Source organism: Artemia franciscana, chromosome 3 (assembly GCF_032884065.1).
Source record: "Artemia franciscana chromosome 3, ASM3288406v1, whole genome shotgun sequence".
Classification (NCBI taxonomy): Eukaryota; Metazoa; Arthropoda; class Branchiopoda; order Anostraca; family Artemiidae; genus Artemia; species Artemia franciscana.
Window position 1 is genome coordinate 2,290,018 of NC_088865.1, and position 115,296 is coordinate 2,405,313.

Sequence of the window (115,296 nt, forward strand, 5' to 3'; positions counted from 1 at the left end):
TAAATAGCAATACAGAAAATAACCCTTTCTCTTTTTCTATTGTTATCCGTTTTAACATGCAGCATTAGGAGGCCGAGTTTTTCTGGTGAACAGATTTATAGGCAAAGAAGAAATATTCAGTGTAGCTACCCTCTGGAAATGTATACCCCCCCCATACCCTGATTTATTCAAGAAAACGTTTCTGTAATTTCTATAGGATTCATTTTTTAAAACAGATACGAAGAGGAAGGTAATTTTCAAGCTCTAGGAGTCAATTTTCCCTTCCAATTAGCATCCCTCACAATTTTTTATTTATTTAAAGTTTCTGTCTCTATAATGCCAAGAGTTGTTCATATTTTCTGGATATTCTTTGTAAAAAATGCCCAAAGATAAGTTAATAGCTGTAACTTTACTTTTCGAATATGTTCAAATTTGAAATATGGTTGCTATTTAAATGTTGGGAATATGTAAAAATAAAATGTTTCACAATCTTTGGTAATACTTCGAGTTATCCTGTATCTTTACTTAGACACCGCTATTTTGCTGCCTATGATTTAGTTTCAGCTTTGGTACGCTGATTAAGTAAAAAAACCAAGTTTTTAAAAATAAAAGTAAGGAGCGACATTAAAACTTAAAACGAACAGAAATTACTCCATATATGAAAGGGGCTTTTCCTTTTCAACACCCCGCTCTTTACGTTAAAGTTTGATTCTTTCTCTTAACTCTACATTCTAAACAGTAAAAACCTTTAGCGTAAAGAGCGGGGCGTTGAGAAGGAAAAGCCCCTTTCATATACGGAGTAATTTCTGTTCGTTTTAAGTTTTAATGTCGCTCCTTACTTTCATTTAAAAAAACTTGTTTTTTTATTTAATTTCTGAACGTTTTTGTTTGTTTGTTTTATTTGTTTTGGCTAAATGGCTTTCTCATAATTTTGATTGAATGATTTTGAGAAAAAAAGAGCGGGGGAGAAACCCTAGTTGCCCTCCGATTTTCGGTTAATTAAAAAGGCAACTAAAACTTTTAATTTTTTACGAATCTTTTTATAAGTAAAAGATATACGTAACTTATAAATTAGCTTACGTAAAGAACTTTTGTATTCTCATGTTTTCATTACATATATGAGGGGGTTCGCCCCCTCGTCAGTACCTCGCTCTTTACACTAAAGCTTAAATGTTGTCCCAATTCATTAAGAATAACCCCTGAATCACAAAAGCCGCAGAATAAATAGTTAAAATTACTAAAAATACTTTAGCGTAAAGAGCGAGGTATTAGGAGGAGGCGAGCCCCTCATATGGGTAATAATTTCTGTTTATTCCGCATATGAATTCTGAAAAATTCCTCGTTTTAAGTTTTAATGCTGCTGCTTACTTCCAGCTGAAAAAAAAACTTTTTTAATATTTATTTTTTCATTGTTTTTTTTTTAAGTAATGCTAGTAAATCCTGCGCTCTCTTCATGGAAATTTTCTTCCCCCATGACAAATTCCTCGATGAAAAAGTTCCCCCAGCATATCCCCCTCTTCTCAACCCCTGCGTCCAACCAAAAAATCCTCCTGAAAACGCCTGTACACTTCCCAATTACCATTACTATATGTATGCACTGGTCAAAGTTTTGAACTTGCAACCCCTCCCACGGGGACTGTGGGGGAGTAAGTCGTCCCCAAAGACATAGTTATAAGGTTTTTCGACTATGCTGAATAAAATGGCTATCTCAGAATTTTGATCCGTTGACTTTGGGAAAATAATTAGCGTGGGAGGGGACCTAGGTGCCCTCCAATTTTTTTGGTCACTTAAAAAGGACACTAGAACTTTTCATTTCCGTTAGATTGAGCCCTCTCGCAATATTCTAGGACAACTGGGTCGATACGATCACCCCTGGGAAAAAAAAAAACAACAAAAAAAAAACAAAAAAATAAACACGCATCCGTGATCTGCCTTCTGGCAAAAATATAAATTCCACATTTTTGTAGATAAGAGCTTGAAACTTCTACAGTAGGATTCTCTGATACGCTGAATCTGATCGTGTGATTTTCGTTAAGATTCTATGACTTTTAGGGGGTTTCCCCCCTATTTTCTAAAATAAAGCAAATTTTCTCAGGCTCGTAACTTTTGATGGGTAAGACTAAATTTGATGAAACTTATATATTTAAAATCAACTTAAAAATGCGATTCTTTTGATGTAACTATTGGTATCAAAATTCCATTTTTTAGAGTTTTGGTTACTATTGAGCCGGGTCGCTTCTTACTACAGTTCGTTACCACGAACTGTTTGATATCAATTTTATCCATGAGTATAAATCGGCAAACCCACAAAAGAATCAATTTAATAAAAGTCATATTATATTTTAATAAATCACGCTTATTAAAAGTTTAGTGCAACAAATTAAATCTTACGGAGCCGAAATCCATTCAAAATTACGAGCAAATGAATAGCGCCATTAGAATGGAGCTTGGTTCAGTTATGAGATTGAGAATCCTGTGCTTGGTAGAGGGGTTAGGGGAAGCAGAGGAAGGATAAATACTACAACATTAATGTTAAACCTGGCCAGAAAAAGCCGATTGTATATAAAATTTATCTTCTTTCACCCAAAAAGTTGCTTTTCCTATACTACTGTCATCTATCTATACGCTATACTACTGTCATCTACAGCAGCTCATTAACGACAATTTCAGTAAATGCCAAGCATTAGCACTTATATGTATGATTGTTTAATGTATGTTTATTGTTTATAATGTATTGTGTTATGTTTTTAAATTCACCAAGTAGCGTGTTTGTTAAATAGTTACTTTTCTTCATTACTGCCTGAATATCACCTACTTCAATAGTACGCATGCCCCCCCAAAACACAAACTCTAGCTGCGCCCCTAGCCACCCTTCCTTCTTTTGCCCTTTTAGATAACTAAGCCTCTAGGGATGTCATGCCCCCGTAGCCCCCGGGGCAAGGAATGTAAATTGTGTAATTTGTCTGTTTTATGCATGCGAAAATGTCTATAGGAAATGGGGGAATGTTTGTTCCCGGATATTTCCAAAAAGGCTAAGGGAATCGAGGCAAAATTTTGGGGAATTTTGTGGGATATGTTGAGCTAAATCAAAAGAAACTATACTTATCCAAGGTGTGAAAAAAAACCTATCTGGAATGTCTTAGGAAGATTTGAGGGTATCCACTTGAAACTGTCAGGGCTAATACTACTACTGCTGCTATTACGACTGACAATGATTATGACTTTTTCCAATTGTGACTGCTTGCAACTTCTACTACACCTATTTGTGACCTCTTTCGAGGAATGTTAAGGTGGATGTTGAACTTCGAAACTTTAATGTTGAAGAGACAACACTTTAATGTTTCAATACTTCGATGAAACTTAGATGTCAAAAAAAAAAAAAATGAGTTCGAAACGAGGAGGGTTGGAAAACCTGAAACTTTGGTAACCAAAAACGAGCAAAAATTAATTTGAAAAAATAACTTTCCGAAAAAGAAGTTTTTCAAAGAGAAGTAAAGACTATATTAAACTTAATATCAACAGAAATAAATTCCTATATTAATTAATACTCAAAACGAGTAAGACTTAAATTGAATGTGCATATCAAGCTTAATACGACTAGAAATCACTACAGACATGAGTTTGGCTACTGCCCGCTTCCCTAACTATAAAAGAGTAAAGCCTACTGCGTAATTGACGCTTTACTGAAAAACTAATTATGTTACAACTATCATCTTTTGCACTTGTCAAATCATAGAACATAAAAAAAATTACGGCGAAATAAAATTTTTAACTGCTGAGCTTTGAGCAACTGATATCATTATACATCAAGCATTCAGTTTAATTTTACTAGTTCTCTCCAAGGACTGTTTGAGCCACATATAGTTTTCAGTAAAGACCAAATGACGGAGTAGGCTTTAGACTTCTACAGTTAGGGAAAGGGGCAGTAACCAAACCCTTGTTTGTAAAGATTTTTGTTGGCTTTGACCTTGATTTCCTATATTCAATTTAAGTTTTATTTGTTTTCATCTATTCTCTAATAGTAATTCATGGCTGTTTCGAGTTTGAATCATTTTGGGAAGTTAACTCAACTGATCTTAAGGTTACTATGGCCTTTACTTCTCTTTGAAAATTTGGTGCTTCGGAAAGTTTTCTTAATTAATAGCTAGAAACAACCCCGTGACTTTAAACTGTTATTCAAAATAATACATTAAAGATTATTGCCTAAAACGAATGGCAGCTGACATTGGAGTTGGGCCCATAGTGACTAGCTAGAGTTGAACAACCTTTTAGCAGTATGACAGTAAAAAACCGCATTTTTACAGGGAGCACAGGCCTTAATAGAAACTAAGATGTGATATTTAGATATATACTTAGTATGATGAGATGATAATACTCTGATATTTGAGAAATGCTGTGATTTTAGTGGTAAAGCCACTACCGGCAGTGATTTACGTTCTATACTAGATTTTCCTAAGCAAAAGAGTGGCTTTGCAATGGCCTTCATCCATGTTGCAGCGTTAGCTAGCAACCAAGTGAGAGACGCTCACGTCCAGCAGTAAGAAATGTAATAGCAAGTAACTCCTGAAATTAGTCAGATCAAAATAGGAAGTGCAGTATCAGAGCCACCTTGTCTGCAACCCGTATACAGGAAACCTGGCGTTCCTTGGCTTGAATAACAAGAAAAATCTATTGGTTTGAAAAACAAGATAAGTTGCTTGAACTACGATATTTTGCATGTAAAGCACCTTTTTTTTTTCATCCTCAGAGAGCTTGGTACTGGGACAACGTAAAGAGCTGTTTAATGGCTCATTTTAAAGAAAATTGCCACGTCTAGTGCAAGTGCATTGCCACGTCTTTTGTAATTTAAAAACAGTATATTTTAAATTATGATCAATTTTTTCACAAAACGGCATTTTTTACAGCACCGTAGTAGTATATTATATTAAAAAACTAACTATAGCCCATAGTAAGTAATTATATACAGGTTATAAATGGGGAATGTGTAAGTTTTGTGGTGACTACAAACTCTAGCCAATTGTAAGTGGTTATATAAAGGATCGGTATGGTTAATTATAAATGGGGATTACTTAAATTTCATTGGTATGATGGCTGTAGGATAGCTGGAACCTAGTAAAGAATAAACCTTGACACATGTTCGACTTAGTTAATATATTAAAGTAAAACCAAAATAGTGAAAAATAATGAAATTTAGTAAAGAATTAACTCTAATAACATACAGGATCAGATGGTTCATTATAAATGGGGACTATTTAATGTTCATCGGTGTCTTGGTTGTAGAGATATCAAACATTTCGTGGTAACGAACTGCAGGAAGGAGCGACCCGGCTCAATAGTAACCAAAACTCTAAGAAATGGATTTTTCATACCAATAGCTGCATCAAAAGAATTGCAATTTAATGCTGATTTAAATATATAAGTTAAATCAAATTTAGTCTTATTCATCAAAAGTTACGAGCCTGAGAAAATTTGCCTTATTTTAGAAAAGAGGGGAAAAACAACTCCCTACAAGTCAATGAATCTTCACAAAATCATACCATCAGATTCAGCATGTCAGAGAACCCTATTGAAGAAGTTTCACGCACCTTTCTATAAAAATATGGAATTTCGAATTTTTTGCCAGAAGGCAGATCACGGATGCGTGTTTACTTGTTTCTTTGTATTTTATTTTCCCCAGGGGTAATCGTATCGACTCAGTAGTCATAGAATGTTACCAGAGGGCTCATTCTAATCGGAATGAAAAGTTTTAGTGCTCTTTTTAAGTGACCAAAAAAATTGGAGGGCACCTAGGCCCCCTCCCACACTAATTATTTACCCCAAGCTACGATATCAAAATTCTGAGATGAGCCATTTTATTCCGCATAGTCGAAAATTTTATAAGTAAGTCTTTGGGGACGACTTACTCCCTCACAATCCCCTTGGAGGGGCTACAAGTTACAAACTTTGACCAGTGCTTACATAAAGTAATAGTCATTGGGAATTGCACAAACGTTTTTAGGGGGGTTTCGGTTGGGTGAGGGGTCAAGGAGAAGGGGATATGTTGGGGGAAATTTTCATGGAGGATTTTGTCATGGAGGAAGAAAATTTCCATAAAGGGACCGCAGGATTTTCTAGCATTATTAAAAAAAAATGAAAAAATAAATATGAAAAAGTTTTTTCAACTGAAAGTAAGGAGCAGCATTAAAACTTAAAACGAACAGAAATTACTACACATATCAGGGGTTCACCTCCTCCTGATACCTCATTCTTTACGCTGAAGTATTTTTAGTAATTTCAACTATTTATTCTACGGCCTTTGTGATTCAGGGGTCATTCTTAAGGAATTTGGACAAAATTTTAGCTTTAGTGTATTGAGCGAGGTACTGACGAGGGGGTAATAAAACGTAATAAAACTTGAGAATACAGAAGCTCGTTACGTAAGCTAATTCGTAAGTTATGTATATCTTTCACTAATAGAAACGTTCGTAAAAAATTAAAGTTCTACTTGCCTTTTTAAGTAACCAAAAATTGGAGGGCAACTAGGCCTCCTCCTCCGCTCCTTTTTTTCTCAAAATCATTCGATCAAAACTATGAGAAAGCCATTTAGCCAAAAAAAAAAAAAATGCAAATTTGTTTTAAAAATTCATCTGCGGGGAGCCAAAATCAAAACACGCATTAATTCAAAAACGTTCAGAAATTAAATTAAAAAAAAACAAGAGTCCTGTGGTGGTGCAGTGGATTTGACCTTAGCTTGGTAATACGGGACCCAGAGGTCGAATCACGCTGCAGGAATGCACTGCAGGGCCGACGCAAGGACCTTAGTAGTCAAGAAGCGTCGTTAATTCTTAAATAATGATAATAATGAAAAAAAACAAGTTTTTTAACCGAAAGTAAAGAGCAACATCGAACAGAAATTACTTCGTATATGAAAGGGGCTACCCCCTGCTCAACGCCCCGCTCTTTACGCCAAACTTTTTTACTGTTTTAAAAAGTAAAGTTGAGAGAAAGAGTCAAACTCTTTCTTTCCTTACTTTCAGTTAAGAAAACTTGTTTTTTATTTAATTATAATGAAAGACGATCATTAGAAGAACAAATCTCTATGTATATTGGACTTAGCTAGCTGTCTGATTCTTTGAGGTCTGTTTCTTACTATTCCAAAGAAAAATAAGCTGTGGATTTTTCCTGTTTGTAATCAGGCTATGTCTAGGCAAGGTCTAAACGGTTATTTTGTGTTGCGGAGCAACACTACTGCTTTCGTAGTTTTTTTTTTTTTTTTCACCGTGATCAGCGACCTGTAGCTCCGAAGTGGTAAGAGTTAAAAATTTGAGATTTTTCAGAGGGAAGGGAAACGTGAAACAGAGTAAAAAAGTTCCAGAGAAGTTCCTAAAATTTCTAACAGTTTTCCATAAAAAAAATAAAACCGTTTTTTTCTTAGAAACTCTGCGTTCGATGTTTGGCGTCAAGTTAAGACGACCCTAGCTTCGGAAATAAACTTGTTAGAAATACAGTTATGCTGAACTCATGTAGAACTTTCATTTGTCTCTTCGAGAACCGGAGCACAAAATTCCGTAGCTCTTACAGATTTCCCAGAAATAATTCCGGAAAAGTCCATCTCGTTCCGATTTTTTTTGTAATTTTCTCAAATTTTCGATTTTGATGTTTCTTATATTTTAATCGAGTAGTGCTATGAAAAGTATGCAAAAAGAAGTGAAGTGTTCTATATACCAAGTTGCTTCGTTCTCTAAGAAATAATTTCCGAAGTTTCAACGTTCTAGAGGTAACTTCTGTTCTGGACCAGCTAGAATTTTTTTTTCCAACGCGGTTCGACAGGTCTCGATCTCCTAACAATTGGAGCTTACAATAGTTTCTCCGAAATAAAATTCCTTCTTTGGGTTTTTCTATTTGGAAGTTTTGTCATGCCCTCGGGGCAATTTAAATTTTTTGGTGAATTTGGTTTGTTTTATATTTTCCTAGTTTAGACCATCAAAAGTTAAGCAGAAAACTATAAGACGTTATTTCCGTATCTCTTTCAGATTTCCCGGAAATAATTCCCGAAATGTGCGTCTCGAAACATAATACTTCGAATTGGCGTCAAGTTAAGACGGCCCTAGTTTCGGAAGTAAACGTTTTAGAGACACGTGTTGCTCCGCAACTGTGCCCTAAGGAACAGGGCACAGTTGCTGCAACACTTCCCGTTGCACAGGCAACGGAGGTCTAGTTTTTCGGGTTGTAGCGGTAGCTAGCAACCTAGTAAGAGACTATTACGTCCAATAGTAAAAAATAAAATACCCCATAAATCCTAAAACTAGAATCATATCAAAACGAAGCACAGTATTAGAACCACCTTGTCCAATATCCCTATATAAGAAACTAAGTGTCCCTTGGCTTTGAACAACAAAGAAAATATGTTGGCTTCAAAAACAAGCAAAAAAGAAGTTGCTTGAACTACGATATTCTGTATCAAGAGAATATTTTTTTTTCTTCTATTTTTTCTCCACATCTAGCGGGGCACTGGAATTTCAAAAAGAGCTGTTTAAAGCTTATTTGAAAGGAAACAGATGAGTTTCAAATGTTTTGTATTTAACAAAATAATTTTTTAAACAAATTCATTTTTTTACAAAAACTGTATTTGCATGTACAAAATTGATCTATAACGTCTTAATTGTAGTTTTGTATCCATATATAGCGTAAAAGTAAACGCAATTGCATAATGTTAGCTATAATGACTTCAGTATATTTTTACATAGAGGATAAAAATAGTTTATGATAAATAGATTATAGTAAAGAAAGAACTTTATCCCATATAAAATAAAAAAAAATTCTATTGACAAGGTCAATTGAAAAAACAACATCTTTTGAAAGTTACTTCCCTAAGGTATCAAACAGTTCGTGGTAACAAACTGTAGTAAGGAGCGCCCCGGCTCAATAGTAACCGAAACTCTAAAAATGGCATTTTGATACCAGTAGTTACATCATAAAGAATCTCATTTTAATGCTGATTTTAAATAAATAAGTTTCATCAAGATTAGTTGTACCCATCAAAAGTTACGAGCCTGAGAAAATTTCCCTCATGTTAGAAAATAGGGAGAAACGCCCCCTAAAAGTCATATAATCTTAACGAAAATCACACCATCAGATTCACCGTATTACAGAACCCTACTGTAGAAGTTTCAAGCTCCTATCTACAAAAATGTGAAATTTCACATTTTTTGCCAGAAGACATATCACGGATGCATTTATATATATATATATATATTTTTTTTTCCAGGGGTGATCGTATCGATTCAGTGGTCCTAAAATGTCGAAAGAGGGCTTATTCTAACGGAAATTAAAAATTCTAGTCCCCTTTAACCACAAAATTGGAGGGCAACTAGGCCCACTCCCAAGCTCATTTTCCCCCTAAGTTGGATCAAAATTCTGAGATAGCCATTTTATTCATCATAGCCGAAAAACCTAACAACTATGTCTTTGGGGACGACTTACTCCTCCACATTCTCCGTAGGAGGGGGCTGCAAGTTACAAACTTTGAACTGTGTTTACATATAGTAATGTTTATTGAGAAGCGTACAGACGTTTAATTAGCTTTACTGAAAAACTAATTATGTTACAAATATCATCTTTTGCACTTGTCAAATCATAGAACATAAAAAAAATTACGGCGAAATAAAATTTTTAACTGCTGAGCTTTGAGCAACTGATATCATTATACATCAAGCATTCAGTTTAATTTTACTAGTTCTCTCCAAGGACTGTTCGAGCCACATATAGTTTTCAGTAAAGACCAAATGACGGAGTAGGCTTTAGACTTCTACAGTTAGGGAAAGGGGCAGTAACCAAACCCTTGTTTGTAAAGATTTTTGTTGGCTTTGACCTTGATTTCCTATATTCAATTTAAGTTTTATTTGTTTTCATCTATTCTCTAATAGTAATTCATGGCTGTTTCGAGTTTGAATCATTTTGGGAAGTTAACTCAACTGATCTTAAGGTTACTATGGCCTTTACTTCTCTTTGAAAATTTGGTGCTTTGGAAAGTTTTCTTAATTAATAGCTAGAAACAACCCCGTGACTTTAAACTGTTATTCAAAATAATACATTAAAGATTATTGCCTAAAACGAATGGCAGCTGACATTGGAGTTGGGCCCATAGTGACTAGCTAGAGTTGAACAACCTTTTAGCAGTATGACAGTAAAAAACCGCATTTTTACAGGGAGCACAGGCCTTAATAGAAACTAAGATGTGATATTTAGATATATAAATAATACTTAGTATGATGAGATGATAATACTCTGATATTTGAGAAATGCTGTGATTTTAGTGGTAAAGCCACTACTGGCAGTGATTTACGTTCTATACTAGATTTTTCTAAGCAAAAGAGTGGCTTTGCAATGGCCTTCATCCATGTTGCAGCGTTAGCTAGCAACCAAGTGAGAGACGCTCACGTCCAGCAGTAAGAAATGTAATAGCAAGTAACTCCTGAAATTAGTCAGATCAAAAAAGAAAGTGCAGTATCAGAGCCACCTTGTCTGCAACCCGTATACAGGAAACCTGGCGTTCCTTGGCTTGAATAACAAGAAAAATCTATTGGTTTGAAAAACAAGATAAGTTGCTTGAACTACGATATTTTGCATGTAAAGCACCTTTTTTTTTTTCATCCTCAGAGAGCTTAGTACTGGGACAACGTAAAGAGCTGTTTAATGGCTCATTTTAAAGAAAATTGCCACGTCTAGTGCCTTTTGTAATTTAAAAACAGTATATTTTAAATTATGATCAATTTTTTCACAAAACGGTATTTTCTACAGCACTGTAGTAGTATATTATATTAAAAAACTAATTAATAATATATTATATTATTATAATATATAATTATATAATATATTAATATATAATATATATATATATATATATATATATATATATATATATATATATATATATATATATATATATATATATATATATATATATTAATATATATTAATATATAATTATATATTATAATTATATAATATATTAATAATATATTATATAATTAATAATATTATATTATTATAGCCAGTAATTATATACAGGTTATAAATGGGGAATGTTTAAGTTTCGTGGTGATTACAGACTCTAGCCAATTGTAAGTGGTTATATAAAGGATCGGTATGGTTAATTATAAATGGGGATTACTTAAATTTCATTGGTGTGATGGCTGTAGAGATAGCTGGAACCTAGCAAAGAATAAACTTTGACACATGTTCGACTTAGTTAATATATTAAAGTAAAACCAAAATAGTGAAAAATAATGAAATTTAGTAAAGAATTAACTCTAATAACATACAGGATCAGATGGTTCATTATAAATGGGGACTATTTAATGTTCATCGGTGTCTTGGTTGTAGAGATATCAAACAGTTCGTGGTAACGAACTGCAGGAAGGAGCGACCCGGCTCAATAGTAACCAAAACTCTAAGAAATGGATTTTTCATACCAATAGCTGCATCAAAAGAATTGCATTTAATGCTGATTTAAATATATAAGTTAAATCAAATTTAGTCTTATTCATCAAAAGTTACGAGCCTGAGAAAATTTGCCTTATTTTAGAAAAGAGGGGAAAAACAACTCCCTACAAGTCAATGAATCTTCACAAAATCATACCATCAGATTCAGCGTATCAGAGAACCCTATTGAAGAAGTTTCACGCACCTTTCTACAAAAATATGGAATTTCGAATTTTTTGCTAGAAGGCAGATCACGGATGCGTGTTTACTTGTTTCTTTGTTTTTTATTTTCCCCAGGGGTAATCGTATCGACTCAGTAGTCCTAGAATGTTACCAGAGGGCTCATTCTAATCGGAATGAAAAGTTTTAGTGCTCTTTTTAAGTGACCAAAAAAATTGGAGGGCACCTAGGCCCCCTCCCACACTAATTATTTACCCAAAGCTACGACATCAAAATTCTGAGATGAGCCATTTTATTCCGCATAGTCGAAAATTTTATAACTAAGTCTTTGGGGACGACGTACTCCCTCACAATCCCCTTGGAGGGGATACAAGTTACAAACTTTGACCAATGCTTACATAAAGTAATAGTCATTGGGAATTGCACAAACGTTTTTAGGGGGGTTTCGGTTGGGTGAGGGGTCAAGGAGAAGGGGATATGTTGGGGGAAATTTCCATGGAGGATTTTGTCATGGGGGAAGAAAATTTCCATAAAGGGACCGCAGGATTTTCTAGCATTATTAAAAAATGAAAAAATAAATATGAAAAAGTTTTTTCAACTGAAAGTAAGGAGCAGCATTAAAACTTAAAACGAACAGAAATTACTACACATATCAGGGGTTCACCTCCTCCTGATACCTCATTCTTTACGCTAAAGTATTTTTAGTAATTTCAACTAATTATTCTACGGCCTTTGTGATTCAGGGGTCATTCTTAAGGAATTTGGACAAAATTTTAGCTTTAGTGTATTGAGCGAGGTACTGACGAGGGGGTAATAAAACGTAATAAAACATGAGGATACAGAAGTTCGTTACGTAAGCTAATTCGTAAGTTACGTATATCTTTCACTAATAGAAACGTTCGTAAAAAATTTAAAGTTCTACTTGCCTTTTTAAGTAACCAAAAATTGGAGGGCAACTAGGCCTCCTCCTCCGCTCCTTTTTTTCTCAAAATCATTCGATCAAAACTATGAGAAAGCCATTTAGCCAAAAAAAAAAAAAAATGCAAATTTGTTTTAATTATTCATCTGCGGAGAGCCAAAATCAAAACATGCATTAATTCAAAAACGTTCAGAAATTAAATTAAAAAAAAAAAAGAGTCCTGTGGTGGCGCAGTGGATTTGACCTTAGCTTGGTAATACGGGACCCAGAGGTCGAATAACGCTGCAGGAATGCACTGCAGGGCCGACGCAAGGACCTTAGTAGTCAAGAAGCGTCGTTAATTCTTAAATAATAATAATAATAAAAAAAACAAGTTTTTTTAACCGAAAGTAAAGAGCAACATCGAACAGAAATTACTTCGTATATGAAAGGGGCTACCCCCTGCTCAACGCCCCGCTCTTTACGCCAAACTTTTTTACTGTTTTAAAAAGTAGAGTTGAGAGAAAGAGTCAAACTCTTTCTTTCCTTACTTTCAGTTAAGAAAACTTGTTTTTTATTTAATTATAATAAAAGACGATCATTAGAAGAACAAATCTCTATGTATATTGGACTTAGCTAGCTGTCTGATTCTTTGAGGTCTGTTTCTTACTATTCCAAAGAAAAATAAGCCGTGGATTTTTCCTGTTTGTAATCAGGCTATGTCTAGGCAAGGTCTAAACGGTTATTTTCTGGGTTGTAGCGGTAGCTAGCAGCCTAGTAAGAGACTATTACGTACAATAGTAAAAAATAAAATACCCCATAAATCCTAAAACTAGAATCAAATCAAAAACGAAGCACAGTATTAGAACCGCCTTGTCCAATATCCCTATATAAGAAACTAAGTGTCCCTTGGCTTTGAACAACAAAGAAAATATGTTGGCTTCAAAAACAAGCAAAAAAGAAGTTGCTTGAACTACGATATTCTGTATCAAGAGAATATTTTTTTTTCTTCTATTTTTTCTCCACAGCTAGCGGGGCACTGGAATTTCAAAAAGAGCTGTTTAAAGCTTATTTGAAAGGAAACTGATGAGTTTCAAATGTTTTGTAATTAACAAAATAATTTTTTAAACAAATTCATTTTTTTACAAAAACTGTATTTGCATGTGCAAAATTGATCTATAACGTCTTAATTGTAGTTTTGTATCCATATATAGCGTAAAAGTAAACGCAATTTCATAATGTTAGCTATAATGACATCAGTATATTTTTATGTAGAGGATAAAAATAGTTTATGATAAATAGATTATAGTAAAGAAAGAACTTTATCCCATTAAAAATAAAAAAAAATTCTATTGACAAGGTAAATTGAAAAAAACATCTTTTGAAAGTTACTTCCCTAAGGTATCAAACAGTTCGTGGTAACAAACTGTAGTAAGGAGCGCCCCGGCTCAATAGTAACCGAAACTCTAAAAATGGAATTTTGATACCAGTAGTTACATCATAAAGAATCTCATTTTAATGCTGATTTTAAATAAATAAGTTTCATCAAGATTAGTTGTACCCATCAAAAGTTACGAGCCTGAGAAAATGTCCCTCATTTTAGAAAATAGGGAGAAACACCCCCCTAAAAGTCATATAATCTTAACGAAAATCACACCATCAGATTCACCGTATTATAGAACCCTATTGTAGAAGTTTCAAGCTCCTATCTATAAAAATGTGAAATTTCACATTTTTTGCCAGAAGACATATCACGGATGCATTTATATATATATATATATATATATATATATATATATATATATATATATATATATATATATATATATATATATATATATATATATATATATATATATATATATATATATATATATATATATATATATATATATATATATATATATATATATATATATATATATATATATATATATTTTTCCAGGCGTGATCGTATCAATTCAGTGGTCCTAAAATGTCGAAAGAGGGCTTATTCTAACGGAAATTAAAAATTCTAGTCCCCTTTAACCACAAAATTGGAGGGCACCTAGGCCCCCTCCCAAGCTCATTTTTCCCCTAAGTTGAATCAAAATTCTGAGATAGCCATTTTATTCATCATAGCCGAAAAACCTAACAACTATGTCTTTGGGGACGACTTACTCCTCCACATTCTCCGTAGGAGGGGGCTGCAAGTTACAAACTTTGAACTGTGTTTACATATAGTAATGTTTATTGAGAAGCGTACAGACGTTTTAGGGGGATTTTTTGGTTTGGGAGGTCTAGTGCCCTTTTTAAGAGACTAAAAAGTTGGAGGACACCTAGGCCCCCTCCCACGCATTTTTTCCCTAAAGTCACTGGATCAAAATTCTGAGATAGTCATTTTAGTCACCATAGTCGAAACCTAATAACTATGTCTTTGGGGCCACTAACTCCCCCACAGTCCCCGTGGGATGGGCTGCAAGTTACAAACTTTGACCTGTGTTTACATATAGTATTGGTTATTAGGAAATGTACAGATGTTTTCAGTTTTTTTTGGGTTTCGGGGGAGAAGCTGAGGGGGGCGGGGTTACGTGGGAGGATCTTTCCATGGAGGAAAAGAGTTTCCATGGAGGAAAAGAATTTCAAGAATTTTCATGGGGGAAGAGAATTTCAATGAAGGGGGCAATAGATTCTCTAGCATTGTTTAAAAAGAAAACAATGAAAAAATAAATATGAAAAGTTGTTTCAACTGAAAGTAAGGAGCAGCATTAAAACTTAAAACGAACAGAAGTTATAACGCATATGAGGGGTCTACCTCCTCGTAATACCTTGCTCTTTAAGCTAAAGTATTTTTAGTAATTTCAAGTATTTATTATACGGCCTATGTCATTCGGGGATCATTTTTAAGGAATTGGGACTAAATTTAAGCTTTACTGTAAAGAGCAAGGTATTGACGAGGGGGTTAACCTCCTCATATACGCAATAAAAACATACGAATATAAAAGTTCGTTACGTAAGTTAATTTGTAAGTTACGTATATTTTTTACTAATGAAAACGTTCGTAAGAAATTAAAAGTTCTAGTTCCCTTTTTAAGTAATCCAAAAATTTGAGGGCAACTTCCCTTGCTCCTTTTTCCCTCGAAATCTTCCGATTAAAACTATGAGAAAGCCATTTAGCCAAAAGAAAATCAAATTGCAAATTTCGTTTTAATTGTTTATGTGCGGAGAGCCAAGATCAAAACATGCATTAATTAAAAACGTCCAGAAATCAAATAAAAAAGCAAGTTTTTTTAACTGAAAGTAAAGAGCGACATTAAAACTTAAAACAAACAGAAATTACTCCGTATATGAAGGGCGCTTTTCCTCCTCAACGCTCCGCTCTTTGCGATTTTGACTCTTTCTCTTAATTTTCTCTACATTTAAAACAGTAAAACACTTTAGCGTAAAGAGCAGGACGTTGAGGAGGAAAAGCCCCTTTCATATAAGGAGTAATTTCTGTTCGTTTTAAGTTTTAATGTCGCTCCTTACTTTCAGTTAAAAAAACTTTTTTTTTTTTAATTTAATAAAGGATGAGTCTAGTTAATCATAAATTGGGATTATGTTAGTTTCACCAGTATCTTGGCTGTAGATGTGGATGAAACCTAGTAAAAAAACGAACCCTGGCACATATTAAACTTAATTAGCTGCCTAATTCTCTGAAGTTCTGAAGTTGAGGGGGGGGGGAGGGTCATACAGAATTATCAAAAATATCACAATCAATCTTTAGTTTTAGAGACTGCACATGTTTGAAGCGTCCCTACTCCTACGGTATCGTATGCTCTCTGTAATACTCAAAACATAACTAATGAGAAATGTGTATCACAGAGAATTAGTTTAATCGGTTAGGAGTTATGTGCACAATATCCGTTATGTCCGTTACAAAAGTCATTTTTGTTTCAGATTTTGCGTGTTTATGGTCATCTACCGTACAAGCAAATGCCCCAAATTAATATAACTAATTCAGTTCTTTAACGAAAAAATAGCCAAATTAATCAGCTGAACCACAACGTGGCGTGACAAAGGAGCAGATATCTTAAAGAAATGTCAAATCAGTCATGCGTAAATTATAACCTTGAAATCTCTTTTGAAAAAAATGAGTTAAAACCTTTAGAATAGGTAAAACTTGAAACATCATTTTTATTTTTATGTGTTTTTATTTTTAATGACACCCAGAATTAAAACTAAATCTTGAGTCTTGGAAGACATGAGGCTGTTTTTGTTTTAAAATAGTCGGACTGTTTTGGGACTTTTAAGATAACAAACTAAACGAACTAAGTCTGAGTTTATTTACGCTATTAGTATGTGAGAATAATACATTGATGGTCCCAGAAATTCTCCTCGGCCAAAGAAAAATGTAACGCATTCGAAGGTGGGGTGGGAGCGAAGGTAGGAAACAATTTTTTCCGGAAAAGAAATGAATTTTTTCAGGAAATGTCATAATGTTGAAATATATTTTAAATCTTTCAGGGGATGGAACTTATTAAATTAAAATTGTTCTTTGAGACAATTTTGAGTTGTTTGACGTGTTCTTTTATATGTGTTTATTTTTCAATTTGTCTAATTTTTTAGTTCCCGGAAACTAAAAATTCATCTGATATGCAGCGCTATTACCGAGCTTTGGCTGTTTTTTGAAGTTTCAAGAAAAAAAATGTTTGTTTTTATAGCAAATGATTAACATAGGTAATGAATAGGTAACATAGGTAAAAAAGAACGGCTTATGCTGTAAAAGTTCTGGCTTTGCTTTAAAGTTTTAATGGTACTAGTGTTTATAGCGACCACACTTTTTACTCGATCTGTAGTAAAACCGGTTTCTCTGCGTGCAATCGAAGATAATCAGCTTAGCCAAACTACTGACTGAGTGAGATAAACAACTATGCAGGTATATTTAAATTAAATATTTAATACATAGAGTTGTTTAGGTTAGGATTCAATATAATATGTTCTTGGTGGCCTGTTTTTCATAATTCGTTGTTGTAGTTTCCATAATTTTGTTCGTTTTGTATTTTCATTATAATTCGGTATATTTCATTATGATTAGCCTAATTTCACTTCTTGAGTGTGGTCGGTATAATACACAAGTACTGCTTTATTGAATAGATTCCAGATTTTAAAAGTAAATTAACAGCAGATTTATATTCTTTTTAAGATTTATAATGGTTTTAAAATGACAGAAAACAGGTTTCTATTCAAAAACTAATTTTGCGGAATTGCAATTATATTCTGAACAGTGCATATCTGAAGTTTGCTCATGACTTTTCATGATGTTAATTTCCACTTAAAATTTTGAACGCTAAAACAACACAAAACTGTTATTAAAATACCCATGTTGGGTAAATACCATAGGGTATTGGGTATAATGGTAAATACCATTGGGTAAATATCAATAAACATCATTTACTCATAATGGGTAAATAAAAGCTGTTCTATGCATTGTTATTTTATGCGTCTATTTATTATCAAAAATACGAGAAGCTTTAAATTTCCGACTAATATTAATGGGTAATTATTATTATCTTTTTCTCAATAAAAAATTGATTTGCACATGTTTTAAGCTCCAATTAGTATTGTTTATTTGATTTTAATAAATTAAATTTGATTTTAAGTAAACACAGATAATGCTCGTGTTTACAAGCCTTACAAACAACAGGGCTATTAATTGGGGGAGGGAAAAGAGAGGGGAAGTGCCCCCTTACTGGATACTTTTGTTTGTATCTTCGTTTAAAAAAAGAAAAATCCCCTCTATATTTTTGTGAATTCGCTTCTGTACCAACGATATTAGATTTTATCTCTAAAATACTTTATTTTTTGTCTAATAATTCTCCTTTACTCCTGCACTTTCCTGTAATTCTCCTGGCCATTTTTCTTTGACATTTGATAAAAATCGAGTGAACGCCTTCATTTGTGCTTCTTTGCTTGCTCCATCAATGTTTCTTACAATTAATTATAAAACTTTTTATACAAAAAAGCTAAGAGATTTGTTAAAACTATATTAACAAGAGCTAAGAGCTCATATGGCACTTGTGACGAGGCAAGAAGAGCTAAGAGCCAAGAGCTCATATGGTATGAGCTCTAACAAAATTCTAAGAATCAATAGATTGATTAAAAAAAAAAAATCAGAGGCTTAATGCCGGTCAGGATTTAAAATAAGAACTCTGAGTCACGATGTCCTCCTAAATATCAAAATTCATTAAGATCCGATCACCCACTCGTAAGTTATAAATACCTAATTTTTTCCAATTTTCCCCCTCTCTTTAGCCCCCGAGATGGTCGAATCTGGGAGAACGACTCTATCAAGTCAATTTGTGCAGCTCCCTAACACGCCTACCAATTTTCATCGTCCTAGCACGTGCAGAAGCACCAAACTCGCCAAATCACTGAACCCCTCCCCCAAAAAGAGCGAATCCAGTACGGTTACGTCAATCATGTATCAAGGACATTTGCTTATTCTATCCACCAAGCTTCATCCCGATTCCTCCACTCCAAGTGTTTTCCAAGATTTCCCCCTCCAACTCCTCCCAATGTCAAATATCTGGTCGGGATTTGAAACAAGAGCTCTGAGACATGAATTCCTTCTAAATATCAAATTTCAGTAATATCCAATCACCTGTTCGTAAGATAAAAATACCCCAATTTCACGTTTTCCAAGAATTCCGGCTTCCTCCTCCAACTCCCCCTATGTCACAGGATCTAGACGGAATTTAAAATTAGAGCTTTAAGGCACAAGATCCTTCTAAATATCAAATTTCATTAAGATCTGGTCACCCTTTCGTAAGTTACAAATACCTCAATTTTCAAAATTCCCCCCCCCCCTCGACTCCACCAAAGAAAGCAGATCTGATCCGGTTATGTCAGTCACGTATCTTAGACAGGTTTTTATTCTTCCCATCCAGTTTCATTCTGATCTCTCCGCTTTAAGTATTTTCTAAGATTTCTGGTCCCCCCCAGTTGTCCCCCTCCCCCCAATGACGCTGGATCCGATTGAGACTTAAAATAAGAGATCTGAGTTACGAGGTTCTTCTAAATATGAAGTTTGATGAAGATCCGATCACTCCTTCGTAAGTTAAAAATACGTCATTTTTTCTAATTTTTCAGAATCACCCCCCCCCAACAGAGCGGATCCGTTCCAATTATGTACATCACATATCTAAGACTTCTGCTTATTTTTCCCACCAAGTTTCATCCCAATCCCTCCAATCTAAGCGTTTTCCATGATTTTAGGCTCCCCCACCCCAAACTCCCCCCAATGTCACAGGATCCGATCGGGATTCAGACAGACAGACACATCCACAGACAACTTATATATATATATATATATATATATATATATATATATATATATATATATATATATATATACATACATATATATATATATATATATATATATATATATATATATATATATATATATATATATATATATATATATATATATATATATATATATATATGTTTATATATGTTTGTGTGTCGACTGACGTCATTATAAGGATTGAGCTGTATGCGTCATGAAGTTGTTTGTCGACTGACGTCATGTTTGTCAACTGATGAAATTACATACCGGGACACAAATGACGACCGGGACACAGGGAATATAAATGACGACCGGGAACCTCAAAGAGAAATTACAGACTGGGACATCCAGACACAAATCACGACCGGGACACAGGGAATATAAATGACGACCGGGACACAGGGACACAACTACAACGGGGACGCCGGGGGCACAGGCGGGATATATAAATGACGACCGGGACACAGGGATTGTTCGAATAGAAATTACAGACCGGGACACCGGGACACAAATGACGATCGGGACACCGGGACACAGGTAATGTAAATGACGACCGGGACACTCAAAGAGAAATTACAAACTGGGACACCGGGACACAAATGACGACCGGGACACAGGGAATATAATGACGATCGGGACACAGGGACACATCATTAGAATAATAAGGTATAGATCTGAATACGGATTGTTTTTACCATGGACAATTATATGTTGCATGTTCAAGAGTCAGTAAACCTGACAATCTATTTACATGCAACATTTATATATATATATCTATATATATAAAAATAAGTTGTCTGTGGATGGATGGATGGATGTGTCAGGTGACGTCACCTGAAAAAACTGGATCAGGTGACGTCAAAACTGAAAAAACTAAAAAAAGGCAAAAACTACAAAAAAAACTAAAAACTAATAAAAAAAATAAAAAAGCTAAAAAACTAAAAAAACTATAAAGGTAAAAACCAATAAAAAACTAAAAAAAAACTGAAAAAACTAAAAAAAGGCAAAAACTACAAAAAAAACTAAAAACTAATAAAAAAAGTAAAAAAGCTAAAAAACTAAAAAACTAAAAAAAGGTAAAAACTAAAAAAAATAAAAAATAAAAAAAACTAAAAAAAAGGAAAAAACTGAAAAATAAGCTAAAATAAAGGTAAAAACCAATAAAAAACTAAAAAAAAAAAAGGAAAAAACTAATAAATGACGACACTCAAAGAGAAAAAAAAGGCAAAAACTGACAAAAAAAACTAAAAACTAATAAAAAAAATAAAAAAGCTAAAAAATTAAAAAAACTAAAAAAGGCAAAAACTACAAAAAAAACTAAAAACTAATAAAAAAGCTAAAAAACTAAAAAAACTAAAAAAAAGGCAAAAACTACAAAAAAACTAAAAACTAATAAAAAAAATAAAAAAGCTAAAAAACTAAAAAAAACTAAAAAACTAAAAAAGGTAAAAAACTAAAAAAACTAAAAACTAAAAAAACTAAAAAAGGTAAAAACTAAAAGAACTAAAAAAGAAAAAAATAAATGACGACACTCAAAGAGAAAGCGACCAGGACAAAAGGAATGTTCGATTAGCAATCAACAAAGCACCGGGACACAGGGAGTATAAATGACGACCCGGGGGAAACAGGGGGATATAAATGACGACCGGGACAAAAAAACTAAAAAGAAAAAAAAACTAAAAACTAATAAAAAAACTAAAAAATCTAAAAATCTAAATAAGCTAAAAAAGAAAAAAAAAGGAAAAAAATAAAGGAGAAAAACAAAACTAAAAAACGAATGTATATACAGACCGGGACACCGGGATACAAATGACGACCGGGACCCGGGACACAGGGAATATAAATGACGACCGGGACACAGGGACACAACTACAACGGGGACACCGGGGGAAACAGGGGGATGTAAATGACGACCGGGACACCGGGACAGGGAATGGTCGATTAGCAATCACCATCAACAAAGCTCAAGGGCAATCATTAGAATCATGAGGTATAGATCTGAATACAGATTGTTTTCCCATGGACCATTATATGTTGCATGTTCAAGAGTCGGTAAACCTGACAATCTATTTATATGCAAAGACAATGGGACAGCAAAGAATGTTGTATATTCGCAAGTTTTACGTAGTTAAAACCATATATATATATCTATCTATATTCACAGGTGGGACATAGGGACACAACTACAATGGCGCGTAACTATTATGGCGCGTAACGACTTACGCGCGCGGGGGGGCTTGGGGGGGGCGCGAAGCGCCCCCACCAACTAGGTGTTGGGGTGGCGCGAAGCGCCACCCCAACAGCTAGTATATATATATATATATATATATATATATATATATATATATATATATATATATATATATATATATATATATTCACAGGTGGGACACAGGGACACAACTACAATGGCGCGTAACTAATATGGTGCGTAACGACTTACGCGCGCGGGGGGGCTTGGGGGGGGCGCGAAGTGCCCCACCAACTAGGTGCTGGGGTGGCGCGAAGCGCCACTCCAACAGCTAGTATATATATACATATATATATATATATATATATATATATATATATATATATATATATATATATATATATATATATATATATATATATATATAAGGGATTCGGGATCCCTTGTCTGAGAGGAAGCGGGTTTGAATCCCAATGTACCCAGTTCTTCAGTTTGGGACGGGGGTCATTGGCGTGACTCCCTAAGCTTAGCCAGAGTCGACCCAGCTCTAAATGGGTACCTGGAGAAATCTGGGGAAGGTAAACAGGAAGGTTGTGCGAAAGCACAGGATGGCTGGCCCCCAACCCCCCGTTGCACTTCCTGGCTGAAGGGCCAAGAAACAGAGATCAGCACCGCCGGTACGGACTGTAAAGTCTAATGCCGTATCCTTTACCTTTATATATATGTATATATATATATATATATATATATATATATATATATATATATATATATATATATATATATATATATATATATATATATATATATATATATATATATATATATATATATATATATATATATATATATATATATATATATATATATATATATATATATATATATATATATATATATATATATATATATATATATATATATATATATATATATATATATCTTCTATATATATAAAAATAAGTCGTTTGTTTGTCTGTCTGTCGACTGACATCATGTTTGTGTGTCGACTGACGTCATTGTGAGGATTGAGCATTATTCCGTCATGAAGTTGTTTGTCGACTGACGTCATGTTTGTCGACTGACGAAATTACAGACCGGGACACCGGGACACAAATGACGACCGGGACACAGGAAATATAAATGACGACCGGGACACAGGGACACAACTACAACGGGACGCCGGGGGGGCACAGGGGGATATATAAATGATGATGGGGACACAGGGAATGTTCGATTAGCAATCACCATCAACAAAGCTCAAGGGCAATCATTAGAATAATGAGGTATAGATCTGAATACGGATTGTTTTTCCCATGGACAATTATATATTGCATGTTCAAGAGTCGGTAAACCTGACAATCTATTTATTTGCACAGACAATGGGACAGCGAAGAATGTTGTATATTCGCAAGCTTTACGTAATTAAAAACATATATATATATATATCTATCTATATTCACAGGTGGGACACAGGGACACAACTACAATGGCGCGTAGCTAATATGGCGCGTAACGACTTACGCGCACGGGGGGGCTTAGGGGGGGCGTGAAGCGCCCCCACCAACTAGGTGTTGGGGTGGCGCAAAGCGCCAACCCAGCAGTTAGTATATATATATATATATATATATATATATATATATATATATATATATATATATATATATATATATATATATATATATATATATATATATATATATATATATATATATGTTGCCTGGGGACAGAAAGGATGGTTTCCACTTTTCCTTGAGCAATAGCCCATAATATGGGGGCTGACATGGAGTTGCATGGGTTATATCAGAGAGGACTATCTGCAGCTCTTCTAGAAAGCTTCTGTTTTTTAGTCGTGTTTCTGCTTTCGAGAGGAAAGCTCCGTTTAAGCAGGCAACAATTCCAAATTCAAATGCGATTGCAACTTGAAAGTAATTAAGATGGGTAACGGTTCTGTCACCACATTGGCAAAATACTTTCTCAAAATGATAATAAAGCTAAAAAAGTGATTTAAAATAACTTATACTAAAGCACAAAAGTTTACGGTTGAAGGGAAATCATGGTAATTTAACCTCCCCCCCCCAGTTTCATATTTTAAACCAGTGCACTTGTGCACTCTCAGTGCACCTGCGTTTTTATGGCGGACGTTAGAACCTGTAAGTAGTATGGGCATTGTTGATTAATGCGCTGCGTCCCTATGGGCAAAGGAACTTGAAACACTCCACCAAGCACTGCACCCCTATGGTTATAGGCACTTAAAACGGTGCTTCATGCGGTGCGCCCCTATGGTCATAACATGGTAAAGTGGAGCGCCAAAGAGAAGTAGTGTAGGCCAAATCTCTTTAGAACAACACATAGCCGCTGCTCCATTCTTCTTCACCGTTAATCACGAAGAAGGTTTAACGGCGATTCCTTCAGGGTAAGAGGTATGTGCATTATACGTAAAAGGGAATGATTGCTTGGTTGCTATGTAATAGAATTTGCTTGTTACGTATTAGTTTCTTTGATTCTTTAAAAAACTTCAAAATTCCTGTAAAATCAGGATTACCGTGATTCTTACGTCATAGTTTTCTCTGATTCTTAAGAAAATCTTTAGGGCTCCACCAAAACAGGACTTTTTGGTTTCCATGTAATAGGCTTTGCATGTCACATAATAGAGTGTTTAAAAACCCGTGAGGGTGAGGAGGAAACCTTCCAGGGGCCTGCTAGTAGGGAATCTTCGGCCGGACCCTAATAACCAATTCCAACGACGGGTTCTAGCATCTAATTCTACTGGATGGCATAGAATCTGATTCTATCGGTGGCCTATCGTCCAATTTCAGCGGGCCCCTAGCCTAACCACTGGGGGCCCTAGCATCTGGTTTCCCTTGGACCCCTAGCATCCAATTCCAACGGGGCCCTAGCATTCAATTTTATCGGGCCCCTAACCTAAACACTGGAGGCCCTAGCTTCCAATTCCATCGGAGCCCTAGCATCCAATTTCACCAGCCCTATAACTTAACCACTGAGAACCTAGCATCCAATTCAACCGGGGCCGTAGCGAGCAAATCAAGCAGGGTCCCCTGGCAGTCAATTCCAACGTGGGGCCCTAGAATCCAATTCCATCAGAGACCCTTAGCAACAAGTTTAAGATTCCTTTGAATAGGGGATTGTTCACTTATGTTAAGGATGACGCATTCTAACGTGACTTGTTTCTTCAGGTCTGGTGGGGGAATCCCCGCTATTAACTGAGCCCATCACAAACCTACACACATCCATGTTACATAATACTTTAAAAGATTTTACCTTCGGGATTTCATTTTTCTTTTAAGGCTTCGACAGGGATTCCCCCTCAATAGAATGGTGCCCTAAACACCTGGACCAGCAATCTATTCCTAATATTTTGACTCAGGAAATAGATTCTACGAAATAACCAATTCTTCGTATGAAGAAATCCATGTCCAGCTTACTAGAATGACTAAGCTATTGATTGCGCGTTCCCATATGGCTGCAATAATTGGCACACAAGGGGAAAATTGATTGAAAGTATTTAATTACATTTGAAAAATATCTGCTTTTTAAGAAATGCTTTAGAGATTATTATCAGATAATATTGCGGGTCGCTCTTAGCGTATTTTTTACTAATAGAGACTTTTACTCTAATAGAAGTTGAATATATTATCAGAGATGAAATGAAAGCAAAAGTATCATTATGGCTAGAATATGGTACACCTTCATATACGTTCAAAAGTCTTTCCTTTCGTCCTCAATACACTGAATTTTACTCTTACGTTAGAACCAATCTAGAACGAAAAACCACAGTTAGAAATGTTGATTGTATAATTTTCTTCGATGTTCGTACATCAACGTCTTTACTTGAAGTTCATTAAAAAGCGAAGATTTTTGTTCAATAAACAATTTTTGTATCTTTTAAAAGAGCTTTACAGGGCTTGAGAGACTCTGTTGTCTTATTTCCTATGACACTCAATGGCTAACACACGGCACTCTTTAGTAGGCATTATCGCAGACATGACGTATTTCGGGTATTTTCCTGCAAAATATACGTTTTCACTAGAATCGATCCTTTAAATTTAATGAAAAAATTCCCATTGGCGTTTTTTCTGATGACTCCTAGCAATTGCATAATATACAACCTCTGATAACACCATCTGGGAGGCATATCATCACGCCTAAGGGTTTTTCAACCTTTTTTTCTCAAAAAATATGTAAATTTACATAAATAAATAAATAAATTTGTAAAAATAAATGAATATATATATGTATATATATATATAAATATATATAATATATATATATATATATATATATATATATATATATATATATATATATATATATATATATATATATATTATATATATATACTATATATATATATATATATATATATATATATATATATATATATATATATATATATATATATATATATATATGTTATAGGGTCTCTCTAGAACCCCTCATCATTCCTAAGCTATTTTTTACATATTTTCTTGTTAAAAATTATGCATTAAATCCATTGGTTTATATTTTTGTAAGGTAATCCTCCGTGATAAACCATGTCATTTCACGTCACCCTGCCACACTATGACTGGCCCTCTGGCAACCATTATCACACAAATGGCATTTTCCGAACATTTTCCCCCAAAAATAACCATTTATACTAGAATCAATCGTTTAAACTTAATGAAAAACCCCCAATAACGTTTGTTCTGATGACTCCTGGCAATTTACGCCAGATTGCCACAATATACCCGCCCAGTGGAACCTTCTTGTGCCCATTATTACACCTATGGTATTTTCAACCTTTTCCCCAAATAAATAAGTTTATAAACTAAAAATAACCATTGTATTTAGAGAATAGCAAGAACTTGCCATTTCATCGTTAGATGGCGATGTTCTTTGGCGTTTCACACCCACGTCTCCTTATTTCCAGTTATTTTGTAAATAGATCCCCTTTATTGTTAAAAACGACGTAGAATTTAGAACATTTTCCTGAATAAGCCTTTTGTTTAGTTTGTTTAGTCCCACAACATTTAGAAACCCAGACCAAACCAAAGACATCAAGACCAGGACATTGAAATTCTGACAAACTCATAGAAATCATTACCAAACTATAGAAATCGAGTGCAACTAAGAATCCCGACCAATACATAGAAAATATAACCAATGCATAGAAATTCGAATGAATTCATAAAAATATGGACTATCCATAGAAATTAAGACCAAACCATCCACATCAAGACTAGTGCGAATTAATCAAGAGATTAATATGTAGAAATCCAGTAAATCCCATAGAAATTATAATCTTTGCATGGAAATCCAGGGGAATTCATTGAAATCAAAACCATTCCGAACGCTTTATAAAAATCAGGGTCAGCCCTAGAAATCAAGTCCAAACCATAGACATCAAGACCAATACGAAAAAATCAAAAGATTAATATGTAGAAATCCAGAACAATCCATAGAAATGATGACCAGTGCATAGAAATGCATAACAATCCATAAAAATCAAAACTAAACTCTAGAAATCAAGATAAACCCTTATAAATTATGACCAAACCCAGACAAAACCATAGAAATCCAGATCAAACCATAGAAATCAAGAAACCAATGCATAGAAATTCAGACTAGACCATACAAATCCAGAAAAATCCTTAGAAATCTATACCGATACAGAGAAATCAAGACAAAATTCTAGAAATCAAGACCAAACTGTGGAAATCGAGAACACAAAATCCAAACCAAACCATAGAAATCAAGACGAAACTCTAGAAATCATGGCCAACTTCTAAAAATCATCACCAATACATTAAAATCCCGACAAATTCATAAAAGTTGTAAAAATCAATGCCTGTCTTTACAAATCAAGACCAATCCGAGAAAATAAAGAGGTTAATATGTAGAATCTAGAGCAACCCCATAAGAATCTTAACCGATCCATAGAAATCTAAACGAGTCGCAATAATCAAGAGATCAATATGTTGAAATCCAGAACAATCCTCATAAATCAAGACCAATCCTAAGAAATCAAGACCAAACCACAGAAATAGAAACCAAACTGTAGAAATCATAACCAGTGCATATAAATCCAGACTTAACCGTAAAAAACTAAGCCAGACTTTAGAAATCAAGGTCAAACTCCAAAATCAAGATCAATCTGTCGAAATCCAGGGCAATATCTAAAAATTAAGATTAATACATACAAATCATGACCATACCCTAGTTATCCAGACTAATTCATAACAATCAAGACCAAAATGAAGAAATCAAGGCCAACCACTAAAAATCAAGACCAAACCGAAGAAATCAAGTGGTCAATATGTAGAAATCTAGAGTAACGCCATAGAAATTATGACCAACTCAAGGAAGTTCAGAGGAACTCACAAAAATTAAGGTACCAATATGTAACAATCCAGAATAATTCTTAGAAATCAGGACCAATGCACAGAAATCAGGACCAAACCACAGAAAACAAGAAATACTGTCAAGACCGGTTCATAGAAATCCAGAAAAATCCCATACAAATCCTAACCAATGCATAGAAATCCAGGACAATTCGTGGAAATCATAGCCTATGCATAGACATTCAGACGAATTCATAAAAATGAGGGTCAACCCGAGAAATCTAAACCAAACCATAGACATCAAGACCAATACGAAGAAATAAAAAAATCAATATATATAAATCAAGACCAAACTGAAGAAATCAAGTCCAATGTCTAAAAATCAAGACGAATCCGAAGTAATCAAGAGATCAAAAGGCCAATCTCTAAAAATCAAGACCGATCCAAAGAAATCAAGAGGTCAATATGTTGAAATCTAGAGCAATCACACAGAAATCATAACCTGTACATAGAAATCCATACCAAACCGTAAAAACCAAGAGCAAACTCTAGAAATCAAGGTCAACCTCTAAAATCAAGACCAATCCAAAGAAATAAAGAGCAACATCTAAAAATCCAGATCAAATTCAAACAGATCATGACCAGACCCTAGAAATCCAAACGAATTCTTGAAAATCACGACCAAACTGAAGAAATCGAGACCAACCTCTAAGAATCAAGACCAGTCAACCCTAGAAATCAAGTCCAAACCATAGACATACAGACTGATCCGAAGAAATCAAGAGATTAATATATAAAAATCCAGAACAAGCCTTAAAAATCACGACCAGTGTATAGAAATCCACCCCAAACCCTAAAAATCAAGACTAACGAATGAAAGCAAGAACAACCTCTAAAATTAGGATCAATCCGAAGAAATCAAGAGATTATTATGTAGAAATCCATGCCAAACCATGGATTACAAGACCAACCACCAGGAATTAGGAGATCAATATGTAGAAATCCAGAACTATTCCCTAGAAATTATAACCAATACATAGAAACTTGGACGAATTTTGAAAATCATATGCAATGAATAGAAATCCACATGAATTCACAAAAATCATGGTAAACCCTAGAAATCCAAATCAAACCATAGACATCGAGAGCAAGCTGTAGAAAACAAGAGATAAACATATAAAAAATCCCGAACAGTCCTTAAAAATCATGGCCAGTACATTGAAATCCACACCAAACCGTAAAAACCAACACAAAACTCTAGAATTTATGGTCAACATCTAAAAATAAAGAACAATCCAAAGAAACCAAGGGCAACATAAAAAGATCAAGACCAATACATACGAGTCATGACCAGAACCTAGAAATCCAGACGAATTCATAAAGATCAAGATGAAACTGAAAAAATAAAGGCCAATCTCTTAAAATCAAGATCAATCCAAATAAATCAAGAGATTAATATGTAGAAATCAAGAACAACTCCTACCCGCAACCAACATGTTAATAGCGTGTTGAGTTTCGTGATGAAAAGGGAAAACATTATCTGCTATAAAACTACCTTATGAGGTATAGTGTGGAGGTTTTTAAATAATAATCTAATATAGAGAATTAAAGTAGGTGAAATTTGGGTGGTCACACAGGGAGGAGCATAAAAAGAGAGACTTACCTGTTGATATTTTTGAGGAACATCCGTTTATTAGAAAATCTTGTTGTGTTACGTTTCACATCTAATAGAAGAATGATGTGTAAGTTCGTTCCATATCCGTTTTTATAGCCCCCGGAGACAATAGAAAATTACTCAGCTCCCATTACAATAATCGTGGATGACGCTTCTGTTTTCCTGGAAATAGTGGGATACCAACAAGTCTTTGTTCATAAGAAAATCAACAGTCTCTCTAACGGTTCTCGACATAGAAAATGGTGGCAAAAATCTCTTGTTTGCTAACACAAAACGGCGGAAAAGCATGAAAATGTTAGGATGAATATAACGAATATAAGAAAATATAACATAACAAGCAAATCCTATGACGTAAGAACCAATGAAATCCTGATTTGGTGGGTCCCTGAAGGCTTTAAAAAAAAGAAACTATTATGTAACATTCAACTCCGATTGCGTAGCATGCACCTGTGTCTCTTAGAAAATATTCCTTATGACGTAGCAAGCACGTGCTGGCTCTCATGGGAATGACGGGATAGGGCTCTCATACAATGGCAGGATGGGGCAGTTGTAGAATGGAGAGGAAGTACTGTTGTGGAATGGTGGGATAGGGCTGTCGTGGAAGGCATTATGGGGATATGGGGATTTTGCTTGTTTTGAGTTCGAACCGGTTAATTACTGTAATTTCTGTTCGTTTTGGGTTTAATTCATTTATTGATGGTGATTTTTGGTAGTTTTACACTTGGAAAATTATTTGAATTTATTTCCACTCATTTTAGACTTAATGAGGTTCTTTACTGTTGATTTCTGTTTATTTATATTGGCATAATCTGTTTCATAGAAAAAAACTGTTCTTGTTCTTACTGTTACTTGATTTCTGTTCATTTTTATTGGCATAATCTGTTTCATAGAAAAAAAACTTTTTTTGTTTTTTGTTTTTTTTTTTTTTCATTAAACGCCATAGTTTTTACTATGAAGAATGTTTGACTTTATTTCTAGTCGTTTTTGGTTTTGGGTTTTACTCTTCTTTAAAAAACTTGTTCCGTATGTTCCCCATTAACAAATAATATTTGTAACTAATTAAATAAATAAACAATATGTTTTTCAACAGAAAGTAAGGAGCAACATCAAACCTTACAGCGAAGAAATTATTACGTATATAAAAGGGGTTGTCTACTCATTAAGACCTTGCTCTTTACGCTAAACTTTTTTGTATATACTTTTAAAACAAAGCTTATTATTCTAATTAAACGGCCATTATGTTTCATGAATCGTTCTTAAACAATTAGGACAAAAAATCAAAACTTTAGCGTAAAGAGCAAGGTCTTCTGGAAGGGGCAACTCCTCTCATATACATAGTAATTTCTGTTCGTTTTAAGTTTTGATGTTGCTTCACACTTTCAGTTGAAAGACTTGTTTATTTTTAATTTAATTTCTGATCGTTTTTTAAATAACAAAGGGAAATCCGACTCTTTCCATGAAAAATTCCAGTACTTGTGTATTAAAAGGCCACTTACTCAAGTTTACACTGTTTACAACTCGAGAACAAACCGGTTTCTTTGTTACTTTAGAAACCAATCTGGGCTATATATTTGCAAATTAGGGGGGAGAGGGTAGAGTATAGTGGGTATGCAGGCAAAATATGATAGATAAAATTATTCTGCCTATTACGAGGTAATAATTGTTCTCTGACTTCAAACTGTCCAAATACTGTACCCTCCCCCCTCATCTGCAAATATATAGCCCAAATTATATATTTCCCGTCTATTCCCGTCAATTCCTTCCTCCTATGGGAAATAAAAACAAAACTCAAATAAAATCTCAAATTTGGAAAACCTTATTTTCCTGGGAGTGGTATTTTTCAGGGGGGCGGGGTATTTTCAACGAAAGTTATTTCCTGGGGGGGTATTTTCAACGAAAAGTATTTCCTTGGGGGGGGGGGCTTTGGGAATTTTCGGGAGGAAACGCCGGCCACCGGAAAATTCATACAAAATAATTTAGCGTGAAAGCACGAAACTCGTACAAACCTGTAAATTTCTTACTTTTGAGAAAATCCTTTACTTACGACATCAAGGGCAAAACATCGGACGCTCAAAAAAAAAATACTGCGAAAAAGCACTACTTTGGTCAAAAGTGACATTTTTTTTACCAAAATATATATCTAGTAGGGGAATGTTTCGTTTTATGCCATAAATTTACAAAATGTTTCCCTTTTTGTCTTTTTGTTTCCCAAATTTCAAAAAGTATCACTTTTTGTCCTCTAATGTCATAGTGTCCCGGCACATGGGAATATGTCCTTTCAGCATAAAAATGTATCCAGTTTGTACCTCTGTTTGTATGCAGCTAATCTGAATCTACGATATGAATAAGCCCTGAACTATACTATTTTGTGTAACATGTTTGGTAACCTGGAAACCCGTCAGTTTTCTGTTTTTTTTGTTTTTTTTTTCATCACTTCTATTTTATGTAGTCTATTAAATTGAAATGTGTTACAAGTAACTATTAAGAACCAAGCGTGGAAATGTGAAATTCTTTTTTAATGTTGAGCTATTTTAGGGACAGGGGTAGGTGACGTGACAACAGATCCAGATTCCATAATAATTTGCACCCTTGGTGAGGATACGCACATAGTAATTGATTGTTCACACTCTTAGGTAGCAATTTAGTCTTTAATAAATTTATACCCGAAAATGGGGCGAACTGCCTATTCATCTGGTAATTATCTATAGTAGTAACCAAAATATTCATATATATATATATATATATATATATATATATATATATATATATATATATATATATATATATATATATATATATATATATATATATGTATATATATATATATATATATATATATATGTATATATATATATATATATATATATATATATATATATATATATATATATATATATATATATATATATATATATATATATATACATATATATATATATATATATATATACATATATATATAATTTTTTTTTAACTGCAAGTAAGGAGTGACATTAAAACTTAAAACGAACATAAATTATTCCGTATATGAAAGGGGTTGTCCCCTCCTCAACGCCTCGCTCTTTACGCTAGAGTTTTTATTGTTTTAAAAAGTAGAACTGTAACAAAGAGTCAAACTTTAGCGTAAAGAGCGGGACGTTTAGGAGGGGACAACTCCTTTCATATGTGGAATAATTTTTGTTTGTTTTAAGTTTTAATGTCGCTCCTTACTTGCAGTTAAAAAACACTTGTTTTGTTATTTAATTTCTGAACGTTTTTAAATTAATGCAAGTTTGGATTTTGGCTCACCCCACATGAATAATTAAAACAAAATTATAAGTAGAACTTAGGGCAGTATAACTTTAAATTTCCATTAGAATGAGCCCTCTCGCGACATTTTAGGACAACTGGGTCGATACGATCACCCCTGGGAAAAAAGCAAAAAATAATAAATAAACACGCATCCTTTAACTATCTTCTGGCAAAAAATACAAAATTCCATATTTTTGTAGAAAAGAACTTGAAACTTCTACAATAGGGTTCTCTGATACGCTGAATCCGACGGTTTGATTTTTGTTAAGATTCTATGACTTTTAGGGCATGTTCCTACTATGTTCTAAAATATGTCAAATTTTCTCAGGCTCGTAACTTTTCCTGTGTAAGACTAAACTTGATGGAACTTTAGATTTAAAATCAGCATAGAATACGATTCTTTTGATGTAACTATTGGTGTCAAAATTCAGTTTTTAGAGTTTCGTTTACAATTGAGCCGGATCACTCTCCTTACCACAGTTGGTTACCTCGAGAATTGTGTGAAAACAAAATTTGATATCATTTTTTTTTTTTTTTTTGGCTAAATGGCTTTCTCTTGGTCTGATCGGACGATTTGAGAAAAAAAGGGGTGGAGGAGGAGGCCTAGTTGCACTCCAATTTTTTGGTTACTTGAAAGGCAACTAGAACTTTTAATTTTTTACGAATTTTTTTATTAGTAAAAAATATACGAACCTTACGAATTAACTTACGTAACAAACTTCTCTATTCGTATATTTTTATTATGTATACGAGGGGGTTCGCCCCCTTATTAATACCTCGCTCTTTACACTAAAGCTTAAATTTTGTCCCATTCTTCAAGAATGATCCCAGAATCACAAAGGCCGTAGAATAAATAGTTGAAATTACTAAAAGTACTTAGCGTAAAGAGCAAGGTATTAAGAGGAGGTGAACCCTCATATGCGTTATAATTTCAGTTCATTTCAAGTTTTAATGCTGCTCCTTACTTTCAGTTGTAAAAAACTTTTTCATATTTATTTTTTCATTTTTTTAATAATGGTAGAAAATCCTGCGCCCCTTCATGGAATTTCTCTTCCCCCATGACAAATTCCTCCAAGAAAAAATGCTTCAACCTAGCTCCCTTCCCTCAACCCCCCCCCCCAACCAAACAAAATCCCCCTGAAAACATCGGTACACTTCCCAACAACCAACTGTACGTAAACACTGGTCAAAGTTTGTAAGTTGCAGCCCCTCCTCCGGGGACTGTGGGGGAGTAACTCGTTTCCAAACACATAGTTATTAAGTTTGTCGACTATGCTGAACAAAATGGATATCTAAAAATTTTGATCCGTTGACTTTAGGAAAAATGAACGCGGGAGGGGGCCTAGGTACCCTCCATTTTTTGGCCACTTAAAAAGGGCACTAGAACTTTTAATTTCCATTAGAATGAGCCCTCTCGCGACATTCTAGGACCACCGGGTCGATACGATCACCCCTGGAGAAAAGGAAAAAAAAAATCAAATAAACACGCTCCCGTGATCGGTCTTCTGGCAAAAAAAAAACAAGTTCCACATTTTTGTAGATAGGAGCTTGAAACTTCGACAGTGGGGTTCTCTGATACGCTGAATGCGATGGTGTGATTTTCGTGACTTCTAGGATTCTATGACTTTTAAGGGTTGTTTCGCCCTATTTTTCAAAATAAGGCAAATATTTTCAGGCTCTTATCTTTTCATGGGTTAGACTAAATTCGATAAAACTTATATATTTAAAACCAACAAACAAATCTGATCCCTTTGATGTATCTATTAGTTCCTTTTTTTAGACTTTCATTTACTTTTGAGCTGGGTCGCTCCTTACTACAGTTCGTTACCATGAACTGTTTGATAGATATCAAAATGATGTAAGTTACAAATGAACTAATAAAAAAAGTCGGCGAGTCAAAAAAAGAGTTGCTCATTTGTATGTCATCTTGATTAGAGCTTCCCCTTTTCACTTTGAATTTCAACTTTTTATACGAGCCGCATTATCCACACGCAAACGGCTTGCGTTTTCTTGTTCCACCTTTAGTCCAGCCCCAATTACCACCAGGTTTGGAAACATCAATAAGCAGTTCTCTTTCAAGATAACTTAGATTTCTTTCATCCTTCTGAGTTCTTCAATGTGAAATTATTTCCGCTTAATTCTTCGGAGCACTGATTGACTGACGCTTAAACAGCTCCAAACTTTCATTCTCAACCCCACCCTCTTCAGAGCTTCTCTCTTTATCCCCTCCCATGGACTTTCTTGATTTGAGAGTATTTTATTATCTTAATATTTTTCACATTTTCGAATGAGTAAAAATTATTATTTTTAAACAATATTATTATTACAAATAATACAAATCTTAATATTAGTAAAAAGAATATTATTTAATATAGGCACGACTTTGGCAACGTCTCATCCGGAAAACGTGACGTAGCCATCTTAATCTTCTTGTGCTTGCAGCCCTTAAAGTGGGCTTGGACTACCTTTTTCGAAAAGCTTGTTGTTAGGCAAACCGCATACGAGTGTCTAAATATACCATTCAAACGACATACGATTTAAAGAAGTGCCTAAAACAATCATTAAACAATTCTTCTAGAAACCATCAAACACCTCTTCCTATACCTTTCGAATCACCTATTTTTAAAAGCCAAACTTGACCACCATCATTACCTGAGGCAAATCTCTAGCATTCTTATTGGGGGGGGACAAGAGGGGTCCATATCCGGAAAGTCAAGGGGCTTGGGATATATAATGATTTTTTCCACATTACTGAGGGGGTGACTGCCCCCCCCAAACAACGCCACTGATCATTACCACGACTTTTTATATCACAATCTTAGTTCTAAAACTTGCCATATGATTCTTCCTAATTGTTTTCTGCAACCAAAAAAAACTCCAACTTAGTATTTTACCCTTCCTATCTTCGCTTTACTCAGCATCCTCATTAATAATACTACCCAGGTAAGTAAAACTATCCATTCGGTTTCTCCTTATCTAACATCTTCTTACGATTAATTTTCAAACCAATGCTCGCACCCTCAATTTTAAACGTCCAGAAATTCACTCATGTCGCCAACATGTTTAGCTTGGATATTCGAAGTTATATAAATCTAGAAGGAGATTTACCTACCCATTTGATTCTATTCTCTCCCGTAGCCATTGCTATGTTCTTATGACAAATTCTATCAAAATAATCGATATAAACAGGATAATAACCGATATAATATTATCCTTAAGCATAGCACTAATCACTTTGATATAATTATTAGAATCATGGTTTGCTCAACCTTTACTAGGGCAACCTAGTAAAGAACGAACCATAGCCCATAATAACTGAAAATTTGGAAGCACGTTAAAAATGTCATGTAAGGAAGAATCACTATTTGAAACTGATTCAGCGATGGGTAACCATTTTTTTTATTAATCTTATTGAAGAAAGTTTGTTGCTAAAACGAATTTCGAAAATTAAACTGAAATCCCACAAAATAATATGAAAACAAAATGAAAACTACACCGTTAGAATCACCATAGGTGAAAACTCCATTTAGGAGAACTACGGTCCCCAATATTGAGCAACAAGGAAAATCTATTTTTATATGAGACGCAGTCATATCTGTCCTTTCTTTCCGTCATCAAAAGTTGGGCTCTGGAACATAATAGAGAGATGTTTAAAGGATCATTTGAAACGAAATTACTATATTTACGTGCTTTCTGTAATTAATACCATATAAGGACAGGACCTTCACTAGAGCGTTCTACCACCTGACTCAAATCCCATTTCTTAACCTATAAAACCAGGGTTTAATAATGCAGAGGTTTTTTTTAGTTTTAGTTATGAATCTAGGACTGAAAATTTGGTCGACGCATACTGTCTACTTCCTATAACGGCGCTTTTTTTGAAAGTTCATTTACAGCAGCTTAAAACTAAGTAAGTTCGAGTAAGTATCATTATGCATAGCAATTTGCTTCCTATCGAAACCGTGCTAAAATTAATATAATAAATACAGTTATTCTTATCACTTATGAGTTCAATTAAAGATGCCTTAAAATCCCCAAGTATCTCCAATTTATCTAAAATCGTATTCAAATACCTTGTTACAACGCAGTGGTTCAAGCCGAACTAAGCCAACTAAGGATGTATCGACTCAATCCTGTGTGTAGTAAGGAATCTGTTAAATTTTAAATTGTAACACAAGTGAATCATTTATTTATGTTCTTTAGTGGCGCAGTGGCTTTGGTTTCAGCTTGGTAATCTGGTTCAGCTTGATAATTTGGTTTTAGTTTGGTAATTTGGTTTCATTTTGGTAATTTGGTTTCAGTTTGGTAATTTGGTTTCAGCTTGGTAATTTGGTTTCAGCTTTGTAATTTGGTTTCAGCTTGGTAATTTGGTTTCAGCTTGGTAATTTAGTTTCAGTTTGGTAATTTGGTTTCAGCTTGGTAATTTGGTTTCAGCTTGATAATTTGGTTTCAGCTTGGTAATTTGGTTTCGGCTTGGTAATTTGTTTCGGCTTGGTAATTTGGTTTCAGCTTGGTAATTTGGTTTCAGCTTTGTAATTTGGTTTCAGCTTGGTAATTTGGTTTCAGCTTGGTAATTTAGTTTCAGTTTGGTAATTTGGTTTCAGCTTGGTAATTTGGTTTCAGCTTGATAATTTGGATTCAGCTTGGTAATTTGGTTTCGGCTTGGTAATTTGTTTCGGCTTGGTAATTTGGTTTCAGCTTGGTAATTTGAGTTCGAACACAGCTGTAACAACAAACTGCAGAGCCGACGCAAGAATCTTAGTAGTCAAGAAGCGTCGTTAATCCCATACAATACAATTGTATTCATATTTTTTTTCAGTATCATCTGTAGCATGGTCACCACCGTATTTCAAGAACTAACTGATTTTAGAACTAGTGTTTGAGGCCTTACTATTTCTAAATCATTTTTATGACATCTCAGATTAAGCATAATCTTTAGAAAATCCTTGGCAAATGTAATTAAGATCGAAATAACAATTTTGTGGATGCGGATGGAGGAATCTAGTCCTTCACTCAAAAATGTTCGATCGAACAAGAGCACCCAACACCAAAGCTACAACTGTTGACCAGGTTTTGATGAATGGACATCATCAGTCCACCTAGTAATTAGGCTAATAGTTAAATTTTGGTAACCTCTCATTGAGGTGGGATTATGACCAGATAAAAGGGTAATCCCCGAGCCTAGCTCTTACTTCTTACCATGGTTGATTTGAATCCCAGTCTCTGAAGAGGTATAACCAGGGCATCAACAAATACTTCTAACTAAGTTTGGTTAGGGCGTGAAAACCCTTTATAGTTATATGATGCCAGTAATATAGATAACCTCCCTAGCCTTCGTTTCCCTCTACCACAGTTCGAATCTGGTCCTTGTCTCAAAAAGAAAATAAATCGGACATTAAACACAGCCTTTTCTGGCAAATATCACGACGACAAAATTAAGAGCCTCCTTTCCACACAGAAGTTGCATCGGATATTAACTCACAACTAGTATAAATAGGACATAAATTCGAACCAATAAGTTGAGTCGGGTCCTCATCCACAAAATCAATAGATAGAATATTTGATCTGATTCTCCTTCCAGTTTTGTTCAACCTCTTTTGGTAAGCGTCTTGATGAAAAAATAGACGGATTCCGTCTGCCAAATCTGTCAGGTGTGGTAAAGGCAACCAAAAGTGACATCTAGGACACTTACTCCTTCTTTCCACCATGTGGAGCCCCTCATTTCACAGAAGTCAGAGCTGATGGAACGCGAAAGGTACACAGCTAGCCTTACTTCAAATAGCGCTTAGTTGAGATCCGGAAGCACCTCCTGATAGAAGACATAATGACACGAATTTAGGAGCCATTCTTTGTTTTATCCCCACAAAAGTCGCATCAGGCCAGGATCTCAAAAGACACAACAAAGACTTACTTCCCACAGAGTTGGGTTGAAATCTAACCACCTTTTCTGGTATACATCGTGAAGAGATGAATTTATGGACTTCCCCCCTCCCCAGAGAATGGGTTAGATCCAGAGATCCAAGTCGCCTAACTAAACGCTTGCTCATGCAGTGGCAAGTAAAACAAAGTATGAATACGTTGAAAATATAGACAATAGACATCTTCAGCAAAATACAAACTAAACAAAAGCTATACAAATAACGCACGACCAAAAATCCTCCACCGAATCAAACTAAAACTAACTTGGTCATTTTCATAAAGGTTCCCTTAATATAAACCCTGCCAGGTTTTGGTCTTTTATGGTATATTCATTGAAAAACAACTAAGTTGTCCAAAGGCCTAGAAACATTTAGATTACAAAAAATTGATTAGAAACAATTACTAAGTTGGATCAGTTAAAACCTGAAAAATTGCCTTTACAGTTTAGATGGCTTACCTCAAGAAGATACAAGGAGGGGGTCTTTACAAAGGGGGAGCAGTCCTGAGTGGGATTGCCTGTACCGATAGTTTTCACGCTTCTTTAAATTCCCAAAATTAATTGTCCTTCAAGCAGTGGGCACAGTGTCTGACGAAGTGAATTTTTCTTGGGGAGGAAAGTTTCCAGGGAAAATTTTTCTGGGAAATTTTAAAAGGGAGAGGAAGGAATTTCCTGGTATCATTTTTTCAACTTGAAGTACGGAGTAACATTAAAAGTTAAAACTAACCGACATTATTCCTTACATGAGGGAGAGGTTCGAGGGGAGAGACACTTTCCTTCAAGCAGTGGGCACTATGTTTGATGAGGTGAATTTTAATTCGGGAGGAAAGTTTCCAGGGGAAATTTCCCTGGGAAATTTTACACGGGGAAGGAAGAAATTTCCTAATATAATTTTTTCAACTTTAGTACGGAGTAACATTAAAAGTTAAAACCAACAGACATTATTTTTTACCTGAGGGGGGAGGCTGCCCATTCCTTAACCCTTGGTATGAGGCATTACTGTTACATTTATCAAGCTATTACCTTGCTTGTAATACATGAGTCGTAGCTTGGGGCATGCGATCGCAGTTATTTATACCCTGTAAAAAGTAAAAAAGGCCAAAAACTATTGCAAAGGACTTATTCAGATGTCCCGATTTAGCAAAATGTTTGCTGTTATTCGCCCCATCAGTTTGAAACTAACAAAGATGACAGACTAACCAGTGCTTTATTTTGCCTCAAATGCAACTGTATTCTTTAGCTTTTCAAGATGTATTCTTCAAAGTCTAGAGGTGGACAATTTTATTTTTTTAGTTTTGTCAAAAAAAAAATAAAAAAAAAATACTTGGCATCTAAAAAAGTAGATTCACCCATCACTTATTCGATTTTTTATAGAGTCATTTTCAGATTTGTTTACAACGTCTTCGGTACTATAAATTAAGCGTATGACTTACAAACAAAGGCTCTAGAATAATGAGGGTCAGGTAGAATGGCCGATAAACCCCCCCTCCGAAATAGGTATAAGTTTATGAGGTATATGAGGAAAAACAGTTTGGTCTTCGCAGTGACTTTAATAGGTCTTAATTTTAATTCTGAGACTGTCCTTGAAAAATACAAAATATTGGAGGCATAAAATGGAGTAGAAAAATAAAAGAACAGATTATTTAGGCTTCGTTTCGGCGTCAGATACAGGTCGAACATAGATTTGGTCCTTCGGTAGAGGAACTGGGTGGGTTTCAAATTCATAATTATACGATGTAGCAATTGCCAAATGCGAACCTGCAAGAAAAAAGAATAGTTTTTAGAAGCATGTTCTTAATTGGAAGAGGATCTTCTGGTAACGGCCATTTAATTCAGCCTGAAGAAGTTATTATATTTCCATACAATTTACAATAGTGAATTCACTTACTCAGAAAACCTGACCGTTAACGTTTAAAATTTAAATGCCTTTTCATACAATACAATTTTCATTTTTTTTTTTTTGGTTACACAATTACAATTGTTTCTCCTGTCACGGTTACTTAAGAGCAATTTTCATAGAAAAGGGTGCATACAGGATTGTTGTTCGGGGGTGGGGGATTTACAACAAAAACTTAAAAAAAAACATTAAAAATTTGTTTATATACATTTTGTTACGTTTTTAAGAGTCGGCACAAAAATTTCCTGGGGGAGGGGGTTCCAACCCATTAAGTCCCTCTCCTAGATACAGCCTTGGCCGTAGATACCCACGGATAAGATCTTATTCAACCAGATTTTTTCAGCCTAATATATTTTGAGAAAATATTTAGGCCCTAAAAGTGTGGGAAGACAATACACTAAACTTGAGAGTTAATCGATTTAGAAATATTGATACCCATTAATGGATTTAGAAAATCCAGCAAAGAGTTGAGTTGAGGACCCTTTTTTGAAAATATGTGGCACATGAAAGACGGCCGAGCATCCAATTCAGACCTTTATTCATAACCGTGGTGCACGAAAAGACCAAAGAACACATTTTGTAATTTAAAATCGAAAACACACTCTGTCTAACATGCAGTACCACTAGGGTGAGGCTATAGTAGCAATAGGTTTAAGAGACAAATCTCCAGATCAGAAGGATGTGGGTGCAAGACTAAAACTGAACTGAAAAAATTGAATCGGGGAAAACAAACCAGTTACACGAAATTTATTACACACTACCTAAAATAGTGCTCTTTGCAGGCCTCTTGGCTATCAAAACCAGCTTCGCAGGTTTTTTACCGTTCCTCTTGGCTCAATCGGGCCTTTGGCCTACACAAACAGGCCTGGAACTTCAGCCACCGTAAATACAGCCTAAAGCCATGTCCACTGCTCACTTTGGTTAGTATCCCAGTCATTTGACCTTTGTAAATAGTTTCTTGCTTGACTTGAGCCTTTGGTCCTCGCCACATGCTTGTTATCGTAAAGTCGCATCTCCTTTCCTCTCTTACTTTGTTGCATCACCTTTCCAGTCTTACCTTTTCTTCAGTTTTCGTTTTATATTCCATTTTATTTTTATAGGTTATTTACTTTTTACTCTTTTACTTCTACTTTTACTCTTTCCAGAACTTTTCAGCACATTGTTATCTCCTAGGTAGAGAATATTTTAATTACATTTTAACTCGGAGGTAAAAAGCACCAAACCTTTAAATTATTCCACCCAACCCGCCCCCACCACACATGTTCAAAGTCCATCTCCTAAAGAGAATATTCTGGAAGATTCCAAGTCCATCATCCCAGCCATTGTCGAGACATAAAATTTGTGTGCGCATAAAAATAAAATCTTTGGCGGTCTTATATTGAATCGCGTAATAACAAATATAAGCCACAACAGTCACAAAGCCAACAGCAAAATAATGATAATTGGTCCGCGTACACAAGAGCAAGGAATAGGATTACTAAGCTTCTTAGTGCCAATCATGAAGAGCTGGAGACGCGTATTATTCAATCTAGTAGGCTACTACATCACCAACACTATTTTGGAAGTATGTAAATAGAAATAAACAAAATCTGGCAACCTCTATATCAACATTCACACATCCAACTACACAATTACCAATTGCTAATGGTTTTGAAAAGGCCCACATTTTCAATGAGACTTTTGCTTCTGTGTTTGTTCAGCCAAAACCAATACCCTCAGATTTTGAAATACCGATAATACCACCTGAAACTACTTCACCCTTAAATGATTTGGATTTTTCAATAATTGAGGTGTTTAATATTCTTGAAAAATCAAATACATCAAAATCACCAGATGTAGACGGATTTGCAAATGAAATGATTAGAAAAATAGCTGGGGAAAATGCAGAGCCACTTACTTTCATGTTTAATTTATCTCTCGCATATGGGGTTTGTCCCTCAGGCTGGAAGAATGCCTTAGTAAAAGCCCTTCATAAAAAGGACTCCAAATCAGATTTTATAAATAATCGGCCAATTTCAGTTACATCTATTTTTTCTCGAGTGATGGAAAAATTGATTGTAGAGCGAATTCAGAAATTCTTTGATGATAATAGTCTTTGGAGTCCTGCTCAACATGGTTTACGAAAACGAAGATCTTGTAACAGCCAACTTCTTGAGGTAATCGCTGACTTTCAGGGCTTTGCAGACCTAGGTATACCATTTGATTGTGTTTATACTGACATTTCAAAGGCCTTTGATAAGGTTTCGATACCCTTACTTCTTCATAAATGTTCTATGTATAAACAAGGACCAGGAACAGTTCCATTCACAGGTGATTATCTAAAGGAGCGTACTCAACAGGTAGTTGTTGGGGAGGTGATATCATCTCCGATTGAAGTAATAAGTGGGGTGCCGCAGGGTACTTGTCCATGACATGTTTTATTTTATTTATTTGTGAATGATTTACCCTCTTCTATCCATCACTCTTGTCTAAAGTTGTTTGCCGGCGACATGAAAGTCTACTTACCCATATAAAATCTAACAGAGATACAAGAGGACCTAATGCAAGAAGACCTGGATTCCCTGACTCAGTGGTGTGAGTCTAATTCCATGTTTATAAATCTGTCTAAGTGTGTTGTTTTACATTATGGTTGCAAGATACCCCCAATTACACGTATCTTTTGTCTGGTACAAATGTCCCTTCTAAAGAAATGGTGCAAGACCTTCGTATCCATTTCGATACCCAACTAAAATTTGATATGCATGTTTCAGCAATCGTCAGAAATGTAAACTAGCGTCTATCGTCTTTGAAGAGAAGTTTCAGAAAATTCAATCTTTGAAATTTCCTTTTGCTTTACAAGTCTCTTGTTAGCCCACTTCTCGTGTATAACACTTCCGTCTGGTTTCCATTAAATGTAATGGATGAGCTTCGCGTTGGAGGGCGTCAAGGATGATTCCTCATCTTCAACATCTTCCCTACAAAGGACGACTCTCTAGGTTTGGTATTCCGTCATTAAAGTTCATACGGCGTCGTAGTGACCTTATCAACGTGTTCCGTATTATTAAATGTATCGATGACCTAGATTTTGATTCATTTTTCAAATACAATCACTATCGCCCAACCCGCCAACACCCTTATAAACTGTACCCCCCAAAATAAAAAAGGAACAAGAGCTAAGAGCTCATATGGCACTTGTGACGAGGCACGAAGAGCTAAGAGCCAAGAGGTCATATGGTATGAGCTCTAACAAAATTCTATGAATCAATAGATTGATTTAAAAGGAAAATAAGAGGCTAAATGCCGGTCAGGATTTAAAATAAGAGCTCTGAGTCACGATGTCCTTCTAAATATCAAAATTCATTAAGATCCGATCACCCACTCGTATGTTATAAATACCTAATTTTTTCTAGTTTTTCCTTTCCCTTTAGCCCCCCAGATGGTCGAATCTGGGAAAACGACTTTATCAAGTCAATTTGTGCAGCTCCCTGACACGCCTACAAATTTTCATCGTCCTAGCACGTCCAGAAGCACCAAACTCGCCAAATCACTGAACCCCTCCCCCCAACTCCCCCAAAGAGAGCGAATCCAGTACGGTTCCGTCAATCATGTATCAAGGACATTTGCTTATTATATCCACCAAGCTTCATCCCGGTTCCTCCACTCAAAGTGTTTTCCAAGATTTCCCCCTCCAACTCCCCCCAATGTCAAAAGATCTGGTCGGGATTTGAAATAAGAGCTCTGAGACATGAATTCCTTCTAAATATCAAATTTCATTAAGGTCCGATCACCTATTCGTAAGATAAAAATATCCCAATTTTCACGTTTTCCAAGAATTCCGGTTTCCCCTCCAATCCCCCCAATGTCACAGTATCTGGTCGGAATTTAAAATTAGAGCTTTAAAGCACAAGATCCTTCGAAATATCAAATTTCATTAAGATTTGGTCACCCTTTCGTAAGTTACAAATACCTCAATTTTCAAAATTACCCCCCCCCCAACTCCACCAAAGAGAGCAGATCCGGTCCAGTTATGTCAGTCACGTATCTTAGACAGGTTTTTATTCTTCCCATCCAGTTTCATCCTGATCTCACCGCTTTAAGTATTTTCAAAGATTTCCGGTACCCCCAACTACCCCCCCCCCAATTACGCTGGATCCGGTTGAGATTTAAAATAAGAGATCTGAGTTACGAGGTCCTTCTAAATATGAAATTTCATTAAGATCTGATAACTCCTTCGTAAGTTGAAAATACGTCATTTTTTCTAATTTTTCAGAATTAACCCCCCCCCCCCAATAGAGCGGATCCGTTCCAATTATGTAAATCACGTATCTAAGACTTCTGCTTATTTTTCCCACCAAGTTTCATCCTGATCTCTCCAATCTAAGCGTTTTCCATCATTTTAGGTTCCCTCACCCCAAACTCCCCCCAATGTCACCAGATCCGGTCGCAACTTAAAATAAGAGCTTTGAGACACGATATCCTTCTAAATATCAAATTTCATTGAGATCCGATCACCCGTTCGTAAGTTAAAAATACCTCATTTTTTCGAATTTTTCAGAATTAACCCCCCCCCCCCAACTACCCCAAAGAGAGCGGATCTATTCCGGTTATGTCAATCATGTATCTAGGACTTGTGTTTATTTTCCCCACCAAGTTTCATCCCGATCCCTCCACTCTTAAGTGTTTTCCAAGTTTTAGGTTTCCCCCTCCCAACCCCCCAACCCCCAATGTCACCAGATCCAGTCGGGATTTAAAATAAGAGCTCTGAGACACGATATCCTTCTAAATATCAAATTTCATTGAGATTTGATCACCCGTTCGTAAGTTAAATACCTCACTTTTTCTAATTTTTCAGAATTAATCCCACCCCCCAACTACCCCAAAGAGAGCGGATCCGTTCCGGTTATATCAATCATGTATCTAGGACTTGTGCTTATTTTTCCCACCAAGTTTCATCCCGATCCCTCCACTCTAAGTGTTTTCCAAGTTTTAAGTTTCCTCTCCCAACCCCCCCCCCCCCATGTCACCAGATCCGGTCGGTATTTATAATAAGAGCTCTGAGACACGATATTTTTCTAAATATCAAATTTCATTGAGATCCGATCACCCGTTCGTAAGTTAAAAATACCTCATTTTTTTAGTTTTTCAGAATTACACCCCCCCCCCCCAACTACCCAAAAAAGAGAGCAGATCCGGTCCGGTTATGTCAGTCATGTATCTTAGACAGGTTTTATTCTTCCCATCCAGTTTTATCCTGATCTCACCGCTTTAAGTATTTTCTAAGATTTCCGGTTCCACCCAACTGCCCCCCCCCCAATTACGCTGGATCCGGTTGAGATTTAAAATAAGAGATCTGAGTTATGAGGTCCTTCTAAATATCAAATTTCATTGAGTTCCGATCACCTGTTCGTAAGTTAAAAATACCTCATTTTTTAATTTTTCAGAATTACCCCCCCCCCCAACTACCCCAAAGAGAGCAGATCCGTTCCGGTTATGTCAATCATGTATCTAGGACTTGTGCTTATTTTTCCCACCAAGTTTCATCCCGATTCCATCACTCTAAGTGTTTTCCGAGATTTTAGGTTTCCCCCTCCCAACTCCCCCCCAATGTCACCAGATCCGGTCGGGATTTAAAATAACAGCTCTGAGACACGATATCCTTCCAAACATCGAATTTCATTAAGATCTGATCAACCGTTCGTAAGTTAAATATACTTCAATTTTTCTATTTTTTCCGAATTACCGGGCCCCCCACTCCCCTCCCAGATGGTGAAATCGGAAAAACGACTATTTCTAATTTAATCTGGTCCGGTCCCTGATACGCCTGCCCAATTTCATCGTCCTAGCTTACCTGGAAGTGCCTAAAATAGCAAAACCGGGACCGACAGACAGAGAGACCGACAGAATTTGCGATTGCTATATGTCGCTTGGTTAATACCAAGTGCCATAAAAAGGACAATAAACAATCTTCTAATACTCATTAGTGTTGCTAGTGTAGCTAATTAGCTTATTTCTTGTTTTGTGTATATAATGACAAGCATTATTGCTTACCGTTTTATGTATTAATAAATAAAAATAAATTCTTTTATCATTAAGATACATAAAAAATACACAAATACGTGCATGTTATTCCATACGTTCAACAGGATATAAATTGTCTAAATCCCACGCTTAAGCATATACGTATAACGTTGAACTTGCAATGAAAAACTGTCAACCCACAAGCATTTCTTTTATCCAGACTCGGCGAATTACAACATTATAAAAATTATAACTAAGGGAACAGAACTTTCAGGAATGGATCTAGCCCAAATTAGCCCTAATCTAACCCTACATTAAAATAATTTGCTTGCTTTATGCATATTCTAATTAATACAAAGAGTTCAAGGTGTATCCGAGGGGCAGGGTTACCGGGTGCAAACCCTACTCCAACCCAAAAAAAAAGTTGTACAACTCGTAAAAACGAAACAAAAATGAATCCAAACAAATTTTGATGCATTTTTTTGGACCCTTCCCCCCTCGGAGGAAAAGAATCAAAATCCTGAATACACCCTTTTAAGGGTATAAAATTCATAAAGTTTAAAAATAAAAGATTCTTAGCATAAGAAAATCTGCATAATTTTAGTAAGGCGGGGCGAAAAGGAAGGTATATTCGATTCTTAGAGACACATTTACTTCATACGAGGAAGAGGACCAGCCATCATTGAGACGAAAATTGAGTCAGTATCTGTAGAACAAAGACTAACATGGTTATGAAAAACAAAGCTTTTCAAAGAGCACCCTCCTTAATTCGTCATCACCCCTCCTTACTATTTTCTCTTAAATCAAATTAGGCTGAGCAGATAAAAGGAAGGTATAACACGTTTTCTAATATACACGGGTAAAATAACACGGGTTTCGACACGTTTCCTAATATAATAAAAATGTACTAGTACCACCGTTTGTTAATGTACCGACATTAAACAATCCATCTCACTTTACAATGTCCTTGGTACCAAAGAATATTGGTAACTTACAAGAGTAGGAATTGGCGCTAGTGTCAACCAAGAAAGCCATCTAGTGTTTGGCTTTTTTCAGTGTAAGAATAGAAATGATGAATTTAATTAGTCTAGTTGGTAAACTTAATGTAATAATGAGTGTCTAATCGCAGTACCAAACAGAAAAACGATTACAAAGCTTGGAAAGATGCCAAGTGTCATCAAACGCTAGAAAGTTTGTTTTTTTTTTTCAGCGCCAGTTTCCACTCTTACCCATACTCTTTGCTTGGTGCTTTACTGACCTTCTATAATTTAATTCTGAGTATTGCTACTAATTTTCCTTATACTCTTTCTAAACTCATTAGTTGGTTCTGGGGCAAATTCTACTATGAGCCTCAAATGGAGCCCCAAAAGGTTGCTTATTACCTTGTCTATAATTTTTAGACTACACTGTAAAGTTAAAAAGAAATTAAAAAATAAACAATATATTAACCTGCCATTGATGCACAACTACTACCGTAGTTGTACTTAATATTTTAAAGACTTTCAATGTCCTTTGTATTTTAATCTACGTGGCCCGGATATTTTGTATTAACTCCAGTTTCACTGAACAGTAAAAAAGGAGCGGTAAAGGTCTAAATTATGGACTATTGAAAAGAAAATATGTTTAGAAGACGATTCTTACTTCATGATATACAGATTGTAGCTAACACAATTTGCAAGTAGCTCCTCTATACTTTACCCCCGTCGCAAGTACATAGGCCCATTATATATTTTCCGTGTATCCCCTTAATGCGTCTCTCCTGTCTCAACCCATGTACCTGTAAATTGAATCAAGTGTGACGAAAAAAGAACCGGATAATCAAGAGTGATGGGTGTCGGAACGCAATTTGGAATATATATTTGTACATTGGGTGGGGGAGGATACAGGAGCTTAGGTACAATTATTCTGTGTGTTACGAAATAAGAATCGTTTTCTTAACATATATCCTTCTCAATAGCCCGTAATCTAGACCTCTGCCCAGTTAATGCCCCTATACTAAACAATCAGATTTCCTTTTCACTGTTCTTGGTACTTAAACCTGCCATGGCTCATACTTCCTACTTATTTTAACTCTAGTTTTGGTGAACAAATAAAAGGAAGTATATTGATTTTAAAGACTTTTTCTATAAGAATTAAGATTTATTGATACTAACTACCCAAACATTAGCGTCTATCATGCATAGCTATTAAGTTATAACACATTAGCCAATCAAAAACTGATTTCGTACGAGTTACCTTCATCTTCTTCTTTAATTCCTTAATGATCTATTTAAAAAGAAGATTCTAAAATTCCCCTTCTTCCTTAAATTATCAAAAGTTAAAGGAAGACAATGACATTTTAATTTGATCACTTTGGGATAGGATGATTTAAAACCACTTCTTCTAAAAACGTGCAAAAAATAAATTTAACATTTTTTTTTGTTGCCAAGTGGAAATTAAAAGCTGAGGAATAATACAAAGCTATATTTTAAATTTAACTTAAAATATAACAAAGTTTAAAGAAACAGAAATTTAATTAAAGTTAAATAAGAGTTTAACAAACTACTTTTCGCATTAACTTTGTTCAATTCTTATCGAGAGTATAAGACAGTTAAATCATATTTACATTATATTTTATTATTACATTAAATAATAATATTGTTATAGTTATTATATATCATATTTATTATAGCTAATTAATTATATATTGAATAGTTAAGTTACAAATCTATAATAATATAATCATATTTATCTATATATTTAACTATAAGATAGTCAAACCACAGATTAAGATAGTTATATTTCGGAACTTACTTTATATAAGTTATAATTTTCTTTTTCGTTCACCTTTACGTAAACGTTGTCTCGGTAATTTATACGAATTTTTTAATCTTTCAGAAAAGCTGATTTTTTCCATTATTGCCCTTTTGCCCTTATTGCCATCTAATTTTTTCTTTTTTTATGACAAAAAACCTATTTTCTTACAAATTACCATACTGTGTGCTAATTTAAATAAACAAATGGTTACAACAAAAGGGAGTTTGAAAAAAGTCTCTTGATAAATTAGTGGGTTAAGATTATCCTTAAAGTCATCCTTTTTCGTTCACCAGCCACAAAGAGTTGGCTGTCTTATTATATTTAACCGATTAAATAAGATTAATTGTTTTAATTAATTGATCTATCCATTCAATTTCTAAGAATGCTAATTTCCAGTTATTTTCTAGTATAATCCATCTTCTTTAATTGCTATACAGTTAAATTTAAAACTGGTTAATTATTCAAATACAAACGCTTAATTACCTCGTTATTCCGAATAAAGTTGAATCTTTATTTTCCCCAAAAGCGTATATGAACAGAACCGGATCGAATAGGTGAAGGGCCCGATTGGATGGTTTTTTTGCGGGGCCCTCACTATATATTAAATATTTAAATAAAATATACATGCATAGTAGTTTATGCACATAAAGTAGTTCAAGTACCTAGTCGAAAATCCCTCTAATATAGGACCATCCCGATTGAATTCAATAACTTTGAGATGATCATTTACGGGTATCAGTTTTCTATATTAAATAAGTATATATTACATAATAATAAATGCATTAATAAATCCCATCCAGCAATGCAAGCTTAAAATAAATATATTTTTGGTAATTTGAATAATTCATATTTCATCCCTCATCGTCAAAAATAATTTATTTTAAATTAAAAAAAAAAAATTGTTCACTTCACGGTAATGCGATCACTCCAATTGCCCTCCAGTTCTGCTTATGAAATGTTTAATTTAGATAGAACATTCTCGCTATTTATTGTGAATTAAAGTGCCTATTACATTCCATTTTTCATGCTGTTACGTTTGGTATGAAATAAAGGTTTTTTAGACCTAGAACCACCGTTATATTTTCATAACAGAACAAATTGCAAAAATTAATGTGGCTGCACAAACAGCCCGGAACTTCATGTCCCAGACAGGGCTATATCCATTATTTTTGTTCAGGGAGGGGGGGGGGGTTCAGAGAGCATTTTTATTACGTTTTACGATTCGGACAAATATTACAGATGGGGGGTCAAACCCCCTGGCGCCTCCTTTGAATACAGCCTGGACCCCACATATCTTCATCGCTCAACTGTCTAAAATAAAAAAAAAAGTTTTTCGGTAATATGATCTTATTGGACTGACAATCGTAAATGCCCATTTCGAACCCAGAGTGTTAGATCTACAGCCTTTTATAGGTCTATTTAAGTTTTAAGCATTTTTTATCAGATCAGACCCTAGCAAGTTGCCACTTTATACGACTTTGTACAGCAAAAAAAAATGTTTGCCATGAAAGGGTATAAGTGACACAGGGTGAAAATTCCGGAATAGCCGTTAGAGGCACCAAGCACCTTAACAATGCTGAACAGGCAATGCAACAAAAAAAACGGCAATAGCACCAATCCGAGGAGATTCTTCGGCCGGTGAACAAAAGTTTGAAGAAGAAGCAACATTTTCGCTATGAACCTTTTCGGTGAAAGAAAAAAAAATTGAATAAAAGTACCCTAAAAAAAAAAAAAAAAAAAAAAAAAAAAAAAAATGCATATTCGCACTGAAACAACTAACAGGTAACAGAAGATATACTCAAAAGAGATTCGTATTTAGACAATCTATAGTAAATGAATTTGTTGTAATTCTGCAAATAAATATGAATAACACATCAATTTTGCTGTTGGCAAGGCAAATCTTATATTCCGTTGCCAAAATACGTTTTGTTAAGCGTACAATACCTTAAAAAAATCACCCAATCTCTTCAATTGCAAAATTTTTTAGTTTTTGTGCCTAAACTACGTAGAATCGATTTGTCATAACTTGTAGAGCTTGGGTACAAACATCTGAATAAATAACAGGAAAGCAAAAGCCAACGACTAATTTTCAAAATCTTTAGAAAAATCCCCCCAACTTCTCTTGATTTGCGTTAGATATAGACGTAGTCACTTTAAATAAATTTAACTTATGAGAAAGTATGAATTTTGTTTTTTTTGATTAAATGGAGCAGAATTTTCTATTTCAGGTTCAGAAAAGTGCTATTCCTAAAAATGTTCTAGCATACCTGCAAGGAAAACACTAAAAATCAGATAAGAAGAAATAATATTCGAACAGTTTAGCAGCTTTCTGTGATGAACAACCGCCTTTGACTGACAAGCTTGTTGACAAAAGAGACGTAAAATTTCACTGTTGTTTCTACCAAATTTCATAGTCAAATCACTGATTCTCAATAGCTCTCAGCGATGGCTGGTCCCTTGGGAGAGATTACTAATGGGCCCAATGTCTTTGTGACGCTCAGCCGACGCTTGCAAAATGATTTAAGGCACCATATCCTCCTAAACAAGGTTTGATTGTTCACGAATCAAATTTCAGAGATATTTCAAACCAACAATATTTTTTGAGCAAGTGAGAAAGAAGAAGAAAATTATTAGTGCATTTCTAAGTGTTATAACCAAACGCTAAGCGTATTTATTAAATATTTTTTTTTTGGGAGGAGAGGGGGACTCAATAATTGTAGGATGTACTTAATCGCAAGCTCGTAGCGTTATACTACCAGAGGCAACGGTTGTCCCGATCTCGTGAATCGAATTGCAAAATTAAGATCTGAATAAATAATCAATGAAAAATTATAAAAGACAGATATTATGTAGCCAAAAGCAAAGAAATTAAAAAAATTAAGATTATGATAATATACCTCTTGATTGAACCACTATTGCTGAAACTACAGACAACTCGTTGCAGTACCAAGCCATCACTGACCATTACAGCCCTTTCGGCATGAAATATGTCGTTGGTTGATTTTTGACACTAGATAGCAGGACGAGTTCTCACGAATTAAGGTAAATTTTTTTAAGTTCCATTTACTGTTCAGTGCTAATTGGTGTGTTTTTAACTATTCAGTTACATATATCATTCAGCGGGTGTGTGACCTATCATGGCGAAAGATTTTGCAGCAACAAAACGTAAAAAAAAATTACGTTAAATTTGAAGCACGTCGACGAATCAAATTTCAGAGATATTTTAATTCAAAATAAAGTAAAAACCAACAATGTTTTTTAATGGGAGAGGGGATTCATTAATTGTAGGATGTACTTAATCGCAAGCTCGTAGCGTTATACTACCAGAGGGTAATGGATAGGCAAAAATGTGCTTCTATCTCCCTTTGTCTCCTCTCAGTTCTTTTTAAATTTACTTAAATATAGAAAACTATTACCTTGTGAACTAAATGACAGAGAAGTTATTCCAGTAGGATATCGATGAAACTGGCATAGTCGCTTTTTGTTGGCACCATCCCAAATATTGACAAAGCCATCAGAGCCACCAGTAGCAAAAGTGCTGTATTTTTCATTAAAACTGAGGAAAATATTAATAAGAAGTTACTATTTACAAAGTTAGTTATGAAATAATTACTTCTTAATAAGACATAATTATTTAATATTGACAATAATTATCAATTTATTAAACATTTTAATTAATTAATGTAAATAATTAAATTATGTAACTTAATTAGTTTAATTGGTTAAGTAAGAATTGATATGAACATAATTATTAAATAAGACTCAAATATATTTGCAAGAACATAAGTGTTTCAGTCACTCTACCCTAACTAAAACGTGGGTTGTGGATTCAGCCTATTACTGGTACGGATTCAAACTCCTCAAATTTTTGAATTAGTAATATCAACTCCTTTTAATGTGATTATATACACCCGACTACTAAATTTTGCATGCTACCGATGGTTTGTACATATGACTAGTGCTTAAAACTCTCAAGTTCAAATGATTTTCTAACCTTTTTAAAGTTTTTTTTTTCAAAATTTTTACTTAGATCGTTAGAGGTGATGTTTTATTCATAGCATGATACTTGTCCCCACAGAGGCTCCTTGGCCTGCAACAGAGGGGGGGGGATATATTACTTAAAAATAACTCAAAACGAAAACAAAATGGATCACAAATGGCCTAGGATAAAACAACAACTACCAACATGAACTAAACAAGCTCCACCCTATCCTGAATACACCTACCCCAAGAAAAAAAAAATGAAACCAAAACCTAACAGTAACATTATTTTTGGAGGTCATTTGGAAATAACGTCTTCGAGCCATTTCAGGCAACATATTCCCAACAATATAGCACGAAGCCAGAGGAATAAGTCAAACCTTGCGGATAAAATAGAAGAATTCTGATATGATTCGAGTTACAAAGATGATAATTAGATTGATCAGAGGAATACTAAATCAATTGAGCAATACAAAGGATTTTAAAGGAGACAATCTAAAATTTGTTATATTTTCCAATAAAAACTCCAAATATAAAGAATCCATCAAAGAAGCGAAAAGCCAGAAAAAATTCATCAACAATCAGAAACGAATGCAAGGCGAGTTTTTCGTCTCCCCCTCTAAGAAATCCTAAGTTTTCTTGAATTTCTGAGCACTTCTTCAACTTCATTATCAAATAAAATTTATTTGTTTATGTTATTCCCCCTCCCCCCTCAAAATTTTTTTTTATTAATATCATCACTGCTACACTAAAATTTCGAATAGGACATTTTCAAACTCAAAACAAAAAAACCGTTTGCTGAGTTGTTGCCAATGCTGTACGATTGTACCATTTTTAGGATAATTTAAAGATTCTGGTATAATGCAAAACATCTGGATATTGTATAGTTTAATCTAAAATGCATGGTGCAATTCGGTATGGCCTCATTCTTTTGTCTTCTCGAGTTACATTTTTTCGAAACTTTCCAAACTGCTATATTCTCTAGTAAGTGTAAGCATAAGAAACAGATTTTCGTCAAAAGCGAGAAAACAAAGAAATCTCCACAAATTTCAAACTAGAAGTTCCATGATAAAATATTTAATTTTTAAATTCAAATAAGTTAAATATTTAATTTTTTAAATAGTTAAATGGTAATATATATTGACTAAATTAAATATAATAAATTAAGGTCATAGTTAATTACTAAATTAAATTTACAAAGTAACTAAATTAGACTCATTAGAAATTCAACATTTAAAATTTTTATTCAGAACAAGATTCTGAGAAATTGAACACATAAGCGGAAATAAAAGGTTGTTTGTTTTTAGTTTATTCTGTGAAATGGAAAATTACGTAAAATACTAAAATTGTGCTACAAAAAATAATTTGTTGTTTAGTTTTGGTCGAAAAAGTGGTCACAATTTGTCACAAAACGCAGGCGAGGCTATTACGCTAGTAGGCGACCATAATAGCCCCTCCAACCTCAGCAACTTATTAATGATAAGGCAGGCAACCTGCATCCTGTCTGAACCAGATCGTACAAGGATTCAAAGTGTATAATTAATGGACCAAAGTAGGTCCGTGATCCAGCTTTTCAAACCAGCTTTTGGGACACCCTTAAGGTATGGGTTTGATGGGGTTGACACCCTTAATGTATGGGTTTGAAAACATTAACTGTGCATTAACACCCAAAACTGTGCTACCCTTAACGTATGGGTTTGATGTCAGAGTGCGAACTTCACATCCATCCAATCACCTCTGCTGTTCCAAACACCCGAAACTGTGCTACCCTTAACGTATGGGTTTGATGTCAGAGTGCGCACTTCACATCCATCCAATGACCTCTGCTGTTCCAAACACCCGAAACTGTGCTACCCTTAACGTATGGGTTTGATGTCAGAGTGCGCACTTCACATCCATCCAATGACCTCTGCTGTTCCAAACACCCAAAACTGTGCTACCCTTAACGTATGGGTTTGATGTCAGAGTGCACACTTGACATCCATGTCATGTCAATGTGCACACTTCACACTGAGACTCTGCTGTCTCAAATACCCAAAATTGTGCTACATAACTTATTATCGCACATTGAACTTTAGATGTTAAAATACGTAGTGTGCCAATTTGGCACCATCGTGTCCAAAATAGGGTGCATAGAAGGCTGGTGTACAAATGTACTTGAAAATTGTACATTTTGAGACTTGACGAATTTTTATATTCAGATCTACGATTACGAATTTAACTACTAAAAACAAACCAAGAGGGTTGAAAGCAGAAGGAGAAAAGAAAGGAAAGAAGAAGGGGGGTACCTTATCGCGTTTACAGGATATATTTCTTCTTTTTTATCTCCTTCCTTAATTCTATGGCACTTGAAGGCATATTTCTTCTTCTGCACTTCAGGGCTCACATCAAAATATTCAACAGCAACTCGGCCCTCAATCGAACTGAGAACGTAGCCCTGCAAAAAGAAAACTTCAGCCCAGAAAGCTAAAAATACTAAACTTCACGCAAAGCGCTGGTGTGGTGCTGAGTTTTTTGCTTAAGTTTGTATGCTTTCATTTTCATTCATTGGAATTTTTTTAGAAAAAAAAAAAAAAAAAAAACTGCCAAATTAACTTCCTAAACTGCAAATTTGTAATTTTGTCAAAAATCAGCAAAAAGCATTACAATTAGGAAAACAAAGCTTTCCTGAGGCGTGTGTTTCTTAACACCTAGATCAATCCAGTATCCCTAAATCGTAATCGGGCAAATTAAGTTATTTAACACAAACAACTACCCATCTATGTAGTTATTAAATAAAAAAAAACAAGTTTTTTCGACTGAAAGTAAGAAGCAACATTAAACTTGAAATGAACAAAAATTATTACGTTATACAAGAGGGTTGTACCCTTCTCAATACCTTGCTATTACGCTAAAGTTTGAACTTTTGTTTCAATAATTTAAGAATGACCCATGAAGAACAAGCGCCGTTTAGTTGGAATAATAAACTCTTTTAAAAGTTCTAAAAAAAGTAAAGAGCGAGGTATTGAGGAGGGGACAACCTCCTGATATACGTAATAATCTCTGTTTGTTTTAAGTTTTAAAGTTTCTTCTTACTTTCAGTTGGAAAAATCTTTTTTTCATTTAATTTCTGATCTTTTTCAAATAATGCCGAGAAGTCCAGCACCCCCTCGATGGAAAATTTCCTCCCCCCCCCCGAATCATTCCACCATGGAAAGATCCTCGAACGTAAACCCCACCTCACCAGAAAAACCCTCCCCAAAAATTGTCTGTGCACTTCCCAATAGCCAATACATAGACAAAATTCATAGCTTAGAGCCCTTACTTCCAATATTTTTGGTCACTTAAAAAGGGCATTAGAAGTTCTGATTTCCGATAAAATAAGCCCAGTCACGGTCTTCTAGAATGACTGGGAACATCTTTGTATATAGGATCTTGAAACCTTTGCGGCAGAGTTCTCTGATATGCTGAATCTGAAGGTGTGATTATCATTAAGATTGCTTATTGTTTCGGGGATGTTTCCCCCCTTTCCAAAAATGGGGCAATTTTTTTCAGGCTCGTAAACTTTCATGGGCAACATTGAACTTGATGTATTTTATATATTTTGAAATTAAAATCCAATTCTTTTGATGTATCCTTTGTTATCAAGACTCTGTTTCTTAGAGTTTCGGTTACAATTGGGCCGCATCGCTCCTTACTTAAAGTTCGGTACCACAAACAGATTGATATACACACTAAACTATGTCCAGAATGACTTCTATCCCAGTGGTGATAACTCCTTTCAACATGAATTTGGTACTAGCATTAAAAGTCTTATATTAGTGTACAACTGAGGCGGTAAAAGAAATTGTTTGAAACGGGACCTGAAAAAAATTTGGAAAAAAAAATTGCCTGCCATCTAACATCACTCTTCAGTACTAAATTGGCATACTAGCTAAGTGTGCATTTTATTAGAAAAAAAAATAATCGAAGTGAAAGCACACTTAAACATGGGTGGCCGATAAAATCGTTTCTTATTAAATTGAAACTATTCTTTTTGCAAATATTTGTAGTTATATTCTGCGCATGAAGTCAGTTGCCAGATACCAGCTCCTAAATCCGATAAATCTATTATTGCAAAAAAAAGTATCTTTCGGTTTTTAAATATCACATTTGTGGGAGTAAAAATTGGACCTCACTCATCAATGTGAGGATTTGATGCGTTATTTAGGGAAAAAGTTCACAAAAACTATAAAGGTTAAATTGAATCAAACAGTTCATTCACAAACATGTGCACACAAGGAGGGAGGAGCAATTACCCCCTGAAATTGGGTAGCACAGGGCTCCTAATCTCAGAAAATAATTAATAAAAAAGGAAAAATTACATTTTTCACACTATAAATTAAATATATCAAAGTACCTGACTTGCATTATCAACATATCTTGCAGTTTTAAGTTGCCAGCCTTTTCGTCTTAAGTTTAAGCAAAGCAGAAAAAAGTCTGTTAGCCCTTTTTTGGGCCCAATTTTAAAGCACTCCAGTATCAAACAGTTCGTGGTAACGAACTGTAGTAAGGAGCGACCCGGCTCAATAGTAACCAAAACTCTAAAAAATGGAATTTTGGTACCAATAGCTACATCAAAAGAATCGCATTTTAGTGCTGATTTTAAATATAGAAGTTTCATCAAGTTTAGTCTTACCCATCAAAAGTTACGAGCCTGAGAAAATTTGCGTTATTTTAGAAAATAGGGGGAAACACCCCCAAAAGTCACAGAATCTTAACGAAAATCACACCATCAGATTCAGCGTATCAGAGAACCCTACTGTAGAAGTTTCAAGCTCCTATCTATAAAAATGTGGAATTTTATATTTTTTGCCAGAAGGCAGATCACGGATGCGTTTACTATAAAGCTTATCTGTAAGCAATAGACAGTTTACATAATTCAGGGCACTTATCCAAGGGGCTGTGGGGATTGCGTCATCTCCAAAGGCATATTTATTAGACCCCTCAAATATTTTGATAAAATGGTAATTTGCAAGTTCTAATCGGATGTCTTGGGGTGTTCCAAGGAGCCGAGTAGCAAAAAAGAGACATAGACAGGACAAGTTCCGCTCAAATTACTTTCGACCCTTAAAAGCGGCACTAAAACTTTTGATTTCCAATCGAATGAACCCCCTCCCATATTTCTAGGATCCTCCTTCCCGTTCATACCCAGTAGCCAGGGAAAAATAACACATCAGAGGAGCATGATTCTTCACTAGGGTTACTCTTCACAACGTTACAACGGTGCCTCCGATACTGCAGGTTCCATTTGTGCAGGTTGCAGTTCAAATTTTTTGACTGTGGAGAGGGGGGATGGGGACATCAGGGTTTTTAGTAAGGGAAGGATAATCTTTTTGTGACCCTTCATAGTTGAAAGTTTTTTTTTAGAAGCAAAATCATTATTCATAATAAGATATTTCCGTTTTTCTTTTTGACACCTGTGGCTCCAGTGGTACCAATTCCCTTAAAAATTAGGTGGGAGAGCAAACTACATTTTTTTAAACCTAAGGGGAGGGGTTAATACGTTCTTTTATCGGAAAAATACCATAAGTCATTTTCGATTAAAAACTACTCCCCTCCCCCGCAAAGGATTTTTCCAAATCTTTGAGGAGGGGACACAATCTATGAGGACGCATGCCCCCTCCCCTCCCCCCAATTGATGATACTGTATGGTCCACAGGGCATTTCTTCTAGTTAATTATTAAAAGCACAGGTTTAGCCCACAGTTACAGAGAAACTATTAAGATTACAAAGACTATGTATAACGAACTAAGTGTGAACCAGGATAAAGTTTTTTTTCAGAATAAATTAACTGTATAATGACAAAAGGAAATTGACCAGTTGCTAAATAATGAATTATTTATAGCTAGGAACGTTGAAAAATTAATAGGGAAAGTACTTACAGGTAATGAAAAAATGCACGTTTTATTGTCATGAAGAACGAAAGCTCATGTTCCACATGCAACAATAAAAATTTGCAACAATAAAAAAAAGTTGCACTTGCGACAATAAAGAAAACAAGCAAACATAAAAATTTAACCAATTCTTCGAAATACACATTCTATTTACCTTTTTTTTAGAGAGAGAGAATTTATTTTAAAAAATACAAAAAAGAAAATTTTGCCAAAAAGCCTTATGGCTTGCGTGGCCATTCCCGAAACTACAAAACAAATCACTTATCAGTGGGTTCCTTAAAAAACAAAACAAAAAACAAGCAAAATCATCACCACTTGAGACCCAGTACTTTACTAATCTAATATAGCAACAATATTATTTATTATTCCATACTTAAACTACGGTATATATATATACATATATATATATATATATATATATATATATATATATATATATATATATATATATATATATATATATATATATATATATATATAATATATATATATATATATATATATATATATATATATATATATATATATATATAAATCATAAACCATAAATACCAAAACAATAGTCCCTAAGCAACCCACAAAAAACCGACCTATCAGTCTCCTGAACTATATCACAAGGAAGGGAGTCTCATATAGGTAGGTAGGTAAGGTAGGTAAATCTTTTTTTTAAAACCTTTATATCATATACATATCAGTTAGTCACAAAAAGGCCGTTCTGGTCTGTAATAGCGACTACATTCATGTTACTTTAATCATCAATAATACTAACTCATTAAATACACAAAAAAAAGAAGAGGAAGAAAAAGAAAAAAAAAGTGATATATAAACATATACACACACACATACACATATAATAAATATATATACATATACATACATAAATACATATACATACACATATACATACACACACACATACACATACAAATATACATATATTGCTCGATGATTTGTTATTGGTGATTTTAGCATATATACATATACATATACATACATAAATACATACACATACAAATATAGATACACCACTCCAAATAATTACTCAGACCTGAAAAATTATGGATAGCCCACTCTCATTCAATACGCTTCTCTTCATCATCCTGATCATTTATCTTTCAAAAAATGCATTTTTAACCGGTGCTTAAGCTGTGGGAGACTCTCTGACTCCCTTATATACTCTGGGAATGCATTCCAAATTGTCGTGCCTATGTGTCTTGTCACATGCCCCGATCGCGTTGTATTCCTTACCTCATTAGAAGGAAGAACATTACGAATTCATATTACGAATGAACATTAGAAATGCAGGCCTTGCAGACCTTTCAATCAGTTTTCTAATTGCTGACGAATTCCTTGGCTCATATTCAGGTTGATCTCTCTCAAACATACCAATTAAACATCCGTGCGCATTTTTATGCAATATATCGAACATAAACAGAGCCTTACAAAAATTAAAAAGACCTGAAACTGGTAAAATATTACTTTTTTTTATAACTATCTCTAACTGATATACGATTATTACAATTAATAAGAACCCGAATCACAGAATTTCGGAGAGCATATAATGACTTCATATGTGTTTGTAAAGTAGATGACCACACCAAACAACAATAAATCAAATAAGGGTGGACGATAGAAAAATATATCAATCTAAGTATATTAACTGGGGAAAAATATTTCAGCTTTTTCAGAATCCCTACATCCGAGCAATTTTAGATGATATACATTGTATGTACTTTGGTAAACTAAGAGTCTCGTCCACTATCACACCAAGATATTTCAGAGACGGTACACGCTCAATACGGTAAGATCCGACATTTAACTCCTTTAACCAAGGATAACAATCTGGCAACCTAGAAACAAATACCCAATGAGGTTTCTTATAATTCAGTTTTTAGGTAATTAATTTTCATCCACTTTTCTATCCTTGACATACTATCTCTTTTCATAGATAATAATTCACTTTCTGTTCTTGTCACTTTCGAGACATATATCATCCGCCAACAGCAATAAACCTTGATTAGGGTCCCGTTGTCTTTGGGCTCTTCCAACGTCAATATACAGCCCACCAAGTGCTAAGTACAGATTATTTACATATACCGCAAACAATAGTGATGCCAAGGGGGACCCCTGTGGGACTTGAAGGGCCCAGAAATTTTTTAAAGTTCCATCCTCAAGACAAATATCAATAGAATTTTTTATTTTACAACCTATATTGGAAAAATCGGAAGCCATTCCTTCGGCCAGTTGACCTGGGTCATCCAGCTGATTTAAATATAGTGGCTTACTAGCATTATTGCTGGATTATCTTGGCATTTTTGAATTCCTTAAAATAATATTCCCTTTTGGCCTTCCTGTTTATTTAAAGTACTATTATAATTCTTATAAACTCTACTACCACTCTTACTACCAATTATCACACTCAACTTATAAAGCTCTTTGATTAATTGAATTTACTAAACTTGGCGTTATCCAGTGTTTCTTTGGTTTATTTCTACTATCTAGAATATTTGTTTTCTTCAAACACTCTTCCTCCAAAAGGTCGCTTATTTTCTGATACCAATGATCTAACTTTTCAGAAGAAGTACAATAACTAAAAAATGACCAATCAAAATTCTTCAGTCTTTTCTTTAAAAACCCGATGAAGTCTTACGAATATAAAATCGCTCATTATCAATTCTTGGAGACCTAAAGGTAAATCCGTTAACTTCAAAAGATGTCATTATTCCACAATGGTCAGAAACATCATTAGGGATAACACCTAACTCTTTATAATTAAAATTTATAAAAATATTATTAATCAACGTCGCAGAAGTCTCAATATTCCATGTACAAATATTGGTTGAAGGATTCATATAAAAAGAAAATAAAACATCACAGAAATTACGGCAAATCCTATCATTTTGTAAAATCATATCAATGTTAAAATCTCCTATTATTACACATGGACTTGTAGACACTGGTATCTTTTCAAACTGACTTTCTATTAACTCCAAAACATTATGACTAGATGCCGATGGAGGTCTATATATAGCCACAAAAAAGCTTCTATTCGCCAGAACTACCCCAGTTACCGAGTTTTCAAACACCATCTCAACATAAACACAAAGGTCGTCCCTTACCTTAACCTCAAGGAACGACTTAACTTAGGCAGCCACCCCGTCGTGTCTGTTATTTCTCCGTTTCTTTCCATAAAAATTATACCCATTAATTGGCAAAAACAATCAAAATGGTCCTTCAACCATGTTTCAGGTAGAACTATAACACCAATATTTCCTATTGTTGAACTTAACTCAACCAAATAATTATAAAAAGAATTCAAACCTTGACAATTCAAATGAAACACAGAAAAAACATTCTCCTGGGACACATGATCACTTACAAGATGACACAAAAAAAACATCCTTAGACGATTTCTTTTCGTGAATATTTTCGTCAATAACATCAAAAACCATCTCTCAAAATAACATAATATTCCTCAAAAAACTACAGGGTTTTTCTCAAGCAGTGATAGCCTATTATTAACACGTTTCATAATGAAATATGAAAGAAACAAGAACTAAGAGCTCATACGGCACTTGTGACAAGGTCGGAAGAGCCAAGAGCTCATATGGTATGAGCTCTAGCAAAATTCTAAGAATCAATAGATTGCTTAAAAGGAAAATCAGAGGCTTAAATGGGATTGAAAATAAGAGCTCTGAGTCACGAAGTCCTTCTAAATATCAAAATTCATTAAGATCTGATCATCCACTCGTAAGTTAGAAATACCTCAATTTTTCCAATTTTTCCTCTCCCTTCCGCCCCCCAGATGATCGAATCGGGGAAAAAGACTTTATTAAGTCAATTTGTGCAGCTCCCTGACATGCCTACCAATTTTCATCGTCCTGGCACGTCCAGAAGCACCAAACTCGCCAAAGCACTGAACCCCACCCCCTACCTCCCCCCAAAAGAGCAGATCCAGTCCGGTTATGTCAATCACGTGTCTACGACATTTATAAGCGTTTTCCAAGATTTCCTGTTTCCCCCTCCAACTCCCCCCAATGTCAACAGATTTGGTCGGGATTTGAAATAAGAGATCTGAGACATGAGTTCCTTCTAAATATCAAATTTCATTAAGATCCTGTTACCCGTTCTTAAGGTAAAAATACCTCGATTTTTCTAATTGTTTTCAAATTAACAACCCCCAAAGAGAACGGATCCGTTCCAATTATGCCAATCACGTCTCTATAGCGTGTGCTTATTCTTCCAATCAAGTTTCACCCCGATCTCTCCACTCTAAGCGTTTTCCAAGATTTTAGGTTTCCCCCCCCAACTCCCCCAATGTCACCAGAATCGGTCTGGATTTAAACTAAGAGCGCAGAGACATGATGTCCTTCCAAACATGTCCGGTTTCCCCCTCCAACTCCCCCAAACGTCACTGGATCTAGTCAGTATTTAAAATGAAAGTTCTAAAGCACAAGATCCTTCTAATTATCAAATTTCATTAAGATCTGATCACCCGTTCGTAAGTTACAAATACCTCATTTTTTCAAATTTTTCCGAATTATCTCCCCTCCCACCTCAAAAAAACAGAGTTAATCTGGTCCGGTTATGTCAGTCACGGATCTTGGATTTGTGCTTATTCTTTCCACCAAGTTTTATCCTGATCCGTCCGCTTTAAGCGTTTTCCAAGATTTAAGGCCCCCCCCAATGACACTGGACTCAAACTTCATTAAGATCAGATCACTCCTTCGTAAGTTAAAAATACCTAATTTTTTCTAATTTTTCAGAATTAACCCTCCCTTCCCAATCCCCCCCCCCCATATGGTCGAATCGAGGAACCGACAATTTCTAATTTAATCTGGTCTGGTTCCTGATACGCCTACCAAATTTCATCGTCCTAGTTTACCTGGAAGTGTCTAAACTAGCCAAACCGGGACAAACAGACAGACCGAGAGAATTTGCGATCGCTATATGTCATTTGGTAGATACAAAGTGACATAAAAACAACAAGGGAATTCATAGACACTGTAAGTACCAAAATGCAACAGCCAAGCAAATCCTCTCTCCAAACTACAACTAAATGAACAATTTGCTATTTGCAATCATTATTTTGCTTCCTTTTCCAGTAAGTGATATAAAGGATATAAAGGTATTAGGAAAATTTTCTTAATCAATATCTCTTTCCCAATCAACATTAGGGTCTCTTTCCCTAAACTTATTTTAGAATAATTCCAGATAATAGTCTGCGGCTATATGTTTCAGTTTGTCTTGGGATTTAGAAATATTCAGTTTGGCACTGTAGCCTAATTGTTTCTAGTCTCAGTATTGTTAGGGCTGTTCCCTTTTTATGTAATTTCGTGTATTGTTTTTTGGAAAATCCACTGATAAGTGATTTGTTTTGTAGTTTCGAGAATGGCCACACAAAACATAAGGCTTTTTGGCAATTTTTTTCTTTTTTTTTGTATTGTTATTCTTTGTGTTTTTAAAATAAATTCGCTCTCTCTAAAAAAAACAGTAAATAGAATGTGTATTTGGAAGAATTGCTTAGAATTTTCCTTCTGCCACTGAAATGGGGTCTCAGAGGCAGGGTTGAATCTCCAGCATTATTATTGGGAGACAAGAGGGGTTCATATCCGGATAGTCAAGGGGCATGGGTTGTATAACATTTTCTTCTTCTAATTACTGGAGGGCAACCCCCTCCCCCTCTAACGACGATTTGACTCAGAGGTAATCCCAAACTGCCTACTTTGTATGTCTTCGTATGTTTTGATTTTTATTTCAGTTAAGCAAGCCTCCTGAAGCCTTTGTTTCGGCCTTGGAGAACATATCTTCTTTCACCCTAACCATTTCGTACAATTTGATGAGGTCATGGCTATTCCTAATGATTGAGGTTCTTCTTCAGTGGGGGAGAGAAGCTATCGAAATAAAATAAAAATTTATGTTTGCTAGTTTTTCAATAAATAGGGATACAGGAAGTTTAAATATTGACTCAGTTTATAATATTCTTTTGAAAAATGAACCAATAATAAGTAGAGTAATTAAGATTTTAGAAAATCACCAGGGGACGAGATTATTTACCAGACCAAGAAGAACTGATTAAATGATAGCTAACAAAAGGATTATTTCACAAAATAATATATGTTGTATATAATATATTATATTATATTATATATATATATATATATATATATATATATATATATATATATATATATATATATATATATATATATATATATATATATATTGTATATATATTATATATATATATATTGCATATATATTATATATTATGTATAATATATATATATATATATATATGTATATATTTATATATATACATATATATATATATATATATATATATATATATATATATATATATATATATATATATATGATAAATATTGTATATTATAAAGTATTTAGTATATTTATTTATAGTATGTTTGTTTTGCTTGTTTATTTGGCGGTTTTATTTGTTTTTAGTTTATTTTAGTTTTTATCTTTGTTTCTTCCGTGCTGAAAACGCCTCGTTTTCATACAGGCGAAATATCCGCGTCGTTTTAGTATTTTATCTTTTCTCTCTACTGTTGTTTTCTCTACTAGTTGTTTTCTCTCTTTGTAGTTCCATAAAAGTTATATATTACTCATCATCGGTTTTCTCTTTTGTCAATAAATATATCCCATTGTTAAAAAGAGAGAAAAAATCTATCTAACTCTCTATAATTAGTAACTATTCTCTATTAACTACATCTAGAGAAAAGCCGTTTATTCCTATATATTAAAACAAGAGCCAAGAGCTCATATGGCACATGTAACGAGGTCGGAACCTAAAATTAAAATCGGTACGAGAGTTATCGATTTCATCGTCCTGGCACGTCAAGAAGCACCGAAGTCCCCAAAGCACTAGAAACACCTCCAACTCCCCCAAAGAGAGCGAATCCGATCCGGTTATGTCAATTACGTATCTAGAACTTGTGCTTAATATTCCAATCAAGTTTCATCCCGATCTCTCCACTCTAAGAGCTTTCCAAGATTTCCGACTTCCAAGATTTCCGTTTCCCCCTTCCACCCCCCTATATCCCCGGATCCGATCGGAATTGAAAACGGAACATCTGAGACATGAGATCTTTCTATATATCAAGTTTCATGCAGATCCGATCACCCATTCGTAGGATACACCTACCTCAATTTTCACGATTTCCCCTCCCTCCAGCCACCCCCCAGATTGTCGCATCAAGAAAACGACTGTTATCTAGTCAGTTTGTACAGGTCCCTGACATGCCTACCAGTTTTCATCGTCCTAGCACGTCCAGAAGATCCGAACTCGCCAAAGCACCTGAAAATCCCTCCCCCCTGACTACCCCGAAAAGAGCAGATCCGGTCCAGTTATAACAATTAGGTATTTGGGACTAGTGTTTATTCTTCCCATCAAGTTTCGTCCCGATTTCTCCACTCTAAGCGTTTTTAAGATTTCCAGTTCCCCCTCCAACTCTCCCCAATATCACAGGATCCGGTCGGGATTCACAGTAAGAGCTTTGAGACACGAGGTCCTTCTAAATATCAAATTTCATTAAGACCCGATCACCTGTCCATAAGTTAACAATACCTCATTTTTTCAAGTTTTTTCGAATTAACCAAATTACCCCCCACCCTCAACTCCGCCAAAGAGAGCGGATTCGGTACGATTATGTCAGTCACGTATCTAGGACTTGTGCTAATTCTTTCCAAAAAGTTCCAAAAGTTCCACAAAGTTTCCAAAAGTTCCACATAATTCTTGATCCCAATCTCTCCACTCTAAGTGTTTTCCAAGATTTCCGGTCTCCCCCTCCAACTTCCTCAAATGTCACCGGATCCGGTCAGGATTTAAAATAAGAGCTCTGAGACACAAGTTCCTTCTAAATATTAAGTTTAATTAAGATATGAGCACCCGTCCGTAAGTTAAAAATACCTTATTTATTACGAGTTAACCCCCCCCTTCCAACTCCCCCATAGAGAACGGATCCGGTCCAGTTATATCAATCACGTATTTAGGACTTATACTTATTCTTCCCACCAAGTTTCAACCCGATATCTCCACTCTAAACGTTGTCCAAGATTTCTGGTTTCCCCCTACAACTCCCCCTAATATCACCGGATCCTTTCGGGATTTAAAAAAAAGAGCTTTGAGACACGAGGTCCTCCTAAATATCAGATTTCATTAAGATCGGATCCCCCGTTCGTTAGTTAAAAATACCTAATTTTTCTAATTAGCCCCCCCTCCTAACTCCCCCAAAGAGAGCAGATCCGGTCTGGTTATGTAAAGCACGTATCTAGGACTTGTGCTTATTCTTGCCACCAAGTGTCATCCCGATCTCTCCACTCTAAGCGGTTATCAAGATTTCCGTTTTCCTCCTCCAACTCTTCCCAATATTACTGGATCCGGCCAGGATTTAAAATAAGAACTCTGAGACACGAGGTCCTTCTAAAAATCGAATTTCGTTAAGATCCAATCACCCGTTCGTAATTAAAAAACCTCATTTTTTCTAATTTTTCCGAATCATGCCTCCACCTCCAAACTCCAAAAGGAGGAGAGATCTGGTCCGTTTATGTCAATCACGAATCTAGGACTTGTGCTTATTCTTCCCACTAAGTTTCATCCCGATTTCTCCACTCTAGGCATTTTCCAAGATTTCCGGTTTCCCCATCTAGTCTCACCGGATTCGGTCGGTATTTAGAATAAGAGCTCTGAGAAACGAGATCCTTCCAAATATCAAATTTCATTAAGATCTGATCACCTGTTCGTAAGTTAAAAATACTTACGGTATTTTTACTTACAAACGGTGATAATTATATATTACAGTGATAATTGGGCACAAAAACAGCTTACGCGATGGTGCATTTTACCAATGTACCGATGGTGCGATGGTGCATTGGTAAAATGGTGCATTCTACCAATATGCAGCGGTGGAGTCAAATTATATCAGGGATAAATTAGCAGCCAATGCTAAGAGGAAATTAAGATCAGCGTAATTACTGTCAATATTTGGAAAAGTTAACTCATTTGTGGTAGCCACAGTATCTATACTTTAATTATGATGGACCACAAGCTCAAACATTATGTCAGTGAATGCTCCGAAGATCCGTTAAAAATTTTCACACATTAGTTGCAGAGGTTATATTTCTCGAACTACCTTCCAAATTGGGCACAAAATTTTAGCACCTCGAGTTCTTCAAAAAACAGAAAAAAAAACTCGATAAAGTCAATGATAATCCAAAAGCTTGGTGACGTCTTTCCAAATTGGAGGTAACCGAATTTGGTCATTGTTTCCACGTTGCTGGCTTAGATGCAAGAATTTGATTTTTAGTGATTTTTAGAACGCATTTTTGAAATCCCGATTATCAATTCTTACAGATGAAGTCCAAGCCCGGGCTATGGCTTTCGGATAGGCTTCCTAAATTGGAAATCGAAGGGAGGGGACCAAATCCAACGACTTAGAATATACCTCCGAAAAGGAAAATGCTGCTACTGCTTTGTTTGCAGCTCTCCTGCTCTGTTAGCTGCTCCTCCCCAGACAAAGCTGATGCTTTGTTTGGAGACACTGTTGAAGTGGGCCTGGAGCAGCCAACGGTGTTAAATGTGATTTAATGTAAAAAAAAAAATATGACAAATGTATTAAGCAGAACTAGGAGATAAAGATGCTTAAGTAGCCCAATGACGGAATGCAGAAAAAAACCTCCAGAATAAGGTGATTGGCCCACTTGAAAATTGTTTCTTAGTGATAATTTAACCCCCCACCCCAAATTACACTAGTACGGCAAAAACCTCACTACTCACACGAGTAGACTGGCCGATCTTTAATTATTTATGCCACTTAAAAGTCCCACAAGCTTAAGTTACATTGCTAATTTTGTTTGCTACCTTTTAACAATTTTGATTTTAGGAGTTCATTTAATTTCATTTAAGGAGTTCATTTTTCTCTTCATTCAAGTACCTTGCTCGCCTCCTTCATTCTTCTTCAACAAAAATCCTCATTTTCACCCCAACAAAATTTTCCCATAAAGATATCACAATTGACAAGTTTAGTACGTAAAAATTCTCCCCTCCACTCCCTCTTTTCACCCCTCATTTTGTAAAGTCTACCTTGCTAATTTTCAAAGAAAATGTAGTCTTTCCTTTTTACAAAAATAGCATTTTCTGTTTTTTAGTCATATAAAGAATAAATAATCTTTGTGTATTTTACTACCTGATTTATTTCTTTATAAATTTTAGTTTTAATTAGTTTTAATCTTTTCGACACTTTGATTTTTTCCTGATAGATCGTAAAACGATTCCTGATTGACCCAAATATGTGATAAAGGTTCTAATGTGTGTGCCTCTATGCTGCTCCAATCCTGTGATTAGAACGCAGTGACGGTAGTTAAATATTTACAGGATGATATAACTCTAGAATACACCAACTCTAGCAAAGGTCACGGTGAGCAGAGTCAAAGAGGACGGTTTGGGGGCTAAATTGAATATTTTATTTTGTTTCTAATTAAATAATATTTGTTGTTGACAAAATGTACTAGTTTCAGGAAAGAATATTTAGGCGAAGCACAATGGTGTGTGGTATTGTTGTTTGTTTTATATCTATCGAAAACGATCACTTTTTTTTTTTATCTTTTATTCAGATTCAAATTTATTCAAGTTCACTCACATTTATATCATTCCAATACTTTTTTTTTAGTAAATTTTTCCTACTTCGATTTCTCTTTATTTAACGATTTTTCCTTTTTTTTCTTTATTTTTTGCGACAACAAAGTCCCAAAGTCCCTCACACCTACATTACCTATTACTTTTTATTAATACAATTTGTTTGTTTTTTTAAATAAGATTTTTAATTTAATTTTTACTTAGATTCTCATACATTTTTTAAAGAATGTTTCCTATTTTTCTTTGTTTAATTTTAAACTACTGCTTAATTGTGTTATTATTTTTTTACTATTACTTTTCTTCATTTACCCGCGCCAGAAGTAACAAACGCTTATACTAAATTTCTTTATGAAACTTTATGAAACTATTTTCTTTCTTTATGAAACTTTTCAATGAAAAAAATTTACACATGAAGGGAGGGGGCCATCGATTTCTGATTTCCATTAGTGATGAGATAGATCTTTTTTTCCGTTTGGCTGAATTTACCGTCCCCCCCCCATAAAAAGATCCAATTACCCTTCCCTTGTAGCTGCTACACAAACATGCAATACTGTGTAATAGACGGTGTCTAATGACTCTTCATTTTGAATCGACTGCTTACACATTTAGGAACAAACCACGGTAAAATTATAGCAGTTCATATAACTGGTTTACCAATAAGGTGACTATACCCCTCGATGTCTTTTTTTCGTTCTTTACGAACATATAATTGCTTCTACCGTAAATTAAAACTTAAACACTTTTTAACCTAACCTAAACTAACCTCATTATAAATCATTTCAGCACTGAGAAAATGTAGCATTATTTTTTCGAGAACGATGGCGCTGAGAAAGTGTAGTATTATTTTGTGGAAAACGAGCAATGACTCATACTTTAATTGACTTTAATAGTAATTTCTAAGAGCTCAAAAAGTGCTTAAATTTGAATTTGCACTAGAAGCGATTATTATATTCGTAAAGAATATAAAAAAAGCACCAAGTGGTATGTTCACTTTATTGGTAAGTCAGTTATATGAACTGTCATAATTTTTTTTTAATTTGTTATTTTTAAGAGCTCAAAAGTGCTTAAATTTGAATTTGCACTAAAAGCGATTATTATATTCGTAAAGAACATACAAAAAGCACCAAGTGGTATGTTCACTTTATTGGTAAGTCAGTTATATGAACTGTCATAATTTTTTTTAAATTTGTTATTTTTAAGAGCTCAAAAGTGCTTAAATTTGAATTTGCACTAGAAGCGATTATTATATTCGTAAAGAACATACAAAAAGCACCAAGTCGTATGTTCACTTTATTGGTAAGTCAGTTATATGAACTGTCATAATTTTTTTTAAATTTGTTATTTTTAAGAGCTCAAAAGTGCTTAAATTTGAATTTGCACTAGAAGCGATTATTATATTCGTAAAGAACATAAAAAAAGCACCAAGTGGTATGTTCACTTTATTGGTAAGTCAGTTATATGAACTGTCATAATTTTTTTTAAATTTGTTATTTTTAAGAGCTCAAAAGTGCTTAAATTTGAATTTGCACTAGAAGCGATTATTATATTCGTAAAGAACATACAAAAAGCACCAAGTGGTATGTTCACTTTATTGGTAAGTCAGTTATATGAACTGTCATAATTTTTTTTAAATTTGTTATTTTTAAGAGCTCAAAAGTGCTTAAATTTGAATTTGCACTAGAAGCGATTATTATATTCGTAAAGAACATAAAAAAAGCACCAAGTGGTATGTTCACTTTATTGGTAAGTCAGTTATATGAACTGTCATAATTTTTTTTTAAATTTGTTATTTTTAAGAGCTCAAAAGTGCTTAAATTTGAATTTGCACTAAAAGCGATTATTATATTCGTAAAGAACATATAAAAAGCACCAAGTGGTATGTTCACTTTATTGGTAAGTCAGTTATATGAACTGTCATAATTTTTTTAAAATTTGTTATTTTTAAGAGCTCAAAAGTGCTTAAATTTGAATTTGCACTAGATGCGATTATTATATTCGTAAAGAACATAAAAAAAGCACCAAGTGGTATGTTCACTTTATTGGTAAGTCAGTTATATGAACTGTCATAATTTTTTTTGAATTTGTTATTTTTAAGAGCTCAAAAGTGCTTAAATTTGAATTTGCACTAGAAGCGATTATTATATTCGTAAAGAACATAAAAAAAGCACCAAGTGGTATGTTCACTTTATTGGTAAGTCAGTTATATGAACTGTCATAATTTTTTTTTAAATTTGTTATTTTTAAGAGCTCAAAAGTGCTTAAATTTGAATTTGCACTAGAAGCGATTATTATATTCGTAAAGAACATAAAAAAAGCACCAAGTGGTATGTTCACTTTATTGGTAAGTCAGTTATATGAACTGTCATAATTTTTTTTTAAATTTGTTATTTTTAAGAGCTCAAAAGTGCTTAAATTTGAATTTGCACTAGAAGCGATTATTATATTCGTAAAGAACATAAAAAAAGCACCAAGTGGTATGTTCACTTTATTGGTAAGTCAGTTATATGAACTGTCATAATTTTTTTTAAATTTGTTATTTTTAAGAGCTCAAAAGTGCTTAAATTTGAATTTGCACTAGAAGCGATTATTATATTCGTAAAGAACATACAAAAAGCACCAAGTGGTATGTTCACTTTATTGGTAAGTCAGTTATATGAACTGTCATAATTTTTTTTAAATTTGTTATTTTTAAGAGCTCAAAAGTGCTTAAATTTGAATTTGCACTAGAAGCGATTATTATATTCGTAAAGAACATAAAAAAAGCACCAAGTGGTATGTTCACTTTATTGGTAAGTCAGTTATATGAACTGTCATAATTTTTTTTAAATTTGTTATTTTTAAGAGCTCAAAAGTGCTTAAATTTGAATTTGCACTAGAAGCGATTATTATATTCGTAAAGAACATAAAAAAAGCACCAAGTGGTATGTTCACTTTATTGGTAAGTCAGTTATATGAACTGTCATAATTTTTTTTTAAATTTGTTATTTTTAAGAGCTCAAAAGTGCTTAAATTTGAATTTGCACTAGAAGCGATTATTATATTCGTAAAGAACATAAAAAAAGCGCCAAGTGGTATGTTCACTTTATTGGTAAGTCAGTTATATGAACTGTCATAATTTTTTTTAAATTTGTTATTTTGAAGAGCTCAAAAGTGCTTAAATTTGAATTTGCACTAGAAGCGATTATTATATTCGTAAAGAACATACAAAAAGCACCAAGTCGTATGTTCACTTTATTGGTAAGTCAGTTATATGAACTGTCATAATTTTTTTTAAATTTGTTATTTTTAAGAGCTCAAAAGTGCTTAAATTTGAATTTGCACTAGAAGCGATTATTATATTCGTAAAGAACATAAAAAAAGCACCAAGTGGTATGTTCACTTTATTGGTAAGTCAGTTATATGAACTGTCATAATTTTTTTTAAATTTGTTATTTTTAAGAGCTCAAAAGTGCTTAAATTTGAATTTGCACTAGAAGCGATTATTATATTCGTAAAGAACATACAAAAAGCACCAAGTGGTATGTTCACTTTATTGGTAAGTCAGTTATATGAACTGTTATAATTTTTTTTAAATTTGTTATTTTTAAGAGCTCAAAAGTGCTACTAGAAGCGATTATTATATTCGTAAAGAACATAAAAAAGCACCAAGTGGTATGTTCACTTTATTGGTAAGTCAGTTATATGAACTGTCATAATTTTTTTAAAATTTGTTATTTTTAAGAGCTCAAAAGTGCTTAAATTTGAATTTGCACTAGAAGCGATTATTATATTCGTAAAGAACATAAAAAAAGCACCAAGTGGTATGTTCACTTTATTGGTAAGTCAGTTATATGAACTGTCATAATTTTTTTAAATTTGTTATTTTTAAGAGCTCAAAAGTGCTTAAATTTGAATTTGCACTAGATGCGATTATTATATTCGTAAAGAACATAAAAAAGCACCAAGTGGTATGTTCACTTTATTGGTAAGTCAGTTATATGAACTGTCATAATTTTTTTTAAATTTGTTATTTTTAAGAGCTCAAAAGTGCTTAAATTTGAATTTGCACTAGAAGCGATTATTATATTCGTAAAGAACATAAAAAAAGCACCAAGTGGTATGTTCACTTTATTGGTAAGTCAGTTATATGAACTGTCATAATTTTTTTTTAAATTTGTTATTTTTAAGAGCTCAAAAGTGCTTAAATTTGAATTTGCACTAGAAGCGATTATTATATTCGTAAAGAACATAAAAAAAGCACCAAGTGGTATGTTCACTTTATTGGTAAGTCAGTTATATGAACTGTCATAATTTTTTTTTAAATTTGTTATTTTTAAGAGCTCAAAAGTGCTTAAATTTGAATTTGCACTAGAAGCGATTATTATATTCGTAAAGAACATAAAAAAAGCACCAAGTGGTATGTTCACTTTATTGGTAAGTCAGTTATATGAACTGTCATAATTTTTTTTTAAATTTGTTATTTTTAAGAGCTCAAAAGTGCTTAAATTTGAATTTGCACTAGAAGCGATTATTATATTCGTAAAGAACATAAAAAAGCACCAAGTGGTATGTTCACTTTATTGGTAAGTCAGTTATATGAACTGTCATAATTTTTTTTTAAATTTGTTATTTTTAAGAGCTCAAAAGTGCTTAAATTTGAATTTGCACTAGAAGCGATTATTATATTCGTAAAGAACATAAAAAAAGCACCAAGTGGTATGTTCACTTTATTGGTAAGTCAGTTATATGAACTGTCATAATTTTTTTTTAAATTTGTTATTTTTAAGAGCTCAAAAGTGCTTAAATTTGAATTTGCACTAGAAGCGATTATTATATTCGTAAAGAACATAAAAAAAGCACCAAGTGGTATGTTCACTTTATTGGTAAGTCAGTTATATGAACTGTCATAATTTTTTTTTAAATTTGTTATTTTTAAGAGCTCAAAAGTGCTTAAATTTGAATTTGCACTAGAAGCGATTATTATATTCGTAAAGAACATAAAAAAAGCACCAAGTGGTATGTTCACTTTATTGGTAAGTCAGTTATATGAACTGTCATAATTTTTTTTTAAATTTGTTATTTTTAAGAGCTCAAAAGTGCTTAAATTTGAATTTGCACTAGAAGCGATTATTATATTCGTAAAGAACATAAAAAAAGCACCAAGTGGTATGTTCACTTTATTGGTAAGTCAGTTATATGAACTGTCATAATTTTTTTTTAAATTTGTTATTTTTAAGAGCTCAAAAGTGCTTAAATTTGAATTTGCACTAGAAGCGATTATTATATTCGTAAAGAACATAAAAAAAGCACCAAGTGGTATGTTCACTTTATTGGTAAGTCAGTTATATGAACTGTCATAATTTTTTTTTAAATTTGTTATTTTTAAGAGCTCAAAAGTGCTTAAATTTGAATTTGCACTAGAAGCGATTATTATATTCGTAAAGAACATACAAAAAGCACCAAGTGGTATGTTCACTTTATTGGTAAGTCAGTCATATGAACTGTCATAATTTTTTTTAAATTTGTTATTTTTAAGAGCTCAAAAGTGCTTAAATTTGAATTTGCACTAGAAGCGATTATTATATTCGTAAAGAACATAAAAAAAGCACCAAGTGGTATGTTCACTTTATTGGTAAGTGAGTTATATGAACTGTCATAATTTTTTTTTAAATTTGTTATTTTTAAGAGCTCAAAAGTGCTTAAATTTGAATTTGCACTAAAAGCGATTATTATATTCGTAAAGAACATAAAAAAGCACCAAGTGGTATGTTCACTTTATTGGTAAGTCAGTTATATGAACCGTCATAATTTTTTTTTAAATTTGTTATTTTTAAGAGCTCAAAAGTGCTTAAATTTGAATTTGCACTAGAAGCGATTATTATATTCGTAAAGAACATAAAAAAAGCACCAAGTGGTATGTTCACTTTATTGGTAAGTCAGTTATATGAACTGTCATAATTTTTTTTTAATTTGTTATTTTTAAGAGCTCAAAAGTGCTTAAATTTGAATTTGCGCTAGAAGCGATTATTATATTCGTAAAGAACATAAAAAAAGCACCAAGTGGTATGTTCACTTTATTGGTAAGTCAGTTATATGAACTGTCATAATTTTTTTTTTTAAATTTGTTATTTTTAAGAGCTCAAAAGTGCTTAAATTTGAATTTGCACTAGAAGCGATTATTATATTCGTAAAGAACATAAAAAAAGCACCAAGTGGTATGTTCACTTTATTGGTAAGTCAGTTATATGAACTGTCATAATTTTTTTTAAATTTGTTATTTTTAAGAGCTCAAAAGTGCTTAAATTTTAATTTGCTGTAGAAACGATTATTAGATTCGTAAAGAACATTAAAAAAAAGGCATCGAATGGTATGTTCACTTTATTGGTAAGCCTATTATATGAACTGCTATAATTTTACCCAAACCGCCACCACAAGACACCGCACCTCTGAAACTATAGTTGAAAACAGGTTCTTCTACCTAAGTCTACCGAATTCTTCCCAAGTCACGAATACTGCCAGCATAAATACGGCAGCTTTCCACTAGACTCGAATATCAATGAGGATGGCCCCACTAGCCAACTCGCGAACTGATAAACTTGTAGTAATCTTAATTTACCTATGGTAAATAATTTAGGGAAATGTACCTGCTATTGACGGGTATACACACAATTTTGACTTTAAATTTTCATTGCTTTAGAAATTGGGAATTTTCAATATTCACAGCTTCCATATATCTAAAATTTCGCCAACTAATTTTTAACTGCTCCCAAAATTATCCTCAGTTAGCCGTCAGTTACTGAAGGCGTCCCAATATGATAAAGAAATTTTTGATCATCGCTTTTTAAAAATAGGAATGGAGTATCGATAAGATACTCCAGCAGAATCGCAGATGTTGATCTACGCCACTACTACAGTAACACTGAATCAACAATCAAAGTTGTCAAACAGAGAATACTGCGTTGATTTGGTTGTGTCATAAGAAGAACCAATGACCGCATCACTAAGCAAGTGCTTAAAGTTGATCCTTTGCCTGATTGGCGTAAGCCACCTAGCGATCAACCAATGAACTCGAAGGCGATTCTCGAAAACGACCTTCTGATGGGCTTATTTCAAAAGTTTGGCAGGAGATGGATATCTGCTGGCTTCAATTTGCCGAAGAGCTGGCACAATATTACAATAGGCGGGAATCAGTCATGTGGAGTCTTCTGGATGTTGCGTCAGGTATTCGCAACTGTTCCCACAAGTTAAAATAAAGTACAAATGTAAGAATTAAAAAACCTACGAAAAAACAAGCGTTTTCCTATGAAACGTAAAATAAATTAGCGTTCTAGATATACCTCTCAAAATTGCTTTTAAAAAATAAGCACATTGATATGAGCATTGGTGAAAACGTACCTTCACTTAGTCTATGTTCTTACCTGTTTATTAGGGAACGTTCTAATGCAACGCGTTTGATATTTCAAACTACTCTCCCTTCTTTGTAAAATTTTTAATGCTCTGAGATCCCAAACAAGAACTTTGCGATCGGATGTACCTACAACCAGCTTCTCTCCACTTAGAGCCAAAGTATATACCTAAAAGACAAAGATAATGATTATGATGCGTCAGATAAACATTTCAGTCGCTAATTTGACCAGTCAATATAACAATAAAAAATTCTTCAAACAAAATTACTAGTTCTGATTTTAATAAGACATTTGAAACGTATTTACTGGTTTACGTGGTGAAAAAAATTCAAAATTATGTGGTATTAGGTGCTTTTGAGTTAGAGGAATACTCTTATTTTCGAATAGACTTAGTAATAACTGTTTTCCAAAAATCTTCATTGGTCAAAGATAGAAACCATATTTAACATTTATCCTTATTTTAACCAAATATTTTTGCACTGAAGTCATGCAAATGCAACAAACAAAAAGCTAAAAAAAATATAACCAAAAGTGGTAATTCGATATTAAAAAAAAAAAAACTTACCATCAGTGGTAGTCAGACCCATGGCTGAGCAAGGACTGTCCACTGACAATTTCGATACAGCCGACAAACTTCTAACGTAACCCTTCCACTCACCTTAAATTACCTTAAATCGCATTTGCCAGTGAGATAAGGTGGTAGATCCTCCTGCAGGTTCTCGCTGGTGGTGAGTGATAGAATTACGTTGGCTTAGCTTCCCAGTCCAGCCTCCACTCAGCCCTCTCTCAGTCCCTGTCGAATCCAGCATTGAAGGAGTGGGGAGTCTCAGCTTGGATGGTAGACTCAGATAGGCTATTCCAGAGGGGGACCACCCGAATGGAAAAGAAGCCACGTCGTTCCCTTCTCCGACATCCAGACAGGTGAAGCTTCAGACTGTGACTTCTTTAACTGTTAGCCAGGGAGGGGGTGAAGATCTGGTTCAGGTGACCGGATTTGAAAATTTTGTGTGCCATGATCACATCTCCTCTATACCTTCGATACGTGAGGGTTGGAAGTCTCAGAGACCTTAAAAGATCCTGGTAAGGGGCATTATTTAAGCCACGGACCAGTTTGGTTGCTCTCGTTTGGACACTTCCAAGGGCTCTTGTGTCCATTTTATTTTGGGGAAAGGCCAAAGTCAAGCCAAACTCAAGGTTGGGACGGACAAGGGATTTATAAAGTTTTGTAACCACACAAGACTTTCTGGTTACAAATCGAGTCCAAATCGAGTCCAAGAGCTCGATTAGCTTTTGCAACCTGAGCCTGAATGTGGCCGTGGAATTTTAAATCCTTGTCCACAATGACGCCTAAGTCTCTCTCCTCGGCAACTGCTTCCAACCGGACCGGAAGGGATGGTGGGGGTTGTTGTGCCCTAAGTGCAGTACCTTGCATTATCAGTTATAATAAACTTATAACATTTATCACAGTTATAATGAATTGTAATAAACTTAATAAATGGAAAATTATTAATAACAAAAACGAAATACAAATATTCAGTAAATTTTGCATATTGTCTTCTCTTTTGCAGATTAACCTTACCGGCCCTCGGCTAATCTGGGATAGTTCCGATTCTGGCTGCTATTGGATTCTTCCCGAATTATTATTTGATTTTGGGTGGTATTAATTTTGACTATTTTACCTTGGTCCTGGAGAATCATACTTTACTTACCATTATAGAAGTAAAAATTTTTAGTGATATTAATCTTGTCTCCCTTTAACAAATTTATGGTCTATTTTCCTGTTAGATTGTTTTATCTTTTCCTCTTTTTTCACTATTATAGTTCTTTTTGCTTTTTATTACATATATTTTATTTACTTTTTGTATAATATTTTTTAATATAATTTATTTTTTATTATTACAATGTATATTTTTCAATATTAAATAGTGGTATTAATCTTGTCTCGCTTTTTTCAGTTTCTGATTTTACTGAACAAATTATCGGTCTATTTTATTGTTAGATTTTTTTTTGTCTTTTCCCTCCCTTTTTCACTCTTAATGTATTTTGTCAACCGTTGAGGATCCCTTTCTATTTCTTTTCAATATGAGGCTTGAAGTAATCAATCACTTTACTCATTTAATTTCTTTATTTTAATTTTTAAGATTCAGTTAAAGAGTTGAAGGTAACGCCACATGTGTTGTATATTTTAGTATGAAAAATCTTTTAAAATGGGGGCTGCTACACCCTCAGCCCTTCAACCCTCTTTTGAGATAGACTTTGACTAGAGCTTGGCAGAGAGCATCTTTGATTTTTTTTTTTTTTTTTTTATATATATATTTTTAAGCTGGCTTCTTTCCGTTTCTTAATTGATAATTTTATTATAGGCTGAATATTTCTTAAGTTTTTTTCAGCTTAACTTTTCACTTAAGTATTTTGGGATTTGATATAATCAATTACTTTACCGAGTTATTTTCTCCATTTAAGTTTTTGCAACTAAATTTGAAGGTATTGTCACATCGGCGGTATGTTTTAGCATTGAATAAAAAAACAATATTTTTTTTAAATAAAACTAGGTCAAACTTTAAAATTAAACACAATCAGGAATAGCTTTATCTAATACGGGGGCTGCTACCCCTCATTCCCCAATCTCTGTGCAAGAATTTGTATAGATCTTTACTGAAAGCATCTTTGGAAAACTTCCTTTGGAAAATTTCTTTTTAGTTGGTGTAATTTTTGCTTGGTTTTCAATTAGCATAGGTTTATTATTGGAATATTTTTGCTAATTTTTCTTCAGCTTTTCTGCTTAAGAGCTAAATTGTCAGATTACGATTCAGATTTCAGGAAAAATTTGAACACTCAGTCAAAACACTATGATTTGATAGCCTAATATGTACTGTGACTTGAATAAGACGAGCATAGAATTCAGAAAAAATTCGGATTTCGGCGGAGCGGCGGGGAGGAATGGGGGACATAAAGGCCTCTGAAGGAAACAAGATCCCGCAACTATATCGCATTTCTCAAAAAATCCTAAGCAAGAATTACAGATAAATAAATTGAAGGTTGTATTGTCTAATACTACTATCAATTTACTGCCGCATTTAGACAACTGCTCACACTTCTATCCATTCAAAGCTTCCCTCTAAATTCCCTTTCATAAGATTCCAATTTTCTCTAAATCTTTAATACAACTCTTCCCATTGCCCATTCGGAGATTAGCCATAGATAGATGGCGGAAAACCCAAATCTTTGCCAATGTCATCCTTCATCCATAATAGATGACCTAGTCACCATAACCTTTCTTTCATTATAGCCGCAGAAAGAGGAATCGAACCACTTTTTTTTTTACAGCTTATTGTACATAAGGTCAGTGAAACTAGTCCTTAAGCATTCATTAGACAATTTCCAATGCTTGGTTTCCTTCAAGTTGTTTATTTAAATATTATAACACCAAAAATTTGTTAGTTATCAATTTACAGTGTTTGATTTACTGTCAGTCAAAAGAGTATTTAAGCATTCATTAGACAATATCCAATACATAGTTTTGTTTCAAGTTTTTTATGAATTATGACGCCAAAAATTTTTTTGTGTTTATGGTTTACGGTGTTTGATTTACGGTAAGTGAAACGAGTACTTAAGCATTCATTAGACAATTTCCAACGCTTGGTTTCCTTCAAGTTGTTTATTTAAATATTATAACACCAAAAATTTGTTAGTTATCAATTTACAGTGTTTGATTTACTGTCAGTCAAAAGAGTATTTAAGCATTCATTAGACAATATCCAATACATAGTTTTGTTTCAAGTTTTTTATGAATTATGACGCCAAAAATTTTTTGGTGTTTATGGTTTACGGTGTTTGATTTACGGTAAGTGAAACGAGTACTTAAGCATTCATTAGACAATGTCCAACGCTTGGTTTCCTTCAAGTTGTTTATTTAAATATTATAACACCAAAAATTTGTTAGGTATCAATGTAGTGTTTGATTTACTGTCAGTCAAAAGAGTATTTAAGCATTCATTAGACAATATCCAATACATAGTTTTGTTTCAAGTTTTTTATGAATTATGACGCCAAAAATTTTTTGGTGTTTATGGTTTACGGTGTTTGATTTACGGTAAGTGAAACGAGTACTTAAGCATTCATTAGACAATGTCCAACGCTTGGTTTCCTTCAAGTTGTTTATTTAAATATTATAACACCAAAAATTTGTTAGTTATCAATTTACAGTGTTTGATTTACTGTCAGTCAAAAGAGTATTTAAGCATTCATTAGACAATATCCAATACATAGTTTTGTTTCAAGTTTTTTATGAATTATGACGCCAAAAATTTTTTGGTGTTTATGGTTTACGGTGTTTGATTTACGGTAAGTGAAACGAGTACTTAAGCATTCATTAGACAATGTCCAACGCTTGGTTTCCTTCAAGTTGTTTATTTAAATATTATAACACCAAAAATTTGTTAGGTATCAATGTACAGTGTTTGATTTACTGTCAGTCAAAAGAGTATTTAAGCATTCATTAGACAATATCCAATACATAGTTTTGTTTCAAGTTTTTTATGAATTATGACGCCAAAAATTTTTTGGTGTTTATGGTTTACGGTGTTTGATTTACGGTAAGTGAAACGAGTACTTAAGCATTCATTAGACAATGTCCAACGCTTGGTTTCCTTCAAGTTGTTTATTTAAATATTATAACACCAAAAATTTGTTAGTTATCAATTTACAGTGTTTGATTTACTGTCAGTCAAAAGAGTATTTAAGCATTCATTAGACAATATCCAATACATAGTTTTGTTTCAAGTTTTTTATGAATTATGACGCCAAAAATTTTTTTGTGTTTATGGTTTACGGTGTTTGATTTACGGTAAGTGAAACGAGTACTTAAGCATTCATTAGACAATTTCCAACGCTTGGTTTCCTTCAAGTTGTTTATTTAAATATTATAACACCAAAAATTTGTTAGTTATCAATTTACAGTGTTTGATTTACTGTCAGTCAAAAGAGTATTTAAGCATTCATTAGACAATATCCAATACATAGTTTTGTTTCAAGTTTTTTATGAATTATGACGCCAAAAATTTTTTGGTGTTTATGGTTTACGGTGTTTGATTTACGGTAAGTGAAACGAGTACTTAAGCATTCATTAGACAATTTCCAACGCTTGGTTTCCTTCAAGTTGTTTATTTAAATATTATAACACCAAAAATTTGTTAGGTATCAATTTACAGTGTTTGATTTACTGTCAGTCAAAAGAGTATTTAAGCATTCATTAGACAATATCCAATACATAGTTTTGTTTCAAGTTTTTTATGAATTATGACGCCAAAAATTTTTTGGTGTTTATAGTTTACGGTGTTTGATCTCCGGTCTGTCAAACGAGTACTCAAGCATCTATTAGACAATTTCCAATGCATGGTTATTTTCAAGTTGCTTATTTGTATGTTAAAGCATCAAAACTTTGCTGGTGTTTCCAGCAAACCTGGAAACACCAGCAAATACCGTAAACCTGTTACGGTTTACGGTATTTGATTTACGGTAAGTGAAACGAGTACTTAAGCATTCATTAGACAATTTCCAATGCATGGTTTATTTCAAGTTGTTTATTTATATATTATAACACCAAAACTTTTTACGGTATTTTGTGTTAATTAAGTAGTTGAGGAAGGTTTTAATTTAAAATATTGGTTAGGTGACAGTTCCAAATCCTTCAAACAGATTTTCATATTTATAGTCATTAGTAGTCACATAATAATGACTTATTGGTAAACATTAAAGTTACATTATAGTCAATTCCTATATGGTGTTTCATCCCTTCATACAGATCTTTATATGTATTGTCGTTATTAGTCACATAATAATGACTTATTGGTTGTTATTATAGTTATGTTATAGTAATTTCCTTTACGATATTCCATCCCTTCATACAGATCTTAATATTTTTAGCCATTATTAGTCCCGAATGACTTATTCGTCATTATTATAGTTATATTACAGTCATTTCCTATACTGTATTCCATCCCTTCATACAGATATTGATATTTATAGTCATTACTAGTCACATAATAATGACTTACTGGTTGTTATTATAATTATATTATAGGCATTTCCTATACGGTATTTCATCCCTTAATACAGATCTTCACATTTATAGCCATTATTAGTCATATAATAATGACTTATTGGTTATTATTATAGTCATACTATAGTCATTTCTGGAAGTTTTGTTTTAAATTCTGATAAAAATTAGGCACTAAACATAGAAAATACATGAAAATCACACCCATAGTCAACTTCATACAAAATTATACACTGACATGAAATATCAACTATTCAAACTAAACAGTCAAACAGAGTCAAAAGAACAAAAAGAATAATAATAATAAAGAACAAATAACAATTATTGACCATTAGGCTTCTTTTTACAGTAAATAATACACAAATTGACAAAATATTCTTTAAGATTTTAAAAATAAAAATTTACTTTCTTAAAAATAACTGTTTAGATTGTAAGAAACCTATGGCTTCTTTGCTGTGAAAAATATTTTTGTATCTCTTAAAATATTTTCCCTTTTTTTTTTAACTAATCCAAAAGTTATTACAAAGAGCTTGGATTTTTATTTGAAACACAAATTTCCTAACAAAAGTCCAGATTTGGTGATTGCTCTGTAATTCCTTTTTTATAGTCTGCCTATTTTTTTATGGGTTTTGTTTAATGGGAGGGGGGTTTATTTCTATGGTACGGTGGTAAAAGAGTCAACAGGACATACTTCAAAACATCAAACATTGCCTATGGATGCATGCACGAAAGGGTCCTTGAAAAAGGCTAGCGTTATAATGATTATCTTCTTCATTTTAGGACAAAAAAAATTAATTCCCGAAACAGGAAGTCAAAGACATAGACTACGACCTTAAATGTTTATGTTTTGTAAACAGAAGCCCTTTGAATTCTATTTCCATTGTTTGAAATCTAAAGGCGTGGAATTTCCTTTCTAAAGTTTTATCCCATGCTGACAAAACACCTTAGACTGAAGAGCTCTGAAATAAAAATGATTATTGAAGCTATTATGGGTATTAGAGTCATTTTTCAGAAGTCAATTTTCAGGGTCATCCCACAAGAATTGAAAGAGCTGATTCCCCAACTTGCAGAAAATATCAGATGGCCGAGGAAGCAAGAATAACTCATCTAATAGATGAGTGTCCGGACGGGGTCGAAAACCGACTGAACACATTTCATAAGCTGGAAGATGTTGGGGAGAAGGTAAGGTCCGGCAGCTGGCAAGGTATGTGATCAAGATGGGAAGAAAAATAGCAGCAGGTATTTTACCAGATTCCAGGACACTATTAATGAAATTTAATATAACTGCACAAGCTTGTTCTGTTGTGTGCTTAGAGCGGAAACCAAATTGGTGCTTATGCAGAAATTTTTTAGCTTCCATAAAGCTAAGTCATTTTCACATAAGTTTATCAAAGGTTTCTGGCAAGGTTTCAAGGTTTATCAAGGTTTATAGGTTGCATAGGTTTCTGGCAAGGTATGTGATAAAGATGGAAAATTCTGCCCCTAATCCTCAAACCGTTGATTAGTTCTTTTTTGGGGGGGGGAGGAGTAAAGCAATGGGCCTAAACTTCAGCTTAGTTAGTGATTCCTCCCTGATAATAATAATTATAATCAATCCCCTTGGTTGAGATATTCATACTAATAGTCAAACAATACTCAACTTTGGTAATTTTCATGCAAAAGAAAATCCTTTGCTTTACAACGGCACGTTCTTTCCCCTATTTTTTTCTTTTTATACAATTGCTTTATACAGTTCCCTTTCTCAACTCTATCTTGGTCCCTTTTTCATGTTGTGAATTCACTAGAGAAGGATATGTTTTAGAAGATTTTAAATCGTCTGCTTAATTTTTGGCAATTTGGAATTATCTACTAGTATTCTGTATTCTTTCTCTAGTTCAAAAGTTGATTTTTCCTTCACATGTTTCTTTAATTTTCTCTCTCTACTTTTTCTTTATGTGTTTATTAGCAAGCAATAATAGACTTATCTTGCACCCTTGGCTTTATGTAAATTAGATTGTACGTCAATAGGCTTTAATCAGTGAAAAACGTTGTTGTTTGTTTTTTTTTTGCCACTAGCAGGGCACTGGAACACCATGAAGAGTTGTTTAATTATTTGAAATTAAATTGCAAAATCTAGGGTCTTTTGTAACTATTAAAAGCCTACTATTTAAATAGAATACAATTTTTGACAAAAGCTGCATCCTCATATTTAAGATGGTGTAGCCCACACATCTTTTGACAAAGGATATGATATAATAAATAACATGGTAACCAAAAATTTAAAAACAGGCTCAAAAAATAATTAAAGTTAGCTATATATTGTATAGAAAAGCAAAAAAATACCGTTCCATTTTGCGGAAATGAAAAAGTGCAAGCATTAGTCCTGTGGTCCCATGTTTTTACAGTCTGGTCCCAGCTGCCCGTAATGATAAAGTGGCATTCCGGGGAAAACTCTACACAACGAATAGCATCTTCATGTCTGCCAATAATTGCCTCTACAATAAATTAAGAGATATTATATAAGTAGAAACGAGCAATGAAGAGGAAGATTACATTACCATCTAAACATTTAAAATCAAAAGAAACGAAGCATGATTTCAAAGTTTTGTTTACCAAATAGAAAGAAAGAAAAAGAGAGAGAGATAAAACCACTTCACCCAAAACAAGAACAATGTGGGAGAACAAAGACAGAAAAAGGTAAACCACAGAAATTTGAAAAAGAGAGAATAAAGCAGGTACTTCAGTCAAGACTCGTTCTCAATTTTCCTTCCTATCAAAATAAGAAAGACAATAGTTATTATTATACAGTAACAAGCTGTTGGGGTCTAGTTGGTGTGGGCACTTCTTCTTTTGTAGTAATGCTAAAGCCAAGGTTCGAACCCGGAACATCTCAAACCTAGAACCTGAAACATAACGCTTTACCAACTCGGCTATTTTGGCTTGAATACATTTATTTTTTTTAGTTTTTTTCTTTTTTCCTTTTATTTTTTTTTAGTTTTCTTTTTCTCCTTTATTTTTCAGTTTTTTTCCTTATTTTAGTTTTTTTTTCTTTTCAGTTTTTAGTTTTTTTTCTTTTCAGTTTTTTAGTTTTTTATTAGTTTTTAGTTTTTTTTTCTTTTTATTTTCGTAGTTTTTACCTTTTTTTAGTTTTTTTTCTATTTTAGTTTTTAGTTTTTTACCTTTTTAAGTCTTTTTGTAGTTTTTACCTTTTTTAGTCTTTTTTCTTCTTTTGTATTGATGCTAAAGCCGAGATTCGAACCTGGACCCTCTCGGACCTAGAACCTGGAACATAACGCTTTACCAACTGAGCTACTTCGGCTTGAATACATTCGTTTTTGAATTGGTATATGATGAAATAATTCAGACGTCATTTGCGGACAGTGACGTCACTCGACACACAGACAGACAACTTATTTTTATATATATAGATAAATGCTCTATTTCAGCAGTTGCTTTTAAAGGTTTTTCTTTTTTTATACTGTCAAATCGACTTTCACTACATTATTTATTTTTTATTCATATTTTGGCACTAAGGACAGCTTTTTGGATGCTAGTTTAAGAAGTCAACATACCTTCACTAGAGTATCAAACGAAATTTAATTCAGTGTTTCCCATTTAATTGTAGTTAATGACGTTTAGCCAGTTTTTATTTTGGTTTCATTTGGTTTGAAGTTGCCAGTCAAATGTTACAAGCACTTACTTGAAGTACTACTTAAGCAAAATTTTCCGCTACTTGTTCTTGTACTTAAGTAAAAACTCTAGGGTGTGCTTATTATACTTAAGTAAGATTACGAAATACTTATTACTTAAGATACTGATAATGAACTTGTTTTTCAAATACTTTACCTTTGACACGAAAATTATTTGTGCGTGTGCTTTGGAAATGTACAAGAAAATATTGCCTTCGGATTTAGAGTAAACTCAGATATAGCTCCATGTTCTATTTTTGGATGTGAAATAAGGTATTTGTTTATGACGAAAAAGATTATAGTATGATTATCACTTGGTTTAATTTTGTTTAAAAGTTATATTTTGTAAGTTCTTGTTAGGCCTACCACCCTGGACTAGAAACTCTTATAAGGTACGTATATTTATTACTAACAAAAACGTTCGTGTGAAAAAAAAATCTAGTTGCATTTTTAAGTAGCCAAAAATTGGAGGGCAAGTAGGCCCCCTTGCCCACCCCAGTTTTTATCAAAATCGATCAATCAAAACTATGAGAAAGCCATTTAGCAAAAAAAAAAAAATAATAATAATAATATACAAATTTCGTTTTAATTATTCATATGCGGTGAGCCAAATTCAAAACACGCATTAATTTAAAAAAAAACGTTCAGAAATTAAATAAAACAAGTTTTTTTAACTGCAAGTACGGAGTGACATTAAAACTTGAAACGAACAGAAATTATTCCGTATATAAAAGGGGCTGATCCCTCCTCAACGTTTCGCTCTTTACGCTAAGGTTTTTTTTATTTTTTTAAAAGTAAAGTCGTGAAAAAGAGTCAAACTTTAGCGTAAAGAGTGAGGCGTTGATGAGTGGTCAACCCCTTCTATATAAGGAATAATTTCTGTTCGTTTTAAGTTTTAATGTCGCTCCTTACTTGCAGTTAAAAAAAACCTTTTTTTTATGTAATAATTTAAAAACTTGAGGCAGATTCGTTGAAAGGTGTCGAGGGTGAGACATGTCGTCAAAGCATGAATCAAGACTTCATTTTCAAATTGTTCTTTTCTTTCAACACGCTGACAACCTTCACCTAGCTGTCGAAAGTATCGATTTTTGCTGCTCCTTTTTATTGAGCTTTGATTCCTCTTATTAAAAAAGTCTGCAACTGAATCACTTGCCTCCTTACTTTTAAAACTGAGTTTTTTTTTTGTTGCTAAGGTTTTTACTTATTGAATGAGAGGCCGAATTACTTTATTCCCTTTAATCTGTTTTAAGGTCGATCCGAAGTTTTTTTTTTTTATTTTCCCTATTTTTTCCACCATTCCCACATGTTTCAGAATAACCCTGTATTTTTTCAAACGACCCAGATATGACGGAATACTAATCGCTAGAAGTTCAATTCTACGTGCACTGTGTTAATACTGTCATGTGATCTGTCTGATCCAATCAGGATTTTTTGACTGCACTTAATTGTCTTGATAGTCTTTTCCTTTCAAGCCGTTGCGTTGAAAATCAGTTCAGTTAATTTTTTTGGCTTCATTGGGTGCGTACCAGCCAAACGAGGGAAACAGTTAACAAGAGCTAAGAACTCATATGGCACTTGTGACGAGGCAAGAAGAGCTACGAGCCAAGAGCTCATATGGTATGATCTATAACAAAATTCTAAGAATCCATAGATTGATTTATAAGGAAAATCAGAAGTTTAATGCCGGTCAGGATTTAAAATAAGAGCTCTGAGTCACGATGTCCTTCTAAATATCAAAATTCCTTAAGATCCGATCACCCACTCGTAAGCTACAAATACCCGATTTATTTAATGTTTCCTCTTCCTTTAGCCACCCAGATGGTCGAATCTGGGAAAACGACTTTATCAAGTCAATTTGTGCAGCTCCCTGACACGCCTACCAATTTTCATCGTCCTAGCACGTCCCGAAACACCAAACTCACAAAATCACTATACCCCACACCCTAACTCCCCAAAGAGAGAGAATCAATTACGGTTACGTCAATCACGTACCAAGGACATTTGCTTATTCTATCCACCAAGCTTCATCACAATTCCTCCACTCCAAATGTTTTCCAAGATCCCCCCCCCCAATGTCAAAAGATCTGGTCGGAATTTGCAATAAGAGCTCTGAGACATGAATTCCTTCTAAATATCAAATTTCATTAAAATCCGTTCGTTAGATAAAAATGCCCCAATTTTCACGTTTTCCAAAAATTCCGGTTTCCCCCTCCATCTTCACCCAATATCACAGGATCTTGTCGGAATTTGAAATTAGAGGTTTAAAGCACAAGATCTTTCCGCTTTTAGTATTTTCTAAGATTTCTGGTCCCCCCCCAACCACCCCCAATGACGCTGGATCCGGTTGAGATTTAAAATAAGAGATTTGAGTTACGAGGTCTATCTAAATATGAAGTTTTATGAAGATACGATCAATCCTTCGTAAGTTAAAAATACGTCATTTTTTCCAATGTTTCATAATTAACCCCCCCCCCCCCCAATAGAGAGGATCCGTTCCAATTATGTAAATCACGTATATAAGACTTCTGCTTATTTTTCCCACCAATTTTCATCGCGATCCCTCCAATCTAAGCGTTTTCCATGATTTTAGGTTCCCCCATCCCAAACTCCCCCCAATGTCACCAGATCCAGTCGGGATTTAAAACAAGAGCTTTGAGACACGCTATCCTTCTAAATACCAAATTTCATTGAGATCCGATCACCCATTCGTAAGTTAAAAGTACCTCATTTTTTTCTAATTTTTCAGAATTAACCCCCCCCACCCAACTACCCTAAAGAGAGTGGATCCGCTCCAGTTATGTAAACCACGTATCTAGTACTTGTGCTTATTTTTCCCGCCAAGTTTCATCCCGATCCCTCCCCTCTAAGTGTTTTCCAAGATTTTATGTTTCCCCTCCCACCTCCCCCCAATGTCACCAGATCCGGTCGGGATTTAAAATAAGAGCTGTGAGACACGGTATCCTTCTAAATATCAAATTTCATTGAGATCCGATCACCCGTTCGTAAGTTAAAAATGCCTAATTTTTTCTAATTTTTTAGAATTAATCCCCCACCCCCAACTCCCCCAAAAAGAACATATCCGTTCCGGTTATGTCAATCATTTATCAAGGACTTGTGCATATTTTGCCCGTCAAGTTTCATCCCGATCCCTCCACTCTAAGTGTTTTCCGAGATTTTAGTTTTCCCCTCCTAACTCCCCCCCCCCAATGTCACCAGATCCGGTCAGGATTTAAAATAACTGCTCTGAGACACGATATTATTCCAAACGTTAAATTTCATTAAGATCTGATCAAACGTTTGTAAGTTAAAAATACTTCCATTTTTCTATTTTTTCCAAATTAACGGGGCCCCCACTCTCCCCCAGATAGTCAAATCGGAAAAACGACTATAATTTAATATGGTCCGGTCCCTGATACGCCTGTCAAATTTCATCGTCCTAGCTTACCTGGAATGGCCTAAAGTAGCAAAACCTTGACCGACAAACCGACAGAATTTGCAATTGCTATATGTCACTTGGTTAATACCAAGTGCCATAAAAACGATAAAATGGAAAGTCGAGTTCTTGATTAGGATTTCTGGGAGAGGAATGACAGGGGACATTTGATAGGCAAGGGAAAGGGCTAAGAAGCCTTCAGAATGGCTTTAACAAAAAGGTAGCATGGGCTTGATATCAGAAATACACTCACACACACACACATATATATATATATATATATATATATATATATATATATATATATATATATATATATATATATATATATCATGAAAAGAGAAATCACCAATGCAACAGCACAAACACAAAAAAAAGAAAAAAATAAGAGAGACAGAAGGAGAAAAGGAAGACTGTTTCCCTAAATTAGTGATTAATATAGACAAGCACTTGAATAAGGCCTTAACCCTACTCATCCATACAATCACATAGGTCAAACAGCATAGCCACACACAATCAACCATAAAGAATAATCCATGGACAGGCAGTCATGTCGTCAATAAGTATAAGTCGTCATTTACCAAACAATAGAAAAAATAATATAGACAAATAATTCAGAGACAAAACCCAACATAAGGGCTCATCAGGAGAATACACTGGCCTATATAGGGTTTCGCCATTCTAAATTCTCAACCCAGCACAGTGTTGTGGCTACCACAGAATATCCATGGCATCCCCGCGTCAGGTATCACCCCCAAAATACATGCATATGAAAGAAAAAAAAAAACAGCAAATGTAAAACAACCAAGTAAAACCAAAACAAGCTTATCCTGTTAATATATCCCTCCCTTTAGCAACAATAGGTAAACTAAATATTATAAATTTCACCAAATCACAAATATTAACACATTGCAAAAAACCTGAATAAACTAAACAATTATAGAATTCATCTTTACCATGTGGCTAATTTCTAAGAAAATCCGCTCAATTAGAAACACAATTCAAAATAAATGGCGCTGCGACAACATTTCTCGAACCTCCAAAATTAGTTGAAAATTTCTTTAAGTATTTCTAGATAATTCTTTTGATAGTTATTTAAAAGTTCGTTATAATGAAAACTAAATTTTTTAAATTGCCAAGTTAATTTATTTGCAGAAAAACCTCGTGATATCAATTTTTGGCTTAAGATTTTACATCTATTTTTAAAATCAATATAATTACTACAAATCCTCGCATAACAAAGTAACTGTGAGAAAAACGCTGAATATGTGATATTTGAGTGTATATTACTTTCAGGGAATGGGAAACTAATCACTTCAAAATCGAAATCATCCGTTTTATTATACATTTTAAAACTTAATTTATTATTATCACAAATATTAATATTTAAATCTAAGAAATGATCTTCATGACCAGCGCCATGACTAGGCTCAAGAATAATCTCTGATGGATATATATTTTTAGAAATATCAATGAAATCCTTACAATTTAAGACCAAAATATCATCTAAATATCTTTTCATATATTTCATATACGAAACAAGTCAGCTATAAATGGGCTGGCATTCCCCCCCCCCCATGGGAATTCCCACAATTTGCTTGTACAAATCACCCCCAAATCTTATATAAGTATTGTATGAAACAAATTCTAATAACTCAAAAATCATATCCAAGCTGTAACATCTCAAGTTAACTGTAGTATTAAAGCAATTTATCCATATAGCTTTTTTATTATAAATGTCTATTTTTAAGAACCTTTCAAACAGTTCGTGATAACGAACTGTAGTAAGGAGCGACCCGGCTCAATAGTAAACGAAACTCTAAAAAACGGAATTTCAATACTAAAAGATATATCAAAAGAATCGAATTTTTATGCTGATTTTAAATATATAAATTTTATCAAATTTAGTCTTTGTCATCAAAAGTTACGAGCCTGAGAAAATTTGCCTTATTTTGGAAAATAGGGGGTAACACCCCCTAAAAGTTATAGGATCTTAACGAAAATTACACCATCGCATTCAGCGTATCAGAGAACCCTATAGAAAAAATTCCAAGGTCCAATCTACAAAAATGTGGAATTTCGTATTTTTTACCAGAAGACAAATCACGGGTGCGTGTTTATTTGTTTTTTTTTCCCAGGGGTTATCGTATCGACCAAGTGGTCCTAGAGTGTTGCAAAAGGGCTCATTCTAACGGAAATAAAAAGTTCTAGTGCCCTTTTTAAGTGACCAAAAAAATTGGAGGGCACCTAGGCCCCCTCCCACGCTCATTTTATTCCCAGAGTCAACGGATCAAAATTTTGAGATAGCCATTTTGTTGCGCATAGTCGAAAACCATAATAACTATGTTCTGGGGAAGACTTACCCCCCACAGTCCCTGGGGGAGGGGCTGCAAGTTACAAACTTTGACCAATGTTTACATACAGTAATGGTTACTGGGAAGTGTACCGACGTTATCAGGGGGATTTTTTTGGTTTGGGTGTGGGGTTCAGGGGAGGGGGCTATATGGGAGGATCTTTCCTTGGAGGAGTATTTCATGGGGGAAGAGAAATTCAATGAAAAGGACGCAGGACTTTCTAGCATTACTATAAAAAAAAACAATGAAAATATAAACATGAAAAAGTTTTTTCAATTGAAAGTAACGAGAAGCATTAAAACTTAAAACGAACAGAGATTATTACGCATATGCAGGGTTCTAAAAATACTTTAGCATAAAGAGCGAGGTATTTAGGAGGAGATAAATACTTTGTTCTTTGTGCTAAAATTTTTTTAAATAATTTCAACTATTTATTCTACGGCCTTTCTGATTCAGGGGTCATTCTTAAAGAATTGGGATAAAACGTAACGTAAGTTACGTAAGTTATGTACGTTTGTTACGTAAGTTAATTCTTAAGTTACGTTTTTTTTTACTAATAAAAACGTTCGTTAAAAATTAAAAGATCTAGTTGCCTTTTTGAGTAACCGAAAAATTGGAGGGCAACTAGACCTCCTTCCCCACCCCTTATTTCTCAAAATCGTCTGATCAAAACTAAGAGAAAGCCATTTAGCCAAAAAAAGAATTAATATACAAATTTCATTTTAGTAATTTATGTACGAAGAGCCAAAATCAGACATGCATTAATTCAAAAACTTTCAGAAATTAAATAAAAAAAATAAGTTTTTTTAAATGAAAGTAAGGAGCGACATTAAAACTTAAAACGAACAGAAATTACTCCGTATATGAAAGGGGCTTTTCCTCCTCGACACCCCACTCCTTGCGCTAAAAAAATACTTAATAAAAAACTTTAGCGTAAGGAGCGGGGTGTCGAGGAGGAAAAGCCCCTTTCATATACGGAGTAATTTCTGTTCGTTTTAAGTTTTAATGTCGCTCCTTACTTTCATTTAAAAAAACTTGTTTTTTTTTATTTAATTACTAGATAAGAGGAAAGATTTCTTGATAACAGTTTTTAAATTATCAAACACTACATTAAGTGATAAATTAGTATACATTGTCGCAAAATCGAAAGACTTAATTCTTTTAGCTGAAACCATTGTTAAAGAATCTATCACCTGCAGTGAATTATTAACACTCCAATATGGATTAAAATTCGAAGAATTGTTAATACCAGAACAATAGGTTTTAAGTTTATTTACAATTTCCTTTAAAATTAAAGAGAGGTCAGTAGCAGCAATGCGGGTTGGACATTTAGCTGCTCCAGCAATAAACCGTGGTTTAGGGGGATTCTTATGAAATTTATATTATGAAATTTATATATATATATATATATATATATATATATATATATATATATATATATATATATATATATATATATATATATATATATATATATATAAAGATGTGTGAAAATATATAGAATAAGCATTTAAGTAGTACTTGAAGTACTATTTAAGTAAAACTTTGCAGGTAACTTGATACTTAAGTGAGAATTGGGAAAGTAATTAATACTTGATATTTAAGTAAAAAACAATGAGTACTTAATACTTAAGTAAAAATTTGGAGTACTTGTTTCAGCATTGGTTACAAGCCTGACAAAATTTGCCCAATTTTGAATAAGGAGAAAATTCCTCCAGAAGGGTGAGTGATTTTGTATAAATTGTACCATCAAATTCAGCATATCAGAGAACACTTTTAAGGTGTTTCAAGCCCCTACATGCAAAAATTCGAAGCTTATATTTTTTCTGACAAGGACAATCACATATATTTATTTATTTGCTTTTTTCATTGGCTGACTGTATCAAATGAAAGGTCCTAGAATATCAGGAAGAGACTCATTCCAGCAAGAACTGGAATTCCTAACCCACTTTTCAGTATTAGAAAAGATTATGCAAAACCACAGTGGTATTTTCTGTCAAGTTGTGGGGCAAAAGAACCATTTTGTCTAGAAAAAAAGTCAAAAAGCTATCAAATGAAAATTAAGCAATAGTAAATCGATTTAAAACTGTCAAAACTATTCACTATTCTGTTTTGGTTCAGTATGGGAATGTACGACTATTCAGTGGCACATTCCCATACTGGGGGCAGTGGCACAATTATTCCTATGGACGCCCATAGTCTACACAAAATAACGAGTGAATATAACCATTTATGGAAAGTTTCGCTTGACTAACTTGATTAATTTCTGGCTTGATAGAATCATATACAGCGGAGCATAATTATGCATAAGCTATTTTGGAGGAGGGTTGATGGAACTCCATGAAGGTGGGGAGAGGCTGAAGCCTCAAAGAGTGCATTTATCTGCCCAATTTTCTAACTCTCCTTGAGCCTTCAGATAAACATACAAGGAAAGATAACTTCGAAGACCACACTGCCTCTCCATGACCAAAATGTAACCGTCCAAAATAGGGATGAAACCTTTTAATTGACAGTGAAACAAATGTAAAAATTTTTCACTGGATATTTCGAACACATATACAGTGTCCATCATCAGCAGTAAAACTGGTATTTTTACTGCTGCGTTTATTTAGTTTTACTGCTTATGAAGGACACAGTATATGTGTTCGAAATATCCAGTTAAAAATTTCATATTTCTTCCACTGTCAATCTGAAAGGGTTCATCCCTATTTCGAACTGTTAAAATTCGACATACAAGGAAATTTTGAAGGGAGGGCAGATTAATTTATAGTCCTTTTAATTCTTCCTTCAATCTTGGGAATACTTTTGGCCTAAACATTCAATATGGCTGCTACGGGAGATAGCTACCCTCTTGTTACATAAATAAAGTGAAACATATAAACATTACATTCATTTGCTTTCCAGCACAGAAGATTGAGTGGCAGGGGGCGGATATCATAAGTGCCAACAGGGACATTTCCCAATGGCAGGGGGACAGGCATCTTCCACCAAGAGTTTTGTTTTTACCAAGATTTAAATAGTAAGATTTCTTTTTTTCTTATTTGTATTAATCCCAAGGGAACATTCCCCGTTGACCCCTCCCCCTCAAGCATCTACAGGAGACATCCCTGTAAAAAAAATTGCTCAAATAAACTCACTTTGAAAACTGAGGAAATTGAGACACTGTAATTATTTTTTTTTGTATTTCAGCCCCCCCCCTCCTCCAAACAAATTATGGAACAATGAACTCTTTTAGGGATAATTATTATTCTCACACCATTCTTCTATGAAGACTAAAGTTTTGATCCCACATTGGACATTTTGTGACTCAAAAGTGGGAATTAAAGAATAGTGACCAAAGATTGGAATTCATTGGAATTCACAGGGTCTTGATACTCACTTGATATTCACAGGGTCTTGATATATATATATATATATATATATATATATATATATATATATATATATATATATATATATATATATATATATATATATATATATATATATATATATATATATATATATATATATATATATATATATATATATATATATATATATATATATATATATATATATATATATATATATATATATATATATATATATATATATATATATATATATATATATATATATATATATATACTAGCTGTTGGGGTGGCGCTTCGCGCCACCCCAACACCTAGTTGGTGGGGGCGCTTCGCGCCCCCCCCCAAGCCCCCCCGCGCGCGTAAGTCGTTACGCGCCATAATAGTTACGCGCCATTGTAGTTGTGTCCCTATGTCCCACCTGTGAATATAGATATATATATATATATATATATATATATATATATATATATATATATATATATATATATATATACATGGTTTTAACTACGTAAAACTTATACAACATTCTTTGCTGTCCCATTGTCTATAGATATATATATATATATATATATATATATATATATATATATATATATATATATATATATATATATATATATATATATATATATATATATATATATATATATATATATGGTTTTAACTACGTAAAACTTATACAACATTCTTTGCTGTCCCATTGTCTTTGCATATAAATAGATTGTCAGGTTTACCAACTCTTGAACATGCAACATATAATGGTCCATGGGAAAACAATCTGTATTCAGATCTATACCTCATGATTCTAATGATTGCCCTTGAGCTTTGTTGATGGTGATTGCTAATCGACCATTCCCTGTCCCGGTGTCCCGGTCGTCATTTACATCCCCCTGTTTCCCCCGGTGTCCCTGTTGTAGTTGTGTCCCTGTGTCCCGGTCGTCATTTATATTCCCTGTGTCCCGGTCGTCATTTGTATCCCGGTGTATTTTTTTTTATTAGTTTTTAGTTTTTTTTGTAGTTTTTGCCTTTTTTTAGTTTTTTCAGTTTTGACGTCACCTGATCCAGTTTTTTCAGGTGACGTCACCTGATCCACGATCCACAGATCCACAGACAACTTATTTTTATATATATAGATAGTTTTTTTTTTTTACTTATGCCCTGGTCGTCATTTATACTCCCTGTGTCCCGGTGCTTTGTTGATTGCTAATCGAACATTCCTTTTGTCCTGGTCGCTTTCTCTTTGAGTTTCGTCATTTATTTTTTTCTTTTTTAGTTCTTTTAGTTTTTACCTTTTTTAGTTTTTTTTAGTTTTTTAGATGAAAATTTTTTTTAGTTTTTTCCTTTTTTTCTTTTTAGTTTTTTATTGGTTTTTACCTTTATTTTAGCTTATTTTTCAGTTTTTTCCTTTTTTTTAGTTTTTATTTTTTTTAGTTTTTTACCTTTTTTTAGTTTTTTTAGTTTTTTTTTAGTTTTTTAGCTTTTTTACTTTTTTTATTAGTTTTTAGTTTTTTTTTGTAGTTTTTGCCTTTTTTTAGTTTTTTCAGTTTTTTTTTTAGTTTTTTATTGGTTTTTACCTTTATTTTAGCTTATTTTTCAGTTTTTTCCTTTTTTTTTAGTTTTTAGTTTTTTTAGTTTTTTACCTTTTTTTTAGTTTTTTTAGTTTTTTTAGTTTTTTAGCTTTTTTATTTTTTTTTATTAGTTTTTAGTTTTTTTTGTAGTTTTTGCCTTTTTTTAGTTTTTTTAGTTTTTTAGCTTTTTTATTAGTTTTTATTTTTTTTTGTAGTTTTTGCCTTTTTTTAGTTTTTTTAGTTTTTTAGCTTTTTTATTTTTTTTATTAGTTTTTAGTTTTTTTGTAGTTTTTGCCTTTTTTAGTTTTTTCAGTTTTGACGTCACCTGATCCAGTTTTTTCAGGTGACGTCACCTGACCCATCCATCCACAGACAGACAACTTATTTTTATATATATAGATAGATAGATATATATATATATATATATATATATATATATATATATATATATATATATATATATATATATATATATATATATATTTGAGTTTTAGTTCTGATACCTTTTATAGTTAAAAACATCATGTTATGGAGAGGAAGACCCCAATATGTTGCTTAAAAAGATAACCAGACTGATCTTGGCAGAAAAACAGCATGAACAAGAGCTAAAAATCATCATAAGAAAGAGGCTAACCTGAGCCAGTGTTGACATCAAATGATTTTAGACACCTGTCCAGACCGCCACTCCAGACTTTCGTAGTATCTTGAAAACAACAATCTAAAACAGCACCTTCATGTGCGTACTTTGTCTTTTCAGTGTTGGCAACAATGTCATACAGGCGAACCGTTTTGTCCCAAGATGAAGCAAGCAGGTACTGTTGACTATTAGGAGCAAATGTTATATTGGATATGGCATCTTCAGGAGGACTCTTTATTTTGAATTCTTCACCATGCTCAGACATGCTATAACAAAAAGACATTAGTAAAACCAGTATATTTCCTTCAAAATGGCAGTTTTATTATAATTTGAATGGCACATCTTTCTAGAATGTTCTAATGTCATGGTTCTCCAAGTAGGCCATACCTCCCCCCACCCTTGTTCCTGTTTGATTTTAGCCAATATTTTATTGAAGTAAAAATGAGTTTTCTATTGTAATGTATGAGATAAACTATGGTAACATAAAATAAGCCTTAGATTTATTTTCTACAAATACATAAGAAATATAAATATTCAATTTTTGATATTTTGTAGTGTGTTTTATAGATTTTTTAGCCAGTGTTGTGTCCCACTGGCTGAGTACCCTCCTTTCAAGAAACTGTTTGATTGCCTGCAAATTTTCACTGTAGCCCACTGCTTGAGCACCATACGCTTCTTTCAAACAGCTGTTTAATTGCTTGCAAAGTTTCAACGTAGCCCAAAGCCTAAGGACCATGCCCTTCTTTCAAAAAACTATTTGATTGCTTTCAAAGTTTCAATGTAGCCCATTGCTCAAGCACCACACCCCTATTTTAGAAAAAAAAACTACTTGATTACTTACAAAGCTTTGATGTAGTCCACTCATTTTGGGATACATAAAGTACATTACCATGAGTAAAACATTGTAGCATTGTGGTGTCTTAAATTATAAGCTAATAACAGCAAAAATAACAAATCAAACTATTGCGTTCTGATCATAATGTTCTAACACCAGAATTTTGTTTTTCTCTTATTCTCCTTTACTTTGACTGTTCAAATTTCCTTTACTTTTCCTTTATTCTCCTTTACTTTCTGTTCAATGAAAGACCAATTCTTAAATTTGCAACTATTCTAACACCAGAGTTTTGTTTTTGTCTTATTCTCCTTTAATTTGACTTCTGATCAATGAAAATTATCTATGTTCTGTTAAATCATGTTTATGATGATGACACAAAAATTAAAGTTATTACATTAAAGGTAATATGACAAAAATAATTTGAACCTCTAGGTGCTCCCGAAAGGCTAGACTAAATGGTGCTAATTAATAAAATTAAATTTTACAAAACAAGCCAGGTCTTTTTGCTTAAGCGAATGTTGGAAAATGAATCATTACAAATGATTATTTGTTCTAGGCCAAAACCGTTCATCAGGGTCTATTACAATAAGAATGAAAAAACAGCGTGAGATTTCAATATATGTATGTTGTTTTTTTTCTTCTTCTTCTTTTTTCTGACTTAGGGTTATCAGTAATTTTTACAATACAGTGCATATTTTAATTCTTTGACTCAGCTGTTGTTGTTCCTGTACATGTCTAAATTTTGAAAATTTTTAGAGAAGCCCCAAAAGGGAGTAAAAAGAGAAGCACCCTAATGATAAAAGTAGTGGCTTCCTTGAAATGTGAATTCCAGACGCATCAAAAATGTCCAGAGGCAAGCAACAAACTGCTTGAAAAGCCTAAAATCAGCTTCATATGAGGAGCATCTCAAGCAGCTCAAGCTACCTATTCGTACCTACAGACGCATGCACAGTGATATGATGCTGACTTATCAACTCCAAAAGCAAAACTTCACCATCTTCAATGGCAACCACAGTACCAGCCATCATCACACAAGAGAACATTCAAAGAAGCTACCAAATTAAGCTCCAGACCAAGAATCAGTCAAATGTACTTTTTCAAGAAGAGTAATTAACCATTGGATTGAATTGAAAGACTCTACTGTCAGTACTCATTCTTTCCAGTCTTTCTAAAGTTTCTTATTTCTTCTTATTAATGCTTTAAAATGTACTGTAAAACAACATAGAAGTATTAAATATAGTAAAATGACAGTCTATACTTTACAGAGTTGCAAAACCCAATGTAGCATAAAAGTTAAGCACCTTGGAATAGCCTTTGAATTAACAGTTCTAATTTTATTAAATAAAAAAAAACAAGTTTTTTTTTACTGAAAGTAAGGAGCGACATTAAAACTTAAAACGCACAGAAATTACTTCGTATATGAAAGAGGCTGCTTCCTCATCAACGCCCCGCTCTTTACGCTAAAGTTTGACTCTTTCTCTCAATTCTTCTTTTTAAAACAGTAAAAAACTTTAGCGTAAAGAGCGGGGCGTTGATGAGGAAGCAGCCTCTTTCATAAACGAAGTAATTTCTGTGCGTTTAAGTTTTAATGTCGCTCCTTACTTTCAGTTAAAAAAACTTGTTTTTTTTTATTTAATTTCTGAACGTTTTTGAATCAATGCATGTTTTGATTTTGGCTCTCCGCAGAGGAATAATCAAAACGAAATTTGCATATTTTTTTTTTGGCTCAATGGCCTTCTCATAATTTTGATCGAATGATTTTGAGAAAAAAAGAGCGGGAGACGAAGCCTTGTTGCCCCCCGATTTTTTGGTTAATTAAAAAGGCAACTAGAACTTTTAATTTTTTACGAATCTTTTTATTGGTAAAAGATTTACGTAACTTATAAATTAGCTTACGTAAAGAACTTTTGTATTCTCATATTTTTATTACATATATGAGGGGATTCGCCCCATCGTCAGTACCTCGCTCTTTACACTAAAGCTTAAATTTTATCCCAATTCATTAAGAATGACCCCCTGAATCACAAAAGCCGTAGAATAAATAGTTGAAATTACTAAAAAATACTTTAGCGTAAAGAGCGAGGTATTAGAAGGAGGTGAGCCCCTCATATGGGTAATAATTTCTGTTTGTTTTAAGTTTTATTGCTGTTCCTTACTTCCAGCTGAAAAAGCTTTTTCACTTTTATTTTTTAATTGTTTTTTTTTTTAAATAATGCTAGTAAATCCTTCTCTCCCTTCATGGAAATTTTCTTCTCCCATTACAAATTCTCGAAGGAAAGTTCCCCCAGCATATCCCCCTCTTCTCAACCCCTCCCCCAAACAAAAAAAATCCTCCTGAAAACGCCTGTATACTTCCCAATAACCATTACTAAATGTAAGCACAGGTCAAAGTTTGTAACTTGTTGCCACTCCCAAGGGGACTGTGGGGGAGTAAGTCGTCCCCAAAGACATAGTTATAAGGTTTTTTGACTACGCTGAATAAAATGGCTATCTCAGAATTTTGATCCGTTGCCTTTGGGAAAATAATTAGAGTGGGAGGGGGCCTAGGTGCCCTCCAATTTTTTTGGTCACTTAAAAAGGGCACTAGAACTTTTCATTTCCGTTACAATGAGCCCTCTTGCAACATTCTAGGACAACTGGGTCGATACGATCACCCCTGGAAAAAAAAACAAATAAACACGCATCCGTGATCTGCCTTCTGGCAAAAAATGCAAAATTCCACATTTTTGTAGATAGGAGCTCGAAACTTCTACAGTAGGGTTCTCTGATACGCTGAATCTGATGGTGTGATTTTAGTTAAGATTCTATGACTTTTAGGGGGCGTTTCCCCCTATTTTCTAAAATAACGCAAATTTTCTCAGGCTCGTAACTTTTGATGGGTAAGACTAAACTTGATGAAACTTATATATTTAAAACCAGCATTAAAATGCGATTCTTTTGATGTAGCTATTGGTATCAAAATTCCATTTTTTAGAGTTTTGGTTACTATTGAGCCGGGTCGCTCCTTACTACAGTTCGTTACCACGAACTGTTTGATAGTAGCCATGCTCAGTATGTTGTTTCCCATGCAAGCTCCAGTCTTGGATTACTAAAACAGAATATTAATGGCAGACAGAGATCTATATTTATAAAACTATATAAAGCTCTTGTCAGACCCCATCTTGATTTTGGCATGCGTCTTGCTGGTCCTTCTTATTGACAAGACGTGAGGCTCATTGAAAATGTACAGAGACAAGCAACAAATACATAAGATGTCTTATATCAGCCTCATATGAGGACCACCTCAGGTACCTCAAACTACCCACTTTAGTTTACAGATGCTTGCACAGCAATATGATGCTTAGGCTACTTACAAGCTGCAGAATTTAAAGTCAGCAATCTCAGTTCCAGCCAGCATGACAAAAGAGGGCACTCCAAGAAGCTACTAAAGTCAAGCTCCTGATCAAGAACTCACCAATCCTTCTTTTTGAGAAGAGTCATAAACCACTGGAATCAACTGAAAGATTCAACTGTCAGTACTCCCTCCATCCAGTCCTTCAAAAACCAACTTGACAAGGAGTGGGAGAAGCAACAGTGGATATTCGACTGGCAGTCATCAACCCAAGAGCACTACAGGTCTAGAAGACCTTAAAGCCCTCGGATGGATTAAGATGATTAAAGTAAGGTGAGTACTTAGTTCAAAAGATAGCAAATATTCAACTGTTAGTGAAAACACTCCCATAAATGAATTTGCAGCCCAAATTCTGTCTGGAAAGATGATTTCAGTCTGGTACTCAATATTCTCACCAGACTGGCTGTAAGGATTGAAATTTACAAAGAATGGTTCTAATGTTGAAAAATAAACTTTCTGAACTCAACACTATTTTCAAAAATTCTTGGCTGTCAAGGAAAAGACGATGCTCACTGATTTCCTTTGGTCCTGGTTGGATTGAATTAACACTGAAGAAAGTGCAACATGCAATACTTAAGGAGACACAATTGCTATGATGCATTAAAAGTTCCTAGAAAGACTCATCTTGTTATAAGGATTAAAAAAAAAAACAAAAAACAAGTTTTTTTAACTGAAAGTCAGGAGCAACATCAAAACTTAAAACAAACAGAAATTACTTTGTATATGAAAGGGGGTGCTCCCTCCTCAATGACCTGCTCTTTTTCACTAAAGTTTGACTCTTTCTCTCAACTCTACTTTTTAAAACACTAAAAAACTTTAGTGTAAAGAGCAGGACATTGATGAGAGAGCAGCCCCTTTCATATACGAAGTAATTCCTGTTAGTCTTAAGTTTTAATGTTGCTTCTGTTGTTACTTTCAGTTAAAAAAAAAACTTGTTTTTTTTTATTTAATTTCTGAACGTTTTTGAACGCACATTTTGATTTTGGCTCTCTGCAGATGAATAATTGAAACGAAATTTGCATATTTTTTTTTTTGGCAAAATGGCTTTCTTATAGTTTTGATCAAATAATTTTTAGAAAAAAAAGCAGGGGAAAAGGCCTAGTTGCCCTCCAATTTTTTAGTTACTTAAAAGGGCAACTAGAACTTAGAATTTTTACAAACGTTCTTATTAGTAAAAGATACACATAATTACAAATTAGCTTACACAACAAACTTCTGTATTTGAATATTTTTATTACATATACAAAGGGGTTCACCCCCCTGTCAGTACCTCACTCTTTATTCTAAAACTCAAATTTGTCCCAATTCCTTAAGAATGACCCCTGAATTACAAAGGCAATAGAATAAATAGTTGAAATTACTAAAAAAAATACTTTAGTGTACAGAGCAAGGTATCAGGAGGAGGTGAGCCCCTCATATGCATAATAATTTCTGTTTGTTTTAAGTTTTAATGCTGCTCCATACTTTCAGTAGAAAAACTTTTCATATTTGTTTTTTTACTGTTTTTTTTTAAATAATACTAGTACATCCTCTGTTGTTTCTTCCCCCATAACAAATTCCTCCATGGAAAGTTCCCCCAACATGTTCCCCTCTTCTCAACCCCTCCCCCAAACAAAATATCCCCCTGAGAATGTCTGTACACTTTCCAATAATCATTAATCAAACAGTTCGTGGTAACAAACTGTAGTAAGGAGCAATCTGGCTCAATAATAACCAAAACTCTAAAAAATTGAATTTGATATCAATAGCTACACCAAAAGAATCGCATTTTAATGCTGATTTTAAATATATAAGTTTCATCAAGTTTAGTCTTACCCATAAAAAAGTTACGAGCCTGAGAAAATTTGCCTTATTTAGGAAAATAGGGGGAAACACCCCCTAAAAGTCGTAGGATCTTAACGAAAATGACACCATCAGATTCAGCGTATCAGAGAACCCTACTGTGGAAGTTTCAAGCTCCTATCTACAAAAATGTGGAATATTGCATTTTTTACCAGAAGACAAATCACAGGTGCATGTTTATTTGTTTGTTTTTTTTTTTTTTTCCAGGGGTCATCGTATCGACCAAGTGGTCCTAGAATGTCGCAAGAGGGCTCATTCTAACGGAAATGAAAAGTTCTAGTGCCCTTTTTAAGTGACCAAAAAAATTGGAGGGCATCTAGGCCCCCTCCCACGCTCATTTTTTCCCAAAGTCAACGGATCAAAATTTTGAGATAGCCATTTTCTTCAGCATAGTATAAAATCATAATAACTATGTATTTGGGGATGACTTACTCCCCCACAGTCCCTGGGGGAGGGGCTGCAAGTTACAAACTTCAACCAGTGTTTACATATAATAATGGTTATTGGGAAGTGTACAGACGTTTTCAGGGGGGATTTTTTTGGTTTTGGGGGTAGGGTTGAGGGAGGGGGCTATGTGGGAGGATCTTTCCTTGGAGAAAAATGTCATGGGGGAAAAAAATCAATGAAAAGGGCGCAGGACGAATCTGGTCACGTTAGAAAAAAACGTCAAATTCAGAGCTTAATATACAATGCTGGGTGTTCGGAGCCTCTCTATTATGGAGTATAATTTGAAAATAACACAACTATATGAGCGATAAAACATACATACCACAACCATAACTCAACTAACGAAAGAACTGCTAAGAAATAACACAACTATAAAGCGAAAACAGGTGAAAACTAACGGGAGAATAAACGAACTAAGAGGTGGAAGGGGCCCAGAGAAAAAATATAATCCTTTTCCAATTTTGAGCCTAACTTCCGCAAAGGAGTAATAATGTCAGAAGCCCCGAAATACCGAATTATTTTCTTTTCAAACAGTTTGTGGTAAAGAACTGTAGTAAGGAGCGACCCAGCTCAATAGTAAATTGAACTCTAAAAAACGGAATTTTGATGCTAAAAGATGCATCGAAAAGAATCGAATTTTCACGCTGATTCCAAATATTTAAGTTTCAATTAATTTAGTCTTTGTCATCAAAAGTTACGAGCCTGAGAAAATTTGCCCTATTTTGGAAAAAAGGGGGAAACATACCCTAAAAGTCATAGACTCTTAACGAAAATCAAACTATCGCATTCAGCATATCAGAGAACTCTATAGCAAAAATTTCAAGCTCCTATCTAAAAAAATGTGGAATTTCATATTTTTTGCCAGAAGACAAATCATGGGTGCGTGTTTATTTGTTTGTTTGTTGTTGTTTTTTTTCTTTTCCCCAGGGGTCATCGTATCGACCAAGTGGTATTAGTGTCGCAAGAGGGCTCATTCTTACGGAAATGAAAAGTTCTAGTGCCCTTTTTAAGTGATGAAAAAATTGGAGGGCAAATAGGCCCCCTCCCATGCTATTTTTTCAAAAAGTCAACAGATTAAAATTTTGAGATAGCCATTTTGTTCTGCATAGTCGAAAACCATAATAACTATGTCTTTGGGAATGACTTACTTCCCCACAATCCCTGGGGGAGGGGCTGCAAGCTACAAACTTTGACCAGTGTTTACATATAGTAATGTATATTGGGAAGTGTACAGACGTTTTCAGGGGGATTTTTTGGTTTGGGGTTGATGGGAGAAGGCTTTGTGGGAGGATCTTTCTTTTGAGGAATATGTCATGGGGGAAGAAAAATTCAATGAAAAGGGCGCAGGATTTTCTAGCATTACTATAAAAAACAATGAAAAAATAAACATGAAAACGTTTTTTCAAATGAAAGTAAGGAATAGGATTGAAATTTAAAACGAGCAGAGATTATTACGCATATGAGGGGTTCTAAAAATACTTTAGCATAAAGAGCGAGATATTTAGGAGATAAATACCTTGCTCTTTACGCTAAAATATTTTTAGTAATTTCAACTATTTATTCTATGGCCTTTTTGATTCAGGGGTCATTCTTAAAGAATTGGGAAAAAACTTACGATTTAGTGTAAAGAGCAAGGTATTAACGAGGGTACAAACCCCCTCGCACACATAATAAAAATATATGAATATAAAAGTTTGTTATGTAAGTTAATTCTTAAGTTACATATATTTTTTACTAATAAAAACATTCGTTGAAAATTAAAAGTTCTAGTAGCCTTTTTAAGTAACCGAAAAATTGGAGGGCAGCTAGGCCTCCTTCCCCATCCCTTATTTCTCAAAATCGTCTGATCAAAACTAAGAGAAAGCCATTTAGCCAAAAAAAAAATTAATATACAAATTTCATTTCAATAATTTATGTGCAGAGAGCCAAAATCAAACATGCATTAATTCAAAAACGTTCAGAAATTAAATAAAAAAATAGTTTTTTTAACTGAAAGTAAGGAGCAACATTAAAACTTAAAACAAACAGAAATTACTCCATATATGAAATGGGTTGTCCCCTCTGCAATCCCTCGCTCTTTACGCTAAAGTTTGACTCTTTGCCACAATTCTACTTTTTAAAACAATTAAAAACTTTAGTGTAAAGAGCGAGGGACTGCAGAGGGGACAACCCATTTCATATACGGAGTAATTTCTGTTTGTTTGAAGTTTTAATGTCGCTCCTTACTTTCAGTTAAAAAAACTAGTTTTTTTTATTTAATTTATGCAAGCACTGGTTAAAGTTTGTAACTTGTAGCCCCTCCCAAGGGGGCTCTTTGGGAGTAAGTCATCCCCAAAGGTATAGTCATAAGGTTTTTTGATAATGCTGAATAAAATGGGTATCTTAGAATTTTGATCTGGTGACTTTGGGAAAATAATTAGCTTGGGAGGGGGCCTAAGTGCCCCCCAATTTTTTGGTCACTTAAAAAGGTCACTAACACGTTTCTTTTTCATCAGAATGAGGCCTCTTGCAACATCTTAGAGGACCACTGGGTCAAAACACTCACCCCTGAGGGAAAAAAACAAAAAAACATGCAAATATACATAGATCCATGATCTGCCTTCTGGAGCTTGAAAATCCTACAATAGAGTTTTCCAATACACTGAATCTGATGGTGTGATTTTTGTTAAGATTATATGACTTTTAGGAGGTATTTCCTCCTATTTTCTAAAATAAGGCAAATTTTTTCAGGCTTGTAACTTTTGATGGGTAAGATGAAACTTGATGAAACTTACAAATTTAAAACCAGTATTAAAACGTGATTCTTTTGATGTAGCTATTGGTATCAAAATTATGCCTTGTGACTTGTTCTTATCAGGTTATACTAAGGTCATAGTTTTATAAAAACAAAACCAATAATCTATTAGAGCTCAAACACATAATTTAATTGATTCTCAGCAAAGTTAATAAAGAACTGTGTTTGTAAGTAGTAGATGACAACATTAAGGAAGTGTGTTTTGTTGAAGTGTTTATTTGTCTATACATAAACCTGCAATCTTCTAAATCTTAGAATTAAGGAAAAGATAGAAATAGTAGCTTGCTAACACCTTCCTTGACTACATTATAGGTTCTAAATTTTTTCATGAAAAATTCATCACATACCTCAACTGCTTTCTAAGTAATGAGAAGCCTCTCATTTAAATTTCTTAACCAAAAAATCAGAAATATTCTGTACAAAGCCTAACCTAAGCCAATAGGGATTCATTTACACCTAACCTACAAGCACAAAAACTTTCCAAGAGGTCCAAAAGCTATAAATTGGGGTTTTTACTAATATTTTAGTGTTTCCCTTGTTGAATTTCAATTTGAAGCAGCAAATTTGGTAAAGATCTAGATTAGGGCCTATTGAAAAGGAAAGAGATACCACTAGGCAACTAATTTGACAGTGTGTATATAGAGATATAAATTGTTAAATTAGCCAACCAGTATTATAAGCCTAGGAGCCCAGCTAGATACAAGGAAGCATGTTAAGAAAACAAATCTTACTTCATAATATGCACAATAATCATAGAGCAAATTAACACATTCTGCAGAGGAAGAACCATATCTTCACTTTTTTCTAGTTTTTCTAAGAAACTCATGAGTTTCTTCAAACCTATATATTTACAGAGTATATACCTCACCTTCTAATGTGCAAATATATACCCAGAATTGCATCCCAGATCTAAACATAACATTCACTTGCATTATAAATGATATTTACCCCCCATATTAGCCATATGATGAATATCGAAAAGGAAACATGTTAAGAAAATAATTTGTACTGCATGGGTGGTAAAATTCTAGTTAATTGACTTCTTGCTATCTCAGAAAGGGCTTAGGTTAGGAAAACAAAACTTTCAGAGATGAATCTACAGACTCAAGTATGTCCCAGGAAGGTATTTTAAAGCACCCACCTCTATTCCTTCTCCCTCTAGAGGGTCCTGACCTTTGATGACCTTCAAAAATATGTGTGTTATAAAAGTGAAACCTTGAAAATAGATCTTCTGCTTAATTGAAGTACAATAAAATTGTTTTCAGCTTCATAACTTTACTCATTTCCCTTTTTATAAGATTTTAAAGATATGCAAATACATTTCCTAAATTTGAAAAAAATAAACATTGTTCTGGCCTAAAATTCTACTCTAATAACAGAAATTATATTTTCTGAATTAAAGGCAGAGAAAAAGCAACTAGTAACTGAAAATTAAGGTAAAATGTTGTTTTGTCAAAATTTCAATAGGTATAGACCTGTCATGTAGGCAAATTTCAGGGCCCTCTAGAGGGAGAAGGGTACTTTAAAATACTTTCCTGGGACATACTTTAGTCTGTAGACCCATCCCTGAATGTTTCATTTTCATAACCTTAACCCTTTCCAAGATAGCAAGAAGTAAATTAACTAGAATTTTACCACATAGGCTTATATACAGAATAATTGTAGGCCTAGTTAACAGATTTTGACTTTAGCTCCACTATAGACTACTTTGGGTAAAATTCTAGTTAATTGACTTCTTGCTATCTCAGAAAGGGTTTAGGTTAGGAAAATGAAACTTTCAGGAATGAATCTACAGACTAAAAGATGTCCTGGGAAGGTATTTTGAAGCAACTACCTCCACTCCTTCTCCCTTTAGAGGGTCCTGACCTTTGATGACCTTTAGAAATATGTGTGTGATAAAAGTGAAACTTTGCAAAATAGATCTTCTGCTTAATTAAAGTACAACAGAATTGTTTTCATTTCCTAAATTTTGAAAAAAAAAACATTGATTTGGCTCAAAATTCTGCTCAAATAACAGAAATTGCATTTTCAGAACTAAAGGCAGAAAAAAATCAACTAGTGACAGAAAATTAAGGTAAAATGTTGTTTTGTCAAAATTTCAATAGGTATAGACCTGTAATGTAGGCAAATTTTGGGACCCTCTAGAGGGAGAAAGATTGGAGGTGGGTACTTTAAAATACCTTCCCGGGACATACTTTAGCCTGTAGACCCATCCCTGAAAGTTTCATTTTCCTAACCTAAACTGTTTCCAAGATAGCAAGAAGTCAATTAACTAGAATTTTACCCTACTTTGCCCTAAACCCCCTCCTAATGTTTCAATATATAGCCCAAATCGTGTATTGGGCTACTAATGCATTCTGCCACCTGTCACTCTTATTTTTCTAGTTCTGACATAAGTTGTCTTCTAGTTCTGACTTTTTTTTTCTGATTTTTCTAGTTCTGACATCTAGTTTTGACATAACTGATCTAACTTATGGGTGCATTGGTTGAACCAATTCTGTCATCGTTTAAATCGACCGGCACCCTAACGAAAGCAAATTAATATTCTAAGAGAACTGATTATTGGAAATGAATCAGCGTTTGACAGAGAATAGACGCAATAAAAGAAAATGTTCTATCGAAGTTAAAACTTCTGTTAGTGTGTCCACAGAGCATAGCTTTTACCACTAAAATAAAATACCCTGTCAAAATCCCTTTTTGAAATCAGGCGTTTAATAGATACTAGAACTTTAAGACAATTAGGTAACCAAAGCCTCATTGTTTTATCCTCCCTTCATGCAACTTTTATAATACAATTTTCAACCGTATATCTATAAAAAGCATGCCGAGGCGATCAATAGCTTTAAATTGAGCCTTTAAACATTATTTCTGAGGATAATTGTGAAATGGTTCTTTTTGGCATTTTCATTAAAATATTGGAAATTACCCTAAAGTATTCTTTTTGATGCCATTTGGCACTTTATGATGGCGTTGTCAAGTCAAATTTAAGTAAAGTGATTAGACATAAAACTGGTTTTTAAATAGGCCCAAAAATCTCTACATTGTTGCCTATTTTTTAGTTCTAGTGATAGTGATCAAGAGGGGAGATGTGCCAGCGCTTTTGTAGTTTTTATCCCTACCTAGATTTGAAAAACATCCTCTTTTTGGAGATTTTTCATTTAAAAGACTATTTTTTTGGTGTTTTCAGAGAAAATAAAAAGAGAAAACAACCCAAAGTACATGGATTTCATAGGACACTTAATGATAGTATTATCAGGTCAAACTTAAAAAACGCGATTAAATATAGAAATTACTTTTTAACGAGAGCTTAAACAGCTCTCTAAGATGTTCCAGTGCCCAGTCTGTCCGTTTCAGAAATGACACAAAAATTGAAGGCGTTACCAAGTCGAATTTATAAAAAAGTGAATAGATATAAATTAAAAGCTTCTACATGAGCCCTCAAACACCTCTCTATGATGTTCCCCGCTAGCACCTAGAGGTGCCCCGCTAGTGACAAAGAAAAAAAGAGGACACATCATTGCTATCCATGCAAAACAGTAATTTTTCTTATTGTTCAAGCCTGGGGCTGTAAGTTTCCTCTCAGGGTTTTCAACAATGGCTGTATTTTACAGTTTTTTTCTGGTGCCACTTTCGAGACGTTTCAGGCTCCTTTTCAGAATTGAAGTAAATTTATTTTCAAAATACCTCTTTAATATTAAGATTAATCAAAATAATAAATAACAGCTATAAATTCAGTTTTTTCTGATTAGTCTGTTTTTTAAAACGTATTCTTAAAGTTTTGGTTACCATAGACTGTGGTTCGCTCTTTACCATTGATCGAGTGCACAGCTTGTTTACCAAGTTAGTATCAAACAGTTCGTGGTAACTAACTGCAATATGGAGAGACCCGGCTCAATAGTAACCGAAACTCTAAAAAAACGAAATTTTAATACCAATAGCTACATCAAAATAATTGCATTTTTATGCTGATTTCAAACATATTCTGTTTGAAATCACCTCACTCTTTACGCTACATTTTTATTAAAAGTAGAATTGTGAGAAAGAGTCAAACTTTAGCGTAAAGAGCCAGGCGTTGAGGAGGGGACCTCTTTCATATACGGAATAATTTCTGTTCGTTTTAAGTTTTAATGTCGCTCTTACTTGCAGTTAAAAAACTTGTTTTTTATTTAATTATTAATAAGGATGGCAGATACAGTGAAGAGGTTAAAAGTAGAATAGTCAAGCCCAAGGGAGTTTTTTTTAAGAATTTTTTCCCAGTGAATTTTTTTTTTTTTTTTGGAAGAATGGGGAAGATAAGTCTGTGAGCTATAATTAGAGCATTGGAAGGTATAGTAATGAAAATAGTTCAGTACGTTTCTGGAATCTAGGCGCTCCGAAAGACAGAGGAGGCTTCGTTAGATGTTTTCCAGAGGAATGGCCTACGATTTTTTTGGGGTACCCATCTGCCTGCCCGCATTTGAAACAGTAGGCTCTACGAAAATGTGGTTCGATGACGTTTTCTAGAGTTGTAATCAGAAAAGGTTGAGATAACTAGGATACGTTCTGCAGACGAAGGATGACAGATTGCCAGGGATCGTAATTTTCTGCCAGCCATCTGTCATCCCCGAAGTGGATGAGGTGATCCCCGAATGGGATGGGGTGAGGTCTTAGAGAAGAATTTAAGGGAAGTCAGAACTTCTCGGGAGGGTATGAAGAGGAAGACTTTGAATAGATTGGGATGAAAGAAAAGCATGCTTAGCTGTGTGGGCCTCAGGCGACTTAGTGCTGCAGTGAGCTGTTAAAAGTAGTAGTACTAGTAGTAAAGATGAATTTTTCAGCAAATTATTTATCAGTTTGCATGCATAAAAAGGTCACAAATATCACCTTCAAAGGGATAGATAGTCAAAGCGAATCTCTACATATTATCTCCATAGCTCGTAATTTTTCCTAAAATAGAGGAATATAGGGGGACCTAGGTAGCTAACAAATTTATTGGCTTCAGACTGATTTCAACTTTAAAATAGCCATTGGATTGGTCTAGGGACTACAGCAATGAAGGCTTTAGGGAGCATTCCATCACCTTTGCTACACCTGCAACGACCACATTGTTAAGACATGTACAAACTTAAGCTATATGAATAAGTAAAGTTAATCTAGGAACTCTAAACGGTCAGAAGTTTATCCTATGAGCGGATTTAAAATTGTTTTCGTGCAGTAATAGTAACCAAGAGCTTGAAGAAATAAGATGAAATTTAGATTCGTGCGCTGTGGAATACAAAATTTCAATGGGAGAACTTACAAATTCTCTTTCTTAGAATATACTCAGCGATGTTTGTTATTTATAATTTAGCTCTGTGGAGTAACTTTACAACAAATTTTTTTCGTTTCAAGTTTCTTACATTCTCTATCATTTTTGTATTTTAAAGCTTCGCCTAAATAAATGCTAGTCACGACGCAGGCAATCTGCAAGCATCTTTATATAATTATTAATCATGGCCTCCTATGATAAAAGGGGTGACTTTTTTTCCGTAGGGGTGACACGAGAAAAAAATAACAGAAAATGATATCTAAGAGGCAAACACCTCCTTGAAAGAAATTCCTGGGAGGGTGTAAAGAGGGAGGCTTTAAATAGATTAGGTTGGAGGAGCGTGCGTAGCTGTGTTGACCTCAGGCGGCTTGGTGCTGCAGTGAGTTATTAGTAGTAGTAGTAGTAGATACCGGATTAGAAGATTTTTCAAATGAAGCCACAGTTATTCCAACATAGGCTTTGAAAAACTACCGGATAGAGCAGTCACGGTGTGGATTTGAATGATCTGTGAAAGGTTTTGTAGCGTCAAAGTGATGATTGGATGCGCACACATATCAATTTCTTTTCTTGATTCCATACAATTCGCACTTGCAGGATTAAATGGATTGCTTTTCGGAAATCTAGATATATGGGCACATTGTTGCTTACTGCATAAGAATTTAGACTTGGATGGTTCAACTGATCTTAGCTTTAGAACACTGCATTTTGGCAAATGAGAGCAATGGGGTGAAAAACATCCTCGAAAGAGTTTCCAACATCTGAATGATGTCTTGGAGGTCCCATATTCCAATTTCTTTATTTGAAACGAATTCAAATTTGTAAGATTAGCTGCATCCTTATGTGTCTGTTATCTCGGCTGTTCCTCAACCTACGTCTCTACATATCTCTGTAAATTATCTTTCTACATTCTTCATGGAAACTCAGAATCCACTGCTTAAGGTTCATGTTTCCTGTGAAAGATGCGGGTTGCAACAAGCCTGAAGCTGTAACTTATAGTAAAACCAAAAACTTGCTTTTATTGGATTCATCAGTCTCAGATCTATGAAATCATCGAACAAGAATTATGATATTCCTTGGACTTTTCAGGAGGATGATCTAAACTCGGTAAATTTTTGTTTTCCAATTTTCTATATAAGTGTCCTATTACCTCACGTTTTTGATACCTTTTCAACGTACTTTCAGTATGAAATAATTCAAGTTAAATTAGATGGATAAATCTGAACCCAGCCATAAAAAAAATAGCAAAATTATCGTTTTACGTGAATATTTTAAAACTGTAAGTCGGCAAAAAGTAACAGATCAAAAACTTGTAAAGGGAACATAAACCTTATGAGCCTTTAATTCTCACATTATTGAAGTTCTTAAAGCATTTAACTCATTTGATTTTTAAACCTCTTGAGCATTCAATTCTGCAAAAAGAATCATATCAAAAACTTTCTAAGGGAACATAAACTGTATGAGCATTTAATTATGAAATTCTTGAAGTTCTTAAACATATTTAATTCATTTAATTAATTCTTCAACCTCGTGAGCATCTAATTCTGCAAAAAGTAACATTTCAAAAACTAGGAAAGGGAATATAAACCTCATGAGCATTCAACTCTTGAAATACTTTAGTCTTCTGAATGTGTTATAAAAGGAATCCGATTTTAAATTGTTTCGTAATCTCTTTTTTAACACGCTTATTTGTTTTGATAGTGTACCATTTCTGGAACTACTTGAAATCCTGGTACAGTTGAAAATTTTTG

At 34.0% G+C, this 115,296-nt stretch overlaps 1 protein-coding gene across 1 annotated transcript; it reads right to left on the reverse strand.

The window, feature by feature from the left end:
* Positions 1-40,780: 40,780 nt before the first annotated feature.
* Positions 40,781-99,246, reverse strand: LOC136024743 (mitotic checkpoint protein BUB3-like). The gene is made up of 6 exons (XM_065700181.1): positions 98,950-99,246; positions 86,259-86,410; positions 77,891-78,046; positions 56,210-56,358; positions 53,357-53,496; positions 40,781-41,008 (listed from the first exon to the last, which is right to left on the reverse strand). Exons 1-6 carry the CDS (start codon positions 99,233-99,235, stop codon positions 40,890-40,892), a joined length of 1,002 nt encoding a protein of 333 aa, XP_065556253.1. The 5' UTR covers positions 99,236-99,246; the 3' UTR covers positions 40,781-40,889.
* Positions 99,247-115,296: the final 16,050 nt, after the last annotated feature.

Bases quoted from the DNA above. Each gene is read 5' to 3' on its own strand.
- LOC136024743 (XM_065700181.1), bottom strand. From the start codon at position 99,235: ATGTCTTTTTGTTATAGCATGTCTGAGCATGGTGAAGAATTCAAAATA. The intron at 78,047-86,258 runs GTATTTTTTTGC...TTTGTCTTTTAG, and splicing joins CATTTCCGCAAAATGGAACG to GTATATACTTTGGCTCTAAG. The intron at 53,497-56,209 runs GTACCCCCCTTC...TATTTTCCTCAG, and splicing joins TATCCTGTAAACGCGATAAG to TTTTAATGAAAAATACAGCA.